Below are 127,389 nucleotides of genomic sequence, written 5' to 3' on the forward strand. Positions count from 1 at the left end.
TTCATTGCTACAGTAACTGCATGATGACAACATCGTTCGTGAGGTGGCAGCCTGTTAACTTCTTGGTATTTTATTCTTTTATATATATATATATATATATATATATATATATATATATATATATATATATATATATATATTAGACTAATCATGATCATATTTTTGGCCCAGAGCATCAATGGAGCCATATTTTCCGCTCGCAAAAATGTTTCCCATGAGTCCAATTGTTACGACCAAACTACACACTTAATTTTTATCCAAAATAAGCTAAACCCAACCAATTAATCATTCTCATCATTATCATGATAAGACCATGTTCAGTATTCATGTAATCCAAAGTTTAATTTATGATTTCCAAGAAAATATATTCCAAGTTGGGAGTTTGCATGTACTACAACAAATCCAGTTCAAGGCCATTCATAAAACACTTGCATCAAGAAGAATCATTACCAATTGTATTAATTATAATATAGATGCATATCGATGTAAAACAAGAATTTATATTTAAAATAAAGGAAACCATATATGTAACAGGAATTTATATGTAAGCTAGAGGAAAGCATGTAAAAAAAGAATTTATATGTCAATTATGTTCATTAATTATGTCCATTAACATAATTTTCATGCAATTAGGCATTTCAAACATTGTTTAGTAATAAGTCTACACCATTCTTCTGTACTATGGAAAAGAAAATCTTGCCATACCTACCACTATGTATCTCCTAAGTAACCCTACATTCTGTACAAACGTAGAAGGCAACAAGGTTCCAAATGATAAAATTCTAACTGCTAGTTGCCGTTCGGTGCTCTCTTTTTCCCAAACACCAAGAACAAACATTTCTGGAGCTAATAATTGTCTCATGGAAACTAGTCATTCTTTTGCTGAACAACGAAACTTGACTAAAGCTTGAATATGAAGTGAACCCTCCAGGATCGTCCGTCTGTCACGTTGCATGCCTCCCGCTGTCTTCGGAAAAAGCATGCATCTGTTTACCAAACAACAAGAATAAAAAACATTGCATCTTTCCCATTCAACTTTGGTGGCTGGTAGAATATTACTTCTACCATAGAATAATTTCCCTAATGTTCTAAAATTTGGTTGCCAGACTTAGAATTCTTGATCCTTCTCATTGTTTGTGTCGCACTCTAAATTCGGGACGTAACACAGCCCACGATAGTCCGAAGCCAACTATCTTAATTAGCGTACAAATCCATCATAGATAAGATATAATAAAGAGGTCCAATTCCATCTTCGATTAAGTAACGAAACAAATACTAGTTTAAAGCGTCTAAATTCAGATATAAATACCACTTCGGTTATGCATTAAGTAAATAATAGGTACTTATTCAGAGCTAAGAAATCTAAATAACACCTTTCGACTAATCTTTTTAGAGTGAGGTTCTGAATTGGAACATAATGGTATCGAAACATATCCATTCCATGACCTATATGAACTAACAAACACTATAGCACCAATATATTTGAGCTAACCTGATATTTATGATTGAATTTGAACGGATTTTGATACCTAACCTGATGAAGATGGCAAATTTTAAATGAAAAGAATATGTGAGGACTCGTACAGATATATATTTAGTCTTATATCGATTAATTTGTTGAAAAAAAATTGGATACTTATATAGGACTAAACAATCTAAATAATATCTTCTAGCTAGTTATTTTATGAGGTGACAGTTTGAACCTTCCCAATATGATATATAAGTGTCAAACCCAAATGGCTTTGTGAACCACCATATCACATATGCCTCCAACGCCAGCAAGTCTGAAAAAACTGAAACACTTCAACAAAATCCAATGATGGAAGAGATACCAGACATTTGGGCCATCCTCAATTAAGAGCAAGTTACAAATATTACATTTGAACCAAGGTTAATTAGCGTTCCTGTGTCACATATTTTAAAATTCCTCTCCACAGTATTCTGATTCAACCAAAGAAAGGAGCACATCTACATCTGAACCTATTTTGTGGATATTTTCCTTGACCATTATTCCGTTACAAATCAGTGAAGTAGGGCACAACATGAGCTGAGCCAGTTGCGGTGTTTTATGGTGCAATGCCAATTAGGTTCATTTTACTGTCCTTAATTTGATAATAATGATATTTAAGAATTTCTAAGATGTGATTAGCTGTTAAGAATATATATTCAGGGATAGAAAATATGCAAGGCGATACTAGGACTTCTTACAAATTGCATAACCAACCACCAAATCTTATATAATCATAATTTCTAATTTTAAAGAATATATAACACATGGGACATACTGGTTTTCTAGTATGTCCAAATGCACCTAGAGAATGTTATCATTTTGATGCCGAAAAAGTCACACTCAAGCCCCACATACAATCGAAAACAATGTATAGAAAGAAATTAATGGATTTTGCATTATGGTACAGACTAAGGATCGTATATTTAATTTGTTCCATTTAATAAGGATGTTGCTGAAAAATTGACAGCTTCTCACTAAATCCCTGCATCTTCCAACAAAGAGCTACAAAATAGACAAATTATCTGCCTCTGACTTTGGAAGAATGACTCCTCTCAGCATTCCTCCTTGCACAGCAGCCAACAAAGAATACAGCTGACTGAAATCCCAAAAGGTTTGTACCCAAAAAAAAGGACAGAAAAAGGAGAGAGAACATGTTAGTGAAATATGTCATCAACTGAATGTGCATGCATTAGAGAAAGACATTGGTTCGATGCATGAAGTATAATTTACTTGCATGCAGTCCGCAGCAAAAGACAAAAAATTTTGGTGTTTCAGCCAAGGACTAAAGATTTTAACATTATCAGGCAACATGATATGGAGGGTCAGACCAGAGAATTCAGAAACTCATACCAATATGGCGAACAGGATGGCATTAAAAATTGCACCCACTCTCCACTCAATTTTCATGTACTGTGCAACTCCAGCCCTGAAAGAAAAGTATGAGAAAATTTTATTTTGAGTGAAAAAAAATGTTAATAACCACTGAGCTTTAAGATTAAATGCTTAGAAGGTAATGCATGGACTTGCTTGCAAGAATCACAGTCATAACACTTCACACTAGGTGCATTTTTGTAAAGCTTGCAGTCTTTGTTATTGCTCACAGGATGATAGCTCAAGTCATAGTAGGAAGCATTTACTGCTGGGTATCCACACCTGAACAAAAGAGAGAAAATATGATAAAAGGAAATACTGTTATTTTTGATAAATAGAAGTAGAATAAACAGTTTACTATGAAGAAACAATTCATACAGTAGATGTTACTTCTCAATCACAACTGGGTTGTCAGACAACATTGTACATGCACAGGAGACAACACTTACTGCTTGCTCCCATGGGCATAAAAATGCATTTGCCCAAGGAATGAACACCATGATGACAAATGATAACAATCATCCAACCTTCCTGTATTTGTAGGCAGCTATACACAATTCCTACTAAGATGGACCCTCTTTTACTGCAAGCTTTTCAGACTCCTGTCTCACTACTTAACATCTGCGTTATGTTAAGGCCTTTCCTTCCATTGTCTAACCTTACAAAACACATTTAAGCACTTATCAAAACATTCTACGAGTCTTGTTTACGTGCCTATACAAACATAATCAGTTCTCAGAACTTTGTCATGAAGTGAAGCAACTCTTACACTGCCTCTAATATATTGATCCATAATTTGTGCCTAGCTCTATTACACACCCAACTATGCATTTTCCTTTCTAATAATCAAAAACCAAATATATATGTCACTATTTGGAGTTTCAAGATTCATGCATGTATTCCATCATCTGTAATAGAATGAATGCTTAAAGAAGCCCAAATGAATTCACAAAATGATTGTTAACTATTAGCATGCACACAAGGTTAAAAAGGTCTTCATAAAACGAAAGGAATAAAAGAAACATACAAGCAAAAGTCTACCAAAAGATTTCACCAGCTGGACTTGGATCCTTTGGTTTGTACCCCTCTGCACCACACATGCATTGCAAAGAGATTCAGCATTCAAGCCAGGAAGGTAGCATTCCCACAATCTCTCTCTTTTTTTTAAAAAAAAAAAAGTTTAGAAATAACTCATTGTCAGGACCCGTGAGGGTGTGTTTAGTCCAACAACGGTTATTCACTGGGTAGATCGTGGGTATCTATACAGGATCAAGAAACCCAAATAATACCTTCCGGCTAGCCATTTTGGATGAGGTCTTGGATTGTCACAAATAATATCCAAACAAACTCAGCCTATAACCTATGTGGACTAGGAGACACTGCAGCACGAGTTAATGGAGACTGACCACGGGCCTATTATAGTGCTTGTTATTAGATTTGAATAGATTCGAACCCTTAGCCTGACGAGAACATCAGGGCTTGAACAGAGAAAGTATATGAGGACCCGTGCGGACATGTATTTAGTCCCACATCGATTATTTGCCAAGAAGATCTTGGGTACTTATACAAGACTAAGAAACCAAAAAAAAAATCTTCCGGCTAGCCATTTTGGGTGGGGTCTTAGATTGTTACACTCATCCTCAAGCATGCTAAGGTATACATAAAAATAATCAAAGGAGGGTTCGGGATTGGGAGGTGTGGAACTTAACAGAAGTAGTCAATCCTGATGCATGTGCAATGTCTACGCCGTATCTGAAACTTCCGCATGTATAAGATGATTGAATTTGTATACAAGAATGTCTTACTAATTTTCTTTGGTTAATCTGTCAGGGTATAATCATTTCAGAACTAATTGTGAAGTTTTCTTTTTTTTGATAATGTGTGCACCCACAACGGTTGTGCAGGCAGCACTGTAAATCTGAAAGAATGCTGAGAATTCATGATTCTTGTGGCAAATATAATGCAACGCACATGCCGTGTCCACAGAAGGGCACCTACATATGTCAGCTTGAATGCCAACATGCAGTTGTTTGCAGAGTTTAAAAATAAGGGGGAAAGAAAAAAGAAGTCAAACCCAATAAGAGTTTGAGGATGCAAATTGCACACCCTTTTCGTTGCCCAGGATCACTCGATCATCAGTTATATGCCTCAATGGCCCAAATTGGAGTAACTAATAAGTGCTGCAGGCAGTACCACATCAAATTTGGTAAGGAAACATATAGCGAGATTATATTTAATTTTGCAACTTGGAGTTGAAGATTCTAAGTACACAATAACAAAAGAACAAAAAAATACTTCAACATGAAATGGCTATCTGATCAAGAAGAAGAAAAGCACCTACTCTGATGGTGGCCGACAGCAACCAGCTTCAATGGCGGTAAGTTCTGCGAGCTTATACTCTTTCAAAGTCTGGATAATATTGAGAAAATTAAGAATGAGGCTCTGACATAAATCAAAAGTTAGGAAAAAAGAAAACTGAGACAGACCTTGTATTTCTTTGGCAAATCATTGCAATCCTCGGTTTTCACAAGGCAACTCTTCAAGTGTCTCCAGTTTTTGGTATTGTTGAGCTCAATTAAGGTAATAGACCAGTTTAGTATAATTATAAGGATATCTACTCAAACTAATGTTAAGGTGAGAGAATTAAGTGTTCATAATAAACAAGAAGCCTCACCCGTTTTAAGAACCAAGAACTATAATCTTGAAGATGATACTCTTTGTACCTGAATAGATGATTAGTGTAAATTGACTGATATAGCATCTAGACAGATATCATCTTCTGTTAGAAATATAATCCTTGTTATTCAGGCAATAACAAGCAAGCTACTATGAAAATATGCCAAAAGTTGATTAGGATAAAATCCAAAATCAAATGGTGGAAGAAATGTTGGCAATACAGTCAAGGGCAGGCTCCTGTTTATGATGAGCTAATTGACTTTCCAAATCCTAGAAAATAGATATGAACACTCTTGCAAGAAATAACCGGTTCATGTTTAACCCTTTGTAGTCCATATATGAAATAGACAAATATGAAAAACTTGATAGTTTTAAGGTAAATTGGATGGATGCATCAAAAAACTAGCGGCTAAGAGGTTACCGACCCTCAATATGAGAATGATAAGAGGTCATTCAGGGTTTCTCATGTAGATTCTCACTTCAGCAGACTTGAGAAATGAAATTACTGGAGTACTTCATAGTTTACAGACTCACCTCAGTCCAGCTACAGCATGACCAGATCCACCATTTGTTATGATAAACCTACAAAAGCAAACAATATTTGGATGACATTCCAACATCTAGGTAAAACAGAAAACAGTTTAAGAAAATAAAGCCTGAAAAATTAAATGGAAAAAAATTATTACAACTTGAACATCAATAAAGTTCTGACTTAAACTTGTCCTATTGGATGTCCTTACATGATCAGTTCGATGTTGAAGGTTTGAAACCTATGGAGCCCTTCTCATAACTCAAAAGGTTTCAATTTAGAAAATAGAATTAATAGGCGAAAGAGTGACTAATGTTCCATGAAAATAAAAATAACATAGGAAATGAAACAAACAACAAATTTTGGTCACTTGTCGAGCCACCCCTGCGTCTGTCAATTTTAGTGCCTACTTTATGATGTCAGGATACAGGAGTGCTAAAGAACTTGTTTATGAGGTATGCCAATGTGTGAATTTGTGATTACAATTAAGTTTATCAAAGGATGCTTAGGATTCATTGGGATGAGACTGGTCCATTTGACTCATTGTAGGATGTTACAGCTGTGGTAAATGGCACTCACTAGCAATGTTCTGAAAAAGCTAAAAGAGGAGGCAAGGCAGCTCAGCCTAAAAATATGAAACATAATCCTCCAGGCAGCTTAAAGCATAAATCTCAAATATTTAACTTAATTACTTACAGATAACACAATAGCAATAGGAACATCACTCATGGGTTGCTCCAAACCATTGGTTGCCCTCTATCAAGGATCAGGGAGCATAAGGTGTCAAGCATAGGCTAAAATTTCAAATCAAATAGAGATGAGAATATGACGAGGACAAGTTTACAGCTTTCACGAGACCATAATCAACATTTTGATAATAAATGAAGCAATAAGGTTAGTTTTATACTTTACTCTTTAAAAGGATAATATATTAGGATATAAGAGTTGCATGCCTCTTTCTCACCTTTGTCCTGGTAAAGGGTATGTTTTAATTCATAAATGTAAGCCCTTGTAACTGATCTCAAGGAAGAAGCCTTGAGGCTGCTTTTAACCGCCTTGCTTTGAGGCATAAGTTTTTCAAGTCCTGTGGCTAGCTTTTCAAGACCATGCTACTAGGTAAACATTGTAGGTGAGGTTTAAGATGACCAGTCATGCTAATATGAAGATAAATCAGTAAATTCACATTTTACACCAAAATGCCAATTAATAGTCCCTAGAGCAGTGCAATGTATTGTGTCATTCATGATCAGAAGTTTTGTCCAAACCCTCAAACAAAAATCCAAACATTCAGTTTCAGTAAGAAGTAAGAACCAATCCAAAACTCAGATTGTTTAGGAGTTCCAAGCAAAACTAACTAATCAGTCTAAATTAATTGCATAAATTTGAGATATTATGTTAATCTTCTTAACAGTTTTACTTTAAATGGGGGAGAAGCATTTTCTCTGTATTAAACTCTCTTTTAAAGTTTGGAAAAGATATGGAAACACTGGAAACATAAGCTCCATAGAGATTTAGATGAAAGTAAATTTTCTGACACAAGTTTAGCTATCCTGCAACTCAAATCATAAAGAGTAGATTGCCATATGCTAGATTGCTCTCAAGTGGTAAAATGATATATTACACATAAAATATGATTTAGTTTAACAATATTTGAAAAATAATAGGTTAATTTTCTTATTGCAAAAAACCACAAAACTATACTTTTAGAAGTCCTAACCAATAAATTTACTACAAAATGTCGTAAATACATCTTTATTATTTCATTTTCCCCATATTTAGTATTTTATCTCAAATTTAAATTGAATTTAACTGAACTTTAATTTGTTTTTTATTATTTAAACCAGAATTGTTGTGAAATTGGAGCTAGAAATTTAATTGCCAAAGATAGAGTCTACTCAAAATCAAAACCTAAATAAAGTACAGATCTAAGCATCTTTTATTGACAATTATTCCAAGAAAAATTTCACAAACTTCAGGATATCACCTTTTTAAAAATTATCAAGCTTATAAAAATAGTAAAAGATAGAAAACAACCGGGTGTCTAAGTCGCAATATGAGGGTCAAATTAAATGGTAGAAAGTTGATATCAAGAGATATACCGAAACCTTTAAAGGGAAAAAGGATCCTTCAACATCGTTGATCCAAGAGGATCGCCAGACCTATTGGGGACTAACTTGGCCAGGATTCAAGGGCAAAATCTATCACATCCAAGACCCAATCATGAAGCATAACTTTTGGAAGCCATAACTATCTCATCCGACATCCATTTTCGGCATCCTAGGTTTCAAAACAAACCACTTGCCAAGTACAAAGGTGTGACCACCCTGTAGGGGCTCATCATAACCCCATGACATCGAGGTTCAACGATGTTTGGGGCCTAAAACAAGCTAGTCAAACTGAAGCTTTCATTTTCAGGTAAGTCTTTGACTAGCCATATCAGGTAGGTGGACCTACGACAACTACTTGCCACACATCACTCCTTATTGCAGCCGTAGGAGGTCTTCTGAAGACAGAAATCTGGGATCTAGTGGGTCTAATATGATTTCTTACTATTTTAGAAAAACCTTTGCCTCTTTTCACTAGAAAAAGAATTTAGCTCACCATGGGAGAGAGGGCCTCATTAGTATAAATAGGCATTGTACACTAGTTTTAATCATCAATTAGCGAAAGCAAAAAGGGCTAAACCTTAATTTTGAATTTCTTTCATTTTCTTAGTTCTTTTCTAATGAGACGTCCGAGCCGAGAAAATTTAAGGAAGCAATCCCTTCTCTCCGATCGAACCAATCTCAGAGTTCAAAGTAGCACTCAATTGAATGGGTTAGTTCAGTTGCAGCAATGAAAAGGACTCCCAGAGAGGCAAGTACATGATGAGAATTTTTAAGGGTTACTAGAAGATTGTTTGGAACAGCAATTAACATGGATTGTGGCATTAATATAACAATGTCTAGACTTGTTGAACTTACAATATCAAAAGAGACTTGAATAGGAAAACCAATTAATTATCTTTTTTTTACTCGATTATATTGTATCCTAGGTATGGGAAGCAAGATGCCAAGTTGTGCAACACTTTTCATTCTTCTTATGATATTAAACATTAATCAAAAGAAAAAATCTATTAGACTCTAAATTCAACAAGCCTATCAACAAAGATAAAAAATTTCGTCTGCAACGTTCAGGAAATCACAAATCACAGGGAAACATCAAAACTTGTGTATTATCAAAAATGAGGCAAAAGCATGTTGAAAGGAAAGTGAAAAGGTGAAGGATTGTCATCTTTAGACATATGTGACATTAGAAAAAGGTAGCATAGGATAGTACTTCAACAGATTCCTACATCATTACCAAAACAAGGAAGAGGAAAAAGATACCCATACCTTTAAATTCAAGTTAGAGAATAAAATTGGTATTTGGCTTGGAATTGCGACAAAGGAAGCAAAATCTTTTTGTAAGACGTGTGACATGATTCACCTTAGGATAGAGGACCATCAATTATAGATGGTTTGCTGAACAAAACAAACGAGCATAAAAAGAGCAAAGATAGTTTTATGATATAGGAAATATATAACAGGGAAATGGATTTTATATAAATTATATCAGTGACAAAATTCCCGTGTATTTTATTAAGCTTAATATCATGATCATTAATTGAGTTGGAGATATTAATGGAATCACTCCTCCCCCTTTTTTAGCCAAGAGAAAAGCAGGTTTGTAAATTAAAGAAATCATTATGAGTTTAAACAAGCACCAAGACAGTACAACAAGAGCTCTGATACATTCTTTATTCCACATGGTTGCAGTAAGTGCAGGTGTGAACAATCAAGTTTGCTAAACATCCTTCAGGATGGTCCCTTTATGTTGCTTGCAGTGTAAGCAGATGACATGCCAACAATGAGTACAAGTAAGGTGCATGGATTGAAGTTAGACTTGAACAGAAATTTGATATTAAATCCTGATACGATGCTTAAAAAATAAAATCATAAGGGTTACATTAGAAATATGTCAAGACTTTTTCCATATGTTAGAGGCTGCATTTATAAAAGCACCGGTTGACAACACCTGAAAGCAATTTTAGATCTATCAGCTAAATTTAAGGGGAAGGATTACAGATGCAGAATTTCATATAATTGTATTTATGTTGTTTAATGTATACCATAGCAACACTATAATACCTTCAATAAATAACTATGGTGATCACGCAATTCAGTTCAGACTTCTTACATAAAATACATTTATCAATGGATCGTATCATTGAACAGACTAAAAATGGGTTTTCTTCTTAGGCTTTTTGATAAGATGTTTACAAAAGGGTTTTACAGCTTGGTTCCTTCAAAACTATATAGGAGACTTTTACAAGCATGTCCTAATATGAGAGATGAAAAAACATGTCGTTGGTGAATTATTGTATGGCGTTCTTCAAAGTGTTCCACAGCGCAAATTTCTATAAGATCAAAAAACATGCAGGCAGTGAATTATTGTATGTCATTCTTCAAAGTGAATCTGACTCTTCAGCTGATGTAGATATACTGTAAAAGAAAAGGTGTAAATCTCCTGTGCTTACTTTTTGATGTGCTTCTGAATAATTTTTGGGTTTGCCCTAAAGAAAACCATGGAATTCTACTACAGATTGTTGGAAAAAGCTATTATTTGTAGAGGATGGCAGTATCCACCTTCTTCCAAACTTGATTTTGTCGCATGTAGATAAAGTTCAGTCAGAATAGCAGAAGTCGTTGGAATTTGAGGCAAACTGACATATTTCAGAAAATTAGAAGCCATTAATTCAACATTCGCCTAGGGCAATATGACTCCACAAATAGGATTTTCTGATACACTTATCGACTTCAGATATTGCCATTCTTCAATTACTTCATACTCCCCATAACTACCAATATTGGTACTGAATCAAATTGTGTATAAACTTTAGAAATTTGGGTGGTTCTGGATCTATTCAATGCCCTAGTTGGGATTGGAGCCTTATGGAGAGGTAGGACAATTATAAGAATGGATACTTTGGTGGTTAATTCATGCAAAAGAGTCATTCCATAATGAATGAAAGTATCAATATCATCAATTTATCACTTAACAAGGAAAAAGAAAGCTAGTGTTTTGGGACTGAGGTATCAACCTGAACAGAATAGTGTCTGCAGTAATAGGGCCAGGTTGTGGAACATAGATTAGCTCATTAATCTCTATAGGTTTGTGTGTTTGTTGAAAAAAAGCATTTCAGACTTTCAATGTAAAACTTTTAAGAGAAATGTACAATTCATTCAGTGTATAAATCAAGATGTATAATGAGATGGAAAGTATGCATCAAATGAGCACTGCAAAAGTGGGCATAACGCAAAATAGCGGAATTAAAAATTATCAGGCTAAAGATCTAAATTACTAATCAATAATAAAGAAACAAAATATTATGGCATGTTCTGGACTCTGGACATGAGATGCATATATTTATTGACGAGTAATGGATATGAAAAGTTATAAAGAGGCAGTTGTGATCGAAAATGACTTGAATAGAAAATATCAGCGAAGTCCCAAGGGCATTGAGCACTTAAAAATCTAAAGAGCATTTAGTGCTTAAAAATCTAAACAGCATTTAGAGCATATATACTAAATCATTTACGATGCTAGACTTCAACAGATTAGCAAAAGAAACTTTCTTTTTCCAAGCATTCTCTAAACACAAATATAAGCAAGCTAGTTGTCCAAGAACTAAAAAGGTCATTGAACTAGAATATTCAAACATTCTAGTTGTATATCCACCCACTAGATTAGACTTTGCTACATGCTGGTCCATGTTATGAGTCAGCATGGAATTGCACATTAACCACACCAAGTCCCAGTAGGCACAACCATTAATGTTTACTAACATCCGATAAAAAAGGGCATTCCGGTGCAAAAGGCTCCCGCCAATGCAGGTCTAAGAGAGTCAGATGTGTGTGTGTTGCCCCCGTCTCTGGAAAGGTTGTTTCCGTGTTTTGAACCTGTGACACTAGGTCCAGTATCACTACACATTTGATAGTGCATAACTCAATCTTGCTTCCTTGAAATGCCTCATGGTCTACATTGAATTGAGATGAAATTCAGATAAAGAGAATAAGCAAAGCCTTAATCAAAAAAGGGCAGCATTTTCACTACAATATCATATGTTGTTTTAAATCCCTTAGGAAAATTCAATTTACCAAAATTAGAAAGACTTATTTATTAGAATAATTGACCTCTTTGTTGAGGGATTTATTCCATGTGCAAACTAATTATAATTTGATATAGGTTGAGTTTCATTTTCTATACTGGGCAAGTGTTCTTCCTGATAAGAAGAGGAAAAAACTGATGGTAATTTTTCCTGGAGAGTCTCTGGTGGATCTAATGCATGTCAAAGTTGATGCCAGAGAAGATGATAGCCCTTCCACTCCCTATTTCTTCGCGTTGGCTTTGCTTTGTTTGTGGTTTTTATTGATAGCAATGAAAATTGCTAAGAGCTATGGAATGGAGTTCATGTTTGGGAATTTTGTTGAGCATTTAAGGTGGATTGCTGGTCACTTTTTTCAGGAATTTTATTTCCTATTTATAATTTATAAGTAGAAAAAGGGTGGAACTTCACCTTGTTGCTAAAAAAAAAAAGGTACAGGTTACATTGCACTTTCTTGTTCATGTAAAAATGGAAATTTCACAAGTTTAAAGAGCGCTACGGAGTACGGACTAAATGGCTTAATAAATGTAGAGTCGGAAAGAATTAGAAGAGCCAGAGATTTTATAAATTTCTATCAAATCACAGAGCAGAACAAATTAAACTTCAAATAATTGATCCTACAGTCAATACTTACGCTAACACAGTGAACGCCATAATTGCCACCAAAATTAAGCACAAGATCACAAGATACTGAAGTTTTTATGTCAAGGTAACCTTTTAATTACATGAGAGGAAAATAACTTAAAAATTTGCAAAATTGTCATATGTTACAAACTACAAAAGGATACCGCCCACAGCAGTATGGTGACATTCTTCCAAGCTCCAAGGAACCCGATCAAGGATCTGAAAATTTGAAGAATGCCCAAATAAAATAACAAAAGAGGTAAAGAATCATCAAGATAGGCTTCTGTAGCATATGCATAAAATGCTTACACTAGAAGGACTAAAGCGCCGATACCCATGACAGGGAGTGTTAAGGACCTTCGGCATGCATCATGATGGGTGCTCATCCATATCCCAAAACATATAACTGCTATTGCTAATATCTGTATGACCGCATTAAGAGAAAACCAGCATTATTCTTAATTATAGACCGGCATAAGATCTTATAACAATTATAAAAAAAGGAGGAAGAAGAAGAAGAAAAAAAAGCAATCAAGCTTAAAACCACATGTTTTCCTACTTCCTAAACTGTGAAATAACTGCAAACAAACTTTTCAAGGGCAAAACCTAGTGCACTTTGCAATGATGTGAAAAGCAGCATGAGCCCTGGATCCATCTTTCCCATTTGTCCTTTCTCCTTTTTAAAAAAATATATATACAACAAGATTTGAATTATGGGGACCTAAAAAAAAAAAAAATCGAGGATACCAGATTTTTTCTTCTTTTCCATTCTAAATATTCATCACATCAATGCAGAGGTATCTTGTGTAAAATCTGGGTTATTTGTTAACCCAAAAAACAATATACCCTGGCAGCACCTGAAAAAAAAAAAAAAAATCCACACTTGCATATGCATCAAGGAAAAAGAACAGTGTATAATTTTTCCTTTCAGCAAAGCATCATTACCAAAATCTTCAGGGATATCACTAAGACCCAGATGGAATTTTAAAAATAAAACTAAAAGAAGTGAGGGTGTAGAAGAGGAAAGGATTAAAATCGAAAGAGGGAAACAAAGAAGCAATCATACATCTGAGCACGACAGGACAAAAAAGAGAGGAAAAGGATCCTGATATGCTCACCATGGTTAGAAAGTTGATCCACCTGATGACAAATATGCTCGTTCCCCTGCTCATCTTTGCCCTCCCCTTGCCCCTCCCAAAAGCTTCAGCTCAGAGAGAGAGAGAGAGAGAGAGAGAGAGAGAGATTGAGATTTGGTGAAGGAAGGATGCCCTTTGGGACAATGGTCTGAAGTTCGGACAACGGGAGATGTTTCAAATCTAGGGAGAATCTAGCGGAAGCCACCACTTCGCACCCGAACATGCTGTATAAAAGCAGACAGCTTTGACTTCTGTACATGTTGGTCTTTGGTTAATTCCTCAGGTGTCTTTTAGTCATCTAACATCAAAAAATTTGTCTGTTTACTTTTTTTTTTAAGATCCTTTTGCTAAAAAGTAGAAATATTTTTTCCTTTCTGGTTAAATTAATTTTCCTTAAAAACCAGCTTTTGTGAGGATATCTTTGTCCCATGATAGAACCATTAAGGCTTTGAATCCTCATTTCATGGCTCTCATATTCCAAGATTAGAATAAAATTATCAAAATCAACAAAAAAAGAAAAGGCTAATAACTTCAAAAACCCTCTTGCCTTCTCATTTTTGGCCCAAGTCCAGGTTTATTAGGCCCATGACATGTCTTTCATTATTCTAATTAGGATCAATAAGCATTATAGGCCAAACCCATTTGTAATTTTAAGAAACATCAATGAGTAAGGATGGTGGTTGCAATAAGGCTAGTGGGGACCCTTGGGGATTGGCACCGTGCGGTTTGCTGCTTATGGGGGTCTTCATTTCATTCATTGAACCTTTTGGATGGTTAGATTCGGGATGGCAATGTTTGCAAGAACACTGCAAACTGTTGGCCTGCGTGTGAGCCTTTCGAGGACGCCTGGTGTCACGAGATGTGTTAGTATAGGTTCCATTTATCTCGTGCTCATCTTAGTGATAGGATGCATGTATGTGATAATTTTTTCCTTCCAAGATGACGACATCGAGACGGAGAGATTCCTACAACCAAATTATGCTACCTCATAAACAGCCTTGGCACTTAAAAGTGGGAGGGCATTGCATTTTTCATGCAAAAGAATGATTCACCTTCTTTTGGGCATATCTACTGTTGGATTGCGATGGTTGTTTTGAGATCTACACAGGCAGATGAATAGATATGTTTGAAGTGCTTTGAGATCTGTGTGGAGTGCAATTCGATGGGCAACATTATGAAAAAAGATCAATCACTCTTTCGCGCGAAAGGTATCGTATATTTTTTCAGTATTCCTCAAATTATTCATTTTGTTTTATAATGAAAACTATTGAAGTGTTGTAGGTATAAATTGGAAGCATCTGAAGTCTGAAACTTGATTGCAGCTAGAAGCAGGTTTTATCACAGTTACTATATGAATACTCGTAATCAACTACTTGATTTTATTTACATTGAATTTGATTTGAACACTGAGTGGGGAACTATAGGTCCGATGGGGAACTATCAGTCCGATGCTAAATCAAGTTAGGAATTGCTATTCCTAGAGGTCAAGTTACATTAGAATACCAGAATGGTTATACAAACTCAATATAAAAGCTGAATCTAAGAAGGAATGTCAATTCTGAAGAATCAGAAAAACTAGACTGATTGCATGCAAATGGGAATCAATTAAACTGCTTTTCGGCCCAATTCAAGTACCAGATTAAACCCAAGTCAGTCCAATCCAACCCAACTCGCAGCCTTTGCTGTACTCCCGAACGTGGGAACCATATCCATTATTAGTTCACTTAACCCTTTATTAATGAAGCCATCAGGCTGCTGTTAACATTTACTTAATATTAAAAAAACTCTGAATAATTTACTATGGTTTCTGGTTCAAATGAGAAGGTCTAATATTTCTCCTAGAGAGGAAGAAAAACTCAAAAAGCTTCTTTCTATTAAAATCTAACTTGCATCTCTTATTTCTTTTCTCTTATTTGTTTATTTTTTTATGGATGGGACAAGTCACACAAATCTAGAATCAGAAAATAAAATATCATAAGAGAATAGCATGTTACATAATTAGCCTACAATACATTATCAGAGTGCTCTGCCAAAAGAAAAAATCTAGTCTACAGTTCTGCTAGCCTTACGTATATTGTTTACTGATCCAAAAAGCGGTACAATTCTTTTCTGCCGTGCAAACTTCAAACCCAACTTTAAAATCCACTATAAAACAACTTGCTATACAAATACGTAAGGCAAACTTGTGACCTTAGCTTGAAGCCATGTTCCAAGTATTTCTTTGGTTTGAAGATCTTACATTGTCAAGTAAACAAGTAAATGCAAGCTCACCATTTATTTTCATTATCACAAGCCATGTATATAGATGTAAAAAAGGGAAAAATCACAAAGCTAGAGGAGCCAAACTTAGAAAGGCCAAAAAAAAAAAGGAAACAAAGGAGAATATGTTGATCTATAAAGCAGCATGCCTCTATGATTGCTCTTGGTCCTGTTCGAGCTCAGGTGCCGTCTCCGCCAGTGCTTGCTCTTGCTCTTGCTCAATAGCAGCACTCCGTTTCATCGAAGCAGCCTTGTTTAGGTGATTGTAGCTTCCTTTCTCCTTGAACAACTGTGCAAAGTGGTGTTTGCAGTAGAGGATGCCATCAAGCGCGGCATAGGATGAAGGTGTAAGGGTGCACCCCCCATGGGAGCACTTGAAACAGGTCTTGTGGTATGACTCTCCCTCCACAGTTATCTTCCACAACAAAGACAACATTGTGAGAAGCTCTGTTTGAGCATCTTATTCAACTTCCCCAACATATGATGGGAGGTAACATCTAACCTTTTCCAGAGGGTATGCTGTTTTGTTGCAGCTGGCACACTTGTCTTGGGTCCCAGAGAACATGTAGGACACCTTGCTTGGAGTCCTATTCTGCTAAGTAAGAATATATTACATTAGCCATATGCTGATGATGACAGTATATATGATTAGTTCTTCCTAGAGGAACAAAGGGGAAAGAGGAATTCAGATGATGGAGCTTGAAGTCAAGTTAGCTTACCAGTTCATTCTTATCCCCAGATTTTGCACCTGAGAACCGCAGAACCAACATCGAGCCGTGACACAATCATCAGAAAAAGGTTATTGATTAATACAGAGAATCTTAGCTGAAGAAATGATCCAAGTATCCATAGATGACTGATGGAAAGTATGTAAAATATGGAAAATTCTCGTTTGTTAGGTAGAGACAAGCATAAAATTCTGAGAAGGATGAATAGTTTTTACCTGTTGGGAATTTTTTGGTGAAGCTGCCTGTCTCCTTAAAGAGCTGCTCAAAATGAGGTTTGCAGTAGAGGACTCCATCCATGGAAGAGTAGCTGCACATCTGAAGACATGCCCATACAACAACATATAGAATGTAATTTTAGCCTAATGGAAAGCAAATAGAAAGGCTAAAACATGTTTCAGTAATACTATGTTGCTATTTTAAGGCCACTACTCGAAACCGATACCAAACAACCATATAAACTTGAAACATACAAAACCTAGTTTCAGAGTTAAATGATTGATATGTGCCAACAATTATTAGCCATCCAATGACAACAACATCTTATACTGACAAAATTAACTTTTCTCAAAAAATTAAAATAGCAAATTAACAATATTCTGAATACACTTAGATGATATAATATTGTATTTAAGTATTAACCTAATGGCTAAAATATAATATCAATGTATATAATTCATGCTAAATTCTCAGGGGGGAAAAATTGTTGTCAAAAATCAGCCATGATGGCCATTATATGATTCTATCAAATTCATAATTCATACATGAAGGCCTTTATTTTGCAGTCCATTATATATGTTTGTAACACAATGGAGCATATATAAAAGTGTACTATAAGGGCCCCTATGGTGCTAAAATGGCTAGTAAGTTGCAACCCTAGGTTATTTTGACGCATCACAAGCAAACTAGAGATTTACATTATATAGCTTTCTTTTTCTTTTTGTTTTCAGAAAAAAAAACCTTGTTAGCTTCGAGGAATAACATGCAAATGGTTACAACTTGTATATCAATACAGCTTAAGAATTGAGCCTACCGTAAGGTTTCCTTTGCAGTGGCTGCATTTGAAGCAGGTCTTGTGATAGGGAACCCCATCCGCCGTCAAGAGATCAATGAAATGGACAGTCTTGTCGCATGCCTTACATTTGTCTTGGGTGCCACTGAAAGACATGGCCACAGTTCAAAAGAAAATATTCCAGTTGCAAACCCAAGAGAAACAATACACCAAATCAAGCAGTACTATCTTCTTTATATATTCATGTATTAGAGAATATTGGAAAAGAAAGAAAGAAAGAAGAAAAGTTCAGCTGACAAAGGAAGTCTGCCTCTCAATCTGCAACAAAGAAAAGCAGAAAAAGAAGAGAATAGAGAGGAGAAATAAGATGAGGTGAAAGCTTTAAAGCATGAGATTCAAAAGCTTATTTTGGTGAAGAGAGATGGGAATGAAAGGAGGAAATATAGGAGAGGGAAGCGGAGGGCTGTAAGCTACAAACCACAAAGACAAAGTCAAAAAGGGAGGATAAAGGAACGGTGTCACGTCCCATACTATCCATATTCTATAGTATACCAGGAATCCAAAATTTTTAACGGTCATCACCATTTGAACGTGTCCCCAGACTCATTTTGCCTAATTATAGTTTTTTTTTTCTGTGTACAAATCTATTTATCCATCGAAGACGTAGAAAACTATCTTAAGAGATTCTTGAGTGAAGGAAATTCCTGCAGGCGGCAAGGTCATATAATTGGCGTGGTCTACATTTATTTTAGGGGAAATTAACAGGCAATTTCGAAATAATTTTCATAAATTAGGCATCAGGATTAATTCTCTTAACTTGAATGGATGAATTGCCATCACTCAAGATATCGAGATCTCATCATCACATTGTAACTGTTTGGTGAGGGTTGTAGAAGTATCTTCAAAATTTTAAAATATTCAAATAGCTATTAGAGACCGGAAATTAGAAATGGAGAGATTTGTCGACCCAAAATAGTATTTACAGTCAATAGAAAGCTTTTGTTAGACCTGAAGAGAACCCAGGCAATTAATTTCTGCTTTATTTTATTTTTTTTGCTCAAAGACTGGCCTAAATAGAAAGAATTCATTGTGACTTAAAAAACAACAAGAATTAAATAAAGTCTCACTAACTATTAGTATCTTTCACTTTCTCATCATCATACTCATCAAATCCAATGTATTACATGAGCCTAGCTTGTAACTGCACAACAATATCAACAGTATCCCTAGTGGTTTTTTTCTTGGTAAATGATCTGTAGTGGTTCTTTAGTTGATGCAACTAAAGTTTTGAATGCGTAGGTGCAACTGAACCATCAGAAGATATCTGTCTCTCAAGCATACGGCAGTTGGAAATGTCTCTGTCTCCTTTATTTCGAATTCCAGCAACCCATCCGGGTACCAAGTACCGGGGTCTGCATGTCCTGTTAAAATGGCATGAGCCAAAATGGGACCATCCAATTTTATTTTGTCAAGCAACATGAACAACTCTAGTGATTACTTTTAATCCATTGATTTAGGATGCTCCATATAGCTTGCAACTATCTACATTAGTAACATAAATAATCAATGGCAGCAACTATCACATAATCACCATCATATTATAAATAAAATCTACAGACTTGGAAAGAGATGCATTCACCCACATTGAACAATCAAAAGGCCAATCTGGTGTTAGATGAAAGACGGGTGATATTGCTACCATGATGCGGTTGGATCCACTAGACCGCCTCGGACTTAATCATTTGGTTATTTTTGATTTTGAGTCCTTGATGTTAATTTCATTTCAGCATAGCCTTGCTCGGGTTAGCCGACTTGGCTTTTATTAGAGTCGCTTTGGGTTTAGTTGTTTCTTGAATTCAATTAGATCAAGTCAAGTTAAGGGGTCAGGTAGCCACCTATAAATAGATGTGGTGAGCACCTATTTCAGCATGCAAAAATTAATTGAAAGGCTTTTGCCCTAGCTCTCTTCCCTAATTCTCTCTTCTCTTCTTGCGACGCCTTCCCCCTCTCCCTAGGCTGCCGTCCAAGGAGGCCGCCCCCTCCTTCATCCGGCTGCACCACCTCTGTCTCGAGAGGCCAGCCACCTCCTCCCTCTTCTTCCTCTCCTCCTTGATCCCTTCCAGCTTCTACAAACAACTCCATCCCGTTGGATTATCAGCCCGTCCTTCCCTGCGCAGTCATCAGTCGGAGGCTGATATCTTAAGATCCCGACATCCTCTCTAGACCCACGACCTACCGCTGGAAAGCTAACGCGGAGATCTACAACATATCCAAAATTAAGATCGATCTGACGGACGGATCTTTAGAAATCGTGTCTGCAATCAGGTCGGAACTACCCTTCCAGAAATCAAGAAGAGTCAAGAATCTTGGGATACGGATCAAATTCTATCGGATCGCATCAATTTGGTATCAGAGCAGTTCAATCCTTGGCCTTGGAAGATGGTGAACACCCGCTCTACAACCTCGAAGCAGCAAGAAGCGGCATCTTCAAGGGGCGTCGACCCACATCAAGAAGGCTCGCGATCACCTGCGGCCTCGGCGGACCTGAGACCCGATCTTGATTCCACCGACCGTCTCTTGGAGTTCTTGCGTGAGAATCAAACAACTATGCAGCAGAGCCAACACAGGGCCGAGGACCCCTCTTCGCTTGTCAGGTGACATCAAGAGGGTTGAGCGTCCACCCGGGAGGACCTTGACACCAGCACAAGTGGAGGAACGTCGAGCAAAAGGCCTATGTTTTCGCTGCGACGAGAAATTTACACCGGGACACCGGTGTGCGCGGCCCGTCGGAGTGGTGATGTTGATCGACGGATTGGAGGACGAGGCCGTGGCTGAAGATGGTGATGAGGTTGCTGAGGACGAGCCCCAAGATTTAGAGGCCAAGAAAGAGGACGTGCCACCTCAGATTTCATTGCATGCCTACTCCGGATCGGCGACACCGAAAACGCTACGCGTGGACGGCATGATCAAAAGACGTGTGGTGCGTATCCTCATAGATACGGGCAGCACCCATAATTTTTTGGATGAAAGGCTCGTCAAACAGATCGGTCTCATAGCAGAGGCGACATTGGGCTTTGACGTGGCATTGGGTGACGGAGCCACATTGAGGGCGGAGGGCATATGCCGAGGCATCACTTTGACGATCCAGGGCAGCCAATTCAAGCTCGATCTCTATCCGTTGGCATTACGAGGAGCTGATTTGGTCCTTGGTACGCAGTGGCTGCAGAGTCTTGGCCGGTTACATTCGACTTCGCCGAGATGTTGGTGACTTTCAGACGGAGCGGACGGCGAGTTAGATTGGATGGCATTCGGCCTAGCCCAAGGGCTGCACTTCAGCCCCTAGTCGGCTTGCCCGGACCCGGCGCACACAGCTACTTGATGCAGCTCTTACCTCTGTCGACGGAGACCACGACGGAGGCAGGTATACCTACTGATTTGGCTGCTCTCTTACAGGGGTTCGCAGATTTATTTGAGGAGCCTCATGGTCTTCCACCCGAGAGGGAGCACGATCATCACATAGAGATTGTACCGGGAGCAGAACCGGCGAATGTGAGGCCTTACCGCTACCCGCACATTCAGAAGGAGGAGATCTCAAAGATGGTACGAGAGATGTTGGAGAGCGGCATCATTCAGCCCAGTAGAAGCTCATATTCATCGCCAGTGCTGCTGGTACATAAGAAGGACGGGACGTGGCGATTCTGCGTCGACTACCGGGCACTTAACGCGATCACCGTTAAGGACCGGTATCCGATTCCAGTCATCGAGGAGCTATTGGATGAGCTTGCTGGTGCGGAATACTTCAGCAAACTTGATCTCCGTGCCGGATACCACCAGATCCGTGTCAGGCCCGAAGATGTGCACAGGACGGCGTTACGGACACACGATGGCCATTATGAGTTCCGGGTGATGCCGTTCGGCCTCACCAATGCACCAGGGACGTTCCAGGGGCTCATGAATGACATATTCAGACCATTACTACGACGGTATGTCCTTGTATTCTTCGATGACATACTGGTTTACAGTCGTTCATGGCAGGAGCACCTAGAGCACTTAGAGGAAGTGCTGAAAATTCTGCGCAGAAATCAATTGAAGGTAAAGCGATCCAAGTGCCTATGGGCCGAACCGAAGGTCGAGTACCTAGGCCATGTCATCTCTGCTGCAGGTGTGGAGCCGGACCAAGCAAAGATACATTGCATGACCGAGTGGCGGCTACCCAAGAACCAAAAGGAGCTGCGAGGATTTTGGGCCTAACCGGTTATTACCGCCGGTTTGTGGAGGGATATGGAAAGATCGCCGCGCCACTGACCCTGTTGCTGCGAAAGGGCGAGTATAGATGGACCGAGGCAGCGACGGAAGCGTTCGAGAAGCTCAAGGAAGCCATGACGACGGCCCCGGTTTTGGCGCTACCCGATTTCGCCAAACCGTTTGTAGTCGAGTGCGATGCTTCCGGTGCCGGCATTGGTGATGTTTTGATGCAAGAGGGACGGCCAATTGCTTTCATGAGCAAGGTGTTGTCCCCTAGGACCCGCTCGCTGTCCACATATGAGAGGGAGATGATGGCGGTCATCCATGCAGTCACAAAGTGGAGGCCGTACCTTATCGGCCGCCAATTCATCGTTCGGACTGATCAGCAGAGCCTTCCATTTTTTCTTGAGCAGCGCATACATACTCCAGCCCAGCAGAGGTGGGTGTCGAAGCTTCTCGGCTACGACTATGAGATGGTGTACAAAAAGGGCGCAGAAAATCGAGTGGCGGATGCACTATCGCGCCATCCCGAGTCCGGCGAGTTGGCGGCTTTGACTACACCGGTTTTTCCTTTTATTTCAGACTTGAGGACCGCCACATGCCGGGATCCGGACCTAGTACAGATCCAGAGGGAGTTGGCAGCAGACCCGAGCAGTCATCCCGAGATGGAGGACCGAGATGGGTTGATTCTGGACCATGGGTTGATCCGCGTGCCCACCGATTCAGCCATGCGGCAGGTATTGATCCAGCACTTCCATAATACTCCTTTTGCTGGACACGAGGGATTTTTCAGGACTTACAAGAGGCTGAGCCAGAGCTGTACGTGGGTAGGCATGAAGGCAGCGGTCAGAGCTTATGTACAGCAATGCGATGTGTGCCAAAGGGCGAAGGCGGATTCACTGCGACCTGCGGGTCTACTTCAGCCTTTACCGATTCCTGATCAGGTTTGGGAGGATATGTCGATGGACTTCATTGAGGGGCTGCCATTAGTTCGAGGGTACTCAGTGATCATGGTCGTTGTGGACCGCCTCAGCAAGTATGCCCACTTTTCGGCGCTCGCACATCCATTTTCTGCTCGACGGGTGGCAGAGGTCTACATACGGGACATTGCTCGATTACATGGTATGCCTCGGACTATTGTTTCTGATCGTGACCGCATTTTTGTTAGCGCATTCTAGCAGGCTTACTTCAAACAGCAAGGGACGAAGCTTGCCATGAGCTCGGCTTACCACCCTCAGACCGATGGGCAGACGGAGGTGGTAAACCGCTGCATCGAGCAGTACTTGCGCTGTATGATTGGTGATCGGCCCCGAGAGTGGCTTTCTTATTTACCTTGGGCCGAGTATTCGTACAACACCGCTTTCCACTCAGCCATAGGGATGACACCCTTTGAGGCGGTGTATGGACAAGTACCACCGACGCTGCGAGTTTATGATCCACTGTCACATGCGGACCGGACAGAGGCAGATTTTGAGCTCTTAGACCGCGATGCTACCTTACGGCGGTTAAAGTTCCACATAACGACTGCGCAGAATAGGATGAAGCAGCTGCATGATCGGAAGCACAGAGATCCAGTATACGAGGTGGGCGACTGGGTATACGTCAAGGTGCAGCCTTATCGACAGTTGACACTGCGGCCCATGGCGAACCAGAAGCTCTCTCATCGCTTCTATGGGCCCTTTCAGATAATGGAGCGCATTGGACCCGTGGCGTATCGCTTGGACTTGCCGACTACATCGAGAGTTCACCCGGTATTCCATGTGTCGCTTCTGAGGGCCCGGCTTGGACCCAAGACATCTGTCGGCCCAATCATACATGAGCCACCGGAGGACGAGGTAGTGGAGCCGGTTCGAGTGCTGGCGAAGCACAGAATACGAGTAGAAGGACGACTGAAAACCCAGATACTAGTGGAGTGGCTGGGGAGAGCAGCAGACCAGGCCACATGGGAGTTTGAGACTGAGATACTTGATCGTTTCCCTGACTTCCGACCTTGAGGACAAGGTTAAGGGAAGCGTGGTGGAGTGATGCGGTTGGATCCACTAGACCGCCTCAGACTTAATCATTTGGTTATTTTTGCTTTTGAGTCCTTGATGTTAATTTCATTTCAGCATAGCCTTGCTCGGATTAGCCGACTTGGCCTTTATTAGAGTCGCTTTGGGTTTAGTTATTTCTTGAATTCAATTAGATCAAGTCAAGTTAAGGGGTCAGGTAGCCACCTATAAATAGATGTGGTGAGCACCTATTTCAGCATGCAAAAATTAATTGAAAGGCTTTTGCCCTAGCTCTCTTCCCTTCTCTCTTCTCTTCTTGCGACGCCTTCCCCCTCTCCCTAGGCCGCCGTCCAAGGCCGCCGCCCCCTCCTTCATCCGGCTGCACCACCTCTGTCTCGAGAGGCCAGCCACCTCCTCCCTCTTCTTCCTCTCCTCCTTGATCCCTTCCAGCTTCTACAAACAACTCCATCCCGTTGGATTATCAGCCCGTCCTTCCCTGCACAGTCATCAGTCGGAGGCTGATATCTTAAGATCCCGACATCCTCTCTAGACCCACGACCTACCGCTGGAAAGCTAACGCGGAGATCTACAACATATCCAAAATTAAGATCGATCTGACGGATGGATCTTTAGAAATCGTGTCTGCAATCAGGTCGGAACTACCATTCCAGAAATCAAGAAGAGTCAAGAATCTTGGGATACGGATCAAATTCTATCGGATCGCATCATACCACCTAAAATAGAAGTGCCATCCAATGACCAAGTACACATGATATACCAATGGAGAGGAAAACCAGAAAGAACCATCTGGTTTCCAGCTACCACAGTAACAAAGCTTGAAGGTTTTATAATTTATTGAAAAGGTTCATGACCTAAATCATTCCTTTTGTCTTTGAACTTGGGGTAAATTAAAGAAACAGAAGCATCACAGTGCAGTAAAGAAATTGCTGTCATTCATGAGCTTTTTGAGGGTTTCATGCACATAATTGACGGTTTGGAATAAAGAATCCCTCTATTTGGTGTTAAGTAGATCTGGAAGTTTGGTATTCAACAGCGAATAAAAATGGATTTCAGATGCTTTCATGTGGAAATGGAGGCAGCATGACCTCTTGACACAAGATGAGATCAGACAGAGTCTTCCCATGTCGATCTATTCTTCGAGAACAATTGACACCACCATCAAGAATATTTCGCACCACAACATTCAAAGAATAAATGCCGGTGACTTCATAGATCTCCACCATCACCTGCTCAAGCCGATTGCTTCTCTGCTTGATAGCTTGAGGATCAGGAAATGATGAAGCATCAAGAAGAGGTGACACCACCTCCTTGACCCAATTTGGTGTAATAAACATTTTAAGCCTCTCAATATCTCTTGGGAAATGAGGGATGATGGAGAAGTTCAAGTCATTTCCTTTGTCACCAGCTCTGCTATGGGCAACTTCATATAGAGGAATTTTCTTGTTCGATGGAGCAGCAACTGCAAGTGCTGAGGACACCGTGCTGTTCGCGTAAATGACTTTTGGGATAACTATTGGTTTTGTTTGTTCTCCGTGGGTTTGATCTGATTCATCACATGCTGCACCTTTAATACATTGATGTGTAGAATTTGATCTCATCATTTCTGTTCGCCAGAAAACACGTTCACGTTCAACCTGAAAAGTACAAACCAAACCACAGACAGTTTCAATTTCATGATTTTCATCAATATTTTAGGAAATAAATCGTTTCTGGCATCCTAATGCAGTCTTTTTGTATGAGAACAATCATATTCTTGCACAGTTTGACCAATATGGAACAAATTTCTGGCAGGTGGGTATAAAATGAAGCCATAAATAGTCATGCTATGTTCAATTGCTGTGCAAGTGAGGGTTATGAAAATGGAGGTGGAGATCTGTCGATCAACACATGATTCACTCCCATATCCCCCCAACATCAATTCCTGTTCCACGATTCTACAGCAAGGCAGAGCCAAAGTTCCATTTTTTCTCGTCACTAAGGTGAGAAAGTCAAAGGAGCTATTTAGAGGCTAAATGGACCCACGTAGACTTCAACTGAAACTCTGAAACTGTGCCCTGCTTTGACGTCTGGAGGCTCTTCCACCAGAATCGATGCAAACAAGCAAACAAATATCAGAAGTTTAGACAGTAAAAGGTCACAGCTGATCCGATGCTGTAATCCATGCTGAGCTGTTGGACTTGCATAGGAAATATGCATTTTGAGTACCAGGAGGTAGAGTTCGTGAAGAATGAAAGCAGTAGCATTTCCTTTCCTTTTGAAGTACTTATTCATACTTTACAAAAGCAATTCTTATCAATTTCTTAATTCATCATATTTAATGAATCTACCGTGTATGTAAAATGATGAACTTACCAGTCCCTTTTGAAGAATTATCTCCTTCTTGAGTCCAGTACTGCATTCCAGAACAAACAATTCAGATATGAAGCGTTGACACCAACGCAAAAGATGGACAATATTCATGTCAACTTGTTTCCAATCATCAAGAAGAAATTAAACCACTTATGGAATTTGCTGGAACCAATTGCGCCTGAATATAGTGATCTCATATAAAATATATGACAACCAATTTTTATGCTTCATGCATGACGTAGGTTTAAAACTAACAACATAGGAAATAAAAGAATTCATGACTTATATACCATATTCCACCACCACCAGCTGGTCCATTTGTGTAGAGAGCTGTAAACTCTTCGACAAAGCAAACTGCATGCTCCTTCAGCTTGAATAAACCATCCATACGAAGTCTTATATCCATTACATGCTCGATAGAGTAAGTAACCCTATCACTTCCAGTTGCTTTCAAGCTGTCATGTCCAATAATATATGAGACAATACAATCTTTAACTCCAGGATATGCTTCATCCATCCATGACCTAACCTGATAGATAATGCAAGCATGTGTTACTTCAATATATAAGATCAATATGCATCATGTAATATAAATTTGTAAAATGAATTCTCCTGTTTGGGACATTGCATTAAAAAAATGACGAAAGAAATTTGGACAGTTATCTAACAAGACTGGATTCTTCTTTAGAAACCATTTTAAATTAAATAAATTATCTAGATCAGGAAGGTAATTGCATATGCAGGTCTAAAATGAATTTACTGACCAGAAACTCTGCAGCCTCAGCACGTTTGACACATCCATATCCTCCATAAGATATTTCTCCCCAACTTTTCCATCCACAATCCTGAAAGACTTGATAAAATTTGTAACATCATCCAAATATATGAATTAAAGCAAGGTTGTAGCATAAGCTACTAAAATTGTGGGCGGACGCAGTGGGGTCAAGCAGCAGTAATTGCCCCTTGAAAAATTTAGGTATTTACTACCTTTGCTATAACCTAGATATAATATGCTCCCACAATACCTGAAGTTTATAGTTTAGGTGTTTAACAGTTATTATTGGGGTATGAAAGTTGGATAAGATTAGGGCTAAAACTTTGCTGCTGTTCTTTTTGTGGCTTCTATATAAAGAGGGAGGTGGGTGAGATTTTTCATTAAATAATAATTAACAACTAAATGGTTTAAGGGAAGAGGAACTAAACAATTCTTTCACTGTTTCAATAGAAACTGCTTCCTTTCAGTCCATGCTTCCAACTACCCAGCCTTTCCAAATCCTTCATACCTCCTGATCTTTCCAAAATAGCTCTTGCAATTAGAGTTAATACTTAAATGGAAATGTAAAAGAAGAAAAAGAAGATAAAGGAGATCAGCAACTCGTGTAAACTTCAAAGGAAGAAAAGGAGGAAGACAAACAGCCCATGGATGTTGTCCCTTTTCTTTAAAAATTATTTTATCTTATATCTATCTTGTCCTCCATTTTTTCTCATTCTATTAAGAATGCCTATGACTTCAGGGTCCTATTCATTTTTGCCCCATTATGTCTTTACTGCATTTTTTCTGTATATTAATCTTTTTTTACAAACACTTTTCTTCTACTTACATTCAAAATTATATGTTAATAATGAAAGTCTCAAGATAATGAAATCTCTCTGGACTTTGCCTAACTTTTCTCTCCAAAAAAAAACAAAGAAAGAAAATTCAAAAGAGGATGGGAGCATGCCTCAGTCCCAAGCTCCATAAAGGCAGTAAGCGTCCATTTCTCTTTTTTGTACAATGCATTGATTTGTATTCACTCATTTGACAAATGCGATGAAAATTCTATTCAAGATTTTTCCTATTACAGCTTTAACCATCCCACCCCCCACACTCACACTTTACTGCATACAAATAATTTTGTTATAAGCACTTCTCCTCTGCCCATACTCAAAATTATGTTCTCTTTTCTTTGGTAAAGATTCTCCTTTGAGGATGGGTTCTTACCTTTGGCACCATAAAGTGCTCTCACACTTATTCTAGGCTTAACCTACTTACATCAGGTAAATTCTATAGTGTTTTCTTTACTATAATTTACTCAAACTAAGCTCGATCTGGTACCTTTTGCTTCACTATGTACCCAATAACCTAAGCTAAAATCGTACTTTCTTTGACCGGTAGCATACCCTGTTTTGCTTCCGGTAGTTTTTGTTACCCTTTCATTCGTAGGAGACAAAAAGAACCAAAAATAACCTCTTGCTGTCTTTTTTGCATTAGTATAATAGCATCTCACTCCGTGAAAGCTATAGAAATTTAACTAATAACATCTTCTTGATGCAGGATAATTTTACAATTTATTTTATCATCATCAATCGCCTTCATGTAGGTATTATTTCATAGATACTCTTCTATTTGACACATGTTAGCAAACCAACCTTGCTAGTATAACTCAATTTCATATTTGTTTCTATGTCTATATTCTAAGTTAGTTCTAGGTCTAGGACAAGTGGAGAAATATCATGGGATTTATTCCTTGTGTTTAAGTTTTACTATGTAATGGGTCACAATATCAAGCAGGGTCGGCGGAACTATCCCAAATCAGGCAGTTCTAGCTGTTCTGAGCCATACCAGCGGCCCACCGGTACGGTTTTGGCAACGGAAACGAAAACCATTGCCAAAGACAGAAAAGGAGAAGGAAAGAGAGAAAAAGAGAAAGCGAGCAGGGGAGGGAGGGAGGCAGGCCGATGGAGGCCGGTGCCGGGGCAGCAAGGGGAAGCCTAAAATCGCGAAATAAGAGAACGAAACAAGAGAACGACCACAGCTTCCCCTTGCTGCCCCTCTGCCAGCCTCTATAACCCTCCGCCTGCTTTCCTCCCTCCCTCCCCCACTCTCTCTCTCTCTCTTTTCCTCTCTCATTCTCCCTCTCCCCTGCCTCTTCAATTGTGTCGGTACAAGCCCAGCACGGCACGACGTGGGGCTGTACCAACTCGTCCCGCCGGAGAACCGATACGGTGCTCGGTACCGGTTCCGCCGACGTTGATATCAAGAGTTTTGATTTTATTACTACAGATTTTTAAAGGCTTCTAAGTCTATTCAAGAGCTCGCTCTGTAAGTTAATTGGTATAATATTTTTTCTACTAATTTTGTTTATAGACCTTTGGAGATTCCTATGTTTATCTAAGAGTCCTACTTAGGATAAATATTTAATAACTTATTTTTTGACTGGTTTTGTTCTTTGACGGTATGATTTATTTTGGTGGCTTTCAAGATTAGGCAACGAAGATTTGAAAGATATAATTAAAAAAGGGAGAATAATTACAAATGATATTGCAGCCATATGCATACCACATACTGATGTGTGCTCAACCTAACTAGGTTAGAGAACATCCTTGTAGACAATGCCAGGATGCCTATGTAGGTTCTTGCAGAAAGTTGAAGCATTCAAGATTTATCTGACGAAATTCAAGGGCTGCAAGCACGTTTTGAACTGTTGTACAACTCTAAGATAGGTCCATTTTTTCAACATTGATGTACACTAGTTGATTAGTTATAAGCAGTGACAGAAACTATTCATATCAAGGCAAGAATCACTAGCTTGTGCAATTGAAAACCAGCCATATTTGCAGCAGCAAATCAAGATGCAGATTTTCTGGCAAAAGTGACAAGATTTAAAGGAAATCCATAACCTTCTTTTTCAAAATTTTCTCTGCTATTGTAGAAGAGGATTTAAGAGTTGCCCATCTTAGGCAAGAAGCAAAGGTTTTTTGTATAATATAATTTCATATTTACCCTCTAAAAGAAAAGAATAAAGAGAGAATACACGAGCGGCACAAAAGAAAGCAGTTATACATATCAAAGCAGCCACCGGTAAGTTATTTTGGCAACCAAATTAAACTAAGGGTTTAGCTACGGTTTTGCACCTATCTCCTACTAAAATCATGAAATAAGTCCACATGCCATAAGAATGAATCAAAGCAGTATATGTGGATAACTGTTTATTGAAAATTTGGAAATATTAACTAACTTGAACTTGTAAAGTGCATATGGATAAAGTCTCAGTTATTGCTTCTTGAATTAATTTTTCTTCCCTTCTTTCCATATAATTATCATTTTTGCATATTACTCAATAAACACATGGATAAAGTCTCAGTTATTGCTTCTTGAATTAATTTTTCTTCCCTTCTTTCCATATAATTATCATTTTTGCATATTACTCAATAAACACCACTCCTAGGTCACTAGGCAGTCCACCTACAAAGCTGCCTGGAAACTACCTGTACTCCTTGGAGAACTTGTGTAAGTCTTAATTTGAAGAGGGGTGAATTTATCTATTACCACCATCTCTCACTGCCAGCTTAAGGTATTCTCAAGAATTTTAATTTCTTTTGGATAAATTTTTGAGATAATCTTTGCACGCAAGTTTTACTGGGTCTTGACATGAAGAACAAAGAGAGCTAAAGGGCAACTACAAAAAATTTATACATGTTTAGCAAGTGGTGGGCATCATTGGTCGAAGGCATGGTCTTCAACAGGATGCCAGCACAACTAAGTATAGTGAAGCTAACCCTTGAAAATGGTTATAATTAGTGTTGGCATTGAAATTACAGGTAAACAATCTAATTTCTGCAAGACTACTTGGAATAATAGTAGAACCAATTTTTTTTTCCAATAAGATAAACAATAAGTGTTTGCATAAGCAACTAGTTTTCTTTCTATGTTACCATCAAAGAATTCATACCAGTGGAATCAACTGCAGAAGTTTGTCAGGGCTTTGGACATTAAATGGTTTTGCCCCATCACAGAGAACTCTGTCGTTGGATAATGGGCAGAAGTAGACATACCGCAAATCTATGATCTGACATATTTTGCTTAGTCAAAATTCTGATGGAGCTGCCTACGTATGATGATTACAATTATTATTTTAACTTACCACATCAGGAGTAATGTACGAACCAGGATCTCCAACCTCATAAAGAAGCTGCTGGGCACAAGTACTATAGTTCAAAACACCTCCACTACCATCTGCCTTTGCTACACATACTTCTCCCTCACAACTAATTTCAGCAAATGGAAGTGATAAATCTAAAAGTTGTTCAAAAGAAAAATCCCGGTTTTTATCTCCTGTTTTAAAGCATGCAAACAATTCTAATCAGCAGACTATAGATAATTGGTGACAGGAAAATGTATTCGCATGCACAAGCAAATTTAGGCCCTACTACTAGTCTACTGTAGAAACATGATAAAACTAAGGGTGTACCTGGATGCATGAAATATCCACCAGTGAGTTGACAACCACATTCAAGAAGATGCCCAGCTAAAGCACCTTGTGCTAGCTGTTTGAAGTCATTCCAGTTCCAACCTAGTTCATATACCTAAATACTGAACTAAAATTGCTCATATTGCTTATACAACCAAGTAAAGCACAGCATAATCAACAGTTGCTTATGTGTGTCAGTGCATGCATTCTCTAGACGAGTAATATGATGGTAGGCATTCCAGAGCAAATATAACAATAGCATGTCCATTACAAAAATAAAAAATTATAAAGAAACATGTTGATAAATGATCACCAGCCAAGAGATCTGCGACTTATATAATATCAAGAACCCAACAAATGCAGTGCCCACAAAAGACAATGGCTTTCTAATACTGTTTTGCTCCATGAATAGAATGCTAGCAAAAGTGGATAATCAATTATTTTCATCCATGAAAAGAGAGCGTGATCAAAAACAGCGCACGATTCCAGATGCGCCAATCAAATATTGAGAACACTTCAATAAGAACCTTCTTAGTAATTATATAATTATGCATGTAAAGAGCATGTTAATACAGAATTAGGGTTTGTAAAAGCAATCATGCTTTCATAATTTAAAAAAATCAAAAAGGAACTTCAAATGTTAATATCAATGAGTTCAGTAATTGGGGTCATCACTGCCAATCAGCATCATAGCATATATGCACTTTGCTCCAAATCTTTCTGAGTTCAACCCTCTAATTTGGTCATATTATACATTTAAAAGAGTAAAGAACATTTAACATATAAGAAACAAATTAATTTGGCAAACATATATATATATAGCTATATCTAAAGATTAGCCAAACAGATCCAACTTATCAAGCAGGATTACTGTTCGGGTGGCACTGATCAACCCAACTCAGAATGAGTTGAACCCAGCTGATTATTCTTTAAAAACATTGTTATTTATAACTTCACTCGCTTTCTTAGTTCCAGAATAACCTTTTAATAAATGGAGATTGATCTGAACTTGAAGTTGAGCAGATGACATTGCCAAGCAGGGTTATGGTTGAAGCAACAGTAATCCAGGTCAACATGCATCGAACTTATTGTCACTAATAACTGCAGACATTTTCTAACATCTTTGTCTTCTTAATTCCAAAAATAAACACCTCCTATACAAATAGCATTATATAGAGATTGGTATAGCTTGACACGGAACATCTGTCATTTGCTAATAGAACTGCCATCACCTAAGCAGGTAGCATGAATTCTCTGATTTGAAGAAAGGGCAGCTAATTGTGGGAGGCCATCATCATTAAACCAATTATGTGTTTCCGTCTCCATGATTGTTATGAAGTGGAAATTATGGTAGTGAAATAAAGAGAAGTCAGGGTTGAAGTTGATAAGGAAGCTTCTTTCATGAGGTTTGTTGATTTCAAGTAATCTAAGGGAAGGTCCTGATCTCATGAGGCATGCTATGTCAGTATTTCAGTGTTCCCTTTTTGAGTTGATTGATATGGGGATGTAGCATTGACTATTTGCTAAATTATCTTTTATATTTCTACTTTGAAGTTTGTTTCGGAATTTCAGTTAGTTTTGTTTTTCTGACTTGGGGCTCTTGTATAATTTTTCATTTCCAATATAAATTGCCAGTTAAAATCTCACACATCTTTCATCTTCCTACTTTCCTGCATTATTTTCTTAATCCCCAAAAGGCCAAAACACTCCACCAAATTAGTGATAAAATTTCTAGGCATTTCCATTTTTTACTGAACTTTCAAGCAAATAATGGCCAGCACTTTACCTTATTTCAATTATCATGCTTAGCTTTATGCACAAAAGATATCTTTGTAAACACTGAGATGACCATGAATAGCTGAACAAACCAAAATTACTGGAAAGCCATTATATAGCACAAGCACGGATGTTGCCAAGCAGGTTACGCATACAATCAGAATATGTATCACCCATTCACAGCATTCATACTTTTTTTCCATGAGATGAATGAGCAGATCTAGCATTCCGCTCATAAAACAGCATGAGGAAGAATGAATAACAATTTTTCAGTCTAAAGTAATAATTGATGCCATACTTGATTCTGCAAGGAAAAAACCAAGGGAAAACACCTAACATGATAAATAGACAGCTCAAAATTCATCAGCCATTTGCATAAAAATATTTTGATATAAAATGTATTGGTCTTTAATTATGATACCTTTAAATGGTATAAATTGAAACTGAGGCAATCCCAGATAAACAAGTAGCGATTATAAGGCAAGAATATCATACAAAATTTGACCAAAACTACGAGTTACTGAAATGATGCAATCTTAGTGTACTTAAAAGACATGTTTCTGATAATTATTTTATTAGAGACCAAATAAACAAGATAACATTTAAATACAGAAAATGCTTTCCTGGAGCTTTTCCCATGGTCCTTTGTATCACGAAGAAAAAACATGCACCAGAATTTATACTTTCAGCCCATCAAATTAGATATTCAGAGAGGATATGTACATAGAACAATATGGCATGATTGTCGTACCACTGGTGCTAAGAAAAGTGCAGCATCAGCAACTCTAGAAGTAATCACAACATTTGGTTCATATCTCTCTAGGCACTGAACAATGGGAGCTGCTCCTAGATATGTGCTAATACCCTTCATGCATTCAGCTGAAATATCAGCTACATTTCTTGGTACAGCACATATGGATTGTTTATCCTATAGATAGAATGCATGTGAATAGTCACTCAACAGACATATGAAACATCAAAAGCACAGAATGTATGTGCACGTGAATACTGACAATTAAATGTTCACTACTATCATTGCAAAGCATAACCAAATTTGCTTAAATAGAAGAGCTTGAAAGTTGAAGTCTTCATGCATGGATAAGATGTCCATATGGTGATCTAAATAATAGGTTAGGCTCAATAGATGGCAAGAGTGAATTATTTCAGTTCAGGAAGTAGGCAAATATATTGCATTAGGTGCATTATAATTCAGACAACTCAATTTTGGTGCAAGATCAAATACAGCAATGATGAAATGTCATTGTCAGAAGTTATCAAATGAAAAGTTGACCAGAAGAATAACTACTTGGGAAATAAAATTTAGTCAGATGGGGGCAAAGCACATTTTAATTCCAATAATTTATGCAAAGATAACAGTAGAGTTAAAAATAAATAAAAAGAAAGAAGGTGGTTTTCGATAATAATAAGGAAACCAAGTTAATCGGTTAACTATTCAATAAGGTCTTCTAATAAGGAAATACCTTTGTGTGAGAATTCTGAAGAAGAAATATCCAATAATTGACCCACTAATAAGAAAAACAAAAATGCTGTACAAACTGGTGTCAACTATCATTGAATTGAATTAAGGGCCACATTAGAAACCACAGTGTCTACTGTTGTTAATGTAAGCGTGAAGAAGCATGTAAAAGTGAGAAAGGAGATACAAAAATACTACTAAATTCAGGAAGAAAACAGTTCATAGAATTATATGGGACATTTTGGGAAACACACAGGAAACAATAGCATGAACATTGCAAGGTAATTATTTTCTTTAGTAGTTTCCCCATAGTTATCCATCAGTTTCTTTAGTTGTCACTCATGCATTTCTTTATTTTGGGCAGACCAGTTTACTTTTCAAAGTTGGTTGCATATGAATCATGTTTCCTAGCAACTAACAGTAGAAGATGATGTAAGAAAGATTTCAGAAAAAGATAAAAACCACATAAAAGACCAATTCTCATGGACGTTATTTTCTTTCTTGGACAACTCAGGAAAAGATAAGAAAGGAGGAAAAAAATACATGGTTTTTATGGACCTGGAGAAGGTAATACTACAAAATAACATGAGAAGTGGTATGGTGGGTGTCAAAGAAGAAAGAAGTATTTAAATGGTATTTTGACAATAACAGAGGGACATGCAGGAGCAATGACCAGACATCCTGATTATAACAAAGAAAAAAAAGATTCTAGAGATGCTGAGGCTAGACCACAATAGACATGAAGACAACATTTCTTTTACGTTGTCATTTGTAAATTCAGTTCTAATATACAGGATGAGATGTCATGATGATAGTTAATTGCAAATATAATGTTACAAACGAAACAAGACTAGTGGGGCACCCTGTATATCAAGGCCTGTTAAAAGATCCATGCGTTTGTATGATTAATTATTTTGAAATCCATGAGTAAATTGATCTTACAGTTCCAAGAATAAAAAGGGACAGACCAACATTGGATTTGGTGGAAAAGCTTTGGAATGAAATACTGCAGAACTAAAACAAATTCTAGGAATTTTGATGGAAGTAAAAAATGAAAATACAACCCAGGTAATAATTGATGGCCACAAACATTATCACACTTGTTGCATTAAATTATTTTTTTAAAAAAAAGAAGGAAATGCCGACGTAGAAGTGAACATGTCGAGTATAGATGGAGTAGGATGGATCATGGACACAGTCGGCATGTGATTTTGGTTCTACTGACGAATGCTCAGCACTTCCCTATGAGGCACAGAGTAAATTCATTAAAAAATACGCATAAAACAACAAAAAGTTCAAAATTACAGGGTCCAGAATGTTGAGAAATAAAAAGGATTAATGCATGTGTAACATAGCAAGAAAAGTTCACTGTAGAACAGGATGCAATGTAGAAAAGAATATAGATAAAGAACAGGTGATTAACACATCTCTTCGGTGTTGCGCAAGTTAAGGAAATTGTGGTGGCAACCTGATTAGGTGGCATAAGAATGTGCAATAGTGATCTTCTAAGCATAATCAATGAAAACCAAAGAAGCAGCTTAAAACAAGAGGGACACAGATGTGTGTCCAAAGATCAAGAAAGACAAGGAGAAAACCTATTATATGGATAGCAGTCGTGTAAAGAGATATGGAAAAGCTATACCGAAAAAGGATGTAGCCCCTCAAGAGCAACAAATGGTGATGAAGGATCAATAAATGGATTTTTGGTTATGGTCATGTTATACATGCTAATATATGCACATACATAATATGGGTAGCCATGTCAACAACTAAGATAACAAAACCCTCCAGTAAATGGCCAAAGTTCGACCAATTATATATCAAAGTGGTTAGAAACTTACACCTTGCCTTTTATCAGATCCTTCAGATGACAAATGAAGTCCTGTAAAATATGTGAGGAGCTTCAAGATCATTATCTTGCAATGGAAAACAAAAGAAACTGGATGAACCAGTAATACAAGACTTAGACATGCTAGTATCATGGATCAGGACTAAATTTCTAAAAAGAAAATAATAAGAAATAGCATATCGATTCAGCCTGTTAAACTACTGCAAAGTGAGAAGTAAAAGAACTGTAGCATCCTTTTTTCAAATTGGTTAACTGGGGCACAATAACCTTTTTCCAATAAAAATGTTTCATTCTTACCTAATTTGTCCAAAGAAACCTCATAAGCAATGGAGACAATTATATTGAGTCCCAGATCATTTGCAACATCCAGAACTTCTTTTTGTGCGCCAAGTGGGTCCACTTCCATTTGACAGTTTCAACATGCACAGAGTACATCAGTAAAGAAGGTCATTAAATTTCTTTGCAGATTTATCACCAGTGAGAAGATTATTACTTGCACCCATATTAGTGACAATACAAACTCCTCTTTCCACAGCTAAAGGCAGAAGCAGCGACATCCAATCTGAAACTGCAAATTAACAGATTGCCCGCACATGACAGAACGATTATACATCAGAAAGGATCCTGATAATAGCTGATCAATAGGGTAGATTGAACTGCAAGTAGTCAAAGAAAAGTGGTTCGAATACAACTAACAACATTCTCAAAAAAGAATCGAACTAACAAACAACATTAGCCTGTTGACAAAGATTCCCATAAATGAACATAAGCGTACCATAGGTTAGCATAAACAGAAATCCTTTCTCGTTAGATATTTGTTCTAATGGCAAGCATTGCACATCAGAATTAATATTCATTAAGATTTTCGCTGTTTGATTGATCAAAAGCTTTCAGTTCAGAAATGATTTAAGGAAAGCAGCATACTTCGAGAATCATAGCCTTTTCCTCCAGTCATCATAACCTGGAAGCGATCAGCTAGTGTCCTCTCAGCCAAACATTCAAGCACAAGATAGTCAAGCTCTTTCACTCTTTGAAGCAACTTGAGAGCAGCCAGTGGCCTATCTCCACCAAAACCTGCTCCACATCCAACATAAACTTTGTCCTTCCGCCTGTTAGGATTGTCCCTCTGCCATACAGCAACATCAGTAACAATTAGCTCCCACAGTTCCTTTCTTCAAGAAAGACTACCTTTTTTCCATTCTTGAAGAAAATAATATAGAGAGATTACCAGTTTGATCTTACAGTCACATATTTCACCTTTTTCCTTTGTTTCCATTGTCGAGCACCCTTCAGCCAGAAACAAGAACATGAAGATACCAAGTAGCCGAAGCATAAATCATACATAAAACAAAAAGGAGAGCACCTAACGGTTTGACACCATTGTGAAGAACCAATGAACTAGGAGCTCATTACTCTATGGAATTATGAGTTAACCGATAGCAAAAGCGTTCGTACGAATTCTGAAGCATTTCACGCGCAAAAAAATATACAAATACAATTACACATATGAAAATTACGTCGATCAAAGACACATAAACCCTATCTTTTAAGTAGTCTTCGCGAAGAGCGATATAAATTGGAAAACTCGAGTGACATAGATTACGCTAGAGAAACAAACTCAGAGGGGAAATCTAATTAAATTAGGCGAAGGCGAGCAGCAGCGTGACACAAAATTCGACCTCCCACCTGGAAATTCTATCTTGGGGAAGAAAGAGATTGCTGCCTGAGGGACTGAAGACAAGGCCCGGCTCTGGATGCTTCTAAGCGAATCCAGTCGCTGCGGCCCGCTGTTTTTGGTCAAGAGACGGAACGAGATGCTGATGATGGCCTCCCTTTCTAATGTCTAAAAATATATGATATATGTGACATATAGTAAAAAAATAATTATATATAATTAGAATAATATATATTTGCGAAATATATAAATTTATGTAATAATTATGCAAAAAATATAATTATCTCTTTTTTTGGTAGAAAATACGAGGAAAGGTAACATACCAACCCCCACTGGGCTCCCTTTCTACCAAGAAATATTCGATGTAGGTAGAAATTTTGCTCATTCCCTCCCCGACCCGTGGGCACGTGTGAGAACGTCACCCCAGCCCCATCTCAGTGCCAGCTGGACCAGATAGCATTTTCACCGAGTGTGTGAGGACCCGTGCGGGCGTGTGTTTAGTCCCACATCGGTTATTCGCTGGGTAGATCTTGGGTACTTATACAGGATCAAGGAACCAAATAATACCTTCCGGCTAGCCATTTTGGGTGAAGTCTTGGGTTGTTACAAATGGTATCAGAGCGGACCCGGCCCATAACCTATGTGGACTAGGGGACACTGCAGCACGGATCTATTGGGGCTGACCACGGGCCAATCGTGGTGTTTGTGATTAGATTTGAATAGATATGAACCCTTAGCCTGACGAGGACGTCAGGGCTTGAACGGAGGGAGTATGTGAGGACCCGTGCGGGCGTGTGTTTAGTCCCACATCGGTTATTTGCTGGGTAGATCTTGGGTACTTATACAGGATCAAGGAACCAAATAATACCTTCCGGCTAGCCATTTTGGGTGAGGTCTTGGGTTGTTACAGAGTGTATCCAGGCAAAGAACATACGGTCTCCAATATTTAATCGACGTCGCGCATTTCGAACCTGGACCATGTCGGTGGAAACAAAGCTCCGTTCCAATTGTGCTACCATCTTGGTGGCATAATTGTCTCTTTCAACAACAAAAATACCTAATTATACTATTTATGATAAATCTTGACATATAATGTTTAATGTACTATTATCTATCAAAAATAGTAAATTTAATCAACAGGAGTAAGTGAAAACCCATAGTGTAAATGTAAGCTATATAAATCAGCTTAATGCTCTTAGATATAATATTATACGCGATTTTAATTATATATATATATATATATATATATATATATATATATATATATATATATATATATATATATATATTAAAACAAAGAAAAAATATTGCCCTCCTCCATCCCAGGGCTCTTCTCTTTCCTCCCCCATAGGTCCGCTCTCTTTAGCCCCCAACCACAAGCCCTTTTCTAACTTATTTTCACTTTTTATTTTTTAATATATTAATTATATTTTTCTCAAAAAAATGTCTATGTTTTATATTTTTCTTCATTTCTTTTTTTCATAAATTTTATTTTATTGAATATCCTTTTTAGAGTTTTTAGGTTTGCATTGTATATTTAATTTTTGATCATTTATTTATCTTGCAGAGGATCCATTTTCATTCATGTTCTATGCATGCTTATGTTTCATTTTGTTTTCACAAGATTTAACTTTTGCCAAATTTCTTACTCCTATTTATATATTTATTTTTATTTAAAACTTTATCATCTAACTTATAAATATATCAATTTGATAATTTCTTTTTTTATTTCTTTTCTTCTAACTCCATTAACTTCTCTTTCTATTTTTAATTCATTTATATAATTTCTCAATTTTTGTTTTGTGTCATTGATTTGGTTTTATTTGTATCTTATTATATTATTTTCTTTTTTCTTCCTCTGCATGCTTACCACTTTACTTCATGGATTATTTTGCATTTTAGATATACAATAGAAACTTTCAAGTTTCTCTTTATTCTTTTTTTTTTAAAGCGATCCATTTTTACTTTAGTAATATATGTTTTCTTATGTCATTTTATCTTTATTTTGTTTTAAGTTTTCTGTTTAATTACAATTTGTTTTCCTTAGTTTTATTTATATTTTTGTTTTGTATTCTAAATTTCTTTTTTATTATATATATATATATATATATATTTATCTAAATCAAAATAAGAAAATAGAAATAATTTATTATTTTGTTTTTGTCATGCCCCGAATCTAGCATCTGAGTCTGAAATGTAATACAGCTGCATACTTTTTAGAGCAGAGCCCTAGAGAATATATTAGGCTTAAAAATTTATCACAATTTTAATATTCGTAGACCAAAATGATCTCATCTTATGACAGATAACAAAACTGTTCCAATTACAAAATTTAATTTTCCAACCAGTATTAGTGATGTTTTATCTAAGCATCCTCTCCACTTGTAATTTCAACCACAGTCATATACTATGCAACCTTCAACTCTAAAAAAGAGAAAGAAGAAGAAGGTTATGAGCTTCACAGCTCAATAAGAATTTCAAATTGTTACACTATAGATAATAAGAAAATAATCAACTTATAAATCCAGATAAATGAATATCGTATCAATAGTCAAAAAACTCATAAATAGCATGTATATAAGTTTTTATTAACATTTTTTCAAAGAAGCATATACAAACATATATAAATATTTCATATATAATCCATTGTTCAACAACAATTTCTTAAGTCATGTTATTCATTCTCATTAATTTGATTTTCAGGTTCCATGTCACTTTTCTTTTCTAGCTTTGGACTAACCAAGTTCTTGATTCGGTCTATGATTGATACTATACCAGGTTATAACCTATGGTGGCTATCCCACTCGTAGTAGTTTTTCACGCATAAGCCGATGTCAGCTATCCCACTCGTAGTGGCTTTTATGCATAAGCCTATGTCCGCTATCCCACTCGTAGTGGCTTCCACGCATAAGCCCGTGTCGGCTATCCCACTCGTAGTGGCTTCCATGCATAAGCCCGTAGCGGCTATCGTACTCGTAGTAGCTTCCACGCATAAACTCGTGGCGGCTATCCCACTCATAGTGTCTTCCATGCATAAGCATGTGGCGGCAATGATGAAGTTAATTTAAACCATATCTTATATACTTAATTTACCTATTACTCTTATCAAATTAATTATCACATGTCTGTAAAATTCAAGATATCTTGGTTCATCTAATCATATTCTCAATATCTGATATGTATAATAACCAATACTTGCACCGGAAATTATATATAAGCATATTGTTACATGCCAATCTAATACAAATCTCATGATCTAAGAGTTTGATTTGAACTCGGATTGCATTGGATAACATCGATTTTTGCTGGAATTTGGGGAGGAAGAAGACTCCCAGCTAAGGTCTTCTTCCCCAATCCCCTCATGTGCCGAGCATGGGTCGGGTTCAGCCTGGCCTGTTCGAGCCGACCCACAAGCTAGGCTAGTCAGGTCGACTTGGGTCTGGCCACTTCAGGCGAGCCCACAAGCCCAAAAATCTAGGTTATTACTAAAAGTGCATTCTAGGTTCTTCGGTGTTTAGCATGCTGAATTTTTTTTTAAAAAAAAACTATGGCTGAACCTGATCGGGTTGCCTACATACCCCTTCACAAGGAGGATCAAGCCACATATAGTTCTTTTTAAGTTTCAAAAACGCAGCGAAAAAATGAATCAAACAATTTAATTCATGCATGCTTATAAGATCAAATCTAGAAATCAGCACATTAAGAACACATAGGATTAATTATGCTAAAACTTTTATGCATGATTAACTATCAGATCTGAAACTTAAGAACTCTATTCCAATTAATCTCCGAATATCCATCGAATGGATTCTAGAGATATCTTTGTGAGGAGCCCCAAAAGAGGGTAAAACCTCGAAGAATCGGACCTAGACCTTGACACCATAATAAATGATTAATGCTAGATTAATACTTTTTATGATGGATGAAAGTTGTGGATCTGATCCTTGACTTCGCAGCCACGCACACGAATGGCCTCTACGAAAAGTACACGCGAAGCCCTGAAGGATCTTCTTCCGCAACAGTACTAGCAGCTGCAGAACACTTGAAAGCTGAAATCTGCTGGCCGGAATTCAATCAACTCTTGATCAATCGTCTTGAAGCAGATGGAGATGAGGTTTGTAAGAAAAGTAGAGGACTCAGATCTGATCTTGAATCTTCTAGATATTCACCCTGAAAACCCTATCTAAAATGGAGAAGAAGAGGAGGAGGAGGTGTGTGAGGAAGAAGACTGCAATCGATGTGTTTTTGGTGCCCATGTTTGACCCCTTTTAATGGCCTCCAAATTTTCATTCAAAATTTGAAATTTATCTTCAAAAAATCTCCTTTAGTTGGCACATGCAAAGGAATAGGAACAACCCAAATCAGATCTCAACCAAATCTGATTTAAATTCAAATTTTAAACACATGTGCAAGAGGGGAGGAATTTGAAATCCATGCAGCAGAATTTTTCTTCCTCTTGTCGTATATCTTTCATTTGAAATTCGAATTTAAATGATTCAGAGGTTCACACGCCAACTTGGAAAGTTATTTGATGTATGAAATCATTTAATATATTGCTTAATGTTTGAATTCAAATTCAAACTACAAACAATGTCGTCATATGTCAAGCAATGGGTCCATGCGCCATGCAATAATTTTGGTTTATTTAAAATTCATGAAATCAATTCCATGTCACCACTAATTGCCACATCATCTGAGCCTAATCCCTTTGGGTTGCACCTTATCAAATTTGGTCAAACCCGAATTAAAACAAAGCAATTTGGTTAAACCCAATCTAATCAGGTCAGACCCTGATTGAGCTCAAATTGAATCCAATTCAATTTTTGGCTCATCCAAACTCAATCAAATTAAATTAATTACTTTGTGTTGGACCTAATCTAATTAGGTCAATCCCCAATTAAGTGTAAATTAATTTAAAATTAATTTGATCAGCTTAAGTCCTTTTTGGTTCTGACCTAATCCAATCAGGTCAAAAACCTGATTGAGCCCAAACTTGAATCCAATTCAATTTGGCTCATCCTTAGCACAATTACTCAATCAAATTGAGTTTATTAGTAATTTAATTACTAATTAATCCTTCAATAATTATTTTAATTATTTTATAAGATAATTTAACAATCAAATTGACCAAATTACCTCTGAATGATTCTTAATCATTCATCAGCTTTCTTGATCAATCAGGAATCTTCTATGCGTGTGACTTCATAGGTTCGAACTAAGCCAGTAGTATAGAAACAATTTCCTACACTAATCGATGTGACCATCTAGCAATGGTACCCGATGTCCGGATAGGCCGAATATATGCGAAGCAAATATTCTGGAATCCTGAACTATGGTTACTGTATAACTCAATCTCTTTGACTCCTAATGCCAGGATGACTTAGAGCTCACTGTCAACCCTATAATTAGTACATCCATTATGTGATTAACTTTAGATATTCCGTGACTCCTCACTGGGATTACCCTGGCCAAGGTTTTGCTAAATTAATCACAAGACATTATCTCCTATTTTCAGGAGGGGTCAATCCATCTTGACTCACAACTGACTACGCAAGTACTTGACTGTACCCAGTGACCTTCTGTCACTGAATTAGAAATTCAGGTAGTCCGATACCAAAGTACAGTAAGTTGCTTGCTAGTCACAGGTTGCGGTCTTAGGTCAGGGGGCCAAACTTATACCCATATCCACTCGGAACATCTCTCGATAGTAGAGCGTTCCAGAATTGGTCACGTTCAGTGAAATATACTCCTATACTTCACCTATGTGGCATACCAGTGTCTCCACACTCCTTGGTTAAGAGGACAACCAACGTATATGTCACACAACGACTTAATCTCGATAATGCTGTCGTCCTAGTAACAATATATCATTTGGTCGCGAACAAGTTTAAGGACTCAAAGAAAAATCCTCCTTTATCATAACATAAGTCCTAAGGACTTCCTCATATAAGAGTTCATTTGAAGATGAAATGATGAATAATGCCAAATAACACTTTATTAATTTGTCAATTCATTTACAAAATTCAATCATCAATATGCTGACGATTGATATTTAGGATACAAATCCTAACAACTCCCACTTAGCCTAATGCTAATCGGCACAGTATCTAATAACCATATTCGACTTGTGTTTGTCGAACTCTTTGATACCGAGGACTTTAGTAAATGGGTCAGCCAGATTTTCTTTTGTGTCAATCTTCTGAAGATCAATATCACCTCGATCGATGATCTCTCGAACCAGGTGGTAGCGACGTAGAATATGCTTGGTCCGCTGATGTGCTTTGGGTTCTTTTGCTTGAGCTATGGCCCCGGTATTGTCACAAAATACAGGCACTGGACTATCAATGGAGGGTGTCACTCCAAGCTCGGTAATGAACTTCCACAACCATACAGCTTCCTTGGCAGCATCAGATGTTGCGATATATTCTGCTTCACATGTAGAATCTGCCACTGTATGCTGCTTGGAACTCTTTCAGCAGATGGCCCGACCCTTAAGAGTGAAGATATATCCTGACACGCTCTTGCTATCATCTTGATCTGACTGAAAACTTGAATTAGTATATCCCTCAAGTTTTCAGTCAGAATCACCATAGACAAGCCACTGATCTTTAGTATTTCTCAAATACTTAAGGATGATTTTTACAACCTTCCAGTGGTTGCTACCTGGATCAGACTGGTATCTGCTCACTACTCCTAGTGAGCATACCACGTCTGGTCTAGTACATGTCATGGCATACATTATAGATCCCACTACCGAAGCATATGGAATTTTATCCGTACTCTCTCTTTCCTAAGGGTTGTCGGACAATCCCTTTTAGAGAGGTTAATTCCATGGTCCATCGGAAGATAGCTTTTTTTAGAATTAATCATACTGAACCTCTTCAGTATAGTATCAATGTATGTGGATTGGGATAATCCAAGCAATCTTCTAGATCTATCTCTATAGATCTTCATCCCTAGGATGTAAGATGTTTCTCCCAAATCCTTCATGGCAAATTGAGATGATAGCCAAACCTTTATTCTTTGTAATGCAGGAATGTCATTTCCGATTAAAAGAATGTCATCCACATATAAAATAAGAAATATAATAACGGAATTATTTGCCCATTTATAAATGCAAGGTTCCTCTTCATTCTTAATGAAGCCATATGTTTTGATTACCTTATCAAAACATATATTCCAACTCCGTGAATCTTGCTTTAATCCATAAATGGATTTTTGAAGCTTGCATACTTTAGACTCATCAGCAGATGTAAAACCTTCAGGTTGTATCATATACACTTCCTCTTCTAAATCTCCATTTAGAAATGCGGTCTTTACATCCATTTGCCAGATTTCATAGTCTAAATGTGCTGCTATCGCAAGCACAATCCGAATGGACTGGAGCATTGCCACAGGAGAAAACGTCTCGTCATAGTCAATACCATAATATTGACGATATCCCTTGGCAACCAAACGGGCTTTATAGGTCTCTACCTTTCCGTCTGCGCCCCGTTTCCTTTTGAATATCCACTTACACCCTATGGGTTTAATCCCTTCGAGTGGGTCAACTAATGTCCATACATCATTGGCCCACATACATCAGAATGTACAAGGGTCAATAAATCACTGGCTCATTCACCTTTTTCGGTAAAAGGTGATTTAGTTATTTTACCAAGAAGGCATGATTCACAGGTTGTCAATGATTCGCAATCATTAACATTGAAGATTCCCTCTTTACTTAACCTGTTCATCCTGTTCTTGTTAATATGACCTAGCCTATGATGCCAAAGGTAGACATCCGTGACATTATCTATTCTATAGCGCTTATTGGATTTATACATTACATGAACAGGCTGTGACAAAATGTAAATGCCATTACTCAAAATTCCATTCATTACAACAACATCATTCCAAATGACATTGCAATAATCCTTTTTTATTGATATTTCATAACCATTTTTGGCCAGAAGGCCTACAGAAATGATATTCAATAGAAAACTTGGACAATAGTGACAATCACTAAGGACATTTACATGAGAGCTGAATTCAAGTTTAAGAATTTCTAAAGCTAGAACTGGAACTGGTCTTCCATCTCAAACATTCAGGAACCTTTCTCCTTCTTCAAACCTCTTACTGACTTGTAGCCACTGCAACGAATTGCAAATATTAAAAGGACTACCGGTATCCAATACCCAGGTCGAATTATCACAAATAGATAAATTGCAAGGTGTTATCATATAAGTACCTTGATTGGCAACTGATTGCCCACTTTTCTTAGGCCGGTTCGGATCGAGGGATGTAATGTAAAGAGGACAGTTCCTCTTCCAATGTCCTTGCTTCTTGCAGAAGAAGCACTCCGCCTTTCTCTGATCAGCCTTTTTATTCTTTTTCTGACTAGGCTGAGCATGGTGCACCTGTTTCTTTTCGATTTTATTTTTCTTTTTTCCTTTCTTAAAGGGGCGACCCTTGGATGAACCTCCCACTAAGTTCACCATCTTCTTAAGAAGTTGGTGATCATTCTCAAACGTCTATAGTAACCCCAACAATTGGTGATAATTCACTACAGGTTTCGTTATACGAAAATGTGTGAGAAAAGGACGATATGATCTAGGCAATGAGTTTAGTATGGCATCCTTTCCCAATTGATCATGAAGAAAAAATCCAAGAGAGCTTAGACGCTCGATCAACTCAATCATATACAGTACATGATCAGTTACCGAGGTTCCATCTTTCATTCGGGCGCTGAAGATGGCACAACTAGTTTTGTGCCTCTCAACATCGTCAGGAACGCCGAATGATTCATTCAACACTTGAATGATATCTTCCGACTGCGTATTCTCAAAACGCCTACTAAACTCATCACTCATTGCTGCCAACATGATGCATCGAACAGTGATCCGATCACTGAGCCACTTCTGATACGTGTCTCTAGCCGATCTTGATGCATTAGCAGCGGGCTGCTTAGGTGCTTGATCCGTTATCACATAAAGGATCCTCTCATGCTCTAGCATTATTTTCAGTTTTCTATGCCAATTATTGAAATTTGGACCAGTCAACTTGTCATTGTCCAACAATGAGCGAAGTGACAAAATGGCCATTTTTGCATAAAATTTTTTTTTGGCTATTAGTATATGAATTGACTAAACTCAATAGACTTGGACTTTAGTCTAAAGGTACTCCCACTATTTTATACAAATTGGTAGCCTCTACCTCTAATTCGAAAAATTACTCCTAATTCTTTAGTGGGCACTAGAACCCAATAGATCGCATATAGGCCCGAGTGTGGCTCGGCCAACCCATTGCACCTATTGGTAGGTTCTTAACCAATTGCTTCAACAAGCAACTTCTAGTGATAATTTTGCCCTAGGTTTTTCGGCAGGCGTGTGGCGCCTCCACCGAATACCCTAGTCAGGTCCAACCATTAAATGATAGGGTTAAGTCTAATCAACTAATAGACGACCAAGCCCGAGTGTGGCTCGGCTCACCTGACCGCCTATTGAAGGTACACTTAACTCATTATATATTGAATAACAATTCCAATGCTTGATAAGTACCAGGCGTGTGGCGCCTCTAATAATTATCAAAATATTGGACCCATTATCACCCAACTTAATGGGAGGCTATGACTTAGTTATCCCCATAACCATTTCATTTTAAGGACCTAATAATTTTAGAGAATTTCATAATTAGGATAGATAAGAAGATCCGGTTAGTCTAATTTCTCCCACTGACTTCACCAAATCAGATTAGACTAAAACCGATTAAGAAGACACCTAAATCAGTCATACTGATTTTTCTTAAGGCATGGGCTAACTCAAATCATTAAGTGATCCAATCAAAATGTGATTGACCATGTCGGCCAGGTAAGTGAGATCGGTGGAAGGGATATACTATTAACTCGACAAAGACGAATCAGTGCGAGTAGCTCCCAATTAAAAATCACCGGTCGAGTCTGTCAAACTTATCTTAGACACCGACTGGTTAATCAATTTCGATTTGATTACTCAAATGTCTCGGGCTGCACCACTGAGCCTAAATCAAGTTCCATCTTGGTCTAATCAAAGACATGGACTTGATCCATCTACAACTATTGTAAATTGACCTAGAATTTTCTTGACCTAATCTAGTTACTACTTAATTAGATTTGATCAATTAATTCTATTAGTCTATGTATGATTCTAACCTTAGGTCTAACCCAATCCTAAGAACTTGATTCAAGCTAATCCATATGCCTAAAGAATTATGCAATGTCAATTAATTGAGTTACAATTCTATTTCATAACACTTAATTCTTAATTAAGTTTAGACTTATGAAAGTTTTGATCATTGCATATTTTTTTTAATTACATATTAATTTCAATCTTTCAGTTCTTAAAACACATTTTTAGATATGAGTTTTTGTAATTAATCACATGTAATCAGATTTAATTCATGTTTAAGTCATTATGTTTTATGTTCATGCATCACATATACATAACAACATGAATTAATACAAACAACATACATCTTATGTATTTATTTTTTTACTTTTATTTTCAGATCTGATTTGTTCATTAAAATCAGAGATTATATGAATCATAAACTTTATTAGATCTAATCTAAACAATATTATGATTTCATATTTATTCATGTTACTAATCCTAACACAAACATGCATCATATGCATCCAAAATTTCAGATCTACTTAATCATGCATAATCAGCAATTAAATCAATCATAAAAAGCACTTTAGATCTAATCTAAACATGTTAATGATTTCATATTTAATTGCAATAATTAAAACATAAAAGTTTAAATATAAACCTGGCTCTGATACCACTGAAAGTGCATCCTAGGTTCTTCGGTGTTTAGAATGCTGAATTTTTTTTTTTAAACCATGGCTGAACCTGATCGGGTTGCCTACGTGCCCCTTCACAAGGGGGATCAAGCCACACGTAGTTCTTTTTAAGTTTCAAAAATGCAGCGGAAAAATGAATCAAATAATTTAATTCATGCATGCTTACAAGATCAAATCTAGAAATCAGCACATTAAGAACACATAGGATTATGCCGGAATCGTTTAAACAATTATGCTAAAACTTTTATGCATGATTAATTATCAGATATGAAGCTTAAGAATTCTATTCCAATTAATCTCCGAATATCCATCGAATGAATTCTAGAGATATCTCCGTGAGGAGCCCCAAAAGAGGGTAAAACCTCGGGGAATCGAACCTAGACCTTGACACCATAATAAATGATTAATGCTAGATTAATACCTTTTATGATGGATGAAAGTTGTGGATCTGATCCTTGACTTCGCAGCCACGCACACGAATGGCCTCTACGAGAAGTACACGCGAAGCCCTGAAGGATCTTCTTCCGCAACCGTACTAGCAGCTGCAGAACACTTGAAAGCTGAAATCTGCTCGCCGGAATTCAATCAACTCTTGATCAATCGTCTTGAAGCAGATGGAGATGAGGTTTGTAAGGAAAGTAGAGGACTCAGATCTGATCTTGAATCTTCTAGATATTCACCCTGAAAACCCTATCTAAAATGGAGAAGAAGAGGAGGAGGACGCGTGTGAGGAAGAAGGCTAAAATCGATGTGTTTTTGGTGCCCATGTTTGACCCTTTTTAATGGCCTCCGAATTTTCATTCAAAATTCGAAATTTATCTTCAGAAAATCTCCTTTAGTTGGCGCATGCAAAGGAATAGGAACAACCCAAATCAGATCTCAACCAAATCTGATTTAAATTCAAATTTTAAACATATGTGCAAGAGGGGAGAAATTTGAAATCTGCAGCAATATTTACAATGTATATTTATAAATTTTCTTAGAAGGATATAATTTAGATACAAGATGTGATATATATGTAGCTATAATTGCTAGATTATTTTCTATTTTCTTCCTCTGCATGCTTACCACTTTACTTCATGGATTATTTTGTATTTTATATTTACAATAGAAACTTTCAAGTTTCTCTTTATTCTTTTTTTTTCTTAAAGCGATCCATTTTTACTTTAGTAATATATGTTTTCTTATGTCATTTTATCTTTATTTTGTTTTAAATTTTCTATTTTATTACAATTTGTTTTCCTTAGTTTTATTTATATTTTTGTTTTGTATTCTAAATTTCTCTTTTTATTATATATATATATATTTACCTAAATCAAAATAAAAAATAGAAATAATTTATTATTTTGTTTTTGTCATGCCTCGAATCTAGCATCTGAGTCTGAAATGTAATATTGCTGCATACTTTTTAGAGCAGAGCCCTAGAAAATATGTTAGGCCTAAAATTTTATCACAATTTTAATATTCGTAAACCAAAATGATCTCATTTTATGACAGATAACAAAACTGTTCCAATTACAAAATTTAATTTTCCAACCAGTATTAATGATGTTTTATCTAAGCATCCTCTCCACTTGTAATTTCAACCTCGGTCATATACTATGCAACCTGCAACTCTAAAAAAGAGAAAGAGGAAGAAGGTTATGAGTTTCACAGCTCAATAAGAATTTCAAATTGTTACACCATAGATAATAAGAAAATAATCAACTTATAATGCCAGATAAATGAATATCGTATCAATAGTCAAAAAACTCATAAATAGCATGTATATAAGTTTTTATTAACATTTTTTCAAAGAAGCATATACAGACATATATAAATATTTCATATATAATCCATTGTTCAACAACAATTATTAAGTCATGTTATTCATTCTCATTAACTTGATTTTCAGGTTCCTTGTCACTTTTCTTTTCTAGCTTTGGACTAACCAAGTTCTTGATTCGGTCTATGACAGATACTATACGAGGTTATAACCTGTGGCGGCTATCCCACTCGTAGTAGTTTTTCACACATAAGCCGATGTCGGCTATCCCACTCGTAGTGGCTTTCACGCATAAGCCCATGTCAGCTATCCCACTCGTAGTGGCTTCCACGCATAAGCCTGTGTCGGCTACCCACTCGTAGTGACTTCTATGCATAAGCCCGTGGCGGCTATCGCACTCGTAGTAGCTTCCACGCATAAACTCGTGGCAGCTATCCCACTTATAGTGTCTTCCATGCATAAGCCTGTGGCGGCAATGACGAAGTTAATTCAAACCATATCTTATATGCTTAATTTTCCTATAACTCTTATCAATTTAATTATCACATGCCTGTCAAATTCCAGATAAATTTGTTTATCTAATCATATTCTCAATATATAATATGTATAATAATCAATATTTGCATCGGAAATCATATAAAAGCACATTGTTACATGCCAAACTGATACAAATCTCATGATCTAAGAGTTTGATTTGAACTCGGATTGCATTGGATAACATCGATTTTTGCTGGAATTGGGGAGGAAGAAGACTCCCAGCCGAGGTCTTCTTCCCCAATCCCCTCATGTGCCGAGCATGGGTCGGGTTCAACCTGGCCTATTCGAGCCGACCCACAAGCTAGGCTAGTCAGGGTCAACTTAGGTCTGGCCACTTCAGGCGAGCCCACAAGCCCAAAAATCTAGGTTATTACAGCTTTAGTTATTATTATTTTAGCAAATGTGCATTACATGTGCCTAGTATATATAAAATGATAGTTTTAAAATTAAGATATAATTTTTTTTTGATTCTCTTATTATTTTCTATACCAAGAATAAATATCCTTTATATTTATCTTAAAAAAATGTTGACCACCCGCGAGCTTTCTCACCCAAGTACTATCTCTTCTCCTTTTCCTAACTTTTTTTCATAAAGCATCCAAATAGATTAAAATCTATCTTTCTCTATTTTGACACCAAGTTAATTGGACTCATCATATCAACCCTAAATAAATTGGACTTTATCCGTCCCTCCTTTCTTTCTTCCCTCAAATATGCATTGCATGGTTATATATTCTTACCTTGTTGTTTGTAAATAATTCTTATATTTACAATGTATATTTATAAATTTTCTTAGAGGGATATAATTTAGATACAAGATGTGATATATATGTAGCTATAATTGCTAGATTGAGATGCAATGGCCATATTAAAAGAAGATTTCTAAAATCTTTTTTGTTTTTGGGTACACCAGCTGCTTACACAAAAATAAAATCATATTTACTCTAACCCCCCATCCCTCTTATTTTTATTTACTTTTGTTAATGATGTCGGACCCTCTCCTCCTTTGATTTTGAAGGTAGTCCACAAGGACTACTATTATTTAGCATTTTCTAGATACATCATTATTAATCAATGTTTTTTTATTTATGTCTATTTATTTCTAATTTTTAACCATCCATAAGTATACCAATCATCTCTAGCCCCATGGCAAGACAATTGTCCACGTGCATTGCTCTCTCTTTTGCAAGGCTGGAATCGTTTGGACTTGGCCAGGCCATATGAGCTGGCCCAAAGATTTTTGGAGATTTGAAGTTTTTTTTTTAGGTTTTTTTTATTTGAATACCTTCCTAAATATCGAATTTTGCATAAATACCTTCCAAAATTGATATTTGCATGTATACCCCCGTAAAATACTGGCTCTGCTATTCTATATTTTTTTATCCTTGTTTTTGCATATGTACCTACGCCATCTAACGCCATTAAAAAATAACAGTTTCAAATTAAAATAACTAAAATAACTTTAATGGGTAGATGCACAAAAAGAAACATTTATAAGGCGATAGCGATAGGAGATAAAAAAAAAATTTCAAAATTTTAATTTATTTTTAATTAAAATATATGATCCTTATTAACGGTGTTAGAAGAACTGTTATTTAGGGATATTTGTGCAAAAACAGTATTTTATGAAGGTGCAAAAATAAATATAAATTTAAGAGAATATTCGTGCAAATTTGAATTCTTAGAAGGATATTCATTATTCATAAACTATTTTTTTTTTCAAATCTTGAGCTGAACCAGGCCCGAGCCCAAGCCCAGGCCCAGGCCCGACTGGATAAGCCCAATCATCGTATTCTTCCAGGGAATCCACCGTCTTTTCTTCCCCTCGCCTGTTCCCTTTCTGCAACTAAAATTTCTCCGTGATGTAGTTTGGTGGCATCTTATTTCCGAGGGATCTATTGACGGCAGGGTACGTATGTTTCCAAGACGCGCTGAAGTCTAATATACACTGGTCTCGACCAAACGCAAACTATGGATTTGGTTGGGGATCAACGCGGGCCAAGCGGCACCCCGGAACGCACCAAGTCAAAAATGGAGCCTCCAATAAAGCTAAAACGAGAAAAAGGAAAAAAGTAAAAACTACCCTTCCTGGGGACTGGGGTGGCCCGTCGTCGTCTCTCTCATCGAGCCCTCTCCGCCATTCCGAACGGCACTGGGGATCAATCGCCATCGTTTCGTCTCAGTACGTCCTCTCTTCTCTCACCGCTCCTTCCCTCGCCCCAAACCCTAACCCTCGTCATCTTGAACGATCAGGTTCTTGAGTCGATCGATCGCCGTGATCGGATACTTTTAATCATGGTGTAAACTGTCCGGGTCTTCGATTTCTCGACTCGATTCCATCTGGTATCGAGGGTTTTGTTGCAAAAAGACGTTGATTCTTTCGGTCGATTCATTTTTGGAGCTAATTCTGGTTTCCTAGATTAGTAGTACTCGGGGAATCATCATGCGGGGCGTGTTAGGAATTTAATCTTAACCTGCACGTAGCTGATTACTAGGTTCTCTTCTATGATAATCTTCTAGAAGTCCTTTTATAGAAGAAATGATAAATTTTGCGAATTGAGATCCTATTCTGAAAGGTTGGGCCCTACTAAGTGCACATTCTTCTATTTGCCTTCAAAGTATGTGCTATGGAAGAAACATCTAATGACTGGAAAGCTATCAGTTGAAAAATTTAACTTGCTTATGCTTAATGATCAATCACTATCAGTTTGAAATTAGTCCTTGTACTGCTAATGTTTATATTCAATTATACATAACATCTGATGACTGTTATAGGTTAACCGAGTTCGCTTTAATGTAGATCCAGTTAATCTGGTGACTTATTTTATAATGGATTTCACGTTTCTTTTGTTCTTGTGTGTATTTTTCCGAATAGACTTGTTTCTAAGGCTATATAAGATCACAAGTTGTTATGTTATGTTATCACAACAATTCTTCATGTTCTTGTGGACAGTCCAAACAACCATGGAACTGTCCAACTTTATCCTTCATTTATCAACTACAAAAACTATTTAACATTTTGTATTTATTACCTTCGCTGTTTGTGATGGTCAAACTATAGCATGTTATGCTAGGCATCAACATCTATAGATGCAGAATTCTTTTTGCGATTACTCTACAACTATTAATATATGCGTGAGGAAAATGTTTTAGTTCTAATCTTGGATAATTTGGATTGCTACGTAGTGATATTGAATTATGTTTGAGACTCTAATACAACATTTTTAGACTGCAAAAAAAAACATGCTCTCAACCTCTTGTTCACTTTATATTGCATGACAACTAACATGATTAGCCGGGTGTGTATACTAGGTGCAAATGATTAGTTGACTGCCCTTGCATAACCAGTTGGGACAATGCGGTATTTTCTGGCTGACCTTGTGCTGAACCATGGACATTTTAGATTACAATATAGCCACAGTTGTTAGCAAAGTTTTAAATATTGTGGGATGGCATCCTCCCAATTTATCCTTAGAATGATGTGCTCTGCATCGTGACACTAAGGATGGTGAATGTCCTATCCCATCCTAGTCCATTTTTTCTGACTAGTGCCATTTTGACACTTGGGACATGGCTCCATCCAGATGCTCAGGACGGTGGGACACTTTTCTATTCCATCGGTATTTAAAACCGTAGTTGTTGATCTTTTTCTATCCCATCTTGACCATATGATTCTTGAAAACCTTTTCAAAAGGAACATGTGTCTACATGAAGGTATATCGTCTTAGTATCGGCCCCAGTACCTGTGCCACACTATCACTATGACGGTACAATATGGTATGGAGCCGATTCGGCATACCATGTACCGGTACTGAATCAGTACGGTACGGTACGCTCCGTACCCCGGGTTTGGTATGGTAGACGAACCTTGGTCTACACTATGGTCAACCTAGCTCAAGCAACCTGTTGAGGTGGTAGGCAGAGCATGTTTATAGGCTTCATCCTCCCAAAAATGCCAGCAAGGACTTATGAGGCATGCTAGTTTACTCATATATTATCAAACAAATGTTCCTTACCTTCTTAAATTAAGTAATATGAGCTCATGTTTTGAAAGAATGCATTATCACCAGTGGAAGCCTTTTTCCCTTAAATTTAATCTTAATTTATTAAAAAAAAAGTATCATTCAGTGTATGAGGCTTCCGACATTGCAAGGTTTAAGAAGGGTCAGGTGTATGCAATCTTACTCCCATGTGTGAAGAAGCTATTTCCGTGTTTTAAATCTATGATATCCAGGTCACATTGGAGCAAACCTTACCATCGTGCCAAGTTTATCTTAATTTATTAATGTACCAAAACAACTTTATCTTGATTTGTTAAATGTTAGTAATCATATTAACAAAGCTTGATTTTTAAGTAAAACAAAGTGAATCTGGTGCATGTCAGGGAAAAATTGTAGATGAGTTTTAAAAGTTGATTTTTATTTGTTCATGGGCTTGATTGCCAGTAGACAGATTTTTTTTTTTTTGTGCAGAACTCAAAATGCTGACTTTAAGGAAACACTTATCTTGAACTGATTGGCAATTTGTTAATATAGTGTGTTGGTCATGGTGTTAATACTCAATACCACTATTTTAGCCATATAATGTTGATGGCCAAAATTGTCATTCGGAGCTATAACATTCATAATGGAATGGTATTATGCTATTTTTTTTTGAAATCCCCTCTTGCTGTGTCACAGCACCGGTTTCAGGCCACTGTAATTGGAAAATAACCGAATAATTCTGATATGACGAAATCATGGGCACTATTACCTATATAATGCATCATAGGTAATATGTAGTATAAAGAACACTTAATTATTTTGTAGTTATAGCATCATAAATTTTAGGGTGAACCATGATTTACATTTTTTTTGTGTGTGTTCATGTGTGTGTGCAAAGATAGGGCTTGAATCATTCTTATCACTAAGGGCTCGTTTGGTTCGCGGGAAGCATTTTTCCTCCTAGGAATATGATTCCTGGGAAACAAATTCCTAGGAAAAGGATGCCTAGGAAAGTACTTTTGGCATGTTTGGTTGACCATGGAAAAATGGCAAATTTCTAAAGTACTTATGTTTGGTTGGCCATCCACTTTCCTAGGAAAGTTATGTATAATTTCTATTATGCCCTTAATAAAAATTAGGTTTTTAATGTCTCTTTAATGCTTCTTTAATGCTGAAAGGACTTTTTGGGAAAAAGTAAAAATGGAGTAATTCCTGCCTCATGGGAAAGTAACTTTTCCATGTTTCTCATGGGAAAGACTTTCCCATGAAGGGCTCGTTTGGTTCGCGGGAAGTATTTTCCCTCCTAGGAATATGATTCCTGGAAATCAGATTCCTAGGAAGAGGATACCTAGGAAAGTACTTTTGGCATGTTTGGTTAACTATGGGAAAGTGACAAATTTCCAAAGTGGTTATGTTTGGTTGACCATCCACTTTCCTAGGAAAGTTAAGTATAATTCCTATTATGCCCTTAATAAAAATTAGGTCTTTAATGCCTCTTTAATGCTTCTTTAATGCTGAAGGGTCTTTTTGGGAAAAAATAAAAAAAGAGTGATTCCCACCTCATGGGAAAGTAACTTTCCCATGTTTCTCATGGGAAAGACTTTCCCATGAAATGTGGGAATCATATTCCCATGGGAATACAACTTTCCCATCTCTCTCCTTTGAAAACTCCAACCAAACAAGAGGCATTTCATTACTTTCCCGTTGACCACACTTTCCCCCCTCCTTTTCCTGCGAACCAAACGAGCCCGAAATGTGGGAATCATATTCCCATGGGAATTCAACTTTTCCTTCTCTCTCCTTTGAAAACTCCAACCAAACAAGAGGCATCTCATTACTTTCCCGTTGACCACACTTTCCCCCTTCTTTTCCCGCGAACCAAACGAGCCCTAAGTAACATGTGGATTTATGAATGATTTTTACAAAACAAAGCAGCAGGCAACTTGCAAGAACTTTTGTGCAAAGCATCGGGCTTGAAATTTTTATCACCAAATGAAATGTTGATATGTGAATCACAACCTGCAAATTCTTTTTTGAATGAAGGATTGGTTTACTGCATGTGTGCTGACATGTTATCACTGTTTTGCTGTACCGTTATTATTCATTGCTTCTTCCTGTTAGTTTTGCCCTTTTCATTTATTTAAAAAGTAAACAAATATGAAGATGGTTTCTTTGACAGTATTGATGTCATTTGTTTTAGGGACACTTGCAATGCATCGTGTGGGAAGTGCTGGTAACACATCAAATTCATCACGTCCTAGAAAAGAAAAACGCTTAACATATGTGCTGAATGATGCCGATGACACGAAGGTATGGTGTTTTTCTCCCCCTTCACTTATTCTCCTTATCATCCTTTCTAGCACCACCTTGGTATAAAATGATCATTGCTTTGGGTTTCAAGATTAAGTTGTGGATGTAGGTGTTGGACATATTGTTCCACTTCAGGTATTGTCTTTTCTGCAGCATTGTGCAGGTGTGAACTGCCTGGCTGTTTTAAAATCTCTGTCTCCTGATGGCTGTGATTATCTTTTCACTGGGAGCCGTGATGGGACACTGAAGAGATGGGCTTTGACTGATAATGATGCTACCTACTCGGCAACATTTGAGTCACATGTTGACTGGGTATATGTTCCTACACCTTACCTTGGATTCTTTTCTACATATATAATAAGAAATCATCTTTTCTGTTTGTGCATGGTATGTTTTTATTGTTATCAGATTGTTATTTCTCATCCACTTTACATCTTCTATCCTTTGTAAAATGGATGTCTTAATCACAATGAAATAATTTCAACTATTCTGCCACTTATGTCCTTTACCCAAGGTGACGACTACTTTTATTATCTTCCAAATGCTTAGTTTGAAATAAGAGTCTTTATTCATTTATGTCATATACAATGAATTTGTTCATGCTTTTGAAATTTATTTGATTTTATTATTTAAGTAGACCTATCCATTGGTGACTCTTACTTTGTAGGAGACTCTCAGTTATGTGGTAATTTTGTGATGTTCTTACACTATTTTATCAATTTTGGCTTAGTTAGTTATACATCAACTTGTGGTCTCAAACTTTTATATACACAATGCATTGGTGTTTGTATTACTTGACCTATTGTGAATCCGATCTAAATTTCTACCAAAGGCTCCCATCCAGTCTCACTCATATTTTAATGTATATTTATGTACTTTTTAACCAACCCAACCTATAAAACCTATAGTTCTAAAGCTTCTAGCCAACGAACCCAATTGTAGTCTGTGTCTGATAAACTACGAACTTTTCATTAGTAATTGTCTCTTGAGCCAACAGAACTTGACCAACCTTACATGACCTAACTAAACTTATGTAGTTTAGTTAAGTTGATGGGTCAGATCAAGTTAAGGTTGGGTATTTCGTTGGTTGGCCCTAACTTGACACAACCCCAAATTGCATCCAAGGAGGAAGAGGTGCAGGTTTGAGCAGGAGGAATGATGTCTTTTCCTCTTTTTTTTTCCGCTGGCTTTTCTTCACATTTGAGAGAGGGTGGTTTCTATCCCCTCTTTGTTTAACATGTATAAATGTGACCAATATCTGTGGGTATGATATGTAGTCTTGCATGCAGGTCAAAAGGAAAGAAAGAAAAATGAATTATGAAGATGATAAAGATATCTACTTTAGTCTATCACTTTTTTGGTTCAAATTTTGTTGCTCATATTATGCCGTAGGTACCGGTGTATACCGACCATACTAGTACTAAATTGGTACGCACTACAGGAGGCACACCAAGTGTCGATACACCAAATTGACCTCCGTATCCAATGTAGCGACATTGAATTCGGGGGTCAAAGAGTTTCATAAAACGTTCTTGGTGGAAAAAAATGTGAGTGAAAGATCCCACTGAATCGAATTGGATCAGAAATCTTTTTCCCTTTTAGAAGATACAGGAGCGAAACAATCAACCTATTGATATTGGAAGACTAAAAAGATTCTTCCAATGTCTCATTTCTGGGTCCAATGGAATTCATAGGTATAGGAAGTATCAGGATAGTACCGGTACGGGGTCTGATATCGAGAAGGCGAACCTTGTTGTTGCTTGTTTGCGAAGATGTTTGTGATAGAAAAAGGGGAGCTTATACTTGACCAAATACAAAATATTTAACGTCTTCACCTAGGAAGCTTATGCAAGAATAAGCAATACTTTGAGATACTCAATAGTATTTGATGTTGAAGCAGTGTGTGGGCCAACTAGGCAAAGAAACTAATAGTGGAACCTCAGTTGTGAACAAAACCTAGCATATCAGAGGTCCATATTCTAATGGAACTAGGCATTCATATGTGGCCATGTTGTGCCATATTCTCTCTCTCTCTCTCTCTCTCTCTCTCTCTCTCTCTCTTCTTTTGAGAACTAGGATGGGAGGAATTGGGTGATGTTAGGATTTGAACCCATGCCACTAGCATCAAAACCAGCGACTTTACCAATTGAGCTAGTTGGCACCCTCTACTTTGGAGGGGTTAGTTGGGTCTTGTCATCATTTCAAAAGTTGTTAGATTGTTTCTAGTTTAGTATGGAAATTGTGTGTTTGTTATTGCGGGCACTTCTCTATTTGAAAGAGATTTATTTAGACATATGAATGCATTAGGTTAGTTTGAGTTTCACCTGCTGTTAGGTTTATTTTAATATCTCTAATGTGGATTTGATGTAGTTGACAAATCTGTTCAATGTTTTTTACAATTAAAAAACTCCATGCTTTGCAAAATTGGAAGGGAGGAAAAGGATTCATGTGGCTGACTCTAACTAGTTTGGTATTAAGCCTTAGTTGAGTTGAGTTTGTCATCACCCAACTTGCCCTATACCTAAAGTTCTCTGGAAGGTTTGTCAGTTTTATTTCATAGAGAATTTAAGGCCCAAGTAAATTTAGTAGTCTAATAGTGCAAATACATAACTTCCTTATTTTGCTGCAAAGATGAGGAATTTGAGCACTTCCTTGACTTTGAGTATTTTTGATTTTTATGCCTTCTACTTTTATCATCTACCTTTATCCTCTAAGTCATCTTTGTAAGCCTAAAGCCCAAAAAATAAACTGCTAGTGTCTCCATTCTATAATGGTTGGGATTATTGTTCCTAAAATGATCCTTTAAAGTTTTACAACTTTATGGTTAGCTGCCATCCTAATGCCGTTATTGCCAATCAATTCTAGGGCATTGAGGCGTGCTATGGGACGTATGCTAGGTATTTTGGAGAGACAATAGTTCTTTGAGTTTTACATAGGACATTTTCCTTCACCTGTTCATCCATTTATTTGGATCCAATGGCCTATTTGCTTTAACTTGTTGAAACTGCATATGACATCAAAAACCTAATGGTATCGATTAGTGTTATTAGATTTACATAATTCTTTAAAAACAATAGAGGGCTTTTAAATGACTTCTTTCTCTCTTTAGGTCTCTATAGGAGAAAGCCTTGGATAAGGGACTCTGCCCACTTCATTTAAAAGATGGTAGCCTCTATCATCTAATTCAGTCATGAAGCCTACTTAAACCATTCCTCTTCTCTTTGGGGAGAATGAATCAAGTCTCCTGTTGCTTAATCTTTTTAGCACCACCAGAGTTGGAAAAAGAAAAAGGCACTGCCAAGGTCCATTGATTCAATACCGTGACCCATATAGTCAGGTACCATACTGACACACAGTATGTAGTCTGGTGTCGGTTTGATGCTGGTACAACCATTTCAGGCTCAATCTAGAGAGACTCTCGACAGAGGAGGTGATGTGTGGAGGTACAAGGGTTTTGGTGAGCTATGGTACTTGGTGGTTGGCATGGCAAGAGGGAGGGGTCGAAGTAGGGCACCTGGCTATCAGACTCATAAGGAGGGCGAGGCGGAGAGATTGGAGAGAGGATAGAGTGGCATCGAGCATCGACGTCTAGCTACAAGAAAGGAGGAGGGCGAGGATCAGGTTGATTCGCCTAATAATATCGGGTCTGGCCCGAACCGGCCAGAATTGGTCGCGAACCGGCTGGAACCATTTGGAACTGGCTGGTTCCATACGTACTCGGTGCGAACTGTCCGGTTAGCACCGAGTCGGCCCGATTCGGAACTGGAGCCCCTCTTCCTTTTTTTCTTTTGTTAAAGAAGAGGTTGGGAAGGCTCGACGCCTTCCCAATATTGCTTCTCTGTAACACGTACACTCTAACGGCTCTCTTTTCCCCCAATTTGCAAAATCACACCGATTCAACGCGATTGAAAAAAGATCCAAGCCTAATAAGGTGTGCTTCCTCTCTCCTATTTCATTTTCTTTATTTTTTTGGGCTCCAAAAAATAGCTCAAAAGTTGCAAAATAAGAAAAGATTATGCCAAATTTTTTGATTTGGGCTTGATTTTATGTTAAGTTGTAAATCTATGGTTGATATACACAATGCTTAAAAACTTTTAATTTTCGGATTATACATAATTTTTAAAAATAAAAATATATTTTTAGATTAAAAATAAAAAATAAAAAAAATAAAATTTTTAAAAAAATGTAAAATCATAAACGTATTTAGGGGCATGCAAGCTACTCTCCAGCAAAATTTGGTGTTCATTTATTCATGTTTTGATGCGATCATGCATACAGCGGCTTAGGCCTAAATTTAGAAAAAATTGAGAAAGGTAGCCTTTGATGCATGTCCACAGGATAGGGACCACAGTGCACGATTTGGTACAACTCGCGAAAATACGATTGCATATAGGAGACTGGCTCCTTGAGGTCATTCAGGAGGACATGATGCCACTGCAAATGATCTTGTTTGTGGAGTAGGATTCATAGACGTATTAGATTTCGAGTCATAAATTGGATCCTATTAACCACAACCACAGGCAACTTATGACCTATACGGATATGGATATGGTGCGTCTTAGATATTTTCTGGTGGCTACTATTCTACGCAGTTTGGAGCATTTTACGGATCAGATTTTACTACCGACTTATTCGGATGGGTCCCTTCACAACCATTTTATCAGCCAAAGGACACCTCTCAGAGTCAGAGCTTCAATGAGAGATCCGAGAGTATTTATAATTAAGGAATGAATATATAAGACTACAACATGCTCGGTTAGAGGGGTGGGCTAATGTGTCTTCTGACTATGCTAATGATCCGGATATCTTCAAGAGGCATCGCCACTTGACGAAATTTTAGATATCGATATGTATAATGTACTTTAAATATATCTAATTAATTGTATTATTTTATATTTTTACCTTACTAATTGATTTGAGGTTATTTCATATTGCTTCTTGTATCATACAACATCTCACTAATTATTTTATATTTTGTATCACTTTAAAATAACAAAATGCATCTTTAGGTTAAATCGGGACCATAGAAACATAAAAAAAATCAAAAAATATCAAACAAAATAAAAAAAAATCAAAGTAGACTTAAAATCATTGAAAAAGTTGAAAAAGATTGATTACCAATTAATTAAATTTGAAAAACTCAAAACCAACACACTCAAGCATACCATGTGAACCGGCACGCCCAAGTGTACTGTGTGTCGGTACTCGATACGGCACCGAACCCGTCCGCCGATAGGTTCGGGACCCAGTACCGGTTTGGTGGACCTTGCTTGAGGGATTTTGGGTTTGGGGTCGATGGGAAGGTGGGGACAGGATTTATAAGAGGCTCGTTGGTTTTACCTGGCGAACTGGGCCATTATGGACTTCTATACTATTTTGAAATGCTGAACCATCCTAGTTTCTCGTTGGTTCGGTGCGGTATGCCCTGTATTGGGCGGTTCAAGATGATTCGACGAACCTTGGGTACTGTATGAAGTTCTCGAAGGAAGAAAATAAGGGAAGAAGGCAGACAACAAATGGATGCTAACTATACCCAAAACCTCATTCTCATCTTGCAAATATGCAATCTGGTTTTGATGATTCTTGTGGTCGCTTCTTTGATCTCTACTTCTACCAAAATGCTGTAGTTTTATGTAATTTACAAAAGCTCTCCCTCTCTCTCTCTCTCTGCTTTCCCCCTTCCAAATTTAGTGACAAAGTTCGTTCTTAAAGAGTTGCAACCTAAAAAATAAGTCCATTCTTACAGAGGAGAACATGGGAAGCTACTAGTCACTAACAATGTCCGATGACCAAACAAGGCCTTTGCTTCGCTAAGCATAGTTTGAAGATGGACTTTGCTCTTAATTTTGCCAACCTATAGAGAATTAAGAGCAGCCTCTGATTTGGTCACTGAAGCATGAGAGCAGAAGTGTGTGGATAGTCATAGATTTGGATCTTCTCAAAGAGGGTTTGTTTCCTTTGTAGTGCCTTCTAATCCCTAGTGGCAGTGTTGTTGAGATTATCCTACCATTGCTCTTCATGCTTGATCATGGCTTCCCTTCCCGCATCAGCTAGGTATCTGCCTTTCACGCCTAAGCAGTTCTCCTAGTGAGGCAAGTAAGTTATGAAATTATCTTTTCTCGTTGCACAATTAGGTCTACATGTATTTGTTTTCTTCTAATAAGATGTACCATCGCAGAATCCCATTTCTTACTGTATACATACTACATAGCTTACTCCTGCAACATGTGGCAGGCCTCCCACATATCCTTTATACTTGGAAAGGGTCTAAACTAAGGACTTGAATGGTCGATGTAGGATACTATATACATCTCAAATCAGGGCTGTAATCAGGTTGCGCAGGACCAATGCTAACATGTATCCAACCTTAGACCCAGTCCATGCTTGAAAATTAGATCCATGGGTCTTAAATAAAAACTTAATGTGGGTCGAGTATGGATCTCAAATAATTGGAAGTGACCTGAACGGAATTTGATTCAGCCTGACAATTGTTAACTAAAAACCTAGATCTAACCTTTCAAACCTAAATCCAACCAAAACTGGCCTAGAAGAACCAATCAAGGCATGCCTTGTGGTATTTCTTCTTTGAGTCTTAATCTTTGACGTGAAAATAGTTTTGGTTGGATCTGGTTCAAGTCAGACCCATACCTCACCTGACACACTAGCAACCCTCTCTCGATTATATACATTGTCATATAATCCCAACATAATGACTATGATATGTTTTCACTTTTCTCTATTACCATTGCACTTAAGACTAGGCATCATCAATTAAATACCAAGTTTTGATATGATATAACAAGCTATGCTTCCTTTACATCTTCTTTTGAAACTTTGCTATATGGGCCCAGACCTTATGGATCATCGTATGCCGTATCAGCTCGAACTGGACGGTATGTGGCGTATTGTACCATACCAGTTCGATACCAGTATCCGGTACGGGTGGCATATCGACACTCGGTACGCCAAAAAATCTTATACCGTACCATACCGACACTATGCTAATGTGGCACCGGTACGGGGTCTGGTACCGAGACAGCGAACCTTGCTATGGGTCATGCATAAGTATATAGCAAGGTGTAGTAGTTTGTATCACTGTATCTTGTGTGCTTGCCTATGCTGTTTAGTGCTGTTCTGCATGATTGTCACTAATTATTTGAAATGGGCCCCTGGCACATGATAGGCACGTAGCTGTCACAGTATTTGACCATGCTGACACGACAGGTAAGGCTATGTGATGTATAAAAGGTTGCATGTAACTACATTTGAAATCTAAATTTCATGAAAATGTATGTCAATTAGGAATCAAGATTCATTGATAGATTCTATACATTTGTTTTGCTGTCATATATACGCATATGTGCGGATAATTCTTCTTTTAGTTTATCTACGATAATGCCATCAAATTTCAAGTAAACTAATTTCACACTCCTTTTGCTGTCTTATATTTGATCTTTATTATGCAGGTTAATGATGCTGTTCTGGCTGGTAACACTCTTGTTTCATGTTCATCGGACACCACTGTGAAGGTTCTTTTCCTCCAGTAAATTCTTGCCATTTTGCAATCAGTAGATTACGTTTCACTCTATAAATCTGTACATATATAACTTTTTTCCAGACATGGAATTGCTTATCTGATGGTGCTTGTACGAGAACGCTCCGTCAACATTCTGACTATGTTATTTGTCTTGCTGCGGCCGAAAAAAATGTAATCTATTTATTTTTTGAATAATTTCTTAATGCGCAAGCATGTGACTTTTTAGGCATGCAATTTAATATCTGCTAATCTTTTTTTAGTTTTTCCATGAGTAAATAATTTCTTATTCCTTATAATCAAAATGCACCATATATCTAGATGTCTGATTCTTTTTAACACCATGCATTTTAGAGCAATATTGTGGCCTCTGGAGGCCTTGGTGGGGAGGTCTTCATATGGGATATCGAGGCAGCTCTTCTACCAACTGCTAAGTCTGTTGATGCAACAGAAGATGAAATTTCATATGGAAACACTGGGATTCCTATGACAAGTTTGCGCTGTATCAATACAAGCAATAACATATCTTTGCATCACAATCAATCACATGGGTATAGTCCAATTGCTGCCAAAGGCCATAAGGAGTCAGTTTATGCCCTTGCAATGAATGATAGTGGAACCTTACTTGTTTCAGGTGGAACTGAAAAGGTACAGTTCAGATTCTTTTTTCTTATTGTGTTAGCTTACATAGTACTTGGATGGCCTTGGAAACTGCAAGTTTTCCACCTACCTTTTTTATAGTTTTATTGTTACATCTTGTGTGACAGTTATATTGAAGACCATTGTTTAACATTTCTGCGGAATATGTTTCTTAAATTATTAGTGATTCTTTATAGGTTGTACGTGTTTGGGATCCAAGAACTGGTTCAAAGAATATGAAGCTAAGAGGGCATACTGATAACATCAGAACATTGCTTCTTGATTCAACTGGAAGGTTTGTATTTGTGCTTTGTTTCCACTGGATCTGTAAATCAAATTGGTTTGGATTGTTTTCATTTCATAACAAGATAAGTTGATCGGAATTCAAATCTCAGTATTTGCCAACTAAGGAACTATTCAATGTTTCTGAAATTCTCGTTGAATATGATTCAAACTTGTCATTATACTCCTAAGAGGCTTGCTTCATAGAATCTGCAGGCTGCTAAACCGAAGTGGGCCTTGATCATTATCAGGTCAACTCATTGAAGTTCAGCCCCCTATTAAAGACTTATTTGTTTTTAAGCATATAAGAGCTTGTTATTTCCGTGATATCGATCGTATGATTCTTCTCAAGCCATGAACCTTAAAAAGAATCAATTGACCTGGACATAAAACTGTAGACCTCATGGGGAATATTATTTTTAGATTATATGAACAAGAATTTCTCTTGAAAGAGTCTTTCACATAAATTGTGGAAACATTTAGTTATGAAGTCTTTTACATCGAGATGTGCTTGAATATCCATAGTTGCAGGCCTGTTATATGATAAAAAATTATGTGAAAGCTGTAAATACTCACTAAAGACACATAAATGAACTTAAATACAACATTGTTCAAAGTCATGTTGACATACTTGTCCAATATGTCCTCATTAATAGTAATAACATTTGAAGCTAGCCAAAACCATTACTAAGTTAACTGCTTTTACAATTCCATCATGCTTCAAGTTGTAGTCAAACTATTGCAGGATCTTATTTGGTTTGAATAATATATCTTCTATAAGACTATCAGCTGTCATATTTCCTGAACATAATCTGAATACGTCTTATATAAATGCAATAGTCCTATAAAAGCCTTGAGTCATTCTGCGGTCCAGTGGTCCATACAGCATGCTCATAAATCTAAAATGTGATATTAATAGAGAACATCTCTACAACATCGTATATAGAGATAATATAAAATTATTCATGGTAACATTGAAGCTATAATTATTCATGTAGATCATCTTATGTAAATGTGATTTTCCAGTGTAGGGCAACCTTTAAATTCAATTAGTCACTACTCGCTACCATGTCAGATTGATGGATTGTTTTATGATAATAAAGTTTTTTTTTTCTCCCTGGGTGCCAGCTTGTTTAGTTGGTAAGGAAAAATGGGTACCAATGACCATGGTTGGAGTCCTGCCTGCACCACTATTTTAAGTTTGTTACCTCAATAAATTGGTTGGGGGCCAGAAAACTGTTCCTTGCTGTCTCAAAAAAGATCAAAAGATAGTTTTTCTTTTTCTTTCCCCCTTTCTTCCTGAATTCATCTGGCATAAAATGCAGTGATCCAATAAAAGCCTGGACTCGTTCTGTGGTCCATACAGCATGCTCATAAACCTAAAATGTGATATTAATAGAACTTCTCTACAACAGCATATGTAGAGATAATATAAAATTATTCATGGTAACGTTGAAAGTATAATTATTCATGTCGATCATCTTATGTAAATGTGATTTTCCAGTGCAGGGCAACCATTAAATTCAATTAGTCAGTTCCATGTGAGAATGATGGATTGTTTTATGATCATAAAGGTTTTTTCCTGGGTCCCATCATGTTTAGTTGGTAAAGACTTTTGGGGTTGGTTACCAATGACCTTGTTTGGAGTCTTGCCTGCACCACTATTATAAGTTTGTTACCCCAATAAATTGGTTGGGGGCCAGAAAACCGTTGTTGTTGTCTCAAAAAAAAAAGAGAGTTTTTCTTTTTCTTTCCCCTTTTCTTCCTGTCTGTACAATGTTATGACCTTGGTGGTTTGAACACTAGTAATAAGTCATACAATGGCCTTTGTAGTCTAATAAAGACGCATACATGCTGGGTTATAATACACATGAGATTTCTTTGGACAGTTGAACAGTGTCTTATTCCCATGAGCCTAAAGCTGGTAGTGTGTTCTAACTATATTACAGTGTATTCAGTTCAACCAAGAAGTTGAGCTTATAACTAGTGATGAGGCACTACTGTATTGATAATGTTGCCTGAATACCCTGCTTATTTGTAAATGTGTTGAAATATGACTAGGGATATTTACACATGTACAAACCTCTGCAATATGCTTATGTGCTTTATAACCCTGCCCTACAAACACAGAATTCTGTTGCTTTTTCTGTTTCTATGATATTGCTGCAAGCATTTGGAATTTTTTTTTCGTGCTTCTAAACAACTTATTAATCTCTCTTTGCAGGTTTTGCTTATCAGGGTCGTCTGACTCAATGATTCGGTAGCAAATTCTTCTTCTTCTTCTCCCTCTCTCGTGTCTTTCACATGCTTCTGAGCATGCTTTGTCGAGGTTTAATTTTAGCAGTCTTGCAAGGATTGTGCCTGACATCTTTTTCCAAATGATCCTTATTTTACCTAAAACTTCTTTTTAGATAATGTTGGGTACTTGGTTACTGTTATTTATAGTTGAAGATGAAAATGATGAAAACTGTTCCTTACTCTCTCAACTGTTTTCATCTGAGGATCTTCCTTCTGAATTTTTAGTTGATACAATCTATGTATTGTTGTTTCGGGCAGTCTATGGGATCTTGGCCAACAGCGTTGTGTACATTCATATGCTGTGCATACGGACTCAGTCTGGGCGCTTGCTAGTACTTCATCGTTCACCCATGTTTACAGCGGTGGAAGGGACCTTTCTGTAAGTGAAATGTTTTGACTGGTTATTATGGAAGAGGTTTCTCTACAAAGTATTACAATCTGATCCGTGCCTGATCTGTTTCTTGTCCGCATGACTGTGGAAACCTCAGTTGTACCTGACAGACTTGTCGACAAGAGAGAGCATTTTGCTTTGCATGAAAGAGCATCCAATTCTACAAATGGCCTTAGAAGATGACAGTATATGGGTTGCAACAACAGATTCTTCTGTACATAAATGGCCAGCTGAAGGGCATAATCCTCAGAAGGTTTTTCAAAGAGGTGGCTCATTCTTAGCTGGAAATTTGTCTTTCACAAGGGCAAGGGCTTCTTTGGAAGGATCTGCTCCTGTAAGCATACTTTGCTATAAGTTCTTTATTGATGGGATGTCATTTCAAGAGCAAACTCATTTCTATAACTTGGCCACTATCATTGCTCACTTTAATTTGATATGCATTCATTTTGTTGGTGTACTTGAATGTATTATAATATTGTTTGGGAAGATTCTAGGCAGTCCACTTCACTGATTTTTTTGGATATAACTCCTTGCTATTTCTAATTTAATATTTTTCAAACGAAAAGTTGAGACCTGGTCTGACCGAATCAGTCTTGATCATCCTGGATTGGACTAAAGGGAGACTAGGTCCTGATATGGGGGTGAGACCTAGTATCTCTCAAGATTGGGTCATCTTGGTTTGTCTCGGTCTGTCCACCCAGGATGGACTAGGACTGGTGCACATTGAGACATGGGATGTCCTAGCATCTTGGTAGTTCACCAGGACACCAACTTTTTGAGTTTTTTTTTATAAATTTTATTTCTTCTTTCTTATTTTTAATGGTTATTTGGAGACTTTCTTGTTATTTTATTTACATAACCTTTTTGTTCATGATACAATTGATAAGTCATGTTCATTCAAATTTATATTTTTTCACCTCCTAGTGTTGGTATCACTATCGGTACAATGAACCCAATCATCATTAAAGAAAACCTACCCTAAATCCTAAATTATGACAAAAATGGTAAAAAAAAATATATATATAAAAGGGTGGTCACCCATCTGAAGAGCCGGGAGGGGAATGCCCTTGTGGCATCCTGCATCCCGCCCCAGACATGGACTGAGATGAATATCAAGATTGGGATGGTAAAACCCTTGTTTATAGCTGTGGGGTAATTCATGAACCAAGTATATATACTGGAACGGATTTTAGTAGATACCACTGAATACAACTTTAAAATTATATAGATAGACACCCATTCTGGTAGACATATGCACACTATTAACAAGTCAAACTGTTTGAAAATAAGTTGTTTGCTAAGGCAAAAATGACTCAGATGGCTGTCAGCATGTGTATCACCAGTAGTGGTTCAGTGTGTATGACTAGCAAATCCTAACAGGCTGAAAGATGAAAAGTCAAAACATGAAGGATTTTTTGGTGGCTGCATTCTATATCCGTAAGATAAGTTCACATGGATAGGAAGTGAGGGGGGAGGGAGAGAGAGAGGGAGTAGTGCCATGGATATATGATAAGATTGCCCATCTTGAAATTTCAGGGCTACAGGATTCTATTTAAGAGGTGAATTATTGTATCCTGAAATCCTGGAATTGAACGACGCGAGCCTCACTGGATTTTGCAGCTCCCAGTCTACATGCCTTTATTGAAGAACCATCTAGTGAAAATATTCTGCGGATGCGATATATGCATCCAAACAGGCTGAAAAGATCAAGGTAAAAGTTGTCATTCATAAATTTTTTGACTACTTGTATCTGGATATTGCAGATAAATATCCATATAATGTTCCATTTTTAAATGGAATGTAAAATAAGTGCGGATCTATCTATACTGCTGAAATTTGTAGGGGGGCCTAGATGCAAAAAATCCCTTGAATAATCTGCAACCTCCATGAGGCTGCAGGTCCACTTTCTTTTGTTATGTCTAAAGAATTATTTTCAGGGCCTTAAACTTCAATGCAAGTCGTTTTTAGATAGATATCTCCTTTAATTATGACCTCTTACTGCTGATTTACATAAGATTAGGTAATTTGTGTTTCAGCCTTTGTGCGAGAATTCTGACAATGATGTCCAGTCACTTCTGTAAACTTTCGTCAAATTACATGTTTTATACTATAGGTTGATCCAATACATTTGTAGGAGGTAATTGTTATCCAAAAGGTCAAGAAAAATAAGATTCCATGGAGAGAAGGTGGGCATGAATGTGACATGTGACCAAAGTTCTGAACTTCTGATAGAGTGTATGTGTGATTGATGATATGAGTTTGAGCAGTTGATAATCAAGCGCGTTCGTTTGATCAAGTTATAGTTTCATGGGCAATGCATGTTGCTTAGAAACAGAAGCATGTGACCGTAAAGAAACAAATATCATTACAGAAACACACACACACCACACTATGGTATGCTGAACCAGTCCGTACTAGCTAATTTAGCATGTACCGGACCAGTCCGGTTCAAGCGTGGAAAACGGTTCCGGCCCCAAAGGGGTCAGAACTGAGCGGTACAAGCCTGGTACCGGTGCGAACCGGACCGGTTGGCACTGGTTGCGCGTGCGGGGCAGTGCGCCCACGCGTTGGGAACCGCGCCCACGTGCAGTTCCTTGCGCTGGGCAACGCGCCCTTGCAGGCGCGAGCTGGCGCGCGGTTCCCCATGCTGGGCAGTGCGCCCGCGCGGGGCATTTAACGAGGTGCGTGCCTGTGCGCGCTTACGTGGGCTTTTTTCCGTGTGCTCTGTTGGCCGGTTCGGTACTGATTCAAACTGGTCCAAACTGAAACCGTCCGGTAGGCGACCGGTACGCCTACCAGTATTGGTACAGCATACCTTGCACCACACATAACCTTTTGCCTTCGAATAAGCGTTCACAATAATCTGTTACATACTTAGTTTTTGTGGCTTGGAAAATTCCTGAGCCAATTTCCCTCCCTGCCTATGGTCATTTTGCTGTCTATTTTATTTTTTTATATTTGCAATCTGGACTCCCGAGCTTGGTCAATACTTTATATCCATATCAGATGGCTAATATCTTTCGCTTACCACTTTTAGGGTTTTTTTGGAGGTAAAAGATTGGTTGTGTTTTGATTATTTGTAAGGCTCAGCTACGTCTATTGTGTGACCATGGGTTCGCTGATATGAGCTCAATTTGCCTTTTTCAATAAAGTGATACCACACTAGGTTACATGGTGCGACAATCTTTGATAGAGTTTACAGTACTTGCCTTTTATGTCACAGTGAAGTCAAGAACTTTATTGCCAAACTTTACTATACTTAATGCTATCTGCAGTGTTATTATTAATAGAGTTTAGAAAAAAGCTTCGTCTTTACTCCTAATCTGATATTCTATTCGATATTATCACTGTTTGCATCTTATTGTTTTGTTCGGTCTGTAGTTTAGCCCTGAAGTTATAAATATCTTAACTTTTACCAATTGATTGAACTTGAGTAAATCTGTTAGCCATTTGATAATATATTGCTTTAATATGTGAAATACTTCTCTAAGCACATTTAGAAGCAACGATAAGGTAGAGGAGTCTAAAATCACGTTTTCCAATTTTTTGGGCCTTCCTTTGCCTCTTGGAATAGGTAGCTTGTCACAACAAAAATTGTCAAACATGTTTGGTGTTGCCTCTTCCCCTGTTTTCTGTTTTAAAAGACAAAAATCTGGAAACTGAGAGAAAGGAAATGCTTGCTACTACTATTCCTATTTTCTATTTTAAAAACTATTCGCATGATTTCTGAAAAATTTGAAAGCAATAAAATCTTGCTTTCATTATTTTTTGAAGCGAAAACTGACGTTTTTTCAAGGGGAATCTCCACTCATCGTTGCCCTTTCTACCACTGCCATGGCCACGGCCACCACCACTGCTGCCTTTGACATTCCCACCACAGCTTCCATAGCTGCCGCTGTTGCTACCATCTTTACTGCTGTCTCCACTGCTCCTATCGCCGCCAACTCCACCATTGTTGCCACCACTGCAGCCACCTCCATTGCCTGCTGCCACTATCACCTCCATTGCTGCCTTCGCCATTCACCTCCATCACCACAACTGCTTCTACCACCATTGCCTCCACCATTGATGCCATTGTTGCTGTAACCTCCACCACCACTACCAGCACCATTGTTGCTGCCCTCACTATTGACGCTGCTGCAGCTATAGCCCCTTCTGCCATTGGAAAGGATGGAAGAAGGTTGGTTTTTGATTTTTTTTATTTATAAAAATAACAATGATAACAATAGTTGACTACATCAAGCATGTTTGTGTTGTTCAAAAAGTTAAAATAAAGAAAAAGCAAATTTTGGCTTTGTCAGAAAAAGGAAAAATGAAAGTGATGCCACACGTAATCATAGTTTGTCAAAATCCTGTAAATGAGTGCACTACACAAATCTACCGATCTTTAAACTATTATAATTTTTCATATTCACCATTCTTGCAGTGTTCTTGCAGAGTAAGATTTCTGCCTCATATTTTGTTAATAATCTCAAATAGTGTCTATCGCTCTTTAGCCATTGTAAGAAAAAACATATGGTGTCTTCTGCCATATAGGGATGGGTGTATGAGTTCATTATACGTAAGACAAGGTGCAATAGAATCTTGGATGCTAGATAGTTCCTTGTAAGCGGGGCTTGGTGTACCTTCTACAAAAGTTATCTGTAGACATGAGAATGGAAAAAGATAGTCTGGGACAAAATGCTTAAAGTTTCAATTATTCTTGATTCATTTTCTTCTATTTATAATTTCTTGTGCTTAGTATGGTGATATTGTTTCTCTCTTAGGATAATACAATCTTCATCTGGGAAATTTAGGTATCAATGGCGAAGTCCTTGACTTTTTCCTTCTTTTATAACAGGTTCCTGTATACCAAGAACCGTCTTTCACTATACCTGGAATTCCAGGAATTGTACAACATGAAATCTTGAATAATAGAAGGCATGTCTTGACTAAGGTGATTATGAAATTTAATTTTTGTATGCTCCCAAGATATATTGATAGTTTTGACTTTTGACTATAATGAGCAAATGCAGCTCTTTGTTTTTCAATATGACCTCCATGCATCTCTCACAGGACACAGCAGGTTTGGTTAAGCTGTGGGATATTACCAGGGGAGACGTAATTGAGAATTATGGCAAGGTTCTGTTCATCCTTTTTGGTACTGCTTTTGTAATATATCTTGAATTTGTTCTTTCCATTACTAGAACAACAAAATAAGAAATGAATAGCCCAAGTTTAACCTGTTATTTGAATTTGTTGTAAATGTGTGGGCATGGGAATCCATAGCAGGTTGCTAGCTTACACTTCAAGGATCTTAACTTTTATTCTCAATCTATGCATTAATGTTTGCAGGTTTCTTTTGAGCAAAAGAAGGAAGAGCTATTTGAAATGGTTCTGTATTATCTACGATTGATATTATTGTGTTAAATCTGTCATAAACTGCTGTATCAGAAGCATTTTGCCAAACCTATCTGTTTTATTTTTTCAGGTGAGCATACCTGCATGGTTTACTATGGACACTCGGCTTGGAAGCTTGTCTATCCACTTGGATACTCCTCAATGCTTTTATGTGGAGATGTATGCTGTGGACTTGAATGTATCAGGTGCACCTGAAGATCTCAAGGTAAATGCACATCTCCTCTTATTTTTCAGACTTACAAAATTTGACTGTGCTAGTGTGTACTACCCTGTACTGGGCAATGTTGTACTAGTACCGAACCCAGACTCGAAATGGGAGGGCTTACCAAGTCTCAATATGCCGAACTGAACCTGTACTGGGTACATACCAATACTGTACCAGCGTAGGACTGGTATGGGGACCGGTACCGAAACGTTGATCTTGGTTTAGAATACGTGTGTTGCTTGTATCGAAAAAGGTTTTTGAACATGAAAACATTGAATAAGTGGATTTTCATAAATTTTTCATTGGGATAATGAGATTGCCTCTGTTATCTCACACGATTATGCACCTGCAACAAGAAATTTGACCAGGCTTTTAGTTCACCCTTTGCTTTTTGGAGGCCATGCTATATATCCAGCCAATTAACTGTTGACAGTTTTCCTAAGTGCAGGAATTTCCTATAATAGATACATCTTTAAAAATTAATTCAGCAAGTGACATGGTAGAATTTTGTTATGTAGTTGAAACTTCAAAATTGTTGCTTGGTGGAATCAAAGGGCAAACTATGATTGTTGCTTAGTGGAATCAAAGGGCAAACTATGTTTATTTTTGTGAAATTTCATAGTTCATATCGTTGCTTCGCTAACATGGGCAAGTTGCTGCATTTTCTCATCATGATCTGTATCATCTATGTCCTGTGGCGTTTGCTAAAAGTCCAGGGATAAGATTCATGATATACTAACAAAATTGAGCAAATGATTGCAAAGTGAGAGCAGTTCTCTGACCTTCATCAATTCACAGCAAGGTTGTCTTTGAGTTGATAACTTCTTGAAAAAAGAATAATGAATGAGGAAAATATATGTGCTGCAAGAAATGACTAAATCATCAAGGATATGAAGAAAACTAGTTACATGGATTGTGCTACTAATTTAGGACTAATTTCTGTTGATTTTTAACAATCTATCAGAATGTGCAACTATTCTCATTTGAGTTGAGATCCTCCCCACTTCTTACATGAATTGGAGAGGGCTGGTTCTCCAATCCCGGTTCATGATTGGCACGACAGTTGTGATTGGATAAGATTCGCCAATATGCTGCCCCATGTATGGTGTGGGGTCCATTCAATCACAACCGTGGTGCCATTCATGGACTACTGTGATTGGAGAACTGGCCCTCTACAATTCATGTACAAATTGGAAGGGATCTGAACTCTTCTCATTTAAATTAGCTACTATGACTACTATAGTAGCCACTATAGCGGTTTCAGCCCAAAATTGCTATGCTGAGTATTATAGTGGCACTATATGGCACTTAGGCATGAATCAGTTGATGCATCAGACTTGTAGCAACTGCTATGCTACGAGTTTACAGCAGACTGGACCATTTTCCAGGTAGACCGGTCCAGCATTCATTGAGCCTAAGAGGTATACAAGAAGAGCTAGCCTAAAATGCTAGAGTCGCTTCATCTTCAGAGTCAAAGAAACCAAAGAATCAAATCTGAAACACTGATGAGATTGAGTTTGAGTGGTCGGAGTTAGGTGAGGAGGATGAGGAGGAGGCATATGTTAAGATGGAAGACTCGGGCACCTCTAGTTTTGATGCTCAAGGGTCAGGCTTTCAAGAAGTAACAGATGATGATTAATCATTGAGATAGTCGATTATCATTTTGTCATTTAACTTTTTGGTCTAAAGAAGTTTATTATCTATTGATGATGATGATGATGTTTTTGTTTGGTGAATTAAATTATATAGTTGTGGACATCTCTCTTCCATGGTTGATGTTATGTGATCATGGATATCTTTATTTTATGATTAATGTTATGTGATTGAGGACCTTTTTACCTTTTGAGGGATGCTATTGTGTTTAGTGGATAACAATATTATCATCTTGACATTATATGGATATTGACATGATCCTATGATGTTAGATGGATGATACTTCTATTGCTTTGCCTTTTTCTTGCATGAAGTTGACGTAAAATATTCATTCTTGATACCTAGCAAGAATTAGTCTTGGTATGTTTTAGCAGCTTGCTTTGTGTATATGACGCCTGTTATAGTGCCTGCTATCTGCTATGAAACTGCCTAGCCACTACATACTTGCTATCTGCTTTTTAGTACATTGGCTTAATCCAATATATGTGTGTATTCAGGCATTTCATTCCCAAGAACCACAAAATCAATAAATTGCTAAATTAATTACACTTATGGTTCCAGAAGCTCTCCACTACTGGTTATTGCATTACAAATCATCATTCTAACATGCCCCTGTCTCTTGTTTATACAATGTCTATAGTTGGATTATCAAATTACTTCTTCTTCTATGTGCTTTGTTAAATAGAGCAGAAGTTTGGCCATCAAGCACGGTTAAACCACTTGAAACAAATAGAACATTTTGTAATAGTAGTACCGTAGTAGTTTGGTTTGTTGTCATATAAATAACTTTTGGTTAGCTATTGTTAATTTTTGTTTATTTTCTACCATTATTAGGGTTCTTGGGGTGCTAGGTCTCCTTGCAAGCCTCACATAAGCATTGTATTTGCTTTCATAACCTTTGAGTGTGTACTTATTAACTGTGCTAAAGTGTGGTTCGAATCTTTTTGACCTTTTTTCTTAGTCCATGTTGATCTCATATTTGAAAGAATGAGAAGCATGAATTCTATAGATTGTAGATTGAGCAAAATGCATCACAAACTATCATATAGGATTTGTTGATAGATGAGAAGGTTAAGAAAGATACAGAAGCTAATGCTAGAAAATGTTGAATGGAGATTGTAGTATAGGATTGTGTTTAGATATAGAACATTTATCTAGTTGCCAGGTATTTGTTCCTATTCAAATATCTGATGCAAAGATTTAAAAAAATGCAAACATTGTTGTTGTATGGAATGCCATTTTTTGGGATATGGATAATTATGGGAAGTTGGTCACTTTGGTTAAGTAGCTTACATTTTTGGTGAGAATCAGAAATATGCTAAATGACTATAGGAGAAGTTTCATGGTACCCATCCATAAAAATTAGTTATTGCACAATGTTTCACCAACTATCAATGTTGTGTACTTATTTTATTAGGGAGCACGCCATGATGAAATGGATTAGCGTAATAGAAAAAAAGTTTCAGACAAAAACTATTGATGGAAACAATTGATATTTATTCTAGAAATGCCTAAATGGAGGTGATTTTTTTGTTCATATCTATAGAGAAAAGAATTCGAAAAAAGAAAGAGAATCGAGACATGGTCTTCATTGACTTGTCGAGGGCATATGACATCTGGGTGTCGGAAGAAAGATGTGGATAAATGGTACTCCTATATTATCGACATGTATGTTGGAATACAGACTAGAACAAAAGTTGTTGTTGTGAGATAAGTGAATTTCTAGTCATAATGGGCACAGAACAATTGTTGGCACCATGCTCAAGATTTTTTACGCTACTTATAAATGAACTTGTTGCTAATATTCAGGATAATGTTTTCTCACATATATTATTGCATATTGTGGGCAAAAGGCGTAAAGTACATAAATGTTGAATGAGCAAAGAACGAGCATATGTAATGCAATTGCAATGGAAATGACAATCCAAATTAATGACCAAGAAACGCCAAATTGCAATCATTTTATCTTGGAATGAAAGAGTAGAGAGATAGATGAAGACATATCTTATAGAATTATAAATGGATGGGTGATATGGGAGGTTCTTTTCAGGTGTTATCTGATCAATTCATTTTAATGACAAGTAAAAAATTTATAAAACATGATCCATGCATTGATATATGGTTCAAGATGATGGGTGAAAAAGGGTTCTCACTGGATGAGTTGAACGTGGCAGATATGACAATGAGTGATATATGTGCAGTATATTTAAGAATGATAGCATGATGTGGCTTTCTTCATGGATAAAAATATCTGGCTTAAAAATGTGAACTTTGACTTTTTTAGTTTTAGATATGGCTTGTTCTTATTGCTTGATTATTAGGTAAGGTATTCTTAAATATGACCGTGGGTTCCTTCTATACTACCTCACATAGTGTTGATTGAAAGCTAATAATAAATTTATTTAAATTTAATTTTTCTATAAACTTGAACTGTTATCATTTGCAAAAACCATCTTAGTTTTTTCTGCTTATATCTTACTGTTGATCCAGCAAACAAGGGATCTACATTCTATATATCTAATTTCCTGGTTGCCTTTTTAGTACCTATAAACTATTGATCTTAGAAACAATATGTCATATGGTATGTTCTGTCCATGTGTTTTTTCCCCAAACACAAGTTTGTTATAAATTGGCACATGAATACCACAAGCCTATAGGATGTGTACAAGAAGGCATATAGGAAAGTAGAACTTTTCCAACTTAGACTAATTTAATTTATTTGACTTATAATTGTGAAGGCTTGCTATCTGTTGATTATTAAGACAAAGAATATGATACTCATCGAGCATTGTGACCCCATGATCTTAGATTTGAAAGATCATTCATCAATACTTGGTGGGCTAGCACAGCTGCATGGAAGATAGATCAAAATTGCTGTGATACTTGCCAAGGTGGAAGGCAATGTCACAGCATACAAGATTGCCTTGATAACCTTCATTCTTCATTATCCTTTTATCTGTCGGGACAACCTAGAGGGTTGGTCTCATTGTGCAACACATGCTTTATGCTGACTTTCATATGAAAATTCTTCTGGAAGCCTTCTCATCATGTTGAGGGAAAACAAATGATTCACCTGCATCCGCACAATTATTTGACAGTGGTTCCTATCTGGTTATTGTTGCTGGATTTCATAACATTGACATGCCCATCTGGCCCATTACCAGTAGATGTTAGTAACAAGCAATCTTAGGGCATGCATTTATATTGTCTTGTTACTAAAAAGTAAGTATGCGGTGAGGTGATTTCAACCAACTGAGATTTTTAGGTGGATGAGCTAACTGCTAAGGTTAGTCTATCAATAGGGCCATGCAAGATCGACTCACAAAGAGCTCTGTTTCCTTCACTATCATCATATGAGACCACTCTCCGCATAGAATTGCCAGGGCAACTGCTATAGGAAACTTATAAACATGTGCATATTGTGTCCAGCAAATCATCAGAGCACTTAAGATTGATAGAGTTCATTTGGTATCATTAGATATAAGTAATGAGATAAAAATACCACAGTGACTACATAAGTAATTGGATTATGCAAAGAAGTACAGATATTCCGTGTAATTGATTACTGTTCTCTGGTTTCAATGATTACACAGCTGCCTATTTAATTCTCGCTATAACAATCACCTAAATAATATTTAACACACAAACATGGTATACAATGATATTTCAAATGATTGGTGTTACTAGGATACTTCAATTCTTAGGAATTTTGAGGTGCTGACTCTTGGATAGTGGTCATGATGGCATCACATTTCTTGGTGCTTTTTTAATGCAGCGATGTGCTTTAGTTACCCCAGAGGTCGACTCTAGGCCCAAATTTTTTAATGTCTTGTCAAACAGCACATCAGCGCAAGTACTAACATTTCACCTTAGCTGTTCTGTGTGCCAGAGAATATTGGCGTTGAGTGATTGGAGAACTAGAATTTTTGTTTTCCTATATTAACATAAATTGAAGATGGTGCTTTGAGTAAAGTCCCAGTGTCTGGATAGCTTCAGAGGTTTCCCATCTTGGTTGGCCATTGGTTTTTGTTATATGTTTTATTCAAAATATTTCTTGTTTAGATCGTATTTTGGAATCTTCCAGGAAATGCTGTATAATAGATAGGACAAGAGCAATCATCTTTACTTGTTAACAATCTTTTGGTGGAATGTTGAGGCTATCTTTTGGAGGATAATTTAAATTTATTCTTTTATATGATTAGCCAGTGTGAAGTTTTCAATTATGTTTTCATAAATTATTTCAGATTAATCTAGCTCAGGAGACTCTTCGTGGTTTATTGGCTCATTGGTTGGCTAAAAGAAGACAGAGGTCCGGATTCCAGGTTTCATCTAATGGTGATATTGCATTAGGGAAGGATGTCTCTGTTAGAAATCTCTCCCATTCAAGGGTTGAGGTTGATGATGGAACTGAAAACCAAACATCCATGGTGCTCCCTTCTTTTGAGTTTGCAACATCTTCGCCTCCTTCAATTATTACAGAGGGCTCTCATGGAGGTCCTTGGAGAAAGAAAATTACTGATTTAGATGGGATGGAAGATGAGAAGGCTCTTCCAATGTGGTGCATGGATTGTGTTTTGAATGGTTGCTTGCCTTCAAGAGAAAATACAAAGTAATTGCTGACTCTCCTGCATTCTTTTGCCTGAAACATCTTGTTTCTTTATTTATTTATTTGCCTTCGACGTCCTTTCATGTGTTTGTCACCATGTATTCGCACACTCAAGTTATCCTTCTTGATTTACTATTCCTGATTTTTCTTGCAGGTATAAATGCAAAATGCATTGGACTTCTTAAGATAACGAGTGTCAACATTTTAGGAAATTTACTAGGAAAGAAATTTATAAAGAGCCTTTGTATTATTATACAACCTTGCTTTTGTTTTTCTCTTTATTTATTTATTGCATTGAACGTCATTAGGAAGTAAAGAGTGCAGAATGCTTCTAAAATTTGATTATGTGACCATGTGATGATTTTTCAAGTGGCATAAGCATCCATATTAAAGCATCTTTTCCTCCAGAAAAATAGGAAACGACATACTATTGCTGTATCTGTTTTCTAATTAGTTAATGTTAGAATCATAATAGCGTGGCTAATGAAAGTTAGCAGCTCAGTAGACATCTATGTTTGTTTGGATAAGTCTTGCTGCATAGACTTTGTTGCACTATTCTTCCGCTCATGATACTTCTCTTTTTTTTCTCTAGATCATTTTTAATTATTATGTGAGATTATTTTATCTTCCTTTCGTTCCGTTACGCTCCTCCTTTGTAGCTTCCTGGGAGATCTTGGAGATTCGGTGATCATACTAAATAATAATTGGATTGCTGTTGTTTTTTGTTATTAAAAGATAATAACTGCGATGCTCTTAAATATTGTCTTCCTAACGTTCTTAGATATTAGCAGACTAAGAAAGTACTGGGGAACAATTTGAAAATTTGAATGCTGAATGAATTCATAAATTTTACTTTTCTGCTGTATCAACATGAGAGAGATGCTTGGGGATGTGGTCTTAGTGGTGTAGCTAACTGGTAAATTTAATTTTTATGCTGTTTTTATGTCATAGATAGAGAAAGTTTTCAAAAAAAAATCACTTCTCAGAATTTCCAAGTAATTATGATGCTTGAGATAGTATAGATAGAAGTGTTGGCATGTTCCACTGTGCGATGCTATGACAGGCTGGTGCCAGCATTGGGCATGCATGTGTATCGTGATTCCCTGTATCTATACTATATGTGCCAGCATATAGTATAGATAGAAGTAATTATAACAACAAATTTGGAAAGTTTGACATGTTTGACATGTTTTGTTTGAAACCTGATATCTTGTTAGGCAATTTGTCTCCCACATTTATTCCTTGTTTCAACCAAGATTATTGTTGTATCTTCATTGCATTTTTCTTATTTGGTCTACATTCTTCCAATATGCAATTAGTATGTTATATAATTCCTAATTTACATTAACACTTAATAGGCACGTAGCAGTCAGGCAAGTTTATCAAATAGAGTGCTATTACCCCTCTGATATTAGGAGTGAAAAATCATAGAATGAAGAGTTCAAGTTGAAACTCGAATTGATTTAGAACATAAACATCATAAATGCCTTTCTGAAGGTAGAAATCTGTTTAGCCTCATTTCTATACTCAATGCATTTTATACTCCTAGTTCACCTCTGTTAGCTTGCTTGCTTTGTCTTTCCCAGTCCTGCATTCATTACTTTTCCTACCTTTCTTCACATTCATTGAAAGATCCTGCCTAGTTATTCCTGATTGATGTACCCAGGTTTCTTGTTTCAGGAAGGAAGCATGCTCTAGACTATTTCTTGAAAATATAGTACAACACGATGTGTTGATACGTTTATAGTCAAAGTATGCAAAATTACACATATGCATGCATGCATGGATGTTTATATGTATATGCATATGTAGATAGAGTTGGACTTGGCTGCACTTGAGTGGATCCCCACTCAGATCCGGTCAGGTCTACATGGGATAAAAGGTGTGAGGATCCGTGTAGGCATGTGTTTAGTTCTACATCGGTTATTCATTGGGTAGATCTTGGGTATTTATACAGGATCAAGAAATCCAAATAATGCCTTTCGGTCAGCCTTTTTGGGTGAGATTCTGGGTTGTTACAAATGGTATCGAACGGACCCGGCCCATAACCTATGTGGACTATGAGACACTGCAGCATGGATCCATTGGTGCTAACCACGGGCTGATCGTGTTTCTTATGATTAGATTTATATGGATTTGAATCTTTAGACCGAGGAGGACGTCGGGGCTTAAACGGGGTGATTATGTGAGGACCCGTGCGAGCGTGTGTTTAGTCCCACATCAGTTATTCATTTGGTAGATCTTGGGCACTTGTATAGGATTAAGAAACCCAAATAATATTTTCCGGCATGTCTTTTTGGGTAAAATTCTGGGTTGTTACAATAGGAGTCCCATATTAATAATTCGAGTCATTGGATGTGATCTACTACTTCTAAACTACTTACAAACCAAAAATCATATGATTTTGAGACCCTTAGCTTATATATCAAGAGATTAGATATATAATTTAATGCTTTTTTTTTTTGCTAAACAAAATAGGGGAAGGGGGGAGGAAGGGACAAGCCCACCCCTGCGTAGCAGCCCCCACCCCGCCAGGAGAATGTTCGATGCGGACAGAAATGACCATGTGTTGGGCATTCCGGCTGGTTTTACTCATATCCTCCCCACCCGTAGGCCCGGCTCATTTACCCCTCTGGGCTCCAGCACGAACTCTTCGTGTGAGTACGTCACATCTGGCACCACCGAGGCTACCAGCAGACCAACACGCCTTTTCAGACCCCGTGTCCGAGCAGGGAGCATTCGGTCTCCGCAATTTAATCGACGCTCGCGCGTTTCGAACTCGGAACTACTTGGTTGGAAGTAAGGCCATGGTACGACTGAGCTACCATCTCAGTGGCATTTAATGCCATTTAGACTATCCTTTTTTTGACTATTCTCCAAATCATATGATTGTTGATATGTAAGAAATTTATAGGTAGTAGATTGCATCTGACAGCGCAGATTATCGATGTGGGACCCTCATCATCTAATTTAGACTGATTGGATCTGAATAGAGATTCGCTCGAGTCTAGCCAAGTCTAGCTCTCTCTCTCTCTCTCTCTCTACATAAACAAATATATGGGGAGGGGGTTCTGTTACATCTTACAAAAAGTATATTAGGAGACTAGTTTTTTGCCTAGTTTTTCCTATGTGCCAGGGTTGATCTAACCGTTCCATTCAAAACATGCCGACACCGTGACACATCCACATATCCAGACCTGTCATTTAATTTTGTCTTAGTATGCCATACACTAAATTAATTGTTAATCATTATAAAAGGATTGAGTTTGTGGTATCATCCATAATTTAGCATTTTACTAGATCGTAGGTTCCTTTTCTAACTTTTTTATTTTTTTTATAAAGCTTGTTATTGGCGATTCACTTGACATGGATGGATGTTATATCTTCCACTAAAGTATGTCCATGTGTCTTCTTGTGTGGTATAGTTTGAATTTGGTGCTTTACTTGCCATGGTAATATTATCATCTTCGTGAGGTTTCTCTTTCCCACTGTAGGCATATCTATTATTTTCACCCTTATGAAGGTTCAATTGCAGAAGTCTTCAGTGTGTGGAATTGAGTGCTTCACCTATCCAATGGGATAAACTTATGTTTGGCCCTTGGTCTACTTTCTTATGCTTAGTCCCCTAGGTGGTTCCTATATGTGCATGGCACCTTGTAGGTGCTCAAGAGGCTTGACAAGCCTAGCCAGACTTGGCAAGTTTTTCTATTTTGGATGGTTTGCGTGTGTATGTGCCCCTTGGTTTACTTTCTTATGCTCAGTCCTCTAGGTGGTTTCTATATGTGGAATGATACCATGTATGTGCTCAAGAGGCTTAACAAGCCTAGCCAGACTTGGCAAGTTTCTCATTTTGGTGCGGGCGTCTGTGTGTGCGCTTGTGTTTATGCATGTTGGGGGGTGGAGGGCAGGGGATATGTGAGGGTAGTTTGGGATGTTAGGTGGATCCCCCAGGTGGTTCCTATATGTGGCACGATACCTTGTATGTGCTCAAGAGGCTTGACAAGCCTAGCTAGCCTTGGCAAGTTTTTCTTTTTGGTGCAGGTGCACCTGTGTGCTTGTGTGTATGTGTGTTGGGAAGTGGAGGACAGGGGTTATGTGGGGGCAGTTTGGGATGTTAGGTGGGTCTAATGGGCAAGTTATGACCTCCTTTGCCTGACTAGTACGTTACAATTTACAAAATTTACTAATTTTTCACAAGTTGTTTCCATCCTAACTCTATATTGTTTATTGTCATTTTGTTAAGTTTCTTATTGCATTATGTTTATAACGGACAGTATTTTTAACTAACTTGATTTTATAAAATTATCAATCATGATCCCCTTACTTTTTTTTCTTTTAGTTCTGATTTATTTTTAATACTCCTGTTTTATAAGCTTATTGATTTCTAATAATCTTTGAATATTATCTAACTATTATATGCCTGGATATCCACCTAAGCACTTTTCTTTTGCCTAGAATGGTCCAATCCTTTGGCTTTCCTTGTACAGCACTTCTTGTTAGGGACACATACCATGCATGCTTGACATGAATTTACCTCGAAAAACCTGTCTGCTTGCTTTACTACTTTCATTCTTCACCTCTGCCTCCCTAATACTTCCCCCAGTTATTATGATTTCTGTAGGCATGTTTCTTGTCTGGGAAAGAGAAACAAGATCTATATATTGTATTTTGAGACTAGTATGATATAAGTTATTAGTATATTCATGAATGCAAGATCTTTCTATATGAGCGTGTGTGTCATGACAACTGAGCATAAGAGGAAGTTTTTCACAAAAGTGCATAAGAATCTAAATTTTGATTTATATGCCCAGCTTGGTCTAATGCTTCCTTTCATAAAATCCTGTATTATCTAATATTTTCTGTAATCTGGGATGTGCTTAATTCAATTATTAGATACTCTACAAGATAGATATCTCACAAATGTTATGAAATATATATATATATATAAATTTATTTCCCTAACTTGATCTAATCTTTCCCTTTGTAAAATCCCAACTTGCCCACATTTCTAGAACCACAGTCTATAGTCAGTATCTTAGCCTGGTATTCATGTGGCTCAGTTATGAAGTGGTAACCATGGTAATGTTCTGTTTGGTTTTAGCCTCCAGGTTTCAACATCCTAGAGTTCCCCTTTCTTTTTTACATTTTGTTCTGACTTCAGATTTTTGGTTATGGCTCTTTTGTTATACATAGGTGGAGATAATGATAGTAGTCTTTATTAAAGGTAACACCCACCTTCCTAGAACAAGAAATAAAAAGAAAGGTTATATTGAACTTTCTTTTGCAAGTGTTAGCTTGACTTCATTCTTCAGTGATCTTGATTATATTGTCAGGTTCATGCTGTTTTCTCCCCCTGCAGGTGTAGCTTTTATTTGCAACCTTGTGAAGGTTCGAACGCGCAAATCCACACACAGGGGAAATTGAGCGCTCCCCGGATATTGCGGATACACAAAGTAGGTAATCAGTTGGTTTCCTTGGTTGTTAAGCACCCATTGACTACATTATCATAAGATCTGTTGCCTGAGTTATTTATCCAGCTATATTTCCTAAACTATCTTGTTGGGAAAATTATTTGTCTGAAACTGGAGAATCTTAACTTTGTCGATCAAGCATTCAAATTTTTTAGCAATAGTGGCAACTCTAAAAGGCTTTGCAATTCTCGTGTTTGTTTCATGCATGCTATCAGCATGTGATAATTGCCGAATATGAGCATGCTACTTAATATGACCTTTTCTTATCCCCTTTCTATGAGAAGTCCTATTTTTCCCCGACTTTTCCAGTAGGTTAAAATTTGTTTGTTAACTTCCTGTGCATTTCTTAGTTTTGTTATTGACAGGTGCCTTTTCTTTACTCTGTAGGTGATACACTATGCGACCGAGAAAATTGTCCTTGATAAACCAATTGATGGTGGTAGCTCTGATGGATCAGTTGGTTTGGGATTGAGTACTGGACAATCGCAGCTTTCATCCACTTCAGATGGCTATGTACGGTCAGGGACAAAGCCACGGCAAAAGCTAAAGCCATCTATAGAAATCTTGTGCAATAATCAGGCAAGTTCGGAGAAACTGTCCAGAATGGAATTGTAAGGCTTTGTTTTCTGTTATAGGACTGAAAGCCCTGAGATTATTGACTGCAGTCATGAGACAAATTGGCATCTTGAGGCTTCTCTATTCTAGAATTGAATAGCGAGATTGTTGGCCACAACGTGATGCTTAACGTTTTCTTCGTAGCTAGTACTGGAAACTGGATGGATAAACTCTGGCTGAATCTGGTTATGTATCAGAATTGGTCAAATATGGGCATGAACTCATGAACCAAGCTAAAATTCAGATATGGATCTGGTTAGAGGCCTTGTAGAATTCCTGGATCTAGATACAGAACCAAATCCAAGGGTCTTTTCCTGATCAGATCTGAATATCTTTTTGCATAGCTAAATGGAATATTTAAAAATAACAAATATGATCTATGACTAGCCAGATTGTGACCTTTCCTCTTTTGTTTCTCAACTTCTTCCCTCTGCCCTAGATTCCATTCATATCCTCTCCAACCTCCATCCACAGCCCTTCTAACTCTGGTGTTCGTTTGTGCTCTGTCCAACCTTGTATCCAAAGGCTCGAACACTTAGATTTGCTTCCACCTTGTCCTTGATCTACAGGAGACTGATGCCATTCTCTCTCGTATCCTTTCTGTTCACTCCTCACCATTCTTGAGGAAGAAGGTTTGGGGCAAGGAGTACCGTAATAAAATGCTCTTACCAAAATAGTACCAGTGTTATATTAATTTAAAGGGAGAGGGAAATGAGGTAAGGGAGTCTTGAATTGAAGTTGGTTTTGTGCAATGGCATTACCAATATTAGAAAATTAATGAAACTTCTGGAAGTTTTCAAAAACAAGAGGATATTGGGGTGCTATTTGGCATCATTTTCATTTTTCTATTTTCAGAAACAAAAAATAAAAATTTTATTTCTCTTTTTCTATTTTTTGAACTATAAACATGTTTGGTATATTCAAATATTTTTTAAAAAAGAAACATGATGATGATGAAGATGACAGTACTTGCAGTGGAGGTAGTGTCAGTGTTGGTAGCAAGTTTGGCAGCGATATAGTGGAGGTAACAGTGGCAGCGGTGGTGTGGTGGAGGCGGCGATGGTGGTGGCGGGTGATGATGGCGGCAGCGGCGGTGTGGTGGAGGCGGCGATGGTGGTGGCGGGTGATGATGGCGGTGGCGGTGGTGTGGTGGAGGTGATGGTATGGTGGCGAGGGTGCCAATGATGTGGCAAAGGCGACAATGATGGCAGCAGTGATGTGGTGGAGGTGGCGATGGTGATGATAGCGGTAGAGAAGGTGATGGCAATGACAATGGTGGCAATGGTGGTGGTGGTGGTGGTAGAGGCACTGGCAACATGGCGGAGGCAGCGACAATGGTAGTAATGGTATGGTGGCGGCGACAGTGTTGGAGGTGGCGGTAAACAAAATGAATTTCTTATTTTTAAAAATATTGAAAGATTTCTTACTTTCATTATTTCTGAAAATGATGAAGGTGATTTTGAAAAATAGAAAATTAAAATAATAGTACTAAACATGTTTTTTTTTGTCTTGATTTTTATAATTTTGTTTTTAAAATATGAAACAAGAAATGAAAGCAATGCCAGATAGGCCCTAGTTTTTTTCTCTTTTTTTTTTGGTGTTAGAAAGTTCTGCAAGAGGACTAGAAAGAAGCAAAATCAGAATGAAGAGTTTTGGGCACAAAAACTTGACTATTTGGATGAAATTGATGTGAGTGGTCTTGATTGTTTTGATTTTCCAGAGAATTTTGAAATACTGTCTTGGATAAGTTGACTCGTCAGGTTATTTTCTTAGAAATGCAATTTTTAGTCTGTGAAGGCTTGAATATTATGTAACACATTCCAGTTGTTTTAAAAATCAAACAAATTTAATTTTTGCTTTCGAACAATGTTACAGACTCAGAGAGATTCTCATGAAATTTAACATCTAGGGTTGAGATCCAATGTGTGAGAGCATGGGGATTATATTGGAGAAAATTTTAATTTTTATGTTCGGGTAGTTCACAAATGTACTCATTTTGTGACTTTTATGGGAATATATGATTGTGACATGCAAGGTTCTTTATACTGGTGCATAGTGCTCTGTAACAAGCATATCATATCATACAAGAATTAATACTCAATACAAAAAGTGTACCATGTGTTGGAACCAATCTTTATCAACATTATAACACCATAGTGCCGGTATGGGTACAGAAACTAGAATTGTGAACCTTGTTGATTCTCATATTAAGAATGTATCGTTGATGCAAATATAATTCCACTATTAAGATGATACTTCTCAGGTTGCACTTCGCAAATAACAATAACCTAAAATGCACATTAGTGTAACTAATGTTGGAATCATATCAGAATTTATTTCAAGTGAATATGGATACATCTTATATCTGCTTTGTTTTTCTCATGCTCATATCTGTTTCTCACAAATATGAATATGACTGATATCTGATTTTATATCCGTGTTCGATCTATTTTTGGCTCTAATAGTAACTGATAAAGTGCTTCTGCTATTGATATTTGTCGTAATTTTAGTTTAGTCTGCTCTATGTTGATTCTTTGCTCATCATTCATTTTCATTTCTCATCTTTGATATCTACTTATAATATTATTATGTTGTTAATATAGAGTTAGTATGAGGAATCGAAAGTATTACCATATCATGGAATATATATGATTACCCTAAGGCATTTGGAGAACACATCAACATAGTTTGTTCTTTTAATTTTGGCATTTAGTTTTGAAGTTCGTTGATTAGTCATTCCCAAAAAAGCTAGAATATGAACATGCTGCAGAGTAAATGTAGCATATAAAAAATGATTGCATTTTGTACTCTATGATCTCTATTGGGTTTGTGAACTGGGGTTGCCCCAATGGTTACACCCATCTGCTTAGCAACAAGAGGTTCTGGGTTTGATTCTTGGGTGGTGCATCACAAAAATCTGGACTTGGGTAATTAAGTGGGGTTGGGTCTGGGGGGGCATCCCAAAAATATGGACTTGGGTAATTAAGTGTGGTTGGGTCTCCCTTCGTCTCAGAAATCTGTATTGGGTTTGTAAAGGTGCATGTTTGAATTCCCTTTAAAAAGGGTGAAGTTTTAAAAATAGTGAGCTTAAAATTGTCTTCATTCTCTGTTTGCTGCATAGATTTTTTCCCCCTTTGATCTACTTCTAATGCAGTTCCATATGATGTAGGTCTTATCACCTGAAATGAGTTTGGCCACGGTCAGAACTTACATATGGAAGAAGCCTGAAGATTTGGTGCTCAATTACAGAGTGGTGCAGACCAGATGATTATGGACATCGGTTTCAGAAAGGTTAGCGCATTTCAAATCTGCTAACAATTTCAGTGCCAAATTGGATGTCTAACAATGTTTATCCATGTGATCTTTCCTCTATGAGTGGGAAAATATGGAGAGAATATGGAAAGAGAGAGAATATGGGAGGCCAAAGATCCTGGAGTCTCAGATTTTTTAGGATTATTTGAATCATCTTATTAGGCATAATCTGGTACGCAGAAACCTGAGTTTTGAGGAAAAATCGCCTCCACCAATCACTTCCCACCTCTCTTCCATCCATTTGTCTGCTTAGCAATTCTTGTCTGCACAAAAGATATTTCATGACATGAATCAGACATGGACTTGAGTGCCATTCAGCACGGCATTGCACAATACATATGCCAATGCCTCAATGGCACATGGCACTAACATGGTATTAGTTGAATGCCAATACTTGGGCATGCTGTGGTGTCAGGGTATGTGCCAATGAATGGCCTGGCTCAGCATGGCATGTAACATGTCAATGCAAGGTTGGCACACCACTAGCACTTGATATTTCAATTCTTGAATCACAAGGTTTTTATGTTATGCGCTATTAGAAAGTCAACATGTTGCGTCCTAACTTGTTTCCACATCTGATATTCCTGATATTGCTCTTATTGCTGTTTGTGTGGTTGCTTGTGAAGCTAGGGATGTCCAGCTAGCGATGGAGAGCTTGCTTTGCTTGAATGTATCATCCCTGATGTAATCATCCTTAAGCATGCTTTCTGGTTGCATCCCAACTGATTTTTCATGTAAATGTTGAAAAGCCCTTAGACGAAGCTCATTATTCTTTTTACCAGTTACAATTGGGTTGCCATGGAAGCTTCACATGCCTTAACTTTAGCGGCTTGCAATTCTCACATTCGCTTGGTTACATGGCCTTGGCCTGTGGAAAACATCTCAAGCCAAACAGCTCCCAGTTTCAATCATGGAGACACTGGGGCACTGTGAGCCAACAAAGTTATGGGTTGCCAAGGAATTGTTCAAATATCTCAAAAGAGACTAGAGATGATGTCAAAAGTTACCTAGTGGTGAATGAAGGTTTAAAAACAAGCATATGAAAGTAATTCCTTTGAAATAAATAGCACTTGAATATTTCTTGTTTGGCCCAAGTTTATAGGGTTGCAAAAGAATTTTGATGAACTTTTGTCGTACTATCTGGGGTGCTCCATTGTGCTCGCTCCCGTACAAATTCAGGCTGCACATCTTGAGATAACTCTCTAGTGCATGGTTTGCCCTTGGGAAGTTCCACCAGTTCCCCTACCCTTGGATTGCTAGTTCAGTGGGCACCACTCATCTAGTCTGCTGGATTGATCTCAATAAAGACAATTCAATGTCTGTCTTCTTTGTAATATAGGAGTTTGTCTTCCAATAGATGTCTGGCAAGAGAATATCTGTGATGACTGACCATTTGGATATCCAGCTTAATCTGTATGACTTGCAGGTCGATCTTCCACTACCAATTTGTGATCTAGCCAGCTTGTCTCGGTAGCATTATTAAACACTGCATTAAATGAAAAATTTGGCCTTAGGTGGAAGCATGTTCACACTTGGCAAACTAAGGCTGGGAGGGATGCAATAACAATTTATAAGAAATCTAACTATAATTGCATATAAGATCTACTTTATGGACATCCATGCCCTGTAGTTGGGGACCTTCTGATTGTTGAAATGTTAAGACATCTAGTCTTTTAATTCTCCTAAATGCATTAAAGCATGTCCAGCAGCCCAAGTACTGAAAAAACTGACAGTTTACAATTTTTGACATCTAAATATGTATGATCCATTGTTTGCTTTTATTTTTATTTTTATTTTTATTTTTATTTTGCTGAGGTAGATGGACTTGCAATTCATACATGGAGACTATAGGTACTTCCGGGCAATATCAAAATACGGACTCTCTTTAAGTTCCTGCGGGCAATCCCTGGATGTCATCCATAAACTAGCAGAAGAGTGACGGGCATCCAACACTCGCTTAATTGCTTCTTCTTCATGCCATTTTCGTCGGTTTACTTGCACTTGGCTGGCAAAGGCAACAATGACATGGCCATGGGGATGGGGGCCAAAGGCGGATAATTTCTACGGTCTTCAAAATAGTTGTTTTCTTTGTAATATTTCTTGCCATTTAGCATCACTGAATTTCTCTGTTTATGAATTTATAGTCATCATTCCTCCTAGATGGTCCTTGCATGGTAAGAGGTCAGGTTTTTAGTTCATAATGATGAAAACTTGCATGCCAAAGAATGATTGACCTTCTTTCATAATATCGATTGCTGGATCGCATCCAGCATAGATCTCAAAGTATTCCGAACTCCTTCGTCCATCTCCCTGCACAAAACTTGAAGTGATCGTTGCAGGATCTAGTGATGGATTCGCAAGAAGGAAGGAAAATCCTTCTTTCTTTCATGTGAAAAATATTGCCCTGATCTCTTTAATCAACTAGCTACTATTTGGATGTATCTTTTTGACCTCTTATTGGAATACCGGAAAAGAGATACCATCCTTCAAGTTGTTGCCAGGATGACACTACTTAACTATTTAACTTATTTAACTTATTTCAACCCATTGTAAATTAGATTATATTATCTATTTAATAAAAGAGTCGGATTCAGGAGTAAATTTTTGATCTATTTAATAAATAAGTTGGATTCGGATTGGCAGATTTTTGAACTATTATATATTTAACCTAACCCGTATTTGCTCTAATCGAACCCAATTGCCATCTCTAGCCCTAAAAGAGAAACAGAACATGGTGGCTTAATAACTGAAATGATACTTTGTTGAAATTGGATTATGTGAGCGATTGTGCCTTGGTGAACCTTGACGGAGCCTCCAGTGGCTCGTATTGACTTTGAAGTGAAGGGGAAGTTCCAGCAGCAGTTCACCTATGGACATGTACCAATTTATTGCTTTTCTTGGGGTCGGATTTATGCATATGGCCAAGGACTGTAAGTTTGGCAAGAAGGACGACGAACCGGTGGCCCAGAACAATCTTTCTACTTTAAAATGGAAATATCTTATAGCTTAGCAATAATAATGGTGTTCTCTTTTCCAAGTCCCAGTTTCTACCTTTTTTTTTTTTTTTTTTTTGGTGAAAAATAGGAGGGGAGGGGGAGGGACCAGCCCATCCGCGTAGCAGCTCCCACTAGACCTCCTTCCACCCGAAAATGTTCGATACAGGTCGCAGGTTTCGCGTGCCTTCTCCAATCCGTGGACTCACCACCACACGTGTGGGTACGCCATCCAAAGCGCCACCTTGACATCCGGACGTGGGGCATCCGGTTTTCTAATTTAATCGACGTTTGTATGTTTCGAACCTGGACAACTTGGGTGGAATTATCGCCCCCCTACCACTAGGCTACCATCTTGGTGACCTAGTTTCTACCTTTGGAACTCCTCGACCTAGTTTCTACCTTTGGAACTCCTCCCTTTTTACGATAAGAAACTAGAAAGGACTTAAACGTCATTAAGGAAAGCTGAAGGAGTAAAGTAATAATCTTACACGTGACTCCACGATTCCCATTTCCGCGAACGAGAGCTAAAAGCGCTGCCTTCGGACTTATTTTCCGGCGTTCCGTCCCTCGGTTGAGAGAGAGAGAGAGTGAGAGAGAGGGGCGAAGAAGGGGTGAAAGATGGGAGTCTTGCCGGTGGTGAACACATACCCGCTGTCGAGCTATACGTTCGGGACGAAGGAGCCGAAGATGGAGAAGGACACCTCCGTCGCCGATCGCCTCGCCCGTATGAAAGTCAAGTGGGCTCCTTTCCATTCCCTAAAACCCTAGATCGAAAGGACTCGGAAAAACCCTAACTTGATTTGGTTTTCCCCTTTCCTTCTGTTATTTCTTTCTAATTTGGAGAAGATGGGGCCATGAATGAATTCCTTTGCTCTTTTTTAGTGGATTCCAATAAGGATCGAAACTTTTGTGATTGGAGACAGAATCTAGAATCGAAATCGTTTTTTTATTCCTTCTTAAAATGTTAATAACGCGTTAGCCTATGATGTAGAATTTTCAGTGTGCAACATATGAAAACATAAAATATAGAAAGTCCGTAGTGTGTTTTTCGTTCTTATACATGTATTTGAACCTATGGATTAGTGTTGTCACGTAGTGAGAATCCGTTTTGGCCCATTATACGTGGCTTGAGGTGCGTGCGAAAAATTAGGTTCTCAGCGAAATTGCTAATTGAACCTTTTTGTTCATTCCATTATAGCTGTAATTTGAACGAAAAGGCGTTTCTTGAACTGCGATTGAGATTTATGAATTCTCTTGTTGTATTGATATGTCTACCTGAATATGTAATTCCTTAGCCATGATATTTGCAGATAACTTTTTTCTTTGGATAATCAAACCTGGATATTAAACTGCACCCTTATTGGAACCTGTGGTACTTTGATAGGCTTTTAAGTTATCCAAAAGCCTACAGAATAAAAAACCTGATGGGACTTGTTTTCGGTTGAGCTTGTTTTTCAGGTTTTATGAATTAAAAGAATTTTATGAATCACAAAAGTTATTACAAAACTGCATTCAGAAAGGCATGGTTGTGGTGTAAATTGACAATTTTCTAATAGTCTGAATCTCCAACATTTGATTAACATTCCTCCATATTATTTGTCGAGTTATGAATTTATCTTTGCCATTTTGACTCTTGGACTTTGTTTTTTGCTAGACTACAATTTCCAAGTAATCTAAAGGGGATTGATATTGCTAGAGATCTATTTCACTCTTCTCGAGCAACCATATTTATTCTTATGAAAATGGACTATTATAGCCCTCCAAAGCAAAAGGCTGATTTTTGTCTCTTTTAATTCTTAAATTACTCTTCCTTCCCACCCATCATCTCTCTCTCTCTCTCTCTCTCTCTCTCTCTCTCTCTTCTCTCTCTCTCTCTCTCTCTCTCTCTCTCTCTCTCTCTGTCTTAGCAGGACCATTGACCATAGCACCACTCTTACCCCTTTGGTGACCATTCCGATTGGCAATTGGCTGCTCCATGACACCCTCTCAATTCGCATTGTCTCCATGTTGCGGAGCTCACTCGTATGTAAAAGGCTATCTCCAACACCTTTGTCCTTTTGCCACGTTGCTGATTCTGGTGTGGTGGTGCCTCCTTCAGGCTTTCCTTGGAGGGGTCGGTGAAAAGAGTGGGGAAAGTGAGGGAGAAGGCTCACTATAGCCTTAGGGTAGTGGCGTCCCATGGTGGTGTCTTTCTCAGTGGTGTACCACATCTACTTGACCAAGAGCGTTCGGTCAGCAGTACTTTTCCATCCTCTCTCTCATGTCACTTGTTCTCTAAGCTTCTCTCTCTCTCTCTCTTGTGATGCACCTTACCAATTTATGTGTTATATACTTCTAACTTCAGCTACATCAAAAACTACTTCAGTTTGCTTGATTTGATATAAGAAGAGAAAGCCAAAAGATAAAGGAAAAGATGACCACTATTATTATGATTGGTTGGGGTTACCCTCCAAAGGGTTGTGCAAAGAGGACGGAGGACACAGGTGGTATGCTTTCATTCTAGGTGGTATAATTGGCATAGAGTAGCTTTCAGTAGCCTTGAATCAAAGCCATGCATCCTTGTCGAGGAGGTGGGAGATGTATAAGGAGTGGATAACATGGCAATGGCAACGGTAGAAGGACGACTCGAAGAAATGGTGCTTAGTGGTAGAGTAGTAGTTGCTATATGGCGAGAAGGTGGTTGAGTGAGAGCATTTGATAGTGCAAGAGGTCCATTGGGGGGGGATACCTTGGAAGGAGTTGGTGGTGCGGAAGGCAGGGGAGGAAATGGATGGGTAAAATGTTGGGCCTTGTAGAGGTGGATGATGGGGATGATGGGGATGATGGGCCAGAAATAAGGTACGACAGTGACAGTGAAAGCAGAGGTATTGGGTCGAGTTGTAGAGGTTGTTGGTAGGGAGCCATAATACTTGTTGACGATGATGGTGGGTCATTGAGTGGAAAGCCTTGAAGAGCTGGCCGAAAAGGAAGTGATGGAAGAGGTGGGGCTTTGGGAGGAAGGCCCATGATGTTTGGATGAACGAGATAACTACCAATGAGAGAGGTGATTGATTTCAAAGTGATGGATGGGGAAAGTAATGTAGTTTAATCATTTCTTTGGGAAAAAAAATATTATAGGTTTAGAAGAGTACCTATGAGCAAGGTTCGCCGTACCGGTACCGAACCCCGTACCGGTGCCGCACTAGTATAGGCGTACCGAGTGTCGGTACGGTACCGTACGCTCGGTACCGACCGTACCGACATTGGTGTACCGATACCGGTACCCATCGGTACGGGTACGGTACGCTCGGTACCGACTGGTACCGACCGGTACAGCGAACCTTGCCTATGAATCTTGTCTAGCTCTATATAATAGTCAGTTTATATAAAAATGAATTTTATTGCTCTTGATCGAGCAAAAGACCTGTAACAAAATCATTGCCCTTTCCACTAATTTTAAGAGGACAACGCCCGTTGATATTATTTTCCTAGCATCATAGGGTTTCATGGTGTCATATTTTTTTTTTGACTTTGTAGCATCCTTTCCTCACTCCAGTACTTAAAATTGCTCTCATTCTCCTCCCATGTTGTCATACAATAGCTTTACTTGTATCACTGTTATCCACTTGTATTGCTGTTGTGTACTGCTTGATTATTGTCTTATACAATGCTAAACTTATTATTAGCTATGCTTGGCCCTATGATCCTTAAATCCTGTAGTTTGTGGAGAAAAAAGGAAAAAAATCTCTCCAAGTTTTTCACTAGCTGGCCTTGTTAATCCTGCACTCATTCAAGTTAGAGTATATGGCTGTCTTGCTGAGATCTTTAACTGAAGAGGCCTAGAATTGCCTTATAATTGTAATGGATTTTGCTCTGCAGCTCAGTGGGCACTTAATCCTTTCTAGTATCTGAGTTTTGAGTGACTGTTGTTTGCTCTCTCTCTAAAGTTTTTTTTTAAAAAGAAAAATTATGAATTTCATATCTAAATGAAGTAAATGCATGTTTCTTGTCATCCCTTGCTTTTTGATTTCCAAAAATCCAAATTTAATGTGATGAAGAGGGGAAAAAGTTACATTGGCCTAAGGGCTTCCCATATTGGAATTGGAACCATATAGTAGCTGCTTATATTTGATGCCATCAAGTGTGTTTGCTCCTTCCTCCTTTACTTCGCTTTAACTTTATCTTATGATGATATGCATTATAGAATTTTGGTATAATCTTATGATGCTAGTATTAACTTTGCTTCTTTTTTTTTTTTTTAACCAAAGGTTTTAAATTGTGTGAGACGGGACCCTTCCCGGTTTTCCGTGGAATGGGATGCCTCATGTACCAACACCCTGGAAGGTGGATGTCTCATCCTATTTTGATCCATTTCCTAACTTGTCCTATCTCGACACTCATGATAGTGGGATGCCCTGCTATGCCACCGGCATTTAGAACCTTGTTTTTACCAGCCTTTCTTGAGTATTTTCAGACTTCCCAATTTTGTTTCCTCTTAATTTTCTAAATTTTTCTAGGCTTTTGTGTTTTTCTATGTTACAACCATAACAATATGTGTCGACCTGTCGTTTAGAACAGCATATGCTTGCATAAGATGCTGTTAGTCGTCTCATGTTGTAGGTTAATATTGACGCATTCTGTTAGTTGCCTAAGGTCTTAAGTTAACAATGACATCTTTTATATGCTTGTTCTTGTAGGATTATTGTGTAAAACATATTACATATTCTAGAGAGATGCCATGGCTAGATAATAGAGCTCATGACCTCATCATGTCGCTTTTATCTATTGATAAAAAATAACTTGTTGCTTATTTAGACAACAAAATTGGTGATTTTTCTTTTGGGGTTTGTTGAACCTAATAATTTGGAATTCAGAATTGAGCTCAAAGACTATAGGAGATTGAGAAGTTGAGACTTTCTAGAAGCTAGTTGTTTGCTTGCATCTAGTAATTGAAGATGACTAAGGCATAGAAATTTTATAGAACTCATGGACTTCTAATCAGAGTAGATTTTTTTAATAAAATAAAATTTTATGCTTTTGGAATAATTTAAATGCACAAAATATGGAAAAGTTTATTAATACATCATGAATTTTCTGGTCCAGATACCCCTTTACTGAAATTGGTTTCTTTTTTATTCACATAACCTTGCATAAGTTGATGTTCGCTGAAACCTCATATTGTTGACATGACAATTTGGATTTGAGAAGGCTCGAGAGTGCTGCTTCTATGCGGTTGACATTTGATTCCTCTTTGTTTTGGATGGCAGTTACATGAAAGAAGGTATGCGTACAAGTGTGGAAGCAATTTTGCTGGTAAATATCCTATATCTAGTTGAATTGTTGGTTAATACAATTTCCTTTTTTGACTATTATAATATCCTAGTTCTAGAAGGCATTCATTTGGTGTTGTCTTTTCTGTCAGCCATGTTAATCACTAGTTGAAATATCAAAGATGTAAGCTGGCTGCCTAGAAGATATGATATGTAAATTCAAAGAAAGACAAATATATTGATATAGATTTAGCAACTGTGATATGTTTGCAAAAACTGTTGCCCTCATCTAGTGGAGTATTGAGAAACAATTAAATGATATGAAGTTTGTTTTACATTGATATGCAACATCTCTATGAGATGAATTAACATGCTTAGATATTGAGAGATTTTTGTGTAACATGCTTAGTATTGTAAGAGAAACAATTCCATCGATGTTATCAACTTATCATGATTCTTTCACCTAGTAGGTGTAGGGCTTTGGATTTTTGTGGCAGTTTATTTCCAATTTTCTCCGAAAGAACTTTGCAAAGGACCACACTATTTCTTTTTTTGGTTGCTGAGTTGTTCCTAAGATCATTCCTTTTTTTTAAAATAACTGGAACTAAAAGAACCTTTCAATTTATTAGCAAAAAGGAGAACCTTTAATTTCTCCAAGGGTTGCAGGTAATTGTTGGAAGATGAAGGATACATTCTCTTTGGCTGTGTTTGGAACAATTTTATTAATGTGAAGCTGTTATTCTACAAACATAGCAAAGGTATCACCTGAAAATAAAGTCATAAACCACCACAGTTTTCATCAGGTGATTCCCAAATCAATTTCTTGTGACATCCATTTGTAGGTTTTTTGGTGTGATGAGAGGTAACTATGAATAATTCTGGAGGAAAAAAGAATATTGTTGCCTGAGCGAGAGAAAAACTTGTAGAAACTGTGGATTATAAATCTCATGAGTGTTGATAGTTAATTCAAAATGGTAATTGCTACTTAAGTATGAAGGAGTGGCTTGCATGCAAGTCAAGAGAGCTGCTTAAGAAATATTCTGGATATTTGAATTGGAAAGGTAAGAATTTCATTATGGTGTAGCTTACCTGTCCAGAGATGTGCTTTGCTTAAGCAAGTGCATGACTGGCCTGAAAAACTGTTGTTCATGTTGCATCTATTTTTAAACATTGTATAAAAATAAATACGAGGCATCATGCAAAACATAAACTGGTCTATTTTGTTACTGGACGTTAAATTTTATTTATGCTTAAAAACATTAAGGCAGCATTTTGTTGCAGATGCTTTTAGTGCCAAAGTAACTATCTGTAGTGATAAATGAATGATGCATAAGCTTCTATCCACAAGTGTGGATTGGTTATTTGTTCTTTGCTTTGTTTATAAATGGTTGAGCATAAGTAACTTCTTCTTCTTTTTCTTCTGGGAAGGAAAAAGGAGAGCCGAAGTCCACTATTTATTAAAGAATAAAAAGAATGCAACAAACTCCCATTGGGAGGTAGAAAGTAGCTCTACATTACACCTCCAATAGCTGAATAACCCTCTCAAAGCTTAGTAGGTTCTTAGAATTAAAGCAGTTCTTCCATTTGTTATACTAAGCTGAGAAGACTCTTCAAAATACGGGAAGATGATTCTTTGATGATTTCTGCTCAAGAAAATGCTGTTATTTCTCTTCCACATGTACCAACAGGTAGCCATAACCAGTTGATCCCAACCAAGTCTAATAGCTTTAGGCACTCTTCTTCTTTTCCACTCAGTCTACAATCAAAGGAGGGATGGAGCGGGACCTTGGACCCCAAGTTTGAGCTTAAACGATCTCCAAATCCTTGTAACATTGTAAAATCCTTGTAAAATACAACCACCTGGGACAACCCATCCTTTTCTTGCCATAATTTCTTATTTTTTTTAGCATGGATTTTGTTTTTGATTGTAGCACGGAGAAGATTTTAATCTTTTCTGGAGCAGCTGCTTTCCAATAAGAAACTCATTTAAGCTACTTACTATGTGCTTCAACCATTGCACAATGTCCGTTCGTCTCAGTAAGTTATTTCTTTTGACAAGTCATTAAGCCATTTTTAGCCATTGTTGCACCAAAGGATTCATGTCATAGCCATTGACCAACTAGAAACATGGGTTGAGTATCTGGCTCAACACTATCAAGAATTCCAAATCATGTCACTCTTTTTGGGTCCATTCTCGGTAATTACTCACATCATTTACCTACAAAGTTAAAATCTTGTCATTCTACATTTTCTGTTCTCCTATTAAGCAAAAAAAAAAAAGGAGCAATTATTGAGGCTATGGTGTTACATGAGTTTAGTAGGCTTGGATTTGACCTGTTTTTGACAAGTTTTGCACTTTGCACCCACCAGCAACCTGACCAATCTCAGAGATATGTATGATACTTTGCTTTAGAAATCTTCTGGTACATGTTCTGCAATTTCTTGGAATCAATATCTTGAGATCTAAATATAGAGGCAGTTTGAAACTAAACCGACTATCTTTGATTGATTGTGCTTTGATTTTAAAATGATTTTTTAATTTAATCTACTGTTAAATGTTCAGTATTCATCAACAACATTAACTAATAGGCTGTTAGCACCACTAACATGTGATATTTTGCAAATGTGACTGTTTGGGATGATTGGATAACCAGATTCATGAAATCCAACTGCTGCGATGATATGGATGGTTTGGATTTATATCTAATCTTCTTATATACAAAACTAATCATCCAACGATCATTAGGAACTTTCTAATGAATAAATGGTGTGGATTTGATAGCTTTATTTATTTTAATAGATGAAACTTATTACCCATTGGCTTAAAAAAATAAACCTATATAGATGGATGAAGGTGCTAGATTAGGCCATATCACCAATAACCAACAAAAAGAACTTATGATCCCATGGCTCTGAAAGCCTTATGGGTCAATGGATGGACTAGATCAATTTATCTAGTCCATCTAATTAAAATAACTTATGAAAGCCATGAGGATCAATCAATGGATCAGATTAAGTCATTTGGTTTATTTAACTAAAGTCACAACACAATGACTCTAAAATTTCTTACAGATTAATCAATGGACCAGATAAAGTCATTTGGTTTATTTAACTAAAGCCACTTATGATCTGATGGTTCTAAAAGCCTTGTAGATCAGTCAATGGACCAGATAAAATTGTTTGGTTCATTTAATTGGTCACTTTTGATCCAATACCTCTAAAAGCCCTGCACAATCGATCAATGGATCAAACTAAAGGTACTCAGTATGGTGGTTCTACGAGCCCTGTGGATTAATCAATGGACCAATTTATTTATCTGGTCTATTTATTGGATGAAACTTATCATCCTGCATTTATAGAAGGCTTTACTTATGATCCAATGGATTGTGTTGAATTAATAAGATGAATCTTATAATCTAAGGGCTATTAAAAAGAGCTTTTACAATATGATGTTTTAGAAGACATGTTTACAATCTTGTGGAAGAAACTTACAATCTCACAGCTGTATAAGCAACACTTAGAATCTAATGGCTCTTGTTGTGTTATGTCCCAAATTACCTATCTCAAGCAGGTTCTTATGGCTTTTAATGGTTAGAAAAACTATGAAATTGTTCTTCAAAGATGGGAAGAACCACTCATCTGAAGAGATTAAAAGAAGCTTTCTTGTAATTGGGTGGCAAGGAGAGTAGCAAACTATGAAATAACCGGCTGCCAAGTGGTTATCTATAAATCTTTTATAAATGTTCTCTTAGAGATATGAAAAGATTGTGTACTCTCATCCTCTCTTTTGACATCTTACCTCTACTCTTAAAGGTGAGACACCACCTGCTGAGCATGCCAGTATTTGTGGGATCACATATCTATTGCTTGGTTAACCTTAGGAACATATGGCTCACAAATAGCTTAAGGTGTGATGATCCCATAGATACTCATAAATCTTATGTATCTAGTATAATATTTTCCTGTTTCCTGACCTACGCCTGGATTTTTATTGCTTGCAGCGGGCTTGCTAGGAGTCCACCCTTTGTTGTCTTGCTTGCTTACCTTTTGCCATATCTTCTGCTCTTTAATAAATTCATTGTTTCTTGTTAAAAAAAGGCAAAAAGAAGGGGGCTGATTTGACTTGGTTAATTCCTCATAGCAGTTTCTGTTCCAATGTGTTTTTATTTAAATGACTGCCAGAATGGTTTCCTTGAGTGTGTTGTTATGAACTTGAAAGCTGCATGCTAGTTGCAATATCTCCTGGTTCTTGTGACAGATACGCCCCTAATGTTTTTTTTTCTTTTTTTTTCGATTTTTTTGGTAATGAGATATGATCCTAATGTTTAGGTTTAACAAATTGGCTTGATTTGCAGGTACAGGAGCACAATCATCCTCATATATTGTTACTGCAAATTGGAAATACATTTTGTAAACTCCCTGGTGGACGCCTGAAGCCTGGAGAGAATGGTGGGATGTTGTGTTTATACTGCAATTTGAACCACTTGAGCTTGCTTGAGTGCTACATGTAAGCTGTACCTATGTGAAGTTTTTCAATGAATTTGTGACGTTGGCTTCATATGACTGAAATTTGCAGAAATTGAGGGCTTGAAGCGAAAGCTGTCTAGTAAGCTTGCTGCTAACTCAGCATCCCATCAGCCAAATTGGCAGGTGCGCTTTTATTAAAATGTACCTTGATACATTTGACTTATTGGAATTAAAAAAGGAACGAGGTTTGCAGGTAACAACTGCTAGTGTATTAGTGTTTCAGCTAATTACTCCTTGTCCAGACTAAATTAGCTCATCCACCAGCCAGCTGACATCAGAGAGTACCTAGGAGTTAAAAACTGTGAGGCTTGAGTATGATTGTGTAATCATCCTGTAACTCTGCTAGTTTCCCTGCACCTTCATGCTAATGGTTACAGGCTTGTGCCGTACCATATTGTGTCACCTACAATCAAGGTTCGCTGTACCGGTCGGTACCGAGCGTACCGTACCCGTACCGATGGGTACCGGTATCGGTACACTAATGTCGGTACGGTCGGTACCGAGCGTACGGTACCGTACCGACACTCGGTACGCCTATACTAATGCGGCACCGGTACGGGGTTCGGTACCGGTACAGCGAACCTTGCCTACAATAGTATCCTGTGTTTTCCATCTGTTACTCTTCCTCCCTATGCTGAGATGCTTCTACTTTGCACCTGGAAACTGCAAGTTGTTTCTCCTTTCCCTACATCACTGCATGCCACTAAATCCTGCTGGGTGTGTCTTGCTAGGCAAAAGACATTTAATATATGCTCTGGTTGCCTTCCCTGATTGTCTCAAGAGTAGAAAAAACACTCTTGGTGGTAGAAGGGATGGAAGATGTGATGGAAACTACAATGGTGTGTGACAGTGTCTGCATTGGTGGCATTGGTAGCATTGCTGATGGTGATGGTGATGGTGGGATGGCAGCAATAATTGTTGTGGTGACAATGATGGCGGTGAAGATGCAAGTAGTGGTTCTGGTGATGATGGCAGTGGTGGTGATGGTGGTGTCTAACTGTAATGGTGTCATGCTGCTGGTGACGTCAGGAGTGATAAAGTCGGCAGTGGTGTATGGTCAGGGCAGTGTGGTAGCTCAGCAATTTCAAAATATGAAAAGAAAAAGTTTTGGAGAACAAATTTTCAACTATTAGTTAAGAATCTTAAGATGTTGAAAACTTATTTTATGAAAATAAAATTAGATATGCCAGACATACCCTAGTTTTTACGGTTTAAATGTCTTAAAAGTAATATCAACAATCATGTATGAGTAAATTGATTGTTTAAACCTCATCAGTGCATGTCTTTTTTTTTTTACCCAAAATCATGCTTCTTGCATGCCACATTTTTTGACCTTTATTAATATTGGGAAGAAATCGAAAAAAAAATCTTTGTTCTGCAATCTTATTCATGACCTGATCCTATCCAATCACCTCTACAATCTATAATATGAACCCGCTCTTCAGGACATTATGCTCAAGTGCTTCTGTTGGTTAATGCTTCTTGAAAGCAAATTCAGATTTTGGTGTCTTCATGTTATTGTAGACTTCTTTCCGGTGTTGAAAGTGAAAGGGTTGTGGGTCAGTTGCTCTGTAATTCAATGAATTGCTTGCAATGCTCTTTCTTGGTTGTTCATGTTAAGAGGGTTAGCTTTCTTCTCTTGCTGTTTTTATAAGTTGCCGGGCCTGTATTGTTCAGCTTTGTGTAGGGCTGATGTTGGCCTTAGTATTTTCTGCTTACAAAGGTCATATCTTTGAGAAGTTACCGTGTTTGAATTGGTGCAGTAGTGCTGCCTGCATTCCATCTCTTTGTATTGTCCCTTCTGAAGAAAAAAAATATGGTGGTTGCCTCCCAACCTTCTGTTATTTTTACAATTGAAAAAAATAGACACCATTTAGTTTGGTTGAGATGCCGTGTGGAGATATGTCATACAGTGCCTTAACTGAAGACCATTATGGATGGATATCTTAATTTGCAACAACTCTATGCCACTTGCAGGTTGGAGAGTGCGTTGCTGTCTGGTGGAGGCCGAACTTTGAAACAGTAATGTACCCATACTGTCCTCCCCACATCACCAAGCCAAAGGTAAACTTAATTTGGAGCTTAAAGGCCCTACATTGCTTTTAATACTTGTGGTTTACTATTCCTAAATCAGAATTTATTTTCCTTGTCTTCAGGAGTGTAAGAAGCTCTTCCTTGTTCACTTGTCTGAAAGGGAATATTTTGCTGTACCCAAAAACTTGAAATTGCTTGCTGTTCCATTGTTTGAGCTCTATGACAATGTTCAGGTATCATTCATCATCTTTCCTCCTCTAGCACAACCTACACTTGGTGAAATCTTTTCTTCTTTTGTAAGGCTTGCCTTTCTAAATGCCCATGAAGATATTAGTTGATTTCCTGATTTTACTTGGTTTAACCATGAACTTCTCTATGATGGGTGGCGGGGTTCTCTTTCTCCCTCCTAAAATGAATGCAGTTTCTTGCATCATTTTTACATTCAATCCGTGCAATCACTTAGCAAAATAGTCAACCTTGAATTAGATTGGTGGAAGGCCCAGCTTGCATGTCATGCACTTCAGTATTTGTCTATGTACTTTGGATTTTTAACCTCAGTTTTGGTTCATATAATAATAATTATATTAGTAGCCTTTGTTTTTATTTGTTCATCCTAAATCTAAAGCTGCATGATGTTTGGTCAGTTGGGAAGGTAGAACACACTTGCAATCATTATCCTATAATAATAATTATAGAACATCACTGCAATCATTATCATATAATTCTAAATTAATTTATTATATACATATATATATATATATATATATATATATATATATATATATATATATATATATATATATATATATATTCTCTTTTAGATGCCAGAACTTATCTTAAAATGTTCAAATCTCTGATATTATGCCTTCTAAAGTACTTTTCTAACATGGATGCAGAGATATGGGCCTGTTATTTCCACAATTCCACAACAATTGTCTAGGTTCCAGTTCAACATGGTTAATGCATGAAACTGGGGAGGGTAAAGAGGAAATTTTGCAAGGTTATTTGACAAAGATATCGAAGTTTGACTGTCAAGATGATGCAAATATCGGAGCTTCTCAAATAAATATAGTGTTTGGTTAGTATTGCATCTTACTTGTATGCACGTATAATTGCAGATTGATTTTTAGTTGGTTCACAACTCTTGTTTATCCTCCACGTTCCATGTGTTGGAAGGTTGGATTATTTAGCAAACAAAGATCACATTATGAATGCCTAAGAAGGCCTGTATTTGTGATGGTGTTTATAGGAATCATTAAGTGCAAATCACTGATCGCCTTATGATCAGTTCACTTATCCTTGGTAAGCTATAATGTTAATTTAGCTTCTGGTGTTGGATGGGAACTGGTTGGAGAAACTTTGGAAGTTGTATTGCAGGAGCTTCCATGTTCCTTCCTATATATATTATCCCTCAAAAGATCCACCCCTTGCCCGTTGCTTTTCTTCTTTTCATGTGCAGTCCATATCTACTTGCCATGGACGAAATACTCTCTGCTACAGGAAAAGGTAGATCAATAGGCAGTCATGACTGATTAGTTCTTGGTTTCTGGGAGAGACGAGAGAAGGGAATTGGCATGGATCTTTTAAGGGATGGTATAGGAAAATAAATTTGGTTTTCTTAAGAAACCACAAAGAGCCAGTCTCTGAGATGCGAAGCACGTCTGTAAAACTAATTAGCATGGTTTCCCAGCTTTTCAACTATTTATTTTTGCATAATAACACAGCTAGTATGGTCCATTTTTGTATCCTCTTGATGCATGAGTTAAAACTGTCTCAAAGATATGACTATTATTTTCTGAACTTTTTTAGGGGTATAAGTCTAGATCAGTAATATGAATTTAGATGATCCATTATTATAACAGAGTATAATAAAATATAATATATATTAATACATAAATATATGATATAGTATAATATTAATGTAATATAATATCATATTGTTATAATATAGTAATATAATATTGTATAGTTAACATAATAATTTAATATAATATTAAATTATTTAAGATAATATATATAATGTAATATAATATTATATTTATAGTATAATACAATAATAAAGATATAAAATATTATAATTATTAGAGTAAATTAATTTTCTATCTTTTTGATGACTATGGGATAATATAACATAATATTAAATTATTTAATATAATATATTAATATATTATGATATAATATAATATAATATTTATAGTATAATATAATAATAAAGGCATAAAATATTATTATTATATCATATAATACATTTTGTGTAATTATTTTATTTTATTATAGGTATTTTGGTCTAAAAAAAATGTTATAACTCAAAACAGCTTTCCAATAATTTTTAAAAGTGCTTTTCGGAGAAGCTCTAAAATGGAGCTTCTTCCAAAAAGCTGTTTTAGCAAAAGTGCTTTTTGATCCTTCAAAAACTTTCCAAAATGAGCCTTAATACTTAATACTTAAAGTAACCTCAACTTTTCTTGACTCTATTTAGAAATAGAAAGCCTTAATATCCAACATATTAGCAGAAGGTTAGGGATTTCAAAGTCATTAGATTTTAAGTTGAGTTAGTTTAGATAAGACCACCTAGATGAAATCATGTCATCTAATATTTGTCCTATTTCAGGTGTAATATTTTATAATTTGGCTAGGTCAAGTAGAAAACATGCCATTGAGGTAGTAGCTCAGTGGAACTGGGCCTTACTTCTAACTAAGTGGTTCCGAGTTCGAAACGCGCGGGCGTCGATTAAATTGTGGCGATCGGATACTTCCTGCTCGGATACGAAATTTGGGAGGACTTATTGGTCCGCTGGTAGCCTCGATGGTACTAGGTGTGACATACTCAAACAGAGGGTAACTGTGTCGGAGCCTAGAAGAGTAACGAGCCGGCCCACGGTTATTTCTGCCCACATCGAACATTCTCCTGATGGGGTGGGGGCTGCTACGCGGGGGTGGGCTTGTCCCTTCCTCCCTCTTCCTCTTTATTTTAGCAACAAAAAAAAAAAAAGTAGCAATCATACAATGTTTTAGTTCTAAACTCATCCGGGAGGTTTAAAACTTTTGATTAAGCAAGGGGTAATTGCATTACTAGACCACAAGTTACTTCCTTCGTTATATTGCATGCATGGGTTATTTTTGTCATTTGGGATATGCCTGTCATTGTTTGACAGTAATAGCTTCATCTTTCAATACTTTAATGGCAGACGCGGAATGAAATACGTAGGAGGCAAATTTGTTATTTGCCAACTGACAAATTTGCCCGAGTAAGAATGTCATAACTCTACAATAACGCGTGTTTCTTATTTGGTCATTTCTTTAGTATGATTGCTTAATTTATTTAGCACGAGTTTTTGCATTTTACAAAATAATGGAATTTACTATTCAAAAATTACTTTGTAAGATATTGTTGGGGAAGTTAAAATCTGCAACAATGAACTTTCAAAAAACTTTCTTATGTATTCTTCCTTACAAGTAGTGTTTACCAAACATTTTTAATGTTTCAATTCATAAGATTGTTCATTGTAGAACAAGTTGTGAAATATTGGATGAAACCAAAATTTTGTGAATAACTTAATCTGTTCACTATTTTAGATTTGTAGTTGAAATTAAGTTCGGTATGTTTCAAGAAGTATTAAGATTCTTATAAAATGAGACGATGAAGAAGATAACATTGCGAATGACATGATTATGCTCAAGGATATGTGATATCGCTTTCTTTGCTCAAATTTGGTGATCGTTTCTTTCTTCGCTCAAATCTAGTTGAGCATATCGAGCAGCATGATGAGAACTCAGGGATTCCATCTTGATCGAATTCCAACTTGGATACTCGCAAGGCTTTTTACAAGGTTCAACGGTCAATGCTACAAAAATAAAAAAGAGTTAAAAAAAAGTCAACAAGTATAACTCAATGTCCAATGAAATCAAAAGAATTCCAAATATGATTCATGATAGTTTCTAACTCATAATTCCACAAGAAACATAATGCCAATGAAGCTACTTCAACACAAGGTTCAATAAATTCTCAAATGAAAGAAAAGATCAATATTTATCTCAGCTATGCCGCTTATCACTTCAATAGCAATCTCTACGTTTTACCCCTGGTAAATTCTCAATCAACCACACGTACTCACCACTTAAAAACAAAAAAAATCGAAGCAATCATATATGAGATTAATCAATTGGAACACACTTCTCCCTTTTTAAATCATAAGATACATAATACAATAATATATTTTGAATACAATATATATTTTACCACTGTGTTGACAAGCAAAATAACTTATAGTTTCTATTTTATGGCACAAATAAATGAGATACAAGTATACAACAATTAATCAGGTCTCACAATTTGCACCGTGACAAGTATCAGGCAATTGTCATAATTTGTCCCACGATAGGCATCAACCAATTACAAATGTAGGATGCATAAGCACATGATCATAATTCCAATAATAGCAACAGAACTAGGATTTACTAGTTCATTTCCAATCTCATTATCAATGCCCCAGTTCTGATTTTGAACCTCTTTTAAAATTTTTCGCATAACCATCCTACCATGATGAATAGAAATACCATGCAATGAATAACAAGTCGTTCGTAGGAGATGTATAAAAACTTAAGACCTCATCTAAAAAGGCTAGTTAGAAGGTATTATTTGAGTTCCATGATTCTGCATAAGTACCCAAGATCTATTCAGCGAATAACTGATGCGAGACTAAATACATGCCTGCATGGGGCCTTACATACTCTCCCGTTTAAGCTCTGACGTCCTCGTCAGGCTAAGGATTCAAATCCATTCAAATCTAATCACAAGCACCATGATCGGCTTGTAGTCAACCCTAATGAATCCGTGCTGCAGTATTTCTTAGTCCATATACGTTATGGGTTGAATTTGCTCTTATATTATTTGTAACAATCCAGGACCTTACTCAAAAAGGTTAGCCATAAGGTATTATTTAGGTTTCTTGATCCTATATAAGTATCCAAGATCTACACGGTAAATATTCGATATGGGATAGAAGCAGGTCAGGTGTCAGGTGCTGAACGCTGGAAACCAGGTCAGGTATCAGGTCGTGTAACAGCTTTCCAGCGTTCAGACATTGAAATTTTAGGCTACGATATTCTTGTTAGTCTTGATAGTTTATCAATTTCGTTAGTATTTAAACAATAACCGAGCTCCCTTTTTTTTTTTCCCTGCTACATCAGCTACCCAACTGATATTGTTCTGGCCTGCCCTTTGGATCTTCTCAATTATATCCTGAAAAATACCAACCTCCCCGTTCCTCACTGCTGGTGTGGCACTTTTAGAATGGCCCAACTCGCAATGATACTAATCTTCTTGTGTCTCGAACCAATCCCCGACTGCCACATGGAACAAACAGGGAATGCAGTGGTAATAGCAGCAGTTCCCTGATGCCTTAGCTTCTGTTTGCATTGCCGTTTTGTGAAATCTCTATCCACATAGGCTAAATGATGTAGAACAACGTCTCGGACGATGCAAATTTTAGAAATTTACCAATAGGGCGTCCGGAATTCACCGAACACTGGTAACTAAACTCGCGGAATCCATCAACGGAGTGTTGGAATCCACTAATAAAAAAAATATGAGGAAACTCTCAAAACTAATCATCATCCCTTTAACAAAGTCTTACAAGCCTTCATGCAAGCAAAAATTAAAAAGAAAAGTCAAACCAAAATATTCCGTACCCAACAAATAAAACATAAAAAAAAAATTCTCTCATAATCTCACCTAGCCAAAGTGTCCCTGGGTGGGCTGCCCTTCTATGCCTACGCTGTACACGTGTCTGATCGATGATCTGGAACTGGTGTCTGCACCACTAAATAGGTATTTAGGACTCATTTGATTCGTAGAAAAAGATGAAAAAAATATGGTCAACAAGAAAATAAAGAAATACCTCTTGTTTCTTTTTATCTCTCATTGGTCATACTAATGCTATCCTAGCTATAACCCCCTATTTGTAGGTTTCAAAATGGAGAAATGTTAAAAGGTGATGTTTTAGAAGAATCTCATTATGCAATTCTTTAAATAAATAAAAGCTGTCACAAGAAGGAAAGATAGGAGAATAACTACAATATTCTCCAACGATAAGCATCCTACAAAATATAAAATATAAAATACAAAATAATAGAAATTTTGAATTATAACAACATTGAAAATTCGAATTAATAACTATAAAATTCCAATAATGTTCCATGAAAAAAAGGATTGGATGCATATCATCTCCCACTGTGAGGTTGCACTCGATTTATTTTTCTTCTACGACTCGAAAATTCTACCCTTTGAGAATGTTTAATGTATAACCTTAAGAGGTGGTTGCGTATTAACCCGTTACTCTCGACTTGCTTTTTTGATAAACTAATATATTATACAACTCTAGTGTAAGTACATCCATTAGAGTCATACACTATACGTTTATAAAGCTGATGGGGAACAGAGGAGGAAGAGTACCAGAGGACACATTTCGAATGGTTCGCAGACAATGCGACCCAATCTATAGCACTATTAAACTCTCTGTAGATACATGTCAACCCAGAGAAACTTAGAGAAGATGCAACCCTCTAAATATTATAAAGTAACAGGTGGTACCATTCACATGAGCATCTGGCTTTGATCTAGTTAATCACAGTTTTCAAGTCATCATCCAATATAATGGTAAGTACAGTAGTCCTATAAGACAAACCTTCCCAAGCAACACATGTAGACATTTGATCAGCAAATCCTGGTGTGGGTTTCTAAACACTTCCTCTCTCTCCAAAGAAGAGCTGGTGTTTGCTGTGCGCGTTATGTAATAATAAAGTTTTTGAGCAGTGTCAAGAAGAAACAGTAGCGAGTGAAATATTCAGAAGATCCTCATTTTCTCCTTCAACTATCCCTCTCCCAAAGTGCTTAAATGTCCAATCATGCTGCCAAGTTGATTACCTGTATCATAATATGCAAACATTTTGTACCCTTTTCTTTGATTCTTTTTGACTGTTTAATCGTTTTAGCCTATGCATAATGAGAGAATATTTTTTTTCTTATGCTAGAAATTTAGGACTCGTTTGGTTTGTAGAAAAAGGAGGAAAAATATGGTCAACTGGAAAATAAAGAAATACCTCTTATTTGGTTCGAGTTTTCAAAGAAGAGAGATGAGAAAAAAAGCATTTCTATAGGGATAAGATTTCCATATTTCATGAGAAAGAAAAACAAGTGGAGGATATGGAAAAGAAAAACTCATGGAGGACATAGGAAAGCTACTTTTCTACCGGTTTAGAATTGAAGTCTTTTTTTTTTTTTCAAAAGGATCCTCAAGATATCAAAATCCATGAATAAGATCTTTACTTTTATTAAGAGTATAATAGGTATTTCATACAACTTTTTTAAAAAAGTAGATGCTCAATCAAATATAAGCCACTCTGATATGTGTCACTTTTTTATAACCAACAAAATATGCTAAAACCATTTTTTCAGGCATCATATTTCTAGAAATCTTTTTAGAAAAGACATTTCAGTGAGAAAAAAATCTTCCTGTGAACTAAATGAATCCTCACTCCACTCTCTAGCGGCTTATGTGATTGCATTTATGCGTAAAGTGATAGAAGAAATTTCTATGGATCCTCATTCTAATTCCAAGTATTCAGCATGACTTCCATAAGCAACAAAATGGCATGTCAACTCTGATAAATTACTTTCCCTCAAAAAACATTGATTAATTACTGTTACTCAGATTAAAAAGAAAGAATATTGGTCTTCTATCGAAAAACAAAGAAAGAATATGGGATACCAACATATGCTTTCAATTATGGATGGACATGGTCAATGATCAGGACTGGTAAAGGCTAACTATGGTCAAAGAGAAAATATTATCACAAAATGCACAATTTTTTTATGAGAAAACAAATTATGTGAAGTTCCATCATTTGGATAGACAAAGGTAATTGATTTCTACCAATTCAAGTTTTAACATATGTTGATATTAGATATGATGATTCGCACGCACAAGTTGATTTTTAGTCTTACATAAAACTATATGATTTATATCTTGGGACCACCAGTTCTTCCAAACTTCCAATACAAAAAACAACACAAAATAAAAAATATATATGTAATGTTTATAATTTCTGAAGAGAGGAGGCATCCTTGTCCAAAAAGGTTCAGGATTAACAATGAGGATCATATTAATTGGATAATATCTTTGAATGAAAAAAAAAAAAAAATAGGTGAGGAGAATTGATAAGTTTGAATTGGGCAACATCTTCCTCAATATCCTTGGAGAAATCATGTCAAAGGCCATTGAGTTACTTAAGCTTTTTAAGAAGTGATTTTGTTTTTATTCCTTCCAAATGTACCAGTCATGTAAGAAACATGATTTTCACACTAGATGTAGGAGATTTCTTAATTTCTGCCTCCCAAATATTTCTTAATGAAGATACATTAATAATCCTTCTCTCGATCCGAGGATCGCTAAAACTTCAGAGAGAACCCATGGGAAAAATCTTGCTCTAAGAATGAAACAATTCCAGAATGAACAGCCAACTTGTCATGAACAATTTCAACCACAATTTTTTTTTCCTTTATGAAACTTAGCTTTAAATTAAATGAGCCAATCCATGCATCTCAGTGAGCCCCAAATTACGAACAAATTGTTGAGAATCTTTAAAATAGGGTTTAGATCAATAATCAAGCCCACCATCGTCATGATGACAATTAGTTTTATTGAAGCAGCAGAATAGTCAATACAACAACAAAGGTTAATTTGGATTGATACCACATTCCTAATATCACATATTCATAGGTTTTTGACATCTAAACTATCTAGAAGATCATACTTTTGAGGCCTCTAAGTGTCAATTCCTTTCTAAATATCTTAAGTGTTGTTAACTCCTTAATTTATTCTTCAACAAAAATGGGCAATCATATTAAAATCATATTATAAACATGGAATGTGTATAAGTCAACAAATTCTCAAACTATGATGGGCACTGAAATTCTTCCATTGATCAAAAGCTCCCCAATAAATTCCTTTTCATTAGCAAAGTGGAAACCACTTATTTAATCAGTCGCCTTTCAAAGAAAATAGCTTAGTGTGGTAGCTTGTCCATTTTTTCAATGAGTAGGTGATAGCACTTGATAATGGGAAAATCAAGTCAACATCTTCTTTTATTTGTGAATTTAATAAGAATAAGGTAAGACTGCTCCCATAGTTTTAATTTGCAGTTAGGATATGCCATTGTTTTATTGACAAGTAGAAGATAGAACCAATAGCATGAAAAACTAGCTTCCACAATGCTCTTCAATTCTTTCTAGAGTTTATAGTCATTATAAAATTCAGAAATCTTGGATCGTGTAGATTTTCCAAATCATAAAATACGGCATGGCAGTTGTCTGAAAGGCGTCAAAATATTTTACAAGTCACATGTAAATTAGCTCTCATTCTTTGGTGTCAATTTCTTGTTTTTCTAGTTTTCTTTTATGATCTGTTCCCACAAGACCCAGTTTTGATTGGAGGAAAAAAAAATTAAAGAAGGTCGTCATGAGCATTGCACATAATTGAGCATGTAGTTTGCTAATTTATCTAAATGCAAGTTGATTGGTTATTAAAAAAAGCAACCTGAATCGGAAAAATATATAATTTGCCTACTCTTCCACTGCATGACTTGACCCAGCTCCCATCTTGAGACCGTCAGCAATATTAACTTTGGCTGCATCTTTTCAGAATCTGTACTGAAGTTCCACTGAAGTCAAATACGTGACATATTTAAAAACTTTTTCCTCTCTCTCGACAATGTTAAGTTACACAATGAAACCATAGAAGCAACTAACTCAAGTTGAAGCATAGCGCAGATTATAACTAACAGTGGATTAATTCGGAGCACTTTGTTTGATCCAAGAGAATTCTTTAACTCGATATGGATCACTTTTGCCATTACAAGCAGGGCTGGACAGAATCTAAGAGCGAGATCTGTCATATCGGAAAGTCAAATCGCATGAACGGCATGCTATGCGGAGTAGATCGACCATACTGTTCTACATGGTATCAGAGTCATAGGCTTGGAGATCAGTTATTCGTGTGTTCGTAGCTCGGTGTGGCTGAAGAGCTTTAGTAATTTGCTTTACGGCAGTATAAGTATATGAACTTTTGTTCAGTGATTCAAGAGATGAATCATCATAGCTTGCTTGTATTGCTCACGCATTTGGACTATGAATAGAGGACTCTACAGATATAGAATAGAGGGCCCGATTGGAAGAGACTCACCGAAATAGTGGTTGTTCTTGCAAGCATGTAGACGGTAGGTTGTAATGTTGGTGAACCGTCAGATATATGCACGAGGCAATTTAGAACTGTTTTGATATCCTGAGAAGAAAATTTTGTTGGGAATTAAGTCTACAAAAGTTTTTTTTTTTTTCTCTTTTTTTACGAGATACAACTCACCAGCTTATATTTGCATTGAAATTGAGATTAGAAAGATCTCCTGCTTCATGCTGTATACAAATAATAGTCCAATATCCAAGAAGATGTCAAAAAGTACCACCAGAGAGTTCGTGCCCATATCTGAAGATTTGGATTGGAGTGCCATTGAAGTAATCTACGATATCTACTTTAAGCCAAGAAGTAGCAATTCTACGAAATCTTATACTCCCTAGACATAAGAATTAAGATAGTTATTTTTTTTTCCTGTCTCTCTTTCCTCTCATTACGCCTCCATTCTTTAATTTTCTTTCTACTTGGGAGCTCTCGTCGGTGCTTTCTTTTCTTCTCCCCTCCTGTTTGCAAGCCTCCTCAACCACCACCTCACAACGGTGCCGGCCATCTTCTCTTCCACCGCCGGCCACAGCTAATCCACCGTTCTCTCTCGCTCCCTCTCATTCTCTCCCTCTCTCTCTTCGATCCATCCGCCTGCTACTTTTCCTGGCCACACATTCCATAAGGCGTTACACAGGGAATATACAAGTTCTGATATCTCACAAAATCTTGGAGAAGGTATAAAGTGCAAATATTATTTCAAAAATAATGCAACTAAACTCCACCAAGAACCGCTCTACATAAGTTGACTAACAACAATGATTCCAATATTCTAAAAGGTATTTGATACATTCTATGAGGTTCCTGCAAAGAAAAATACTGCATATCTTGTGGCCTTAAAAAATTATAGAAGAAAAAATATGAACTTAACATCAAAGTAAAATTTCTCGAACACAATAATAAAAAAAATAGTAGTTACATGAATTGTCATATGCCAATTAACCAATACTTGAATTCCCAATAAACTATCCAACGTGTCACCATTTATTAGTGCATCCCATATAACCAAAATAATACCTTCATCATTTAGTAGTTGTTCGAGTAGATGGATCACTATCATAAATCTTTAACAGGGTTCAAGTGCAACAATATATTCAAAGAGTATATAATAAGAAAATTAAGAAATTTTCAACTTTGGACTATCCATCATCATAAATTTTCAATCCTTAAGGGGGGTGCTATGTGTGATGAGGCAACCATAGTGCCACATGTCCATCCTATGATGGAATGATAATGCTATATTTGAGCCTGTGATAAGGCAATAGCAATAATATGGCTAGTCCAGTTCTCATTTATATTAGTTTGCAAGCAACCCATCACTCTTAGTGTTGTGGTTCAAATTTGGCCCGAGGGCGACCATACTGGTGGAATCGAGGGAGCTACCGATGGTTGGAGGAAGAAGACGGGGGCCATTTCCTGCACGACGGCATCGGCGGACCTGCACAAAGCCTCACCGGTGTTTCATTGAGGACCCTCCGACGATCAAGTTAAAGTGGGATAAATTTGGTCCAGCCAAAAAGTTCTTTAGAAGTTACTTGACCGGGCTATTTATAGTTTTGGTGGAGAGGCCCAGGTGGCAGAGGTATTGTCCACCCTCATCATGAGAGGGGGGTGGCTCTGAATCGAATGGCGCACAACTAAGGCTGGCCGATGGCGTGTGGTGCTGTCCGTTTTCGAGAACGGTAAGGTATCGATAGTTGTAGCAGGGTATGGTCGGAGTAGTCATGGTGTTGTCCTTTGACTGTTGAGGGCCAGCTATCAAAGCGTGGCGTGGTGGCATTGTAATGTACGACCACGTAGGAGGGCGTGGGCGCACACATGGGTGTGGTTGTTGGCGAGGCCGAACCCGTTGAGTAGGGGTGGCAAAATATGACCCGACCCGCCAACCCGACCCGTGTTCGACCCAACATAAACAGGTTTGGATTTGACCTAAACAGGTTCGGATCGTAAACAGGTCGACCCGTTTAACCTGTTTATTAATTGGGTCGGATATGGGTTTTAGATGTCTGACCCGTTTAAACCGTTTAACCCGTTTAACTGTTGGGCAGGTTAAACAGATCTAAACAGGTTAAACGGGTTAAACAGGTTAAACGGATCTAAACAGGTCTAAACAGGTCGGGTTAGGCAGGTTAAATAGGTTGGGTTGGACAGATTAAACAGGTCTAAACAGGTTAAACGGGTCAGGTTGGGCAAACAGGTTAAACAGGTCAGGTCGGGTTGGGTAAACAGGTTACCTGTTTATTAAACAGGTTAAACAGGTCGGGTCGGGTTACCTGTTTAATAAACAGGTCAGGTTCAGGTTTGCAATTTCTGACCCGTTTAATAAACAGGTCGGGTTCAGATTTATAGTTTTCTGACCCGACCTGTATTTGACCCGACCTGTTTATGCCTGACCCGACTCAATTGCCATCCCTACCGTTGAGAGGTCGCATCATGTGTTTGGCGAGGTGGCTAGACAGATGTTGAGGGTAGCTCGGCTCTCCGGATTCAAAAGTGTGCTCGGTGGAGCGCCCTGAGCTCGAGGGTCGAGGCGTATTACTAAAGTGAGCGCTCCGAGCTCGGTCGAGGCGGGTCGGTGAACATTAGAGATGCCCCGAACTTGGTCGGACGAGTCGGTGAATATCCGAGGCCGATGGAGCTTTTGGCAGAGTCCGAGGCCGAACTGATTATGGGCTGGACCGAGGATTTAACCGGTCGGTGTTGGCATTTATTGGGCCAAAACTAGGCGGTCTTTTAGCTGTGGGCTGGACGATCCATTTCGCCCCCTATCACTTAGCTTTACCAAGATAAATACAAGAACCATACTATGCATTACACAATCACATTCAGGGTTCCAAAATATAATTTCCAGATTGGAATTTTCCATTCCATCATAACCGCTTCAATTCAGGGCTACTCACAAGTATCTAAATTCAATAAGAAGCATGGTTTCCATATCATAATTTAAAGTTGAGAAATTTTGTTCTATTGCTACATCCTATATCAAAACCATTCATAAGCATTCATAATCAATAGGAGTTATGACAAATTTCACTCATTAAATTATATATTTACATAATACAAGATTGCATATCTATACTAAGAAAATATACAAAAGAATTTTTTATATTTAATGTGCAACACCCGATGTTCCAAACAACCCAACAATGCACCTACACATATCCAATAAAATTAATATTAATAACTAGCAAGATTATACAAATTTATATGCTTTGCAAAATCCAAGATCTGATAATATTTCTAAAATCAACATATGCAACCAGCTTTAAAAGGTAGGGCTCTAAGCTGGCTACCACAATAACTAAAGGTATCTAATAAAAAAGCTTTCTAGCGAGCAGATATTGTAGGGACTTTGAGGAAACTGGGTTCCTAGCAATTGGACCTTCCTAGCCCTCTCACGACCAAGAGGTTAAATATCAAGCAAGCAATAAGCAAGCATTTAGGGACAATTGGAATTCCTAGCAACTGGACCACTCTAGGCGACCATTCAGCAAAAAAAACTTAGGATGGAGAGGATTTATAAGGATTAAGGCCCTAAATGAACCCGAGCACGGGTTGTTGGTGGAGGGGAGAGAGAAAGGCAGTGATGGTCAAATGGCCCTAGGAATGGAACTTGGTGGAGATATGGGAGCAAAAGGCATGGCTGGATGCACTAGATTGCAAGATGTGGCAAGGTTAAGAGGGAAACTAGCAAGATCAAGGAAAAGGTTGGCACCAACGAGAGTGAGCTAGGATGAGAAAAATAGAGTAGAAAAAGGTGAATAAGCTCCGGAGAGAGGGTTTACCTAACTGAGGGTGATTGGTAGTGAAGATCAGCCAAATGGATAAAAAGACCAGTTGGATCGAAGTGGAGGAGGCTCCAAAAGAGGTAAGATAGCACTGGGTAGTGAGGAGAAGAGAGTAGGAGAGAGTAGCGAGGATTAGAAAATAGATTCACCAGTCTGAGTGTGGCCAGCAATGAAGATCGATAAGGGATAGATGAAGATTGGTGAGATCATGATGATAATAGAGGGGGGTAAGAGTGAGGAAGCTAGAGAAGAGGAGAAGAATAAATAAAGGAAGAGATTGAGGACGAGATGAAAAGAAAAGACTAGGAGGTTTAAAGGCAAGGGTTCTCACCCAGTCAAGCCCTTAGCTCGCTTGCCTAGTCTTTCAAAGCTATATCTAGGATAGCTCGAAAGCTGGGCCTAGTTCTCACATCCTTTTCTCCTTAAAAGAATTTCATCCTCAAAATGACATACTTGGATCATCAAAAAGTTGAGATACTGAGTCCACATCACATCTTCCAGCTTCCAAGTAGCCTCTCTCTTGGTGAGATTACTCTATTGAATCTTGATACTAGGAATAATGCAGCATCTCGAGACTCGTTCCTTCTTGTCTACAATTCGTATAGGATGCTATTCATAAATCAGATCCTCTTAAAGCTGCAATTATTTAAGCTCCACTACATGACTAGGGTATGACACATACTTTATTAATACTAATACATGAAATATATCTTGCACTCCATATAGGGCATATTGTAATTCTAATCATGATTCTATTTCTACCACTCCATCCAAAATTTTGAATTGACCCAAATATCAGGTACTCAACTTGTCCCGAATTTCGAACCTCATCACATCCTTGGTAAGAAACACCTTCAAAACAATGTGGCACCCTCTTTCAAGTTCTAACTCTCTCCTTCTATTATTTATATAGCTTTTCTACCTACTTTAAGCTATATGCAGCCACTCTTTAATTACCCAAACATTTTCCATATTTTATTGCACTACCTCATGTCCCAACAATTTTATCTCACCAGCATCATTCAGGTAGATAGGGGACCTACATTTTTTGTTATAAAAGACGTCAAAAGCAGCCATTTGAATACTAGCTTGGTAACTATTATCGTAAGTAAATTCTACCAGAGACAAAGGATTATTCCATGCACTTCGCAAGTCTAAGACATATGCTCTCAACATGTGCTCTAGGATCTAATTGGTCCTCTCTATCTATCTACCAGTTTGTGAGTCAAAGGCTGCACTAAAATTTACTTTAGTCCTCATGGAATTATGCAGGCTCTTCTAGTATAACATGTAAATCCAGTATCCTTGTTCAATACAATAATTACTAGAAACTCATGCGACTTCACGATCTACTTTGTATACAAGTTTGCCAATCTTTGCATGAACAAACTAATTTTGAAAAGTAAAATTGTACCTTCTTTATCAGTTACCTAGTATGCAAATTTGCAAGGTCATTGTTGTCTCTCCATATTGCTTAGTGGAAATAGAAGAACATTATCATAGGCTTTGTGACTGGTTTGCATAGAACCTCTAGGTAACGATGTTGTTTGGCAAATATTGTATGACATTTTCGGCAATCTCCCTCTTCATTCCATTACACTACAAATTCTTCCTCAAATCTCTATACATTTTGGTGCCTCCTTATTTTATGGTTTAATAGAGTTGTGAGCCTCCTCCAAAATCTTTTTCTTCAACCCTAGAATCTTGTGAACATATATATGTTACCAAATCCCGAGGAACTATCCTCATCGAATCTGAATTATAATTGAGTACTAGATTTTACCCCTTTTCTACAATTTTGGATCTCTTTCCTTAGATGCTTTGATCCTCTTGATCAAGATAAGTTGCACTTTGAGGGTAGCAAGCTGAGTATCAGGATTGTGCTATAACAACTTAATTCCCAATCTTTTCAGATCTTTCAAAATATGCTTCCTTCAAGCAATTAGAGCTACTAAGCCATTCGAGGATTTCTTGATTAAAGCATCTACCATAATATTTGACTTCCTCAAGTGATAAATAATGGTATGTATCATTCTTTAACAGCTCTAACCATCTCCTCTGCCTTAAGTTCGACTCCTTTTGATTGAAAATAAATTTCAGACCTTGTCATCAAAAAATATATCACAGGTTTTGCCATACAGATATTATCTCTATATTTTAAAAACTATAGCAAGTAGCTTTAAGTTATTCATCAGATAATTCCACTCGTACAACTTCAATTGTCTAAAAGCATAAGCTACTATTTTTTCATTTTGTATTAGAACACATCCCAAACTCTTTCAAGATGCATCATTTTAAATGGTGAAACCTCTTGTCCTATATGGAATAGCCAGTATTGAGATTATCTACTAAATGTTATTTTGGGAAATAACATGTCCAAGAAAGGAAACACTATATAATCAAAACTTGTATTTTTATATCTTCACATAAAGCTTATTCACTCTGAGAATTTGCAACTCTATCCTCAAATCCTTCTTATGCTCTTTTTTGGCTCCTGGAATATACCAATATATCATCAATGAATACCACTACAATTGGTTCAAAAAGGATTTGAGATATATAAATGTTGCAAGTGTATTTATTAACCCAAGCAGCATCACCACTCTAGCTTGTTCTAAAGGTTGTTTTGGGTACTTTCTCATATTTTATTTTAAAGGTGGTAGTAGCTAGATTGAAGGTCAATCTTGGAGAAGAACTATGTTCCCTGCAATTAATCAAAATATTATCAATTTCTAGAAAGAGGTACATATCTTAAACTATTATTCTGTTTAGCTTCTGATAATCAATAGAGAGAAACCCTCCATCCTTCTTCTTTACAAATAACACAGAATCGTCTCAAGGAGAAACACTGGACTTGATGAAGTTCCTACCCAATAACTCCAACTCAGTTGAAGCCATTCTATATGGAGCCTTAGAAATTGGGCCAGTGCCTAAAACCAAATCGATGAAGAACTCACCCTATATGGGTGTAGCCTAACAAATCCTCTGAAAAGAAAGATGGAAATTTTCTCATTATAAGCATGTCCTCCAACTTCAACTCTTCTTGTTGAGTGTCTTTCACATTGACGAAAAATCTTTTGCACTCTTTCTTAGGAGTCATTCAATTTGCAGAGCTAAAATCATCTTAAATGAAGAACTCAATTTGTTGTCCACAAAATAAAACTCAGGAATTTGAAAGTTCACAGTCTTTCCAAAATAATCCATTGTGGTATAATATACAACCAACTAATTCATTCTAAGGATCACAATAAAGGCTATATCTAGGACCTACATATTTATCGTCATCTTCGTGTCCCAAATACTTATAGCACAAAACCTACAAATTAAGTCTACCAAAATAGTACCTCCATTTAGGATAGGGATACACAATTCAAACTCTAATGTTACAAACAATATCATGCCATTTCTCTTAGCACAGCTAACAAATATAAAATAATTTGTAGCACCAAAATCAAATAAAATATAGGTATAAACAGATGACACCCTGATAATATTTGTCACAAATCATATTTTTTGTTATTGACTCTATTCTTTATCTAAGTTTGAACACAGCTCGTTCCTTCCCATGGTAGGCTAAGCCGGAACGAGAGAACTGCGCTTACGCCTTTTGTTCACACCAAGATTGAACCATGTGAAAGGAAAGCTAGTCGAACGTCAGCGGCGGGGCACTCGACGAAAGGGGGGCACACTGAGCAAGTACGATAAATTGGCCCCGTAGAGCTTTCTTAAATAAAAGCAAGGACCGCTATGGGAGGTACCCATATTTTTCCACCACGACGCGCATATCGTGTCATTGCTCTCCGCCCTGAGGGGCATACCATCTCATTGGCTTTTGAGCTTTCTCATAAGAACAACTGAGAAATCCTTCATTGGAATCCTATATGAAAATCAAACAACATGTGTAAATATAAAGGTAGAAATAACAAATTGATTATAATATCTATCATCACAGGGTAAGAACGCTGGAATCCTATTGGGTCTTAGGCCTCTGCTACCATTCCCCTTATTGTTGTCTTGCTTCAAAGGGTGGTTACTGATGTCAATTCTTTACATATCACCATATTCCTTATTTTAAGATTCAATGGGGCAATTATCCTAAGAGAGAGGCTACTTGGAAGCTCAGAGATAAGATGAGAACTAACTTCTCTCAGCTTTTTGAAGGTTCAAGAATGTCAATTTCGATGATGAAATTCTTTTGAGGAGAGAAGGTTGTAGGCCCAAGTTCAACTTAGTTAGGGTTGACCTAGGTGAGATCTAAGCTAGGCAAGCGGGCCAGGAGGCAAAGCAATGCTTCTCTCGACTCCCCTCCTTCCTTTCTTTCTCTGTTTCCTCCCATCCTGCAACACCTCTCCCTTTCTTTTCTTTTCTTCTCCTATTGATAGGCCCACATCCCGCAACACCTCTCCCTTTCTTTTCTTTTCTTCTCCTATTGAGAGGCCCTCTTCATGCTTTCTTGTCCCATGTGCAAGCCTCCCTAAGCTCTTGACCATTTTCTCTCTCACCGTTCGTCATTTGCTAATTTGTTGCTCTCTCTCTCCCTTCGCCTAATGCTCGTTCTCTCCTATCTGCAAACTACCTTTCCTTCCTTTTTACTAAACATTTTCCAAACCTTGTTCTTCTCATCCATTGTCTAATTTTTCTTCTCTATCCCTCAATCTTCTTCCTCTATTACTCTCAAATTTTCTTTACATTTTATTTACCCTAATTCTTATTGGTGATTGATGTGCATAGAGGAGCAATTTTTGGATCAAGAAGGAAGGAAGCTCGAAACCTCATTATCTTCTTAGGCTTTTAATTGAGGCAAACTCTTGAAGTACTATTTTTTTATTTTGTGTAGATAGTGTGGTTTAGGTTGGGATCAGAGCAATCTTAGGGCTATGTTTGACTTTGGAAACCTAGATTTTGGGATTAGAAATATTGGAGAAGAGTGGTAACTAGTTAATTAAATTTGTTATGCTTGTTCGTATGGATTTGTATTCATTTTGGTGATTGTATTGGTCCTCAAATTTCATGAGAAAATTTAATTTCATAATCATACTCAATGTTAATAATAATTTAATTGGACATGTTAGGTGTATGTTTCGACTAATTAGCACATGGATGTTGTTGTCTAATATGGGTAAGAATCATTTTTCTATGTTTTCTGAGTGTAGATATGCAGTCTTATATTAAATACACCAAGGAATGTCGAATCAATCCTAACTGGGTGGTTTGGCTTGTAACAAACTAAACCAACACTGACTTGGTAGTTCAATTGTGTAGGTTGGTTTGGGTTATAAATATATCGCTCTGATGTTTTTTTTTTACTAAGACATTCAAACCTCTTCGAGTGTCTTAGAGGGCTTTCTCTCCAAGACTCTCCACCTCGCACCAACTTACGACTTTCTCTGTTGGGTCCTACTCATCGCCGGCAATTGATCCCTCATCTAGAATCTCATATCGACATCAAGCTATGCATGATTGCTCTCCGATTGCTCCCCGACCTTGTCCTCATTGATGACATCACCACCCTCACCTCCATCCTGCTCCCTGATGGCATCAGACCATCCTCTCTTTCATGTGAGCAGAGCCCTCTCTCCCCCTCTCTATCCCATCCTCTCCTTTTACCACTCCCCCTCTCCCTCTCTTTCCTCTAGGGTTTCATCTTGATGTCAATCCGCATGCATTTACTCCTTAATTGCTCCTCAACCTCATCCTTGTTAATGATATTGCTACCCTTGCCTCCACTCGCTCCTTGAAATATTGGACCATTCTCTCTCTCTTTCTAGTGAGCAAAAGCCTCTCTCCCCCTTTCTTTCTCTCTCTCTCCCCCTTCATCTCCTTCTTCCTCCTCCCCTCTCCATCCTTCTCTCTCTTCTTCCTGCTCCTTCTCCCTCCTATTTTGATATACTCTGGCATGGCATGGTACGAACGAATACCATATCGTACTAGTAGCCGACTGGTGTAGGTCATGGTATCAATTTGACAAACCTTCACACACACACACACACACACACACACACACACATATATAAGTGTAATTAGTTATGACTCTTGATGGTGAGTTCTTACGAATTGTCTTGACTTGGCTTGTTGTAGTAAAACAAGATTCCCCAACCTTAAATTTATGGTTTGGAAATCATGTCGCTTATTGACTCTGAATGCTTATGAATATTCCTGAGTCTTGTTGTAATGTAATGAAATTGGGAAACACTAAATGTAACTTGACAATGCATAGAAAATAATTATATTCTTGTTTTTGATAATGTTGACAATGATGGGTCTTTTCTCAAGTATTTGAAAGAGAATTGTAAATGATGTGAATGGACAGGTTGTGTATGAGCTCTATACTACTACTCATATCTCCCTATCACAATGAAAAAATATGGTATAATTTTTACCCCATCACAAGTTGGAAATATGACATTACCATTATCCGTTATAGGCTGAAAATGTGGCGTATACATTACCCCATCATGGGCTAGAAACATGATCACAGATAGTCTCATGCTAAAAGTTCTTAATTTTCTTTCTATACACTCTTGGAATGTCTTACTAAATTTGAACCCTATCAGAAAGAAATAACAATAAACCCTCTACTCGAACAACTGCTGAATTTAGTTATGATTTTGGATGTGTGAGATGCAAACAGCAAGCGCTCATTGTACGGGCGGTCACCCTCGGTGACCGTGGGGATAATGAAAAAGTCGTTACTGTATCTTCCGTCTGTCTACTAAGTCGTTATTTTATCTTCCGTCTGTCTACTGGTTTTTCCAAGTTGTGATTTTTCTTCCACTGAAAGTGGCATTTCAATAACAGCTATTATTTCAATCTCCAGGAGGGATGATACGCTTCCGATCGATCTGTCTTCCCCATGTCGGTACCGCTTCGTAAGCTCATTTGAGGAAGATTCCGGCTCTTTTTACTGTCTACGTACGAGGAAAGTCTCAGACTGACTTCGCCAAGCTTTCCAAGTATCGTGAGGTAGCTTACGCTGAGACGGCGGGAGCCACATATAGTTCCTCGAACCGCATTTTCTAAACGAACAAGAGCCAATCCGAATATCATGACATTTTGAGTAGTTGATATGATAATTCAAATACTGGTTAACTGGCATGTGAACTTTCATGTAAATGGAACTATAATCATATTTTCATTTTTATCTTGTTTGTAGGATGGTTGTTATTAATTCTTAAATTTAAATTTACGTTTGTATATGAAGATTCTTACTGAGCTGTGAAACTCATACTTTTCGCTAATATTAATTTTTTAGAGCAACAAGATACTCTTCCATGGCCTTGGATTTCTAGTGAATGAAGAAATCTTTAGAATCCGTTAGTTAACCTTTGAAATTTTGAAATCTTTTTTGTTAGTTAATATATATTTATCAGTTAGTGGTGGAGTACGGTTGTTTTATTTTGAAATAATATTTATACTTTATATCTTCTCCAATACTATTAAGAATTTTCTTAGAACTTGCATATTTTTTCGACTCAGGCTTTATGGAATATATGGCTATGTAACATGTGCTAAACTCAAATCATAGATTTAAGCTATGACAGGAATAAGATGTCACATATGCATGTAGCTCAAGTCGTAGGTTCAGGACATGACAAGAATGACAGGTAGATTTTCCTTGTCGATGAGGACAATCTATAATATTTTCTAGTAACCAAACGGCAGTATGTATTCGGAGGGCATCTGAAGTGAAAATTTATAAAAAGGCACAGAGATTAGTTGGAGGGTGATGTTTTTGTCTTGGATGAAATACTGGGTGGCCTTATTTTTTTTTTTTTGGCCTCCCTTATCATCAAAAGACAGACGATGAAGTACAGAGTTGGCCTTACAAGTCACTTCAGTATATGCTCGTGGGTTCTTTTTGTAAATGCTCTTTGTCAACTAGCACGCCTATGCTTGTTCCTAAGATTCCATCTATTTTTGTATTAAAAGTCCGAAAGTTTAGAAACATTTTAAAAAGCGGCATCGAGCATCATAGCAGCTGGATAATCCCCACAATGACTGACCACAAACACTAGATTTAATATGTGCAACGAGGTCATATTC

At 37.3% G+C, this 127,389-nt stretch overlaps 5 protein-coding genes across 20 annotated transcripts; 2 read left to right on the forward strand and 3 right to left on the reverse strand.

Annotated features, from left to right (window-relative positions):
• Positions 1 to 2,217: 2,217 nt before the first annotated feature.
• LOC103712137 (tetraspanin-10) lies at positions 2,218 to 14,243 on the reverse strand. 2 transcript variants are annotated; one of them, XM_008798565.2, is made up of 11 exons: positions 14,016 to 14,241; positions 13,207 to 13,319; positions 13,062 to 13,116; positions 12,908 to 12,963; positions 6,092 to 6,139; positions 5,556 to 5,604; positions 5,368 to 5,451; positions 5,223 to 5,290; positions 3,038 to 3,163; positions 2,861 to 2,936; positions 2,218 to 2,606 (listed from the first exon to the last, which is right to left on the reverse strand). In XM_008798565.2, exons 1-11 carry the CDS (start codon positions 14,067 to 14,069, stop codon positions 2,529 to 2,531), a joined length of 807 nt encoding a protein of 268 aa, XP_008796787.1. In that variant the 5' UTR covers positions 14,070 to 14,241; the 3' UTR covers positions 2,218 to 2,528. The 2 variants fall into 2 exon arrangements, with proteins under 2 accessions (XP_008796787.1, XP_008796792.1); XM_008798570.3 differs by having other exon boundaries at positions 2,563 to 2,656; positions 2,856 to 2,936; positions 14,016 to 14,243.
• Positions 14,244 to 16,206: 1,963 nt separating this feature from the next.
• Positions 16,207 to 18,473, reverse strand: LOC103712138 (LIM domain-containing protein WLIM2b-like). Its single transcript, XM_008798571.3, has 5 exons — positions 18,051 to 18,473; positions 17,236 to 17,335; positions 17,012 to 17,040; positions 16,795 to 16,884; positions 16,207 to 16,707 (listed from the first exon to the last, which is right to left on the reverse strand). Exons 1-5 carry the CDS (start codon positions 18,183 to 18,185, stop codon positions 16,444 to 16,446), a joined length of 618 nt encoding a protein of 205 aa, XP_008796793.1. The 5' UTR covers positions 18,186 to 18,473; the 3' UTR covers positions 16,207 to 16,443.
• A 6,618-nt stretch (positions 18,474 to 25,091) lies between these two features.
• Positions 25,092 to 38,793, reverse strand: LOC103712139. Of its 2 annotated transcripts, none has more exons than XM_039123757.1 (14): positions 38,655 to 38,793; positions 38,197 to 38,255; positions 37,893 to 38,094; positions 37,462 to 37,536; positions 37,266 to 37,367; positions 36,961 to 37,001; positions 34,394 to 34,507; positions 31,867 to 31,981; positions 31,540 to 31,730; positions 31,348 to 31,464; positions 27,400 to 27,480; positions 26,926 to 27,164; positions 26,639 to 26,678; positions 25,092 to 25,920 (listed from the first exon to the last, which is right to left on the reverse strand). In XM_039123757.1, the coding sequence occupies exons 2-14, from the start codon at positions 38,242 to 38,244 to the stop codon at positions 25,336 to 25,338; spliced, it is 1,950 nt and encodes a 649-aa protein (XP_038979685.1). In that variant the 5' UTR covers positions 38,245 to 38,255; positions 38,655 to 38,793; the 3' UTR covers positions 25,092 to 25,335. The 2 variants fall into 2 exon arrangements, with proteins under 2 accessions (XP_038979685.1, XP_008796794.2); XM_008798572.3 differs by having other exon boundaries at positions 34,394 to 34,570.
• Positions 38,794 to 53,633: 14,840 nt separating this feature from the next.
• Positions 53,634 to 92,749, forward strand: LOC103710558 (WD repeat-containing protein 48-like). Of its 13 annotated transcripts, none has more exons than XR_003386346.2 (20): positions 53,638 to 53,946; positions 57,948 to 58,057; positions 58,211 to 58,369; positions 65,524 to 65,586; positions 65,676 to 65,765; positions 65,946 to 66,239; positions 66,428 to 66,525; positions 68,737 to 68,772; positions 69,069 to 69,189; positions 69,299 to 69,535; positions 74,042 to 74,137; positions 74,257 to 74,322; positions 74,536 to 74,574; positions 74,672 to 74,806; positions 80,704 to 81,068; positions 86,425 to 86,522; positions 86,924 to 87,115; positions 90,321 to 90,442; positions 91,090 to 91,147; positions 91,246 to 91,588. XR_003386346.2 is itself a non-coding variant. In XM_008796331.4 (19 exons), the coding sequence occupies exons 2-18, from the start codon at positions 57,959 to 57,961 to the stop codon at positions 90,417 to 90,419; spliced, it is 2,283 nt and encodes a 760-aa protein (XP_008794553.1). In that variant the 5' UTR covers positions 53,642 to 53,946; positions 57,948 to 57,958; the 3' UTR covers positions 90,420 to 90,442; positions 92,283 to 92,749. The 13 variants fall into 13 exon arrangements, 7 of the variants coding, with proteins under 7 accessions (XP_026661802.1, XP_008794553.1, XP_026661801.1 ...); XR_604642.4 differs by having other exon boundaries at positions 53,642 to 53,946; positions 86,425 to 86,518; XR_003386344.2 differs by having other exon boundaries at positions 53,642 to 53,946; positions 86,425 to 86,518; positions 91,094 to 91,147.
• A 1,210-nt stretch (positions 92,750 to 93,959) lies between these two features.
• Positions 93,960 to 106,567, forward strand: LOC103710557 (pre-mRNA cleavage factor Im 25 kDa subunit 2). 2 transcript variants are annotated; one of them, XM_026805999.2, is made up of 8 exons: positions 94,129 to 94,196; positions 97,707 to 97,782; positions 98,706 to 98,751; positions 103,064 to 103,157; positions 103,285 to 103,358; positions 105,213 to 105,299; positions 105,392 to 105,502; positions 106,166 to 106,567. In XM_026805999.2, the coding sequence occupies exons 2-8, from the start codon at positions 97,751 to 97,753 to the stop codon at positions 106,235 to 106,237; spliced, it is 516 nt and encodes a 171-aa protein (XP_026661800.1). In that variant the 5' UTR covers positions 94,129 to 94,196; positions 97,707 to 97,750; the 3' UTR covers positions 106,238 to 106,567. The 2 variants fall into 2 exon arrangements, with proteins under 2 accessions (XP_008794550.1, XP_026661800.1); XM_008796328.4 differs by lacking the exon at positions 97,707 to 97,782 and having other exon boundaries at positions 93,960 to 94,196.
• The last annotated feature ends 20,822 nt before the right edge of the window (positions 106,568 to 127,389 follow it).

The sequence above is a fragment of the Phoenix dactylifera genome, chromosome 2, assembly GCF_009389715.1.
Source record: "Phoenix dactylifera cultivar Barhee BC4 chromosome 2, palm_55x_up_171113_PBpolish2nd_filt_p, whole genome shotgun sequence".
Taxonomy (NCBI): domain Eukaryota; kingdom Viridiplantae; phylum Streptophyta; class Magnoliopsida; order Arecales; family Arecaceae; genus Phoenix; species Phoenix dactylifera.

What these genes read in the sequence shown, in the direction of transcription:
- LOC103712137 (XM_008798570.3), bottom strand. Translation starts at nt 14,069, where the DNA reads ATGAGCAGGGGAACGAGCATATTTGTCATCAGGTGGATCAACTTTCTA. An exon ending in GGATCAACTTTCTAACCATG is followed by an intron (nt 13,320 to 14,015) that starts GTGAGCATATCA and finishes GCGGTCATACAG; the next exon opens with ATATTAGCAATAGCAGTTAT. An exon ending in TCACCATACTGCTGTGGGCG is followed by an intron (nt 12,964 to 13,061) that starts GTATCCTTTTGT and finishes TAAAAACTTCAG; the next exon opens with TATCTTGTGATCTTGTGCTT.
- LOC103712138 (XM_008798571.3), bottom strand. Translation starts at nt 18,185, where the DNA reads ATGTCTTTCAGTGGCACCCAAGACAAATGTAAGGCATGCGACAAGACT. An exon ending in ACTGCAAAGGAAACCTTACG is followed by an intron (nt 17,336 to 18,050) that starts GTAGGCTCAATT and finishes GCATGTCTTCAG; the next exon opens with ATGTGCAGCTACTCTTCCAT. An exon ending in CACCAAAAAATTCCCAACAG is followed by an intron (nt 17,041 to 17,235) that starts GTAAAAACTATT and finishes TGCGGTTCTCAG; the next exon opens with GTGCAAAATCTGGGGATAAG.
- LOC103712139 (XM_008798572.3), bottom strand. Translation starts at nt 38,244, where the DNA reads ATGGAAACAAAGGAAAAAGGTGAAATATGTGACTGTAAGATCAAACTG. An exon ending in GCTGGTGGTGGTGGAATATG is followed by an intron (nt 26,679 to 26,925) that starts GTATATAAGTCA and finishes TCTGGAATGCAG; the next exon opens with TACTGGACTCAAGAAGGAGA. An exon ending in TAATTCTTCAAAAGGGACTG is followed by an intron (nt 25,921 to 26,638) that starts GTAAGTTCATCA and finishes TGTACTTTTCAG; the next exon opens with GTTGAACGTGAACGTGTTTT.
- LOC103710558 (XM_008796331.4), top strand. Translation starts at nt 57,959, where the DNA reads ATGCATCGTGTGGGAAGTGCTGGTAACACATCAAATTCATCACGTCCT. An exon ending in GCGGTGGAAGGGACCTTTCT is followed by an intron (nt 69,190 to 69,298) that starts GTAAGTGAAATG and finishes TGGAAACCTCAG; the next exon opens with TTGTACCTGACAGACTTGTC. An exon ending in CCTTCAAGAGAAAATACAAA is followed by an intron (nt 81,069 to 86,424) that starts GTAATTGCTGAC and finishes CTCCCCCTGCAG; the next exon opens with GTGTAGCTTTTATTTGCAAC.
- LOC103710557 (XM_008796328.4), top strand. Translation starts at nt 94,078, where the DNA reads ATGGGAGTCTTGCCGGTGGTGAACACATACCCGCTGTCGAGCTATACG. An exon ending in CTCGCCCGTATGAAAGTCAA is followed by an intron (nt 94,197 to 98,705) that starts GTGGGCTCCTTT and finishes TTTGGATGGCAG; the next exon opens with TTACATGAAAGAAGGTATGC. An exon ending in CCCATCAGCCAAATTGGCAG is followed by an intron (nt 103,359 to 105,212) that starts GTGCGCTTTTAT and finishes TGCCACTTGCAG; the next exon opens with GTTGGAGAGTGCGTTGCTGT.